Source organism: Molossus molossus, unplaced genomic scaffold, assembly GCF_014108415.1.
Source record: "Molossus molossus isolate mMolMol1 unplaced genomic scaffold, mMolMol1.p scaffold_m16_p_14, whole genome shotgun sequence".
Taxonomy (NCBI): domain Eukaryota; kingdom Metazoa; phylum Chordata; class Mammalia; order Chiroptera; family Molossidae; genus Molossus; species Molossus molossus.
The window spans coordinates 48,772,455-48,916,633 of record NW_023425349.1 but is presented as its reverse complement, the minus strand read 5'-3'; the positions used below and the strand labels follow the sequence as shown (position 1 = coordinate 48,916,633).

Here is a 144,179-nt window from a genome sequence, read left to right as displayed (position 1 = left end):
CCTGCTTAGTTGGAAAGATTAGCCTGAGAAAGAACTACATTTCTAAATTGGGGTGGTGGTGATAGTGAAAGGATGAGGAGGGAAAGGACCTTGATAGAGGGCTCAGCTAAGAGTCTGATCTCATTTAATACCTTCGTTCAGGAACTAGACCTGTGCTGTCCAGTGTGGTGGCGTCTAGCCACGTGGCTACTGAGCACACACCATGTAACTAGTCTGAAATCGAGATGTGCTGTATCAAATATGTTCTGGATTTTTAGTCCTTTTGTTTTAAATCTTCACTCAAGGATTTTTTTCTATTTATCTTCAGATAAAGTAGGAGGGAGAGGGAGAGAAAGGGAAAGAGAAACATCGATGAGAGAGAACATCGATTGGCCGCCTCTTGCATGCCCCCCACTGGGGATCAGGCCCACAACCTGGGCATGTGCCCTGACCAGGAATCAAACTGGCGACCTCTTGATGCATGGGTCGATGCCCAACCAGAGAGCCACACCAGCCGGGCACCATTCTGAATTTTTAAAACTTAGGATATGCAAATGTAAAATACCCCTCTAGTAATTGTTAAATATTGATTTAATGTTGAAATGATAGTATTTTGGATATATTGGGTTAAATAAAATATATTATAAAAATGTGTTTTACCTTTTTCTTTCTTTTTTTTTTAATCCTCACCCGAGGACATTTTTGCATTTATCTTCAGATAGAGCAGGAGGGAGAGAGGGAGAAAGAGAGAGAAAGAGAGAGAGAGAGAGAGAGGTGAGAGAGACACATCGAGTGGTTGCCACCCACATGACCCAACCAGGGCCAGGGACAAACTGCAACCGAGGTACGTGCCCTTAGCGGGAACCAAACCTGGGACTCTCCGGTCCACAGGCCAACGCTCTAACCGCTGAGCCAAACCGGCCAGGGCTTACCTTTTTCTTTAAACATTTTTTAAATGTGGCAAGTAGACTATTTTTAAGTTGCCTATATGACTTGCATTCTATTTCTGTTGGAGAGGGCTTGTCTAGGACATAAGGTCAGTGGGATACACTTTGGGAAAATGTGCAGTCATTAAACTGCATGTGGATGTGGAAGATGTTACAACTGTTCAGTATGGTCTAGTAGAATGAGTGTCATCAGAAACCCACGTCTTTCATAGACAAGAGAAGAGCCCAAAAATGGGAATGACTAAAACACTTGAAGGTAAAAATGCTAAAAGTTTACAACTACATATGGCTATGAACTTCCCTACGACAAAAAGCAGGTCATAGCTAGTCTGACTGCAGGGACACATGCCAGTCACCCCCGTTTCAGTGGTTGATCACTCTAACTGCGCCTTTCTGCAGACAACTTGTAGTAAATAGCTCAGGCAAGAAGGCAGGGGTGGGAAAGGGGAATAACAGGGACCAGTTTATAAGCCTGTTTATAGACTTTATAGATTGGCCTCATGAAAGAATGAGATAATACGTGTCAGTAAATGATTACAACTGCCCTGATAAACTGAAGGTACTTGCTAAATAGCAACTTGTCTTCCTGGAAAATTTCCTTTAGCTCATACAGATGAATCATTTACTTCCAGAAAATAGTACACTTACTGCAGGCTCAGTTCAGTTTTAGTAATTAAATTAACTGAGCCAAGTAGGGTCAGATTTCATGGTAACATGGCAGGAGGAAGAATAAAACAAAAAGGACACTGAAAATGTCCTCAACACCATATCCAATGGCTTTTCACAGTCATCATCCATCTAACCTTCAGAGCACCACTGGACAGGAAAACCCTTCAACATTTTCTCCTGATTGCCTTCTGGGATGTGATGTCCGAGCCCTCTTACCGCCTGACACATCTTGTCAGGGATGCAGTGTGAAATCAATTGAGAAGCCGAGGTCTGTGGGCTGTAATGAACATTTGTGTAATAGTTTATGTAAAGAGCATAGTAGGTTCCCAATAAATGATAGCTATTAATATTTGAAAAAAATTTTTTTCTTTATTGATTTTAGAGACAGAGGAAGGGAGAGGGAGCGAGAGATAGAAACATCGATGCGAGAGAACATCTTTTGGCCGCCTCCTGCATGCCCTCCACTGGGAATCAAGCCCACAACCTGGAAATCGAACTGGCAACCTCTTGGTGCATGGGTTGACGCTCAACCCCTGAGTTACACTGGCCGGGCAGCTATTAGTATCTTTTATTACTGATTTTTTTTTTTTCCAGATGAGTCCTTTAAGTTCTCTCCTCTCTATACACTATAAAATTATTTCTACTAGTTTAGTTTCAAATGTTACCTCTTAAGTAATAGAAGGCAACAAAATTCACATCTGAAACTTTGGATGGAGAGTATAGGCATCTGGATAACACTCAAATACTTTTTTCTCCCAAATCTTCCTGCCTTTAAGCACCCTTACGTCGACATACCACTTCACTTTTGCCAGATGTGTGGCCGGGTCTTCCCCCGGCCTGTCCTCACAGCCTTGCACACCCCACCGCTCTGTGAATGCATGCAGGCCAGGGTGCGAATGAATTCCAGCGTGAGCTTAGTTCATGTGGGAGTTCCAGGAGACGGGGGAGTTTCATGATTGGGTCGAGATAACTTTTTTTTTTTACCACTTTACTGAGGTATGATTGACATGCAAAAAGCTGTACATATTTAATGTATACAACTTTCTGTGATTGACAGGAAGCAAAAGAGATTGTGTGTTGACAAGCTTTAGCTTTGGGGCACTGGGCAGGTCAGGTCACTTCTGTTTCAGTTCCTTCATTTGGAAGATGAGTGATCTGGACGTCATCTTTATTTTAATTCCTCACCCCAGGATATTTTTCTCCTTATCATCAGATAGAGTGGGAGGGAGGGGGAGAGAAAGAGAGGGAGAGAGAGAAACATTGACGTGATAGAGCCATATCTACATGTTGCCTCCCTCATGACCCGACCAGGGCCGGGGACGAATCGTGACCGAGGTACATGCCCTTGATTGGAATCCAACCCGAGACACGTTGGTCCATAGGCCGACGCTCTAACCGCTGAGCAAACCGGCCAGGGCTCATTTTTATCTTTAGGCTGAGAGAGAGAGCGAGAGAGAGAAAAGGAGAGAGAGAGAAACATCGACGTGAGAGGGACACATTGACTGGTTGCCTCCCGCATGACCCCAGGTATGTGCCCTTGTCTGGAATTGAACCTGGAACTCATTGGTCTGCGGGCCAATGCTCTACCGCTGAGCCAAACCAGCCAGGGCAGTTATATGATTTATTAATCATAAAAATAGTTTTTATTATTTATTGTTGACGCTATTGCAGATGTCCCTCATTTCCACCAATCATAAAAAGCTTGTTAACTTTTAATTTCATAGATTAAAATAAATGGATTATTTATATATTAAAGATAATGCAAATACCGATATATATCCAATGTAAAAAATTCAAACACTAGAGAAAATGAAAAGAAGACAGTAACAATTTCCCTAAAACATGTTCATCTAAATATAACCATTTTTGAAATTTTGGTGAGTATCCTATAGTATGTGACCTTATTTAATTGACATCAAACTATAAATGCTGCATTGTAACCTGCTTTAAAAAAAAACTCTTTAATATATTATAGACATATTTTTCTCAATAATGACTGTTGGTCTTTTGTAATGGCCACAGTCCTTTGTATGACTACCCAATGCATTTATTTACTCCTTTCCCAATGGGCATATAAGCTATTTCTAATTTCTCACTATTAGGAACAGGACTGTGGTGAATATCAAGCCATACCCAAGCTGACAAACATATTCAAACACACTCAGACAGAAAGAACAGACATGTTTTCTTAGTCAGGTAATTAAGAGGTAGTCAGTTAATACACTTTGATAATCAGATTGTTGCTGCAATGACCCAGTCCTGATCTGCAAAAGATTAGTGCATTGTGACCATTATTTTCCTGAAGGGTGGAACTACACTTAATCACTGTATCTAAAAATTAATTTCATGCTATTAGGAATGGAAAGGTAATATAAAGCATTCATTCTCCAGCTGAAACTATCATAGTTATCTCTAATTAAAGCATACGTGATGTACATGATAAAACACGTACTGGTTTCTTATCTCATTGGAATAGGAAGTTTTATTGTCATGCATGTTAAAAGCTCTTCTTTGTTTTACTAAGTCAGAACTGTAATACCTTTGACTTGGGCTGACACCATCTGTTCTTGTTAATCATTGACTAAATTTTCAGGGCATGGGTTGGATGGATAAAAACAAAAGACAAACATTTCTGGAAATTAAAGTGTAACTTAAAACAATTCTAAATCCCAAACAGATTAAAGCAATGTTATGAAGTAATTCTAAAAGAATATTTTGGGAATGAATTTGTAGAATGTTTGCTCTTTTATCTTAGTACCTTATCCAGTGTCTGATACCTAGTGGGCACTCAATAAATATTTGTTGAAGAAATGAATGAATGAATGAATGAATGAATGAATAAATGAATGAATGAATGAAGCCACTTTAGATTTGTGACTTAAATATTGGTGATAGCTGAACCGGTAGAACCAGTTCTTCCTATAATTAAAATAATCTATATACCATAGAACTGATTTTTCTATACTTAAAGACAAGGTGAATGTCTTCCACTAAACATAGCTCACTAGTTTTATCATACTCAATATCTGTTGTTGTGAAGGCTTCAGCATATTGTGTCCTGTGGGCCAAATCTAGCCTGATGCCTATTTTAGTCCAGTCCATGAGCTAAAAATTATTTTTTAAATGTTTTTAAATGGTTGAGAAAAATCAAAAGAAGAATGATGTTTTGGCCCTAGTTGGTTTGGCTCAGCAGTTAGAGTGTCAGCCTGTGGACCAAAGAGTCCTGAGTTCGATTCTGGCCAAGGGCACGTACCTTGGTTACGGTTTGTCCCCAGCCCCCCGGCCACAATTGGGGTTGCGCAGGTGGCAACCAGTCGATGTGTCTCTCTTACATCCATATTTCTCTCTCTCTCTCTCTCTCTCTCCTCTCTCTCTCTCTCTCTCCCTCCCTCCCTCCCTCCCACTCTGTCTGAAGATAATCCTCGGGTGAGGATTAAAAAAAAAAAGATATTTTGTTTCTTGGTTTTTGTTTTATTCTCACCAGAGGACATTTATTTTTTATTTTTTGCATTTATCATCAGATAGAGTGGGAGGGAGAGAGAGGAGAAGAGAGAGAGAGAAACATCGATCTGAGAGAGACACATCAACTTGTCGCCACCCACACCACCCTCACTGGAGCTGGGGACAAACTGCAACCGAGGTACGTACCCTTAGCAGGAACCGAACCCAGGACTCGCTGGTCCATGGGCCGATGCTCTAACCTCTGAGTCAAATTGGCCAGGGCAAGAATGATGTTTTGTGACAGGTGAAAATTATATAAAATTTAAACTGCACTGTTTGTAAGTAAAATTTTATTGGAATATTGCTATGATCATTATTTCCTATATCACTTGTGGTTATTATTGTGCTACAACATAGAGGTGAGTAGTGGCCTACAAAACCTAAACTATTTACTCTCTGTCCTTTTATTTATTTATTTTTGTTCAGGTAGAGTGGGAGGGAGAGAGAGGAACAGAGAGAGAGAGAGAAACATCGATGTGAAAGGAACACATCGAGTGGCTGCCACCCGCACAACCGACCAGGGCTAGGGACAAACTGCAACCGAGGTACACGCCCTTAGTGGGAACCGAACCCGGGTCTCTCAGGACCGCAGGCCGACGCTCTAACTGCTGAACCAAACTGGCCAGGGCTTTACTCTCTGTCCTTTTAAACAAAATGTTTATCAACTCCTAGTTTAGGGTTATCTTAGTCAGGTTGGGTTGCTCTAATATAACACCATAGTCTGGTGGCTGACAAACAGCAGAAATGTTTGGAGCTGGGAAGTCCAAAATCATGGTGCAGGCAGGTTCAGTGTCTCATAAGGACCTGCTGCCCAGTTCATGGACAGCTGTCTCCTCACTGTGCCCTCACGTGGTGGAAGGGTGAATGCCCTCTCTGATAAGGGCACTAATCCCATTCATGAGTGCTCCACTCTCATGACCTATTCACCTCTCAAATGCCCCATCTCGTAATATCATCATGTTGGAGGTTAGGATTTTAACATACAAATTTTGGGAGACAAATTTCATTTCTTTTATTTATTTATTTATTTATTTAATCCTCACTCAAGGACATTTTTCCATTTTTTTTGTTCAGATAGAGCAGGAGGGAGAGAGAGGAAGAGAGAGAGAGAGAGAGAGAGAGAGAGAGAGAGAGAGAGAGAAACATCGACGTGAAAGGGACACATCGAGTGGCCGCCACTGGCACGACCCAACCAGGGCTGGGGACAAACTGCAAGCGAGGTACATGCCCTTAGCGGGAACCGAACCCAGGTCTCTTGGGTCCGCAGGCCAACGCTCTAACCACTGAGCCAAACTGGCCAGGGCCAAATTTCATTTCTTGAGTGTGGAAGAGTTGTTCACTCAGCAGCAAAACTGCTTGTGTGTTGCCAGCCTCATGGAAGGATGCTAACATAACAGGTGACTTGGCAAAGGAAGGTCAAGGCAATATGCTTATTTTGTTAACAACTTGAAAATAAAATGATGTCATATTTTCTTTACTCTTTCATCATCTCTAATTGAGAGGACCAATCTTATGCAATGCAAGACATTGTTTGAAAAGTCATCAATAAAATTTCTAACGCCAGGATTGCTTGGAACCTCCTAACACGAGGCCCAGTAGCTCACTTGTGACGTTCCTGGCTTCTGCGTGCTTCCCTCCAGGGCACTATCTGCCCCCTTGTCTTTGAATTCTTCTATGTATTTTAGGTTTGAAATTTTATTTTTATTACCTTCTTTTTCTTCTATAGCGAAGACTTATTTTCACCAGTTTCCTGAGTAAAACCAAAGATTTCATTAGGAAATGAACAGTTCAATTATTGTCACTATTAAACAAGATAATTATAATTACAGTTACAGGGGTGGGGAGGGAAAGATAGAGAGGTTTTTTTTTTTTTTTTAATCCTCACCAGAGGACATTTTTCCATTTTTTGCACAGATAGAGTGAGAGGGAGAGAGAGGAAGAGAGAGAGAGGGAAACATCGACGTGAAAGGGACACATCGAGTGGCTGCCACCCGCACGACCAACCAGGGCCGGGGACAAACTGCAACCGAGGCACATGCCCTTAGCGGGAACCGAACCCGGGTCTCTCCGGACCGCAGGCCGATGCTCTAACCGCTGAGCCAAACCGGCCAGGGCTAGAGAGGTTTTTTCTGGCACATTTCCTCTATCCCAGACTTTAATCTCACTCTTTTTTTTTTTTTAATCCTCACCCAAAGATATTTTTCCATTGATTTTCAGATTGAGTGGGAGGGAGAGGGGGGGATACACCTATGTGAGAGAAACACATCAATGAGTTGCCTCCCGCACGACCCCAACCAGGGCCAGGGATTGAATCGCAACTCAGGTAAGTTCCCTTGACCAGAATCAAACCAGAGACTCTTGTCCACGGGCCAATGCTCCAACCGCTGAGCCAAACAGACCAGGGCTCACTCATTTTTAATAATGATAATTATTTCATGCTCTCCTCATTTACTTCAACGTGGATCATTCTCCAGAGAAACAGAACCAACAAAATTATCTATCTGTCTCTCATTTATCTATTTATTTTAAGGAAGTGCCTTATGAGATTGTGGGGGTTGACAGTGTGCCCACACACCAAGAAGTGACTCAAAAAGAATCCCCTGGTCATAATTTCCTTTATTCCTTGTCGTTTGTAAGTATCCCTTGAAAATACTCTACCCAACCTGCCCAAATAAACACACTCTTTTCTCTCTGTCTGGCTTACAGATGTAGGAGGAGGGTGGGCATCTGGATATACCTCCAGGGAGGTTTTGTCAATTTGATGGTAGTGTCCACAATGATGGGGAGAGTCGCAGTACATCTCAGTGTTGGCAATGAATGAGTCAATATGTGCTATGAAAAAGGCAAAAAAAAAAATCAAAATCTCATTACTCATGGCATTGACCATGCAACCCTGCACACTAGTGGGGCTGCCAGAGTAGGCTTTTTGTTCTTCACCTGTCTATACCATTCGCACCACTGGGTGTTTCCCCAGCTGTGCCCAAGACGGTAGATAAATCATCATGGTGTCCTTTCCAATATGTCTCTAGAACCTCATTATAATGATAATACCAACTAATATTTGTTGAGCACTTAGTCTTTACAAGGCACTGTTTGAAACATTTTACATATAATACCTCATTTGCTTCTCATAACAACTAGCAGTAGAAAGCTACACTTTTAGGTGAGGAAGCAGAGACTCAGAAAGATTAAGTGATTCGCTCAAGGTCACTCAGCTCATAAGTGGTAGGGTGGGATTCAAATCCAAATTTTATTGCCCTGGCCCCTCCTCTTAACCATTTCACCTCCATTGGCTCCCAGGAAGCCAAATGGATCCTGGGAGGAGGTAAGAAGGTGAGAATTGGGGTCACAGAATCCAAAAAAACTCACAGTATCAGCCCCTCATATCCCCCTCTCCAGAAAGAATTCCCTGAATGTCATCTCTGACAAATTGTCACTTTGCTTCTCCTCAGATGCTACTGGTGACCTGGAACTTGATGTCATGTGAGGCAGTCTGGTCTATTTTTAGATAGCAGTAATTGTCACCCAGTTATTCCATATTTTGAGCATAAATAATTTCTCTCCCTAACTTCCTCTACTTGTCCTAGTTCTGTTTTCTGGAGCTCCACCAAATAAGACTTTTCTTCCTTTTGATGGACAAACCTTTCAATATTTGAAGATCGGAGGGATTTTGGAAGAGTCTTTTACCTCAGCCTCTTTTTTCTATTTACAGCAGAAATGCAGGATTTTATTCTTTAAATGTAAACAGTCCTTTGCATTCATTTATGTGAGCCACTTGTTATTTGTGCCTATAAAGTCAGAAGGACATGGCTATACATATAAACGATTAGCTTTGTTTTAGGGTTTATTTGATGGAAACAGTCACCACACCCAAACATGTGTGAAAAAATACTTTTGTGAAAATAGAGGACTAAGATGTCGAGAAAAAGAACATATGATAGTTTTGGGGTGTCATACAGGAGGACATGGAAAGAGGTGATGATGCTGCTGGTATGGGTCTACTGGGTGAAGAGTGAAGCATGAGAGATGTTTAAGGATACATTTGCTGATGGCAGAGTAACATACTAGAATAACTTGGGCAACAACTTATGGTATTTCTGGTCTCACTGGAGGAAGGATAAAGATTCAGGATAGCCTGACCGCTGTGGCTGAGGTGATTGAGCATGGTCCCATGGACTGAGAGGTCCTGGTTCGATTCTTGGTCAGAACACATGCCTGGGTTTTGGGTTTGATCCCCAGTAGGGGGCATGCAGGAGGCAGCTGATTGATAATGTTTCTCTCTCTCATCAATGTTTCTATTTCTCTCTCCCTTCCTCTCTCTCTAAAAATTCAATAAAAACATTTAAAAATAAAAGATTACAGAGTTGACAATATATACAGATTGACAATATATTTGTTAAATTAAACTTAGTAACTGGTTATAGAAGTTGTGAGTTGTTTATGTAATATTGCATTCTTTTTTTATAAATATGTTTTAATGAATTAACTTATTATTATTATTATTATTATTATTATTTTAGAGAGAGAGAAGAAAGGAGAGAGAGAGAGAGAGAAAAACATCAATGTGAGAGAGAAACATTGATCAGCTGCCTCCTGCATGCCCCCTACTGGAGATCGGGCCCGAAACCTGGGCATGTGCCCTGACCAGAATTGAACCAGGACCTCTCAGTCCATGGGATGATGCTCAATCTACCTAGCCACACTATTCGGGCTAATATTGCATTCTTGATAGAAATTTTCAGGAGGCCCATAAACTTCTGTGTTTCAGCAAAACACTTGAATTTTATGAAGACTATTCCATCTTTAGGAAGCCTTGTTAGTAGAACTGACTCCCTTTTACTTGGGGAGAGGGCTCCGCCCCTTCCTCCAATGTGTCCCACTGTTTCCTATGGGAAGATGAACTGGCTAGCCCTGCGACCTGTATCAGCCACTTACCAGTCACATGATTTTGGGGAAGACTTCCTCTTTTGAGACCTCAATTTCCTTATCTGTGAAGTTAGTGAGTTAGACTAAGGTTCTTTCCAGCTCTGAACGTCAAGTACTTCTTTCTTATTTTGCTTTAGTGGTTCCCTGACATATAAAGGCCTAGGATGGACAGAAATGGCCCATTTCTCTTTGTGACATCTATGGTGTTGCTGATCGAATTATTGGTTGCAATTCTTCATATCCCTTCATATGTGTGAATTATACATTCATACCCTTGTCAATGTCTTAGGATGGACCAAGTATACTTTCCTTCTTTTGGCTTTAAGCTTGGTCATGTGACTTGCTTTGACCAATGGGGTGTTAGCAGGTACGATATAAGCAAAAGCTTGAATTATGCTTGTGTTTGTCTTAGGTACTGGTCCAGAAAAGATGAGCGGAATTGAACTTAAACACAGACCAGACCTAGACACAACCCAAAGCTTAGAGCCCAGTCTACATCAGTTGAATCCTAGCAGGTGCAGAGTGAAAAATAAATGCTTTATGGCTTTGCTCCTGAGATTGTGCAGATGTTTTTGCAGGATTAATTAATCGTGAAAGTAAAACATACCTAATGTATAACCTGGCCTAAATCTTTGTTCTTAATGGAATTATGTACTAATTTATTTAAAATCTTGCTAGATGTTTATATTTTGTCTTTATTTGTTTACATTCTATATCTTTGTTAATATATTATTGATCCCAGAGAGAGGGGGAAAGAGAGAGAGAGAGAGACATTGATGTGAGAGAGAAACACTGATCAGTTTTGGGGTGGACAGGACGACACTCCAACCAACCGAGCCACACCGGCCAGGGCTGTTATGTATATTTTAATCAAGGCCTTAGTGCTCTTTGCGGCCAACTATTTAGTTTGATTTGGATTTTTGTCTCACAAAGATGTGAGTCATCAAGGTAAATATGTTTTTGTCATTCAAGCCCTTTATTATATTTATGAGTGGAACCCCACCCTCAGCTGAAATGACTCATTATTCTGGTCAGCTATCTGGATGCAGAATTTGGGTTTAAATGCACATGGGGAGTCAGAGCCATTGAACTGTGGGAACTCTTTGTTCCCAATATGGACTTAGTTCTCAGCCACGAACTTCATCTGCAGTGCTGAGTAGCTGGCATTTATGTGCTGCTACCCAACATGGGGGAAGGACTGCGGTGCAGGAAAAGTGGTGTCAGCAGTCTTTGGGGCTTTCAGAGTCTTGAGAATTAACGAATTTTTTTCTACCATGCTGTGTTCCAAAATTAATCTGATTTCTGCCTGCCATGAAGTGATACGGTTTGTTGTTATATGGTTATTTAAGGCACAGCATTTACTCGCCACAATTAGGCTTTCCCCTGCTCTTCCATTATAAGATCAAACAAAGCTAGACCATGTTTATAACCTTGAAAGCTATGAGCTGAGACGCCCATTAGTCCCTAAAATGCTCACTTTTCTGTCCAACTGCTACTAGGTCCTTCGGAATTTCCTAGCTTCACATTGTGTGTGCAATACAGCCTTAGGCTTGCTTGGGAATGTGACTGAAATTTAAAACAATCCCATGCAACTGGAAGAAAGAAAACCCATGCTGTGGTCATGGATAGTTCTGTTAGAAGAACCGAGTTTCTTTGTATCTCTTGTGTTATCTGGTAAGTTTCCCATTAATATTCCACAAACTTTCCAAACTGGAGCTCAAACCATTTAGTCCATAAACTTTTTTTTTTATTTTTTAATCCTCACCCAAGGACATTTTTTCTATTTTTTTGTTCAGATAGAGTGGGAGGGAGAGAGAGGGAGAGGGGGAGAGAGAGAGAGAGAGAGAGAGAGAGAGAGAGAGAGAGAGAGAGAGATGTGAAGGGACACATTGAGTCGTTGCTACCCGCACAACCCAACCAGGGCCGGGGAGAAACTGCAACCGAGGTACGTGCCCTTAGCGGGAACCGAACCCGGGGCTCTCTGGACCTCAGGTCAACGCTCTAACCGCTGAGCCAAACTGGCCAGGGCAGTCTATAAGCTCTTTATGGTAGAGTTGACACAAAAATAATTGGGGATGGCAGGGAATTTAAGGTGAAACTAATCAAGGAAAAAGTATTTTCACTTTTAGTCAAACGAAGGTTTTGAGCTTGTGTTTTCTTGATAATAAGGAAGAGATTTCCACTCTCTGGTGTTAGTGGTACAGGTCCCCCAGGAATACCACTGCATTCTTGACAATCTGGGTAACAGTTCAAGGTAGAGGCAGGAGAGGAGTCACTTAATCCTTCTCAGGGACACAGGAATACTTGCCCGAATCACCTGGGGATTTATAAATATATATGTGTGTGTGTGTGTGTATGTGTATATAATCCCTACTGAGGACATTTTTCCATTTTTTGTACAGATAGAGTGGGAGGGAGAGAGAGGAAGAGAGAGAGAGAGAAACATCGACGTGAAAGGGACACATAGAGTGGCTGCCACCCGCACGACCAACCAGTGCCGGGGACAAACTGCAACCGAGGTACATGCCCTTAGCGGGAACCGAACCCGGGTCTCTCTGGACCGCAGGCCGACGCTATAACTGCTGAGCCAAAGTGGCCAGGGTGGGATTTATAAATATTGAGTGTGACTCTTCTAATACTACCTGTTATTGAAATGACATAGCAAATGTTTTAGTCAAATAATGTAATAAAAATAGAAAACCTGGCCCTGGCCTGTTTGGTTCAGCAGTTAGCGCATCGGCCCACAAACTGAAGGTTTGACTCCCGGTCAAGGGTACATACCTGAGTTGCAGGTTCGATCCTGGGTCGTGCAGGAGGCAATTGATCGATGTTTCTCTCTCTCTGTCTCTCTCTCTCTACACCTCCCTCCCCTCCACTCTATCAAAAAATCAATGGAAAAATATCTTTAGGTGAGGATTAACGACAACAACAAAAAACCCTGGTGTAATGGTGGAAATAAGGTTGTAGTATGGAATCTTTAAAATTTATTAAAGATTTAGAATTTATTAAGCACTTTGCATTCATTATTACATTTATTTCTCAAAATATTCCGAGTATATCAAGTATCATACTTTAATATAGATGTATCTTGCAATTAATCTTTACTTCATGCCTATATGTCTTTTCTGCCCTTATATCAGAAACTACTTAGAGTACAAAGCTAAAGATTTTAAATGTTTTGATATCCCCATATAGTGCCTATAATAATATGATTCTATCTGAAAGGTTAAGGAATTTGTCAAAGATCCCATAACTGGTGTATTGCAAACTCAGAGATTCAAACACTTGCATAGGCTAATACTCTTTTTACCATGATAACAGCTTACCTATTATTTTTATAAACTCTTATAAACTTATCGTAATCTGCCTAGTATTTGATACAATATACTTTGTATGTTACATTATGCTATATGATTTGTATTATATTAATATATGTTGCTGTCTTATTAATTTGAACAGAAGATGTTAGTAGGTTCCATTTTTTCCCTGAGTGAACACCACCTTGGGCTATAGAGAAAAAAACAATAAGATTTTGCACCCTAAGATCTTTTTATCAGGATGGGAAAATGGGGTATACAGACAAGAACTAGAAAGAATTTTCTGTCAATACATATGCTTGTAATCTTTTGGCCAGAAATGTTATGTTAGAGAGGAGTCTCGATGTTATTATGCAATGATGATGAAAACAAGATTCCCTTTTCTTCTTCCAACTTCTCCAAAACCAAAGTTTTCAGGGTATCACCTGCACGCTTTGCCAAGCTCCCCGCCACTGTGCTCTCAAATGTGGACAGTTTGCCTATGAAGTCTCCCTAAATTTTGAAAAGGAAAATAGTGGGCAAGCTTTTCTAATCGGTTGGCTCTCATTCCTCTCCTAAATGGGGAACTGAATCATTCTAAATAGTGTATAAAATTAATTACATTTGGAGAAATGTTGTCCAGCTTGTGAATTCCCAGGGATTGGGAGGCGGGATGGTTTTTGCCTTCTAAACACAGTCGAATTTTCCCGTAACTGTATTTAGAAAGTACCCGTGAACTGGTTTTGTTTTCACTCCCCAGCGTGGCCGTGGTGTGGGACTTTACTGGGTCTAAACTTCCCTTCTAATAATGCAGTCATAAATTCTGACAGCTCTCCCCTGTGCCAGTGCTGCCGGAGAACTTACTTATCTGTCAAATAGTAAACTTAAGAATTGGGAGTGAACGTCAACAAAAAAATTATGTGCAAATAAAGTGAAATCATGTCTCAAAATATAGAGTCCAGCATGATATATGATTCAATTTATTGACCTTTGATTTACACCTAACATCTCAAAAAAACCTATCACACATGCAAACTTGTTGATAAAGATTTAGACTTTTGGGGTTGGAAGACACTATGTAAAGAATAGTAACATGTAAAGAATAGTTCATGTTATAGGAATAAGAATGGAGAACTCTCCATATGCGCTCCCCGCTCCGCCAGAGTCCTGTCCACAGAGGATGTAGTATGCGGTACAGTGGTTACGAGCCTGACCTCGGAGCCAGCCCGCTTGGTTTGTGTTCTAGTTTTGCTCTTTTCAATAGCTGTGTGACTTTGGTCAACTTACTTAATTCCTCTTCCCTTGGTAAAGTAGAGATCCCATGAATATCTAACCTGCGCTTGGTAAAGGAGGCCTGGGCGGCGGGGAATGCAATAGATCTAACACCATAGGACAGAACAGTTATATGCTGTCATTGGCATCTTCTGTACAGCCCACTGCCACTATCTCGGGACTCTCAAAACTACTCTGAATAAACTCTCATTGCCCCTTTGTCTTGACATCATTCTCAAGATTCAGAGTCCCAGATGAGAGCACCTGACTGACTGAGCCTAGGTCACGCGCCTGAACTATAGAGATCAGTGGGTAAGAGCAGGATTCCTTGGCTCCTTTGGCTTCTGTAATAAAAAAAAAAAATGGGGGCTTACTCTCCAGTACTTGTCTGCATTAGCTGGACATTCAGATGCTGGGTAGTTCCCTCCACAAAGACAAATAATTTTCTTATTATTGTCATGATTTTTTATTGTTTTTTAAAAAATTTATTGGAGCATTGTTTACTTAAGAGTATTAATACGTTGCCATGTTTGTTGCATATATATTTTCTTCTATTTCTTTTATTTTTTCTTTTTCAGTCATTGTGGCAAAGTAACCTTTTAAGAAAAATAATCCTACCCGGCCGGTGTGGCTCAGTGGTTGAGAGTCGATTCATGCACCAAGAGGTTGCCGGTTTGATTCCCGGTCAGGGCACATGCCCACGCTGTGGGCTCAATTCCCAGTGAGGGGCAGGCAGGAGGCAGCCAATCGATGTTCTCTCTCATAGATGTCTCTATCTCTCTCTCCCTCTCCCTTCTTTTCTCTCTAAAATCAATAAAGAAACATTTTTTAAAAAGGAAAAAAGAAAGAAAAAGAAAAATGATCCCAACCAATTCTTTCCTGCAGAATGCGATGCGATGAATAGAGCATTGTTTTTTCCTCAAACAAACCCTGCTGTCCTAGCCACAGTCAATTTAACTAGGAATCTATGGATAGAGGAAGGTGGTTTGTTACACTAAAACATCTTTGCCTGTTCTCTACCTAACAAGGTTACTTCATATGACAGAAACATTTACCCAAATTCCTTCTCGGGAAGTTAAAAATGTTAGTTGAACAAAAGAAGACTGGCCATTCAAGCTTTATAAGAAAGATGGTTTGTGAGAGAGACTTGTTTTCTAGTGTAGTTTGGACTTTCATCATTATAAACTTCTCTGTACTTAAATAATTAAAATGAAATAGTGCTATAACATGGATAATTCTTTGAAACACCACTGTAATGGGTATTTCTTGGTAGTCAGTTTCATAATTTGTTAAGCATTTTACTGTCAAAAAAATTCTTCCTTGATGAATATCTTAACATGCTCTTGTGTAACTGGTTCCTTCTAGCTCCAAAGAAAACTCCTTCTTTCTTGCTAAAGTGACCTTTATTTCTTACTAACTAGCCTTCCCCATATGGAGTTAAAGTTCTTTCTTATCCAGAAAGCCTCAGTATGAGTGTTTGCCAAACTCTGGAGAAAATGTAGTTAAACCTTACATATGACTTAGATGAAGAAATGGGTGTAATGCCAAAAGAAATTAACTTCCATATAAAGCCAGGACAACAGGCTGGAATCATATAGAGAACCAGAGTATGCTTTCCAAAAGACTCAGTGGGCAAATAAATCCATATTTCCAAATCAATACTTTGCAAAGCTCATGGAGAAGAGTAAATAATAGTTTCAGGATAACATGGTTTTCCAAATTTACTACTTACAATTAAAGTATGTAAGTAGTCCCCAATGGTGCTTCAAAAAATTCCTGAGTATGTTCTCACTGGCTTAATTCAAACCTCCTAGGGCAAAGTAATATTTTCTTCTCTGTTTGTGTCAGGAGATACACATAGTTTGAAAATTCCCTCTCTTGACAAATATATATACTTTGAATTGAAAGATAAACTTCTCAGTCCTTGGTGAACAATTTGAAAAGACCATTCCCTCACCAGTTGGTTGATCTTTAAACTGCTACAATTCCCTTTTGGACACTGTAGTGATGAAATACAAAGAAAAGGGGCCACTAATGTGTACCCAATAGACAATTTGGAAATATGTGTTCTCATCTCGGCTAAAATTCAATTTGTCTTTTCATTGGATTGTTAGTGAAATACTGTCTTCAAGGTTGAGGCTACCAGAAATGGTTTGCGGATGTGTAAATGTGAATGAGTTTGTGTGTGTATGTGTGTAGAATTTTTCATGCCATGAAGTCTGAAATGATTTCTCAGAGTTGCTCTAGTCCCCTTCTTCTACACAGAGAATAATTGGACCCTTTGAGTCAATGGACTGTTTTCCCTGAGAAAAAGAGACAGGGATAGGTGGAGGAGTAACTTCAGAAGGAATTCATCATAAAAGCGGTCTAGAGGAAATTTAATTTTATCTGTGAAAACAAGCCGAACTCAACTCCCCTCCAAATAACAAGCTAGGAAGGGTGACTTCTGTTACAGTTACAGTGTGTTCCCTGTTGGAGCAGCCATGCTGAGGCTGTGGGTTAGTTGGAAGAAGTTGTGTCTAGAAGATGTTAGAAGAACAGCATATTTAATTGGTCTTTGGTTGAACATTTTTAGGATCTGCCAAAGCAAAAATGATTCTCTGTGGACCAAGTATGGTATCTCCTATTCTTTGCTATACTGTCTTCTTGTCTCCTTTGCCCCTTTTCAGTACATATTTTCACTTACATTTCCCAGAAAATTGTCAAGTTACATGGTCCTAGTTTGGGCATTTTATTTCTCCTCCCACTTGTCTAGACCCCTGCCGTCTCTTGGCCTGCTACGCAATGAACCTACAAGCACATGCTGCTTGGAGTGAGGGGGAGCTTTGCAAGGTAGCAAATGCTCCAGATCTCTGGATGCAGTCCTATTTATTTGCAGAGTGGTACCCCCCAGGTCACAAGTGGATTTAAGTAAATTATTTCCTTGAGATGGCATTACTGCAAACATACACCCTAGCTTTGTCTCTTGCTTTTTACGGAACAGACCTTGGAGCCAAAAGTTAACAAACCCTTATTCACATGCAAATGAACTACCCAATACACCTGGGTGGGCCAGGTCCTCCCCCCCCCCCCCCGCCCCCAGGATTCCAAGAATGCATTAACACAAGGTTGAGAGTACTTAACACAAGGTTAAAAAACATCCATCTTCCAACCCCCCAACCCCACAGACCCCTGCCCTTCCCTTGAGCTCAATCGCTCCTTCCCTCCCCTGTTGTCTTTATTATCTCCTCTCTCTTTCCCCTGCCTTCTTTCCATCCCATTTCTTTTCACTCTCTTGGAAGGCTGGTTTAATCTTGGGAAACCTTGTGATGGTTCCGTCTCTCATCCTTTTAGACCTGGACTGTTCCTCTCCTCAACGACTTCTACTTGTCTGTTGTTCCATGTCATTATGCTCTTTTTCCATCAAAGTAAAAAAAAAAAAAAAAAAAAAAAAGTATTTGGAACCTATTTCCTTTAAATATTATTTTTCTGGGATGAATCTCAGCTTAATAGCTACCAAAGTGTTTAGATAAAAGGATGAAATACCAAAGTGGAATTTCAGGGGAGACTGGCTGGAGTTCTGGGGGACTTCCATGTGTCTTGCAGTCCTGTTTCCTTTGTCCTTCATCACGTTCCTTGAAGCAGTGGGAATGCAGCTTTGAGAAGCACTTGATTTCCTCTTCCAGAGCCGTGGGGTGCTCAGGCCCTTCTGAGAGGAAGGAAGCACCTGAGTGATAAATACTGGAACTGGGTCCCTAGAAGCAGAAAACTGAACCAGAAGTCCAAGCAGACACAGAGAGCAGGAGAGAGCTGGCTGCTGAGACAGGGCTGCTTATTTAGCTCTGCACAGATCTGTGTGCAAACAGCTTTCTCACACCGGGAAACTGATTTACAGCAACCAAACTCTGACACGAGGAAGCTGACATTATCTAAAAAAATTAGTATTTAGTTGGCTAATCCAGAAAATGGACAGATATTGTCCAGATATTATGAATATTCATCAGCAGTTTTGGGGCCCTTTTCCCAAGAAGACTGCTTCAACCACACTCGATGCCTCTAGGTGTTCTGGATGCTCTCCAGAGACCCTCTAACTCAGATTTTTATGTTTTTTTTTTTTTTAATGTTTTATTTTTATTGATATTTGGAGAGAGAGGAAGATAGAGGGAGAGAGAGAGAAACATCAATGTGAGGGCTGCACATCAATCAGCTGCCTCATGCACGCCAGGGATCGAGCCCACAACCCGGGCAGGTGCCCTGACCGCAAATTGAACCACCAACCATTCACTGCACGGGGTGATGCCCAACCAACCGAGCCACACCAGCCAGGGCTCGTATTGGCCTTTAATGCTCATCTCAGTGTCGCTGCTCTGGAAGGCTGTCACTGACCACTCAGTCAGTGGGGCAGTGTCCTTCCTAGTTCTCCCATTGACCTTGTTTTTATGAGAGCTCTCACCACATTGCCTCGTAGTGGTCTGTTCTTTTCTTTTTTCAAATCCTCATCCGAGGATATTTTTCCATTGATTTTTCAGAGAGAGTAAAAGGGAGGTAGGGACGGGGAGAGAGAAAGAGAAACATCCATGTGAGAGAGACACTTTGATCCGTTGCCTCCTGTGTGACCCCGAGCAGCCCAGGGATTGAATCTGTAACCCAGGTATGTGCCCTTGACCAGAATTGAACCGGAGACTCTTTGGCCTCCAGGCTGACGCTCTAACCGCTGAGCCAAACTGGCCAGGGCTGTAGTGGCCTTTTTATCTGACTTTCCTTCTAGGCCTTTAGCAAGATGAGGGCCCAGACTGTACACTAAGCTGTGCATTAAACTGTGTTCAGTGTGCTGAGGTTGTGCCTGGCACCAAGTGGATGCTTAACAGATAGTTGTTGAATGAATGAATACACACATGATGTCCTTTAGGACAGGAGACAAAGAAATGTCTAAGTCATTGCAGAACCAGAATCTGCTACTGAGATGGAAAAATGTGCCTTTGAATTCAGATAGTGTTTGAGGTTCCTCTTAGCGGTAAAAGAAGTCAACAAAATTGTAGAGAGGTGCCACAGAAGTGGATGGAAAATAAAGGAGGAGAGAGATGCTGACTCATTCCCTTGAGCTGGCAAAGTATACAATACACACCAGACAATGGAGAGAAACCATCCATCTGCCCATGGTAATCTGTTTGACAAAGTGGGGCTGGATAGATACTCTCCAGTCCCTCCTGTGCTTTCTCTGGATCTCAGTCTCTTTGTCTTCACCAAGGTTTTATATCTTGGAACCTTTAAGCTCAGCTCCTCCCATTCTTTCTGAGATAATAAATTCAGGAGAGAAATACTGGGACAGGTTCCAGCTTGTGCTGTTTGGTAAGATCTACGGGAGGGCATGGGCATTTGGAAATTTACAAGTACTAAGTGAGGAAAATTGGAATCGGAAAGGAGATGGAGTGGAGCTGCTCTTTCTTATAAGCCCTTTGGTATTATATAAATTTTTATTTTATTAAAAAAATTTTTTTTATTGATTTTAGAGACAGAGGAAGGGAGAGGGAGAGAGAGAGATAGAAACGTCGATGAGAGAACATCAATTGGCTGCCTCCTGCATGCCCCCCACTGGGGATTTGGCCCACAACCTGGGCATGTGCCCTGACTGAGAATCAAACTGGCGACCTCTTGGTGCCTGGGTTGATGCTCAACCACTGAGCCACACTGGGCGGGCATATGAATTTTTAAAGTTATCTGCATGCATTATTTTTATAAACTAATAAAAATACTTATTTTTCAAAACAAGAGTAGGATGGACTGAGCAGTCTTGGGGCAAGCAGGACGGTAGGAGGGAACACACGAGTAATAATCACACTTTGGAGAAAAGCTAGTTTCCTGCCTGGTTTATCTCCTTTATGATGCTGTTGCTACTCCAGCAAGATGCATGGCCACTGCATAAAAGGCACACTATTCAGTGTTCCTGGATTTGGGTTGACGTGGTCCAGCCTCCTTGCTCGACACCTCACTCATTGCTCCAGTCTCTTAGCTCTATTGGCTGCCAACTCCAGTGCCCATTTACCTTCTTCATGACCTGCGCACTCTGCTTCTACCTCAATGTCCTTTCCAGTAACATTTCATTTCTTGTCCTAGGCCCTAAGGTATTCATGGTCAGCCTCTCAAATAATAGCTCTCCTGACTTGCCTTGGCTTCCAGGTTGTCTGTTCCAGATGCTTCTCTGCGCAAAGTCCTCTCTTGTTCCAGGCATGCTGTAGTCCCTGACAGCCCGTAAAACAAAGGGGACCACTCCCTGGAGTCATACTAACCTTCCTGTCAAGGCCCATCTCCTTCCATTTCCTAGCTGTGTTACCTTTTATAAGTTACATTAACTTTCTGAGCCTTCATTTTGTCATCTGCATATGGAAGATACTTACCACTAAATAAAAGCTCAATATCACCATTGACATTACACCCCATTACAGCAGGGGTAAAGGTTTACACACACTGTTCTTGTTCTTTTTTTATTTTTTTATCCTCACCCGAGGACATTTTTCCATTTTTTGTTCAGATAGAGTGGGAGGGGGAGAGAGAGAGAGAGAGAGAGAGAGAGAGAGAGAGAGAGAGAGAGAATCGATGTGAAAGTGGTTGCCACCTGTACAACCCAACCAGGGCCGGGGACAAACTGCAACCGAGGTACATGCCCTTAGCAGGAACCGAACCTGGGTCTCTCTGGACCGCAGGCCGACGCTCTAACCGCTGAGCCAAACCGGCCAGGGCTACACACACACACTGTTCTTAAATGTGCAATGACAACAACAAAGTACAGAGCCTTTCCTGTATTATAAACCAATCTATCCTTACCAAAGAGCACCCTCCTTCAATCACTCCTGCCGCAGGTAGCTGAACCTGAGTGATCAAGGCAGTTTCAGTCCCATCAGATGAATTTCATTCAATTCTATAAACAAAATCATTTTTTAAGGTAGATTCTTTATGTCTGTTAGATAAAGTGCTCAGTTTTTCAAATTTCTGCTTCCTCTTTTTTTTTTTTTTTTTTTTGAGATAGCATCTGAATGCAAGACTTAAATGATCTCATGGTGGTGGAGAAAGATAGGGGTCCTTGGTGTCCTGTGGATCTTGTTGGTCTCAGCTGTGTCATGGCTGATCTGGGCTGGTGACCACTGAAAGGGACTGGTGTCATCCCAGGGAGTTGTGCAGGTGTCTGAGGCTAAAGACAACAGCTGGGAACAACTCCTGTCTTTGATGACTTGGCCCTACTTTGTTGGCACTGCAGAGGTCCAGTGTGACTCCCCTGGGTTTCTTGTGAAGACAGCCCACCCTGCTGCATGAACCATAGACAGGGATGTGCTGCAAAATGATTAGCAGTGCTGGGTGGGAGAAGCCCTGATTTGTAGTCTGCAGACTTTTTTTGTATAAGTAGTCCCACCTTTGCATTTCAAGCTACCAACATGACATCACCAAATGAAGAGTTGTACTTGATGCAACTATACAGAGATGCACTCTATAGATACAAAAGATGTAAATAATTTCAAGAGCATAGATAACAGCAAAATGTAGTAAAATAACTATGGAGTGATAATTTTGAGTATTTAATTATCTTTATTTTTAATATAATTTATTTAATTTTAAGTTTAAAGCCCGGCCGTTGTGGCTCAGTGGTTGAGCATCGACCCATGCACCAAGACGTCACAGGTTCGATTCCTGGTCAGGGCACATGCCCAGGTTGTGGACTCGATCCCCAGTGGGGGGCATGCAGGAGGCGGCCAATCAATGTTCTCTCTCATCAATGTTTCTGTCTCTCTCTCTCTCTCTCCCTTTCTCTCTCTCTCTCAAATCAATAAAAAAAAAATTTAATTTTAAGTTCAAATAATTTAATTTTAAATAATTGTTGTGTTTAATAAATACCTTGCAAAATTACCAACAATTAGACAATCACCTCTCTGAGCAGATGAGCCAGCTCTGATCCATCACCGGCAGATAACATCATCTGCTTTGTGAAGACAACTTCTGACAAGCTCCTAATCAGTCCCTCTACTAAGTTCAATGTTCCCTTTCAGGATCAGCTTGGGAAACCTAAATTTAGGCCCACCCTCTGCTATCCACAACCAATGATAAAACATCCTCTCAAGTACTAAAAAGAAAGCATAGCAGAAGCTCCTCTGCGCATGGCATTAACCTTGACCCACATAATTTACTTCCCCCAGTAGAACTGGTCAAATAACCAGAATGTCAAATTCTCTTAAATTCCCGAAGCAAATTCACTCAATGGCCAATTCACAGAAACCCATTTCACCAAATGAGAAATTCACCAAACTTATTTTTACTTTGTTTTAATTGACTGGTTTTCCTAATAGCATTTTAAGGAAGAATGCTAAATTTGATCTCCAGCAACAGCTGGAGGAAACAGGCCAAAAGAGAGGAAGTCTTATTAAATGTTTGTCTATTAGCCCACATCTCCTTCCTACTACTTCCTTACGGAGCTGCTTTCTCTGACCCTGGTAGCCCTTTCTTTCTCCAGTCTCGGTCACTTCCTTCGCTTTGCAGACTACACAGCCCCACCTGCCTCTGAGGACTTCCGAGTGATCATAGCGGAGAATGCTGCTGCTCCAGCTTTTCAGTGGATGGCTGTGAACAAATCGAAACAGACATTGGCAAAAACAACAAGCCCAAGAGAGTTCTGGAGATTGAAGTCAGCACAAAGCATTCCTCACAGTACTGGTCTCTGTGTATTTAGCAATCTCCTCGTCTCCTATTAATCACCTAGGCATTTAAAAATGCCAGGGTCAAGTATCTGGGCTCGTAGGTATTGAGAAACCACTGAAGTCTTCAGTAGGGGAATGACAACATTTGATCTGCTTTAGAAATCCACTATAGTGGCAATACGTGAGAAAACCCAAAAGGTAAAATTTGTAAGCAGGGAACCTAGGTGAAAGATGAGAGCCTAAACGTTAGGAATAGAAGAGCCCAGAATTACACGAGTCCTTTCCCAGCGACCCTAATTTATGGAACCCCATTTAATTTTTTATCACTGTGCCCTATTTGTTTCCTTCCCAGACTTTGTGGAAATTTGTAGTTTCATATTCATGGTTGACTTATATCATCTGCTCCTTCGCTAGCCTGAACTACACAGGGGCAGGCCCACTTCCTTTCCCAGCGTATTCTCCACATCTAGGGCAGGACTAAGCACGTGGCAGGGGCCCCACACACACCTGTGGGAGAAAGGTGGAACTGAGAGGAAAGGATGTTCTGCAAGAAGCTCAGCTGTATTTTCGAGTAAGGGAAAGATGCTCTTGGAGGAGGAGTACAAAGCCCAGAGAAATGGTGATTAAGACATGGCACAGATACCAGGAGAAGCAGGAGCAACTAGGAGAAAAATGAAAGGAGAGAACTTAACTTTGCCTGGGAGAAGGGCTCCGCTTCTTTCCACAGGAAAAAAATTATAGAGAGAGACAGCAAGAGAGAGAGATCAAGAGAGATCAAGAGAGAGAGAGAGAGCAAGAGCGAGAGAGGGAGAGAGGAGAGAGAGATCGAGAAAGAGAGTAGAAGGAGAAGGAGCGAGAGGAGGGAGAAGGCAGAGGAGGAACAGAGGAAAGGGAATTGAGAGTTTAAGGAAGAGGAGTGGGAGTTTAATCAGGTGGTGAGATTTTTTTTTTTTTTTTTATCCTCACCTGAGGATATTTTTCCATTTTTTTGTACAGATAGAGTGGGAGGGAGAGAGAGGAAGGGAGAGAGAGTGAGAAACATCGACGTGAAGGGACACATCGAGTGGCTGCCACCCGCACGACCAACCAGGGCCGGGGACAAACTGCAACCGAAGTACATGCCCTTAGCGGGAACCGAACCCGGGTCTCTCCGGACCACAGGCCGACGCTCTAACCGCTGAGCCAACCTGGCCAGGGCCAGGTGGTGAGATTTTAACCAAATTACTCCAAGGAAAGGAAGAAGTTGACGAAAAATGCTTAAAAAGATGTGTGAGGGGGTGGGGGCCAGCTGAGGAATAGTATGACCAAATTAACCGGGCCCCAGGTCTCACAGGCCAGTGACAGGGAATTGGACAGGAAGCCTGGGGGGAGGGGGGCTCCCCGTGGTAGGGGTTGGCAGGAGGCCGTCTTTCTCCCCGGGTGATCTTGTGTCTTACTGCAACAGGAGTTAAGGAGAAAGAAAGGCTGTGTTCAGATGAATCATTCATCTCTCCAGCTGTTAAAAGTTTCAAATGTGTTAGATAGGACACAGACATCAAACACGGCGGTCAGCAGCCGGCTTCTCTGGAGGCCTCTCCGAGGGCCGGTGCCTGCCTGCCCTGCTGGGCCCTAGATCTGTCCATGATGCTCCGGTCTCCACGGGCCTTCCCTTAGCAGAAAAGCAGCTTCTCTCCTAGAAACCGTACTGATATGCAGCTTTCCATCAGCGAACGTGCTTGAGTTTAGACTTGGGCAGACCTGGTTTGGTTCCTGTGTCTGGCACCTCGGAGCTCTGTGATCTGGAATGAACTGCCTACCTTTCAGCCTCCATCGTCCAGAGTAAAATGAGGAAAATCCCTGGAAAGCCAGAAGGTGGACATGAGGTGGTGCACAGAAGTAATCCAGCAACATGCTCAGCATGGGGTAGTCACGCAATAAATATTTTGTTACCTCCAGGTAGCAATCTAAATTATTTCCATTATAGGTGACCTTTCCTTTTTTTCTCCCTCCCTCAGCTCCCCCCTCCCCCTTTTCCTCCTTTCTTCCCTTGTGTTTTAGGAACCAGTTTTCTGTGGTAGATTGTAAGACTCTTCAGGGCAGGAATGACATCTTAATCATTAAAAGATAACTTTTATTTTATCTTTATAAAGTAACACATGTACTTGCTAGCTAAAAATGTCAACTAATACAAAAGAGTAGTTGCTTCACCTCCGGTCACCCCGGGTCTCATTCTTCAGAGAAAATCATGTCTAATTCTTAACAGTGCGTTTACACTGTGATTTTCTGATTTATCAGTTTTAAAAGGTTATTTGTGTTCCTCTTTAACAGAAATATTTAGCTTAGTTATACTATCATTCTATCTTTGCTTTCTAAATAATTGTATCTCTCTTTTTAATACCTCTATTGGTTAACTTTATAATTTTAAATACTAAACAAATATTTTACTTTTTTCTATTATATGTAACATTTCTTGATTCCTTACCCTGTAAAATGGTAACATAATCACACCTACTCTTCTCTTCAACTTTCCTCACCCCTTGTACTTTATATGATTAAGGTTGATAACATTAGCTTTCTCTTCTGGAACTGTAATTAAGTCTCCTGTGCTTTGTTGATAGATTCTAAAGGCTAAATACCAGCAAACAGTGCTTGCATTGTAATGATTATATTAACATCATCCATGGCCTAGTCAGACATATTTACTTTCTTCAGACATATTTACTTTCTTCTTTAGATTTTTGTTTTTCCTAGGGCTTATAATTGCCTTTATTCATCTTTCATTGTCTGCTTTTATAATGTATTTTAAACTGTTTCATTGTCTTAGGGTTCAAATATATGGATTTCTCTCTTTCCTTTAATACCTCCTCCCGGGACTCCTCTTTTCCAACACAGGCTAGTTGCTCACTAGAATGGCTGCAACCTGCAGTCCTGGGCTTTTCATTCATTACTCCTCTGAGTTGAATCTACCAGGTCAAAATCCAGTCTTCCTCCTTTTCAGTTGGTTAATTCATTTTACATAAAAAGTCTAAAAGTTAATATCTAAGAAAGGGTGAGACAAACTTTCTAAGTCCTTGAATGTTTGAAACTATGTTGCCTTTATATTGCTTAGAAATTTGGTTTGGTTAATAATTCTAGGGTTAAAATTTTTTATTTGAGGATTTGTTTTCTAGTATTGAGGGAAGGTGATGGCAATCTAATAGTCTTTCCATTGTAAGTGACCTAATTTATCTATCTCTTCATGGAAAATTTTAGAGTATTTACCTTTTAACCTTAATGATCTGATATTTTAAAATTATGTGAATGAATTTTAATTTTATTTTCTTCCATACATATCCAGTGGACCTTTTCAGTCTGAAGGCTCACTGGTACTTGAAAACTATGTTTTATTCTTAGTTCGATAATTGTTTCTCTTCTATTTTCTCATTCCTCTTTCTGGAAAACATTTGTTGAACACTGGACCTTAGGTTTAGAACTTCTATGGCTTTTACTACTCTTTTTTTCTCATATTTTGTAATTTTTCAAATATTCTATTACCTTAATCTTTCAATTAAAATATTTTAAAATTTATTTGTTTTTATCTTTTTTATTGAAAATATTACAGCTGTTTTAAAATATTTAAAGACTTTTAATTTTAAAATAATTTTAGACTTGCAGAAAAATTACCAACATTGTGTAAAGAATACCCATATGCTCCATACCTAGTTTCTTTTATTAATGTCTTAGGTTAGTTTGGTACATTTGTCATAGTTAATAAAGCAGTCCTGATACATTCATATTAACTGAAGTCTACGTTTTTCCAGATTTCCTTAGTTTTTACCCAAAGTCATTTTTCTGCTGTAGGATTCCATCTAGATGCCACACTACATTTAGTAGTCGTGTCTGCTTAGGTTCCTCTTTGCTGTGATACTTTCAAAATTTTCTTCCCTCTTAGCCTTTCTCCCAGTTTTCATTCTGTTTAGTCTCACCTCTGTGTTCCAGATTAGAAGTTTTTCTCTGATTTCTGCTCACCTTTGTTCGACTACTCATAACTCAGAGTGGGTGGGGGAATCTGATTTGCTGATTGGAATCTCTAGAGTCTATAAAGGCATAGGTGAGCCCTGGCCGGTTTGGCTCAGTGGTTAGAGCGTCGACCTGCGGTCCGGAGAGACCCGGGTTCGGTTCCCGCTAAGGGCATGTACCTCGGTTGCAGTTTGTCCCCGGCCCTGGTTGGTCGTGCGGGTGGCAGCCACTCGATGTGTCCCTTCACGTCGATGTTTCTCTCTCTCTCTGTTCCTCTCTCCCCCTCCTACTCTACCTGAACAAAAAATGGAAAAATGTCCTCGGATGAGGATAAAAAAATAAAAAAATAAATAAAATAAATAAAATAAAATAAAAATATAAAGGCATAGGTGGGTCTGGTTAATGCTGAGTTTTCCTATAGGGTTCTTATGCTGGGCTGTTGTTGGAGGAACCCCTGATATTCATGTTAAGTCTTCCCATTTGGGCCAATTCCTTAAAGAAGTCTCTTCCGATCTTCAGCCCGAAGTGTAAGGCCTATCTACTAGCAGTCTGGTAGCTAAGTAGTTTCTCATTTAATCCATGAGTTTTCAGACTAGTACTCACACCCTCCACTATGGTTGGTTTTCCCCAGAATAGAAACTCTGTTTCGATCTTTCTGACGTTCTGCTATTGTGGGGGAAGGGAAGTAACGCAGTGATAGGGAATAACCATTAAGAATATAAGGAGAGCCCTGGCTGGTTGGTTCTGCGGTTAGAGTGTGGGCCTGCGGTCCAGAGAGACCCAGGTTCGGTTCCCACTAAGGGTGCGTGCTTCAGTTGCAGCTTGTCCCCGGCCCTGGTTGGTTGTGTGGGTAGCAACCACTCGATGTGATCCTTTCACGTGAATGTTTCTCTCTCTCTCTCTCTCTCTCCCTCCACTCTATCCACTCTATCTGAATAAAAAATGGAAAAATGGCCCTGGCCAGTTTGGCTCAGCGGTCCAGTTTTGCTCAGCGGTTAGAGCGTTGGCCTGCGGTCTGGAGAGACCCGGGTTCGGTTCCCGCTAAGGGCATGTACTTCAGTTGCAGTTTGTCCCCGGCCCTGGTTGGTCGTGCGGGTGGCAGCCACTCGATGTGTCCCTTCACGTCGAAGTTTCTCTCTCTCTCTCCCTTCCTCTCTCTCCCTCCCACTCCATCTGTACAAACTCTCTCCCTCCCACTCTATCTGTACAAAAAATGGAAAAATATCCTCGGGTGAGGGAAAAAAAAAAAAGGAAAAATGTCCTCTGGTGAGGATTAAAAAAAGAATGTAGGGAGAGCCATCCAATTTTTTTTTTATTCAGTCTTTCAACCAATCTTCTTTATTTTGACTCCCCACTTTCCCTTAATCCCCATTTCTAGAAATATTTGATGCTGTCAATTTCTGAGCCTTGATGATTTTAAAGTGAAGATTAGGTCAATTTTCAGCTTTCCTCATTGGTGGTTAGATTTGGCTTGCTTGGGTTTACAGAGCCCTTTGGTTAACACTCATCTGTCTCATCTGTCTCTTTTCCTGCCTTCCTAACGTTTGTGCTATTATATTATCTCCATTTATCCTTGTATATATACCTATAAAAGTTTCTATTATCCATCCATCCATCCATCCATCCATCCATCCATCCATCCATCCATCCCTTTACTGTGGTTTTATGGGGGTTTCTGGTAGGAGCAAAGTTAGATTCTTGTGTTTAATTCAGTGCCCATCTTTTTCAAAATCCAACTGATAACTTTTTTTTTTTTATCCTCATCCGAGGACGTTTTTCCATTTTTTGTACAGATAGAGTGGGAGGGAGAGAGAGGAAGAGAAAGAGAGGGAAACATCGATGTGAAAGGGACACATCGAGTGGCTGCCACCCGCACGACCAACCAGGGCCGGGGACAAACTGCAACCAAGGTACATGCCCTTAGCGGGAACCGAACCCGAGTCTCTCAGGACCGCAGGCGGACGCTCTAACCGCTGAGCCAAACCGGCCAGGGCCCAACTGATAACTTTTTATTCCCTTTATATAATGCATTCTGGATTCTAACTGCTCAATAAAAATTAGTTACATTAAAACATATAGAACCTAGAAAATTTCTATTGCATTGTGCTTTGAAGTTGATTGAACACTAATAGTGTACCAAAGATATTATATACCTTGCCCCAAATGTAACTGTCTTTCTGTCTTCTCAACTAAATTCAGAACAAAGAGAATCTTTATGACTAATCCTGTTGTTTTCACATCTAAATAAGCCTCCAGGGAAGAGCAGCTGAAAAATTTATTATGGCTTATAAGTTAGCAATATTAAAACTGGCATTAAGCTGCTTTCATTGAGGTGTCGGGAGGGTGAGGTTTGGCGGGAGCCCTTGCTTTCCCAGAATGGTTCTCAGTTAAAATAAATGATGTTAATAATTAACTTTATCAATGCGTACTCATTTATGCAGCATTAATCTTCCATTCCAAACATATTTGGCTGAATATTGATTATGTGGCTCACCATTTTTAGACAAATGCTTTAGCTTTGGTGTATGATGAGTTAAGTTGGATTAAAACTGCCTACTTGCCTCCTATAAAATGCAGCTTCCCACATGGTTTATATATACTTTGTTCAAGTGGTAACATAATGCTGGGAGATCAAAGAACTAGGTGTTAATCCTGGCTCTGCTACTTCTAAAGTGGTAGTCTTTTGCCTAATCTTCTCTGCTTCCCTGTACTCTGACTTCCCATTTACAAAACTGAATTGATATCCCTCATCTTGGCTGATTAATAATGGGGATAATACCTACTCATATTGAAGAGAGAATAAAATGAGTTAATGATGAATAAATCCTGTTAGACCCCTTTAGTTTGTCAAGTATTATACCAATAGATGGAAATACTATTTTAACATTTTTAAACACTATACTAAAGTGAGACCTATTGGACTAAAAGATTTAGTAAGGGCAATGTACTTTAAAAAAATGGCAGGGACAAGGACTTCTGAGTCCCTTGTCTCTTGAGTAGTTAAAGGATTAGAAGCAACACACTAAATAGACCCCTTACACACACCAGTGCTCCTTCTAACTGGTCCGGCTTTGCTTTTGTTCTCAACTGAAGAACAGAAATGGCTAAGATCTTGACCTAATGTAGGCATTTATCTTTCAAAGCTCCCAGAATTTTACCAGACTTCTCTTCTGACCCAAAGTTAAGTGTTAGTTCCAAGATCTCACTGATGATCTGTAAAATTATTTATGTACACAGTGAGTAAAATCAAGTCGAGAAGGTTCATCTACATTTGTCTGTCTAAGCATTCAGAGTGCTCAGTGGTGCCAGCATTTTTCCTTAGAGAAGTCTCTGTAATATCAGGAGCTCTCAGTCATTTTAACCACGTCATTCATTGCCTGTCAGGAGAAAACCCAAGCCTGTGCTTCAGTTGCCTGCTCTGGACTTGGATCCTGACATTGAAAAGGTTTAACACATACTAGCAGCGATAGTCCATTGGAAGACAGGTAGACAAAAAAAAACAACACAACCAAAAAAACATTCTCAAAGATTTCTTCCTTTATTTCTAAACTAGCATTTGACCACTGGAAAGGGGGTTGATCATTCCCTTTCATTTCACTTAGTATGTTCACAGTGACATAGAAAAGGAGAGAGAACACTGCACCCAGGGAGTTTTCTTTCTTTTTTTTTTCTTCCACATGAAAGACTTCATTGCCCCACCTCCACAGCGGACTGCAGGCCCTGGAGAAAGGAGCAAAAGATCAAGAAAGAGAAAAGAATGATTGCTGATATATTTTCAGAGTAGCAGGCTCTGGCTGAATAGAAATACACTGATTTGTGAAGGAGGATCCTTGTTATATTCTAACAGTCTAAGGAGGCTTGCTTATCATTAGTGCATTTAGTACTGCTTATACTTGACTTACTGAGGAATGACGCCTTTAAACTGACTTGATAAACCTCCAATACAACAGTTGTCCACTGTGATTAGATTTAATTCGCCTAAGTGGGAAATGTAACAGTATTTTTTCACCTCGCTACCTTTTTATTTTTGGAACTCTTCCCCAGGGAAGTATTTTTGTTCCCCACTATTTCTTAGTTTTGGAGAATAAAAATGATAAATATACATATCAAAAAAGAATAAATACTTAGGTACTCTGTTGTTTGTTTTCTGTATTCTTAAATAAAGCACATGCAATCTGAGGTGCTGGCTGCTTTTTATAGCTGTATATTGACAAGATTACCTAAATTAGGAATTCTCAGAGCATGATTATGACCATGAGTCTGTAAGTAGCCCTGGTTGAGGGGAAAAACAAAGTATGGTAGAGCTGGGGATGGTCGTAGTTGTGTAGTGCTTAGGAAAAGCTGTTAGTGGATTAATTTGTTAGTGTCCTTCTGGTACTATTGTGAAGTACAATAATTTATTAATTTAAATAAGACTAGCATCGTCTTAAGACTCTAGTTGTACACATAGTAAAAATCCAAATTCAATGGTGAAAATCCAACTGAAGAATTATTGCTGAGGATTTCCTCAGAAGTTTCTGGATTGGGTAATTGGCTGTTCTAGGCGAGAGAGAGAAACAAGCGAGGCAGTACAGTTTTGGAAGGAAAGGACATCAGATGTTCAGTTTTTGACAAGATGTCTTTGAAGCGTCCAAGGGCCATTGGACAGAGCTGTTCCGTGGCTCTCATTTGTTGGTGAGAGGACTGTGCTGGACTCTTCGGGGAGACCCCAATATGTGATGGTCAAGACTCGAAGAGAGAATGAAATCATGGAGGACAGTAGGTGACTAGGAAGAACCACGAGCCAAGTCTGGGACCCTGAGGAATCCCAATATTTAATGATAAATAAAGGAAAAATATTCATGGAAAAGCAGAAAAAAAAAAAACATCCGAGAGATCTGTAAAGAAGCAGTAGACTGCAGTGTCATGGAAGCTTTGGGATAAATACTCAAATTTCACTTACAACAGTTACCGACATGTCTGTGAAGACAGTGCCAGCCCGAGCCTTGCCAGGTGGGGAGGTTCCAGCAGGAAGGGAGCAGGAATGCTCCCTGACAGGTGACTGTAAGCACCCACCCTTCCTCCTTCAGGAAAATGATCATGAGACTTAGGGCTTAAAAGTAGTTCATTATCACCAGAAAGTCGGGGCCCAAGTTGAAGGTAGAGTTAAAAAGCACATCCATGAATTTATGTGAAATCAATTTTTTTTGTAGATATTTTCCAGCAGAAAGAAAATAAATAGGAGACTATGAAATCTGGTTCTAATTCCCCAGTTCCTTTTTGACTTTTATTACATTATATTTTGACCCATTTTTATAAATATACATGAGCACACATCACATAAGCCTTATACTTTGGGCAAAGTAAATATTACAATTTCTGATCTATTTCTGTGGTAGATATTTTTGATAGTATTACACAAGAACTGAGTATTTACTAAGGACCTTAGGCATCTTGGCAAAATACATGGAAAAGTCAGCAGCAAGGTTTGTTTCTTGTTTATTTGTTCAGTCTTTCTAGTATTTTGGTCACTTATTATTTTCTTTCAAGCTATTTTCTAGTCTATGACCAATGACCAAATGTGAGTCCTTGTGAATTCACTGGGATATATATATATATATATGTATATATATATATATATATAATTTGATTCTGAGTTTTCATGTTCTGGAAGAGACAAATACCATTTTTATGTAATTGACATTGAAATCTGAAAAAAAAAAGTAGTTTATTTTTAGTTCAAAACCTCAAGGTAAAGCATCTCTAATTTTTTAGATAATAAAATGTTGGTCTCAGTTGAAATAATTTCTTTTTTGCACTTCGTTTGAAAGACAAAACGATTAGAGAAAATAAGTTTGGTTATTTTAGTCACTTTATTAAGTGGTGACAAAATGGAACCCTCTGGTGTGGGAAGGGACACTGAACAGTCGTGTCAAATCTGTTCCTTGTCTTACAACGAAGTTACTCTGACTCTCAAGGTCAGATTTTCTCATCTGAAAAATAATTGGATTCTGCTATTTATTTATTTATTTATTTCCTTCCAGTTCCTGTATTCTTCAATTCCCAATAATATTTCATTACTTGGCTCTGATATTCTATATCATAGATGCTCAGTTAATCAATGTCCATTTCACTAGAGTAAAAATGCTGTCCATTTTCTCAGCAAAAACCTGATGGACGATGCCCATTACAGAAGAATATGGGTGGACAGAAGACTATTCTAGTACATCCCTGCATTTCTGCCCCCATTAGTTCACTTTTTTTTTTTTTAATCCTCACCCGAGGATATTTTTCTATTTATCTTCAGATAGAGTGGGAGTGAGGGAGAGAGAGAAAGAGAGAGAGAGAAACATCAACGTGAGAGGGACACTTCCACTGGTTGCTTCCCACACAACCCTGACCAGGGCCGAGGACAAACTGCAACCGAGCTGGGTGCTCTTGACCGGAATTGAACCTGCCACTCATTGGTCCACGGGCTGATGCTCTAACCCCTGAGCCAAACTGCCCAGGGCCCCATCAGTTCACTTTCATGTTTATTAAAAGTCCGCTAATTTTGTTTCCAAATCTGTTTATGCCAATTGTGCTTGTTATTGAAATTACATAATTTATTAAATAGTGTGAAAACCAAAGAGATATGAGGATGAAAAGAAAGAGGATAGTTTCGCCCTGGCCGGTTTGGCTCAGCGGTTAGAGCGTCCGCCTGCTGTCAGGAGAGACCCGGGTTCGGTTCCCACTAAGGGCACGTACCTCGGTTGCAGTTTGTCCCCGGCCCTGGTTGGTCGTGTGGGTGGCAGCCACTCGATGTGTCCCTTTCACATCGATGTTTCCCTCTCTCTCTCTTCCTCTCTCTTCCTCCCACTCTATCTGTACAAAAAATGGAAAAATGTCCTTGGATGAGAATTAAAAAAAAACACAAAAAACCCGAAAGAGGATAGTTTCATCCTGGCCAGTTTGGCTCAGCGGTTAGAGCGTCAGCCTGTGGTCCAGAGAGATCTGGGTTCGGTTCCCCCTAAGGGCACGTACCTCAGTTGCAGTTTGTCCCTGGCCCTGGTTGGGTCATGCGAGTGGCAACCACTTGATGTTTCTCTCTCTCTCTCCCTCCCACTCTATCTGAACAAAGAACAACAAAAAAATTTGTACTTTACACCTGTCAGAATAGCCGCGATCAACAAATCATCAAACAAAAAGTGTTGGCGAGGGTGTGGAGAAAAGGGGACTCTAGTGCAGTGCTGGTGGGAATGCAGACTGGTGCAGCCACTATGGAAAACACTATGGTGTTACCTCAAAAAATTAAAACTTGAATTGCCATTTGACCCAGTGATCCCACTTCTAGGAATATACCCTAAGAAGCCTGAAACACTAATCAGAATATATATACCCCTATGTTCATAGCAGCACTATTTACAATAGCTAAGATCTGTAAACAACCCAAGTGTCTATCAGTAAATGAGTAGATAAAAAAGCAGTGGTACATGTACACAATGGAGTACTATGTAGCTATAAGAAAGAAAGATCTCTTATCCTTTAAGATGACATGGAGGAGGGACTTGGAGAGTACTATGCTAAGCAAAACGAGCCAAGCAGAGAAAGACAAATTTCACATGATCTCACTTATTTGTGGAATATAATGAACTAAACAAACTGATAAACAAGATTGACCCAGAGACATAGAGGTGGGGTACAGACTGACAAACCTCAGAATAGGGAGTGTTGGGCGATTAAACCACAGAACTTATAGGCATGTATGCATAACCAATGGACATGGACAACAAAGCTGGGGATGGAGTGGAGGGCATGAAGAGGAGAGAGTCTGGAGGAAGGGGGAGAAACATCTGTAACAAAAACAAATTAATAAAAATAATAAAAGAAAAAGGAAAGAAAATGCTCTACAACAATAGCTAGATGATGAATACCTGAAGAAAATGTTGAAGCAAATGTAAATTACTTAGTTATGCATGTATAACTTCTTACCTTTCTTCATTTTAACTCTTTTTAAAAAAAATTTCCTGGGCCAGGCCAATGTAGCTCAGTGGTTGAGCATCGACCCATGCACCAAGAGGTTGTGCGCCAAATCCCCAGTGGGGGGTATGTAGAAGGCGGCCAATTTCATTTTTTTTTCTTTATTGATTTTTAGAGAGCGAGGAAGGGAGAGGGAGAGAGAGAGAGAGAGAAACATCAATGAGAGGAAACATCGATTAGCTGCCTCCTGCATACCCCACACCGGGGATTTGGCCCACAACCTGGGCATGTGCCCTCACTGGGAATTGAACCGCTGACCCTTGGTGCATGGGTCAACACTCAACCACTGAGCCACACCAGCCGGACTAACTCTTTTTTGATTAACCCAGTAATTACCAGTCCTGACTGTGTCCAATCTGAGAGAATTTACTTTCATTTGTCATTTTGAGGTCAGGCCAGGCTCAAATTTCTTTGGTTCTCTCACTTTAACAGAAGGTACTATATTAATGAAGAGTGAATAAGCGCCTAGAGAGCACTTTTTTTCAGGCATTTGAGGAATAAATATTTATTTCAATGCTAATTACATATTATAAGGTGGTAGTATAATTTTCTGGGTTTGAATCCTGCCTCCTGTTCTTGCTAATTTGTTAATGTCTTCAAGGCATGGATTCTACCACATAGATGTTACCATAATAATACACTAGTTCACTGGGTTAAGGAGACTAACTGTTCGAATTGCAGAAAGCATGCACCAGGCATGTAGTAGGAACTAAGACTATAATACTTATTATCCCTTAAAATAGGTTTCAAGTGCTTCTATTTATCAATTGATTTTGAATGTAATGACAAACTCTGGAAGTTCTTAAATGAAAAAGGTTGAACTTAAGCACCTTTTCGGGGGAGCTAAGGCAAACTCGACAGAACAAGAGGATTGCTGGGACCACATAGTTAGACGACAAGGTGGCCAGAGGTCAGAACCCAGTAGCAAGTCAGAACCTTCAGTCAGGGGTCAGTGCTCAAGCTCAAGCCCAGATCAGGGCTCGCAGCAGAGAGTTCAAGTGAAGTGCTCCCTCTGTGAGGCACTGTTGCTGGAGGTAATGAGCTGTGCACCATGGTTACCGCAGGTCTGAGCTATGCTTTCTCTCCTGTCGCTTACTCTCAACACATCAGCTAGAGAGAGCCTTTTGTTTTATTTATTATTATTTTTCAGATAGAGTGGGAGGGAGAGAGGGAGGAAGACAGAGAGAGAAACATTGACCTAAGAGAGACACATTGACTGGTTGCCACTCACACGACCCCAACCAGGGCCGGGGACAAACTACAACCGAAGTGCGTGCCCTTAGCGGGAACCAAACCTGGGACTCTCTGGTCCACAGGCCAACACTCTAACCGCTGAGTCAAACCGGCCAGGGCTAGAGTGAGCCTTTTAAAGCCTGAATGAGATCCTGTGCTCAAACCCAGAGAAAAACTGTTCATTCCACTACTAGTAAAAGCCAAACTTCTTACAGTAAAATGCTCTACAATGATCCGGGTGCTCAATGACTTCTCTGCTCTCATCGCTGAGTATTCCTGTCATTCATTCTCCTTCAGCTACACTGGCCTCCTGGTATCCTTGAAAAAATGTCCAGCACACTCCTGAGGTATGACCTTTGCTGTTCCCTCCACTGAGAATGCTTCATGGCTCATAGCTGCTGGTCCCGCCGCCCCTTCGTTTCCTTCAGGTCTTCGCTCAAGTCTCACTTTCCCTTGAAGCTGACCTTGATCACCTCCACAGCCCACACTCTCCTTTCACTGGCTTACTTGCCTTTTATATTCTATAATATAGTTATCAAGTTTCTTTTTTCTTGCCTTCCTATCTTTGCTAGAATGTAAGTTTTACTTGTGCAGGATTCTTTATCTATAGTTTTGTTCACTTTGTATTCCAAGTGCTTAAAACAGTGGTCTGGTTTGGAACACGGTCTTACTCATTAAATATTGGTTCAATGAATAAATGAACAAATGAATGGAGGAATCAGGACTGGCCTGAAAACAGGCCAAGGTATTCTTTGCCAAAGGCAAAGCAAATGGCAAAATTATCTGTCTCTGGGGATTTATTAAGGAGAGCAATGATCTTTTTAGACTAGAAGGGCTCTCTTGACTTTAGCTGTAGTTTGTAAATCTCCCTTTTCCCTAAGTGCTAGTACTTTCTCTCCCTCCCTCCCTCCCTTCCTTTTAAATCGATTTGAGAGAGAGAGACATCAATGTGAAAGAGAAACATGGATCGGTTGCCTCCTGCACATGTCCTGACCTGGGATCGAACCCACAACCTCTTTATGTACCCTGACTGGAAATTGAACCCACCACCTTTTAGTGTATGGGATGATGCTCCAACCAACTGAGCCACACCGCCCAGGCCTGCTTTCTTGATTTTATTACCTTACATTTAGGTTTACTCAGGCAAAGAGAGTCAGAGAACTGTGGCTAAGACCCAGATGATCCAGATAATAAACACGTCTTGCTTCATTTTGTGACATATGGGTAAAGAGCCATTAAGGCCCCTTTTCCCTTTTCCTTCATTACTTGTCTCTAGTTTGGTTTAATGATTATCTAATGATTCAGCACTTACGACCTTTCTTTTTAACTCTTGCAGTCTCTGACCCTCTCATTTTGCATCCATTTTTGGTGTTGAAAGCTTATAAATTCTCTTTCTTTCCTTTTCACCTAATTGCAGTTTAAATACTTCCAGTTTTCATACTGTATGTATAAAATAATAATTATAGTATAATCATAATTATAAAAATTATTTAGCTCTATTGAGCATGCATTATCTGCCAGGTTCTGATTTGAGAACTTCAGATATATTTTCACTGATCTTCGCATCAGCCTTACAGGGGGGATTTTGAACTCAAAAAAAGCAAATTTACTTTGTGCTTTTCAAATATATATTTTCTTCTGACTGGCTTCATCAGAGTCACCAGAGGCTAATGGTGACAGTCCTGGACTCCACTCCAGAAAACCTACAGCCCATCCGTATTTTAACCAACTTCCAAGGTGAAATCACTAGACACTCAAGTCTTGAACCACTGAGTAAATGGTATTGAGGTAGAGTATGCGTACAGGTGAGCTCTAAGTTGCCTGTAGCACACTGTATGAGTCATCACTAGGCCGCTTTTTACATACTATAATGGACGTTAACCTGTTCCTGGCAAGCCATACTGTCCTTTTCCTGCTCCGATAGCATTTGGCATATTATCACACCAATGAAAACACACAAGCTCCATCTTGAAGTTTCCATCCAGCAGATATTGTTCAAGGAGACCTTGGTTCTTTCACAGGCCAGATTGTGCCTTTTGACTCAATGTCTAATTAATTCTATTTTGTGAGCAAGAAGGGACCAACTCCTTTGGTCAGTGCATCCGGGAACAGAAAGTAAAGCAGGTATCAGGAAAAGTAAAGACAAGTATCTGCAAACAACAAGTGTTGGCGAGGGTGTGGAGAAAAGGGAACTCTAATACACTGCTGGTGGGAATGCAGACTGGTGCAGCCGCTATGGAAAACAATATGGTGCTACCTCAAAAAATTAAAAATTGAACTTCCATTTGACCCAGTGATCCCACTGCTGGGAATATACCCTAAGAAGCCTGAAACACCAATCAGGAAGAATATATGTACCCCCATGTTCATAGCAGCACTATTTACAATAGCTAAGATCTGGAAACAGCCCAAGTGTCCACCAGTAGACGAATGGATCAAAAAGCTGTGGTACATATACACAATGGAGTACTATGCAGCGGTAAGAAAGAAAGATCTCTTATCCTTTGAGACGACATGGAGGGACCTGGAAAGTATTATCCTAAGTGAAAGAAGCCAAGCAGAAAAAGACAAATACCACATGATCTCACTTATATACGGAATATAATGAACATAACAGTCTGAGGAATACAGTAAACCCAGACACATGGAAGTAGGGCACAGACTGACATCCCTCAGAAGAGGGGATGGGGGGTGGGGGGGTGGGAAGAGATAAACCACAGAACTTATATGCATGTATGCATGACCAATGGACATGGACAACTAAGCCGGGGACAGGGTGGAGGGGGTGGGGTGGGGGGTGCCAATGGGGTAAAAAGGTAAAATATCTGTAACAAAAAAATAAATAAAAATTCATAAAAAAAAAAAAAAAAAGACAAGTATCTGAATGTGCATCAGAAAATGACTAGCTGTCCCTAATTTTCTTAAGTAAAAGGAAAGAGCATGGTTCAAAAGTTAGATATGTAAAATTGTACAGACTCATATCCCTGTAGTCAAATCAGATAGAGGAAGTGAGGCAATTTTTTAGATGTGGAGTTGGCAATCTATGATCCACAAGCCAAATCTTCCTGCTACCTATTTTTGTAAGTAAAGTTTCGTTGGATCTCAGCCTAGTACATTCTTTTGCGTATTGTCGAGGGCTGCTTTCATCCTCCAGTGGCAGGGCGGTTGCAGAAACAAGTATAGGTATGGGCAATAAAGCCGAAACTGTGTAGTATCTGGTCTTTTATAAAAAAAAAAAAAAAAAAAAAGCTTCTGCTCTCTAGTCGAGATTCTTAGAGATTGTTCATTGTAGTTCTAAATTATTCAAGTTTTTATATGGAATTTGAATGTGGTAAGATGATGGGATTGTAATAAATCAATAGAAAATGAATGGAAATATTTTTTGGTTAAACTCTCCACAAAAGAAGAAATAAACTCAGCCATCCGAAGTCACTAAAAGTGTTAAGCATTAGTTAACCTGTAACCCCGCTCCCAGAATTACTTCATGGGTCATAAAGTGTACTCTGTAGGAAGAGAGAAGATAGGTCTTTATGGAGAGACATTCATTTCAAAGTGGAGGACATGCTCAGCAGGGTGTGAACAAGACCATTCATTGGTGTGCAGAAAAAGATGACAACGTATGACTTTATATTAAAATGTAGAGAAAGGAAATTAAGATTTACTGATATTTAAAATACAGATTGGCACTTACCCCTGCACAAATGTACTATCAGACAGGAATTTGAGGGTTCTTAAGGAAATAGTAGAAGTCGCCCAGGCCCAAAGGATGAGCTGCAGAGTTCTCTCTTGCTTGACTTTAGTGTATTGACACACAGTGAAGTTTGCATGTTCATGGTTAAGTGGGTTTTGGGATTTCATTATCTACTTCACAGGATGGTCAAATAGGTAAAAAGATTCCTGTAAAAATATCTGAGATCAAAGATAATCATTTATATACTGCTTAATTGTGGGAAAAATGACAGAGTTGACATTTCTCTTAATCCTATCACACCAGTTCTTCAGCAGCCAAAGAGGTAAAAGATGAATCATAAATTCTGGTGAATTTTGAAGTGATCAAGAGATATGAAATATGGGTCTACTTCCCCTATCATTATAGATCTAGTTGAATACTGTGTTAAATTTAAGCAAAAAAAATTTAATCAGTGGAGGAAAAAAGAGAAACATCTGTAACAATAATTAATTAATTAAATTTAAAAAATGGGGAAAAAAATTTAAGCAAAAAAAATATTTTTTGCATAATGGTGGATTGGACTATATAACGAGTACCATGCTTTAGTAGGCAAGATAATGAGGTCCTTTTTCTTTTCACATTCATGTATCATTAGAAATTAACTGTCTAGCTATGATAATCATTAAAATAAAGTACATAAATAATGAACATAAAGTCGAACTGCATCATAAATATTAAGCCAAGATTTAAAAAAATCAAATATATTGTTTATACAATTGTTTTTCTTTTTTAAATTTTATTTATTTATTTTTTAATTAATTAATTTATTTCTGTTACAGATGTTTCTCCTTTTCCCCCCACTGATTCCCCCCTCCCCCCTCCCCGCCGTGTTCCCAGCTTTGTTGTCCATGTCCATTGTTCATGCATACATGCATATAAATTCTGTGGTGTATCTCTCCCACTCCACCTCCTCTTCTGGGGATTGTCAGTCTGTACCCCACTTCCGCATCTCTGGGACTACCCCATAGCTCAGACTGTTAGGTTCATTATATTCCACAAATAAGTGAGATCATATGATACTTGTCTTTCTCTGTTTGGCTTGTTTTGCTTAGGATAATACTTTCCAGGTCCCACCATGTCCTCTCAAAGGATAAGAGATCTTTCTTTCTTTTTTTTTTTTTTTTTATCCTAACTTGAGGACATTTTCCCATTTTTTTGTTCAGGTAGAGTGGGAGGGAGAGAGAGGAACAGAGAGAGAGAGAGAAATATCGATGTGAAAGGAACACATCGAGTGGCTGCCACCCGCACGACCGACCAGGGCTGGGGACAAACTGCAACCAAGGTACGCGCCCTTAGCGGGAACCGAACCCGGGCCTCTCAGGACCGCAGGTCGACGCTCTAACCGCTGAGCCAAACCGGCCAGGGCGAGATCTTTCTTTCTTACAGCTGCATAGTACTCCATTGTGTATATGTACCACTGCTTTTTAATCTATTCATCTACTGATGGACATTTGGGCTGTTTCCAGAGCTTAGATATTGTAAATAGTGCTGCTATGAACATGGGGGTACATATATTCTTTCTGATTGGTGTTTCAGACTTCTTAGGTTATATTCCTAGAAGTGGGAACACTGGGTCAAATGGCAATTCAAGTTTTAATTTTTTGAGGTAATACCATAGTGTTTTCCATAGTGGCTGCACCAGTCTGCATTCCCACCAGCAGTGTACTAGAGTCCCCTTTTCTCCACATCCTCACCAACACTTTTTGTTTGATGATTTGTTGATGGCAGCCATTCTGAGAGGTGTGAGGTGATACCTCATTGTTGTTTTACTTTGCATCTCTCTGATGATTAGTGATGTTGAGCATTTCTTCATATGTCTCTTGGTCATTTGTATGTCCTGTTTGGAGAGGTGTCTATTTAGCTCCTCTGCCCATTTTTTAATTGGGTTCTTTGTCTTCCTTTTGTTGAGTTGTATGAGCACTCTATATATATTGAAAATTAACCCCTCATCTGATATATCATTGGCAATTATGCTCTCCCATAATTGGGTTGCCTTTCTATTTTGATGATTGTATCTTTTGCTGTGCAGAAGCTTTTGAGTTTGATGTAGTCCCATGTGTTCATTTTCTCCTTTGTTTCTGTTGCCTTAGGTGATGTATCAGTGAAAATTCTGCTGCGTATGATGTCTGAAATTTTGTTGCCTACAGTTTCTTCTATGATTTTTATGGATTTATGAGTCACATTTAAATCTTTTATCAATTTTGAGTTTATTCTTGTATATGGTGTAAGTTGATGGTCTAGTTTCATTTTTTTGCATGTAGCTGTCCAATTTTCTGAACACCATTTATTGAAGAGGCTGTCTTTATTCCACTGTATGCTCTTGCCACCTTTGTCAAATATTAATTTTTTAAATCTTCATTGTTGAATGTATTACAGATGTTCCTCATTTTTCCCCCATTGACCCCCCTCCGCCCCACTCCTGCCCCCCTCCTGCCTTTTCCCACACTGTTGTCTGTGTCCATTGGTTACATATAAGTTTTTTTATTGATTTCTTCCCCCCCAACCCCCTTCCCTTTGAAGTTTGTCAGTCTAGCAACCAATTTGTACTTCTTAATTCCTTCACCTTTTTCACCTATTCCCCCAACCCCCCTCCCATCTGGCAACCAACAAAATGTTCTCTGTTTCTATGAGAATGTTTCTGATCTGCCTGTTCATTTTGTTTGTAAATTCAATTGTCGATAGATATGTATTCATTGACATTTTGTTTGTTCATATATTTTATCTTTTTCTTCAAAAAGACCCTTCAACATTTCATATAATAGCAGATTGGTGGTGATGAACTCCTTTAACTTTTTCTTGTCTGGGAAAGTCTTTATATGACCAAAGATTCTAAATGACAGCTTTGCAGGATAGAGTAATCTTGGTTGTAGGTTCTTGCTTTTCATCACTCTGAATATTTCTTGCCACTCCCTTCTGGCCTGCAAAGTTTCATTTGAGAAATCAGCTGACAGTCTTATGGGAACTCCCTTGTAGGTAATTATCTGCTTTTCTCTTGCTTCTTTTAAGATTCTCTCTTTGTCTTGAACCTTTTGCATTTTGATGATGATGTGTCTTGGTGTGGGCCTCTTGGGGTTCATCTTGTTTGGAACTCTCTGTGCTTCCTGGACTTGTATGTCTGTTTCCTTCACCAAGTTAAGAAAGTTTTCTGCCATTATTGTTTCAAATAGGTTTTCGACTTTTTGTTCTCTCTCTTCTCCTTCTGGCACCCCTAAGATGCGAATGTTGGCAAGCTTGAAGTTGTCCCAGAGGCTTCTTATACTATCCTCATTTTTTTTGGATTCTTTTCTCTTTTTGCTATTCTGATTGGGTGTTTTTGCTTCATTGTATTCCAAATCAATGGTTTGCTTCTTGGCTTTACCTACTCTAGTATTGAATCTGTGTAAATTATTCTTTATTTCAGTTAGCACCTCCTTCATTTCTGACTGGTCTCTTTTAATTCTCTTGGGGTTCTCACTAAGTTCATTGAGCATCCTTATAAGCAGTATTTTGAACTCAGCATCTGTTAGGTTGCTTATCTTCATTTCACTTAGTTCTTTTCCTGGAGTTTTGTTCTGTTTTTTCATTTGGGACCTGTTTCTTTGTCTTCTCATTTTGGCTGCCTCTCTGTGTTTGTTTCTGTGTATTACTTAACAAGAAGTATGGGGCTATCTGAGACCAGATGCTGCTGGTTTGAAAGAATTTAGAAAAACCTGAAGCAGGATCCAAGACAGGCCAATCCTATGGTTAAGCAACTGGCAACAGCTTGGGTGGGTCTGAAAGATGGGTGGGGCAGGGCCTCAGGGAATCACCAGGGCGGGGCAACCAGTGTGAGCTAGGTTGCTGGAGTCCCAGATATGGCAGCTGTCTGCTGCCCTAGGGAAGGGCTCACCAAAGGTACAAAGGCCTCTGACAGCCCATCTGTCCTGGAGAAGGCTGCCTCTCCAGCCCTTGCTCCAATGCTGAACAGCTCAGTTCTTCCCTGTATGTCTCTGGCACCCCTTGAGCTGCCTCCCCTCCAAGCTTAGAGGGAGCAAATCCGAGTAAGTCTGTGCGCAGGCCCTTTAAGGAGCTGCCTGGGTGTCCATCTGCCTCAGCCTCCCTGAACCTCAGTTCCCGCTGGTTTTCCCAGCCACAGGTTATGGGGACTTCTCTTCCTGGCACTGAAATCCTGAGCTGGGTGCATGGTGTGGGACGGGAACCCCGTCAGACGCCAGGGAGGACCTTCCCAACCGAGATGTCCTTCTGATTTTTATCTGCCACACGTGGGTTTGGGACCAGTCCACCGCCTCCGCCCCTCCTACCAGTCACGATGCGGCTGCTGCTTTAATTCCTTAGTTGTAGGGCTTCCATTCAGCTAGATTTCAGGTGTTTTTGAATAATGGTTGTTCTGTAGTTTAGTTGTAACTTTGATGTGGTTGTGGGAGGATGTGATAGCGCGTTTACCTAAGCCACCATCTTGACTGGAAGTCTCAAACATTAATTGAACATATTGCCTTGGGTCCATTTCTGTGTTCTCTGTTCTGTTCCACTGGTCTATCTGCCTGTTCTTGTGCCAGTACCAGGCTATTTTGATTACAGTGGCTTTGCAGTATAACCTGAAAACTGGTAATATGATCCCTCCTACTTTGTTCTTCTTTTTCAAGATTGCTGTGGCTATTCGAGGTCTTTTTTGGTTCCATATGAACTTTTGAAGTATTTGTTCTAGTTCTGTGAAGTATGTCATTGGCATTTTGATGGGGATTGCATTGAATCTATAGATTGCTTTGGGTAATATGGACATTTTAATGATGTTAATTCTTCCAATCCATGAACAAGGTATGTGCTTCCACTTTTTTATATCTTCTATTTCTTTTTTCAATGACCTGTAGTTTTCTGCAAATAGGTCCTTTATTTCTTTGGTTAAGTTTATTCCTAAGTATCTTAATTTTTTTGCTGTGATGGTAAATGGGATTGTTTTTTTAGTTTCTCTTTCTGTGAGTTCATCATTGGTGTATAAGAATGCCGTCGATTTCTTGACGTTAATTTTGTATCCTGCTACTTTGCCAAATTCATTTATTAAGTCTAGTAAATTTTTGATGGAGTCTTTCGGGTTTTCTATGTATAGTATCGTGTCATCTGTGAATAATGACAGTTTCACTTCCTCCTTTCCCATTTGGATTGCTTTTATTTTTTCTTCCTGTCTGACTGATTGCTGTGGCTAAGACTTCCAGGACTATGTTAAATAAGAGTGGCGAAAGTGGGCATCCTTGTCTTGTTACTGTTCTTAAGGGAAATGCTTTTAGTTTTTGCCCATTGAGTATGATGTTGGCTGTAGGGCTTTCATATATGGCCTTTATTATGTTGAGATATAATCCCTTTCTTCCCAGATTGCTGAGCATTTTTATCAAAAATAAGTGCTGGATTTTGTTGAATGCTCTTGCAGCATCTATTGATATGATCCTATGATTTTTATCTTTCATTTTGTATATGTGGTATCACATTTATTAATTTTCAAATATTGTACCAGCCTTGCATCCCTGGGATGAATCCCACTTGGTCATGGTGAATAATTTTTTGATGTATTGCTGGATTTGATTTGCTAGTATTTTGTTCAGGATTTTGGCATCTATGTTCATCAGTGATATTGGTCTGTAGTTTTCTTTCTTTGTAGTGTCTTTTTCTGGTTTTGGAATTAGAATTATGCTGGCCTCATAAAATGAATTAGGAAGTCTTCTTTCTTCTTGAATTTTTTGAAATAGTTTGAGGAGAATGGGTATTAGTTCTTTGAATGTTTGGTAAAATTTCCCTGTGAAGCTATCTGGGCCTGGGCTTTTGTTTGTTGGGAGAGTCTTGATTACATCTTCAATTTTTATTTATTTTTTTTTATTGGTCTGTTCAAATTTTCTATCTCTTCCCAGCTCTGTTTTGGGAGATTATATGTTTTAGACATTTGTCCATTTCGCTTAGATTGTCGAATTTGTTGCCGTATAATTGTTTATAATATGTGTTAACAATCCTTTGTATTTCTGTGGTGTCAGTTATTATTTCTCCTCTTTCATTTCTGATTTTGTGTTTTTGGATTTTCTGTCTTTGTTTCTTGATGAGTCTAGCTAAGGGTCCATCAGTCTTGTTTATCTTTTCGAAAAACCAGCTCTTTGTTTCATTGATCCTTTGAATTGTATTTTTGGTCTCCATGTCATTTGTTTCTGCTCTGATCTTTACTATTTTCTTCCTTCTACTTGCTTTGTGTTTGCTTTCTAGTTCTTTAAGTTGTGAGGTTAGACAGTCAATTAGAAATTTTTCTTGTTTCTTGAGGTAGGCCTGTACTGCTATGAACTTCCCTCTCAGAACTGCTTTTGCTGCATCCCATAGATTTTGTGTTGTGTGTTCATCGTCATTGTTTTCCAGGAAGTTTTTAATTTCTTCCTTGATTTCCTCGGTAACCCATTCATTGTTTAATAACATGCTATTTAGAATACATTTGTTCAAATGTCTTTGCATGTTCTTGTTGCAATTGATTTCTAGTTTTATGCCATTGTGATCTGAAAGGATGCTTGATATGATTTCAATCTTCTTGAACTTGTAGAGACTTAGTTTGTGCCTTAACATGTGGCCTATCTTTGAGAACGTCCCATGTGCACTTGAGAAGAATGTGAATTTTACGGTTTTGAGGTGTAATTCTCTGTAGATATCTATTAAATCCATTTGATTAATGTGCTTCATTTAGAGTCTGTGTTTCCTTGTTAATTTTTTTGTCTGGAGGTTCTATCCAGTGATGTCAGCGGGGTATTGAAGTCCCCTGCTATGATTGTATTGCTGTTGATTTCTCCTTTGAAGGCCTCCAAAAGATTTTAAATATATGTTGGTGCTCCTAAATTGGGTTTCTATATGTTTACCAAGGTTATATCTTCCTGTTGGATAGGTCCTTTCAATATTATGTAGTGGTCTTCTTTGTCTCTAGTTATGGCCTTCATTTTGAAATCTACTTTATCAGATATGAGTATTTGCTACCCCAGCTTTTTTTTGCTTTCCATTTGCTTGAAAGATTTTTTTCCATCCCTTTACTTTCAACCTATGTGAGTCTTTTGTTGTGAGGTGAGTCTCTGGTAAACAACATATATGTGAGTCATGCTTTCTTATCCAGTCAGTTACTCTGTGTCTTTTTATCAGAGCATTCAAACCATTCACATTTAAGGTGATAGTTGATATGTACTTATTTATTGCCATTTTTGTTTAGTGTGGTTCTATTTTTTTCCTATTTCTTTTACTAATTACAGGATTCCTTTTAGCATATCTTGCAGTGTTGTTTTGGTGTTAATACATTCCCTTAGCCTTTTTTTTTTTTTGTCTGGAAAGCTCTTTGTTTGACCTTCTATTTTGAATGATAGCCTTGCTAGATAGAGTAGTCTTGGATTCAGATCCTTGTTTTTCATGACCTTGATTACTTCATGCCACTCCCTTCTGGCCTGTAGTGTTTCTGCTGAGAAGTCAGCTTAGAGCCTTATGTGGTTTTATTTGTAGGTAACCTGTTGCTTATCTCTTGCTGCCTCTAGGATTCTCTCTTTGTCTTTAATTTTTGGCATTTTTATCACTATGTGTCTTGGTGTGGGGCTGTTTGGGTTCTTCTTACTTGGGGCTCTGTGTGCTTCTTGAACTTGAATGTCTTCTTCCTTCACCAAGGTAGGAAAGTTTTCTGTCACTATTTCTTCAAATATATTCTTTAACCCTTGCCCATTTTCTTCCTCTTTGGGGACTCCTATGATGAAAATGCTATTACGTTTCCAGTTGTCCCACAGTTCTCTTAAGCTATCTTACTGTTTTTTAATTGTGCTTTCCTTTTGGTTTTCTGATTGGTTGATTTTCTGATCCAGTCCTCAGCTTCCTCTACTCTGCTGGTTAGTCCTTCCAATGTTTTCTTAATTTCTGCTATGTCATTCTTCATTTTCACTTGGTTGGTTTTCAGTGTTTCTATATCTTTACTCATGGTGCTGATGTCCTTACTCATACTGTTGAGCTTCCTCAAGATCATGGCTCTGTACTCTACCTCTGATGATTTCCTTAGCTTCATTTCATTGATCTCATCTTCAAGAGAGCTCTCTTGTTCTTTCATTTGGGATTTGTTTCTTTGTTTCACCATTTTGGCTATCTCAGTGGGTTTTAGAGCCTGCCAAATTTTCCCTGTGGATGTTGGTGTTATGCTGTTTGTGGCTCCCTCTACTGGGTTTGGATGTGCCTGGGTGGGCCCACGTTAAACACCACTGTCAAGTCTTACTTTCCTGGGTAGATTGTCAACCCAGGAAAGGTTCAGTTATCCTCTAGCTTTTGCCTGGAGGCTAGTAGTCTCAGTTACTCAGTGCCTTGGAATGTAGCCCTGGTGTTCTGCATAAGAGAATTTCCAGAGGGTGGATAGATGGTGGTTGTTAATGAGCCTCATTTTGCATTTCTTTGCCTCACCTGGGAAAGGCTGAATCTCTGATTTGGGGGCTGCTGCTTTTCCCCACAGCTCTGGGAAGGAGCACACTGGCCACTGTATTTTGTGGCCGTAACTCAGCAAAAACTCTGAGTGCCCTCCAAATCCCGGGTGTCCCCACAGAGTTCCAGCCCAGTCTGCCCTCCCTCTGCTGTAGCCCCCAGGTGAGTGGCTGTGGCTATTTTAGTGCTCTGTCCCAGCTCTCTGTGCTGTGGAGTGGGCTTGGTCTTTATTCCCCAAGTGTGTTGCTCATAGCTAAGACTGCTGCTTTCAATGGGCTCCCAGTCCGCTACCCTCTCACACCTCCACAGATGCTATCAGTGTCCTTGGTTATATGGTCCTGTCTTGCTTTTCTGATGCTTTTTTCCATGGATTTGTCCTTATTTTCGTTGTAATTCCTGTTGGGTCCTGGGAGATCGTCTGTGTAGCTTCCATTTACTCCGTCTCCATTTTAACATCCTCTGTTTATACAAATTTTAATATTAGTAATATTTAAAGTAAGAACAGGAACACTTTTATAATTCAATAAATAAAATAAACCACTATTTATGTCATTCTGATCTCATTCTTTTACAATTTCTATTTTTTTGGTATATATGGCACTATGTATATAACATGTTAGTACAATAGTACATGCATATAATTTTTATATGTTTATAAATTTAAGCATGCATCTTCAATGTATATATGCAATGTATATGTGTTCATTTTATTTATAGACGTATGGGATTAAAAAGTTAGAAGCCACTGATTTATATAATGATATATCAGTTCAGCATTCCTACTAGAGTATTTTGGATTCTATCTGTCTTACATGTCCTTTGACTGAACTTCCTTCAACCTGCTGAGGTCTTGGTACAGTGACATGAATAGCAATAACACCTCTGCATGTATCTTTGTACAAATATTTATTGCCACTTACTTGTTTGTACATTTTATATTTGTCTATAGTGGCATTGTCTGTCATTAATTCTGGACATTTAAATACCAAAGATAATTACTAATTAAATTTGCCTTTTTTTGTGTAGTAGTCCCCTTTTACCCAAGGGAGATACATTCCAAGACCCCCAGTGGATGCCTAAAATTGCAATACTGACCTTCTGATGACACACATCAGAAAGAGAATCATTTGCTTTGGGTGATTCTGGATTATTGAGCCATGGCAGTGTTGGTGGTTGTATGTCAGGAGAAAACAATGTCAATGGTTAGGAAATTATACACACACACACACACACACATATGTATATGTATATATATGTGTGTGTGTGTGTATTAATTTTTTTTAAATTTTAGATAGAGAAAGGGAGAGGGAGAGAGAGGTAGAAACATCAATGAGGGAGAACATCATTTGGCCAACTCCTACATGCACCTCACTGGGAATTTGACCCACAACTTGGGCATGTGCCCTGACTGGGACTGGTGACCTCTTGGTTTGTGGGTTGACACTCAACCATTGAGCCACACCAACAGGGCAGGAAATTTTATATTTGTGTACTGCTGTTGACCATGAGTAACTAGAACCATGGAACAGAAAACCACAGATAAGGGGTGACTACTGTATCTTTTATAGGCAGTTAGCTGGCACCCCTGTTACTGTTTGCTTTTTTGCCTAAAGAAATTATTGTATGATCATATATTTTATTGAATCTTGTTGATTCTTGTATAAGTAATGGTAGCACTTTTGTTATTTGTGGGGAGATCCTCATCCCCACCTGTTGCCCGTTGGAGTGGAATTCTTGCAATATCCCGAGAAAACGGATTTTCTGAGACTCGCATGGGAGAATGAGTGATTTTTATTTGTGTGGAATCAAATCCCTGAGTTTCCAAGTTCCCGTTTCCTTTTAGCCTGCGAAGGAAGAAGGGTAGCTGGGGCTTCAACATGGATAAAATCAAAGCCAGTGTCCAGAGTTTCTGTTCCACGTCTGCACAGTCCAATACAGCATCAGGCTAGCTTAACTTGTGTTCCCCACTGCACTATATCAGTCCATTGCAAATGGTGTCCATAGGGCCATATGGCTATGGAGGAAACACAGGCGAATGCAAGGAAGCAGGAACGAGAGAGCCCCATGAGCCAAGAGCAACAAGAGTCACAAGAGAAAATTCCTTTGTTTAGGGAATTATGTTTTCCCAGATTTTTATGGGTTTGCACTAGCCTCACCCATTCTGGCTAATCCATGGTTTCCGGGGCTGTATTAACAGGCAAGTACTTTCCCTGTGTCATCCCAGCTTCACTGCACATATGTCTATCTCCCCTTTGTTGAAACCCTTCCCACAGTGATCTGCAGTTTAGGCCAGGGGAGTATGAAAATGCAGTTTCCTGGTGAAGCTGCCCAAATAACATGCCTATGATGTCTGGCCTTCCCTTTGCTCATTTCCTATTATTAATAGCTAACTAATTACAATGGTATCATTTTCAGACTTAGGGTATATTTGGAGATGATACAGTTTTTCTGGGGTCAGCAGCTTTTGATAATATTGACTTTGCTTACTTTATGTCAAAACAATTAAGTCACTTTCCTTAGGAAAAAATTCTGCCCTAATCATTTAAATTTATTTAGTATTTATTGAGATACAAAGTACCTACTTTCATATCACAAATTATGCTAAATGAAATACCTCCTTTTTGTCTCTTCTGGCCAAAACAGATCTATATTTCACATCTAATGTCATGTTCATTCAAACTTTTTCCCATTTGGGAACAACCATGATCTCCAACAGTACCACTGATATTGGCCAAAGCTCTCTCTAATTCTTCTTTATTAAATCGCAGTATTTCATCTATCAAGCAAGTTAGTGTGTTGACTCCAATTGTTCTCTGTTTCTTCTGTCAGTTTTAGCCTAACTGCACAAATTATGCCTTTTGTATTTGTCCATGGAGAAAACCTCAGAACTTGATGTCTGCTATCAGACTGGCCAGAGAGTCTGGTTCTTCATTGGCTTCTTCCTACTTTCTGGAAGCCAGTCTCAAATGCAAATGTCACAATTTTTGTGGGGTTCAGCAGATGTCAAAATCCCCTCTATTACTTCCCACCCCAACTCTTATTGCCCACAGCTCTGTAGTGCCAGTTATAAATGAAATTCATGAAAACAGACTGGCATTTTAGACATGGATGGAAACAATTTGTGGGGGAGGCATAAAATAGCAGGGGTATACTTCTCATGTTTACAGTCTCTGATTCTGTAAGGATTTCATTTTTTAGTGAAACCAGTTAGAATTCCATATATGCTTGGTTTGGATATTTTAGGGAGGAATTCACAGTAACTACCTTTGATGTGGACTGAGCTCTAGTCTCATGACTAAAGAAGTGTATTTCCTCTCTAAGCAAATGGTTACTCATGGCAAGTCCATATTGAAAATTAATAGCTTAGGGGAATTTAGAATAAAAATAGAGAAAAAGTAAATTTTTGAAATGTAGTTTAAGGAATGAGAAATCATTAATTGGTATTTTGGTAAAGTATTTTTTCTCTGGATTTGTCACATGTGTACGACACTCATTATGCTAGCCAGTAAATCCTAGGTAGGAAAGAACAGCTATCAAAATCACACATTTTTTATTTATATTTCATGTCCTTAAACCAGGTATTTATTTATTCTTATAATGTGCCAGGCTTGTACTAAGCCCTTTATATAAATCATTTTAGCAGTTCTTAATATCTTTTTTACCTTTATACATCTGAAGGATATGCCACATTCTCATTAGAAACAGTAGCTCCTAAACAATGGTGTAATAACCCATTCTCCTTTATCTGGAGGGAGCAGGTTGGGAGAATGTGTTGGAGAAACTAGAATTTAAAGCTTGTGTTCTAAGCCACTATGCTCTAAACCTCCCACATGTTTGATATTTCACTGCCTGTGATGGACTAAATGCTTCAGTCCTCCCTAAGTTCATATGCTGAGTTCTAATCCCCATTCTGATGGTTTTAGGAGGTAGGGCCTTTTTGCCAGTGATTAGGTCATTATAAAGGAGACCCCAGAGAGATTTCTTGTTCGTTCCACTATGTGAGGACACAGCAATGAATCAGTAATAGTGTCCTCATCGAATATGCCTTGATCTTGGACTTCTCAGCCTCCCGAGCTGTGAGAAAGAAATTTCCATTGTTTATCAACCACTCCGTTTATGGTATTTTTGTTACAGTAGCATGAACAGACTAAGCACTTCCCAACCCCTTCTTCAGGATCACCCATGATCTCTGGGGGCTTAAGCAACAATATGTAGTCTGTCAGAATTCTACTCTCCAGTGACATAGGGCCCTGGTGAATCTCTGTCCACTGCTGCCTTCATTGTCTGGGCTCTGCTGAGACTACCAATTTCTCACTGTACCTCTGGCCCTGCTGCTTCAGCCATCAGCAAGGAATCAGCATGTATAGTTTTCTTTTGATCAGCATGGGCCTTTGAAGAAGGGTGGCACCAGAGGATAACACAACTTGCTATCTGATGACTTAGAACCTCTTGCCCAAGCTCTAGGACTACCCATCTCTTTCAGGAGCCTGCGCAGCCATGCTCCTACAAGGTTCTCCACCCAACCGAGGCATGGCCAGGCCTCTCCCTGTCTCAGAAATGGCAATCACTAGCCCATTTTTGAATTCTAGAATCCTTTCGGGTGAAGGCTTCTTTTTTTCATCTTTTTAAAAATATAAATGGTGCCTTTTCCTCTTTCTTCCTATAGTGAAGTCTAAAGGACCCGTAAGAAGGACTCGGGCCTCAGAAACATAAGACTCTGTCTAGGACCCTTTCTTAGGGAATAGGAGGTAGAATATTTTTCATTCTTACTGAAAAATTGCCTATTCTGTGGATATAGAAGACAATTTTTAGTACAAGCTAAATTATCACATGTACTTTGCTCTGCTATATCAAAGATGTATAGCACAGAATGTGTGCTTTTGTTAATTTCTCTCTTGTATAACAAAACACATTTTTTATTTAGTTATGACCTAAACATAAACATCTATGTTATGTTTTGGTCTTTATTATTTATTTTGCAGCTATTGAGAAAAGCAGGCCCTGGTAGATAGTCCAGAGAGGAACCACTGCCAAGCTTGCCACCAAGGGCTCACAGAGGGAACTGAAGAAGCCTACCTCACAGGACTCTGTCGAGAACAAGCAGCCTTTCATGGTCCCCCATATCCTCACTGCGATGGTTTGGCGGTAACTTCTCAGGACCAGCGTGCAGGGAAGGGAGGTAGAGTCTTCCTGCAGTGTTATACTTGGCTATGATTGCTTCATAGCATTTTATGCCTGGTAACTCAGTGAGACTGTTTGCCATTATATTATTGGCATAGCTGCTCATAAAAGCGTATCCATAGTACAGGAGGATCTAGGCCAGGAGAGATTATCTCAGTTTTATACTGTGTGCAGAACTCTCCTGAGAATTATTTAGGAAATGATATTGATACCAGACCACTAACTCATTGTTCCCTCTCTTAGGGTGAATACTTCATTTTCCTCCTTTGGGAGAATATACTTGGGGCTTTCTCTGCTCACTGATCTCAGGATGGTTGAATAATGGTGGAACTCATTAGAGTTTGGGATTTGAATATTTACTTTTCCTGGAGATTCCTTGGCCTCTAGACAAATACATTTATTTCCTACTTAGCATTCTTTGAGTTGAACATGCAAAGATGATAGGGGTGTGGGGTACCTTGTCAAGCCACAAACGTAACCTGCTCTCCCCTCCCGCACTGTTATCAAGCTTTGACTTGCTTGGTATGATTCAAGTCCTAATCTTGTTCTTCCCCTAACAGTAAAATTAAGTGGTTTCACTGTATTATGGGCATTCGAAATTCACTAAAGCATCTGCATGTCACATGGACTAGCCCAACAGAAATCTCTAATCTGAAGTTGACCTTTAAAAAAAACAACACAGCTCAGAATTTGACCTCATCACCTCAGGAAATTGGGCTTAAAATCTGTCTGTGAACCATAGTGTTCAATGGTCTTTTTTCCCCACCAAGCTTTTCTGAATTTGCCTTGGGTATCAAAGATATTATTTGCTCACCCAAACAATCCAAAACATCTTCATGTATGTATGTATATATTTTAAAATGCACATTCTCTCTTCCTTAATATTGTTTTTATTAAACACTTGTTTTGGAAGGAGCACAATGTGAATAATAACATGGGTGTGGGCCTCCACATACCAAAGCCCCAAGGAATTCACTTACAGCATGTTTAAGTCTCGGTTGAGGCCTCTAAATTCCACCCAGTACATGGGTGGAACAGTAAGAGGTTCAGCCTTGGGTTAGGAAGGAAGAAAGAGAGAATATAAACAAACTAGGAACTGTTTGGATCATGACAGGTGGCTGTTGATTAGGACAGGCATATAACCCACCTGGGTGCCTTAGTGGAAATGTCATGCCTTATTTTAGAAGGAAATTAGATTCACTGATAGAAAATGCATTCTAGGGACCAAATAAAGTTCTAATAACATATTTTAAGTGTGCCACCTACCAACAACATTAATTTTCAAATCTGCTTTTTTCTTTCTTATTTATTTATTTATTCATTTATTTATTTATATTATTGATTTTATTGGAATTATACTGGTTAATAAAATTATATAGGTTTCAGGTATGCAATTCTGTAACACATCATCTGTATATTGTATTGTGTGTTCACCACCCCAAGTGATGTCTCCTTTTGTTACCATTTGTCATCCCTATACTCAAATTTGCTTTTAACAAAGATTTAAAATAAAAATAAACTGATAGCAAAATGGTAAATCAGTGAAGAGAAATTTGTAAAAAAGCACACATGCCTAATTTCAATGAAATGTTAGTTTTTTAAAAGATTATATGAAAATAACTTAAAACTTAGTCAGGTACAGGCAAATCTATGGAGACAGAAAGCAGATCAGTGGCTGCCTGGGGCTGGGATTAGGGACTGACTGCAAACTGGCACAAGGGATGTTTTGGGGGTAATGAAATGTTCCCAAACTGATGGTGGTGATGGTTGCACAACTGTGTAAATTTAATAAAGAGCATTGAACTGACCATTTAGGATGGGTGAATTTTATGATATAGAGATTATATATGGTATAGAAATGATACCTCATAAAGTTAAAAACATTGACCAGGTGCAGCTTCATGACATGGGATTTGGCAGTGATTTCTTGGATATGAAACCAAAAGCACAGGCAAAAATCACACAAATATAAATTGGATTACATCAAAATAAAAAACTGTGCATCAAAAGACATAATCAACAGAGTTAAAAGGCAGCTCTTAGAGTGTGAGAAAATATTTTAAAATTATATATTGGATAAGGGCTTAATTTTCAGAATATATAAAGAACTCGTAAAGTTCATCAACAATAAAGCAAATAACCTGAATCAAAATTGGGCTAAGATCTTGAATAGAAATTTCTCCAAAGAAAACATACATATGGCCAATAAGAACATGAAAAGATGCTCAACATTACTAATCATTAGGGAAATTCAAATCAAAACCACAATGAGATGTCACCTCACATGCATTAGAAGAGCTACTATAAAAAACAACCACCAGCCCTGGCCGGTTTGGCTCAGCGGTTAGAGCGTCGGCCTGCGGTCCTGAGAGACCCGGGTTCGGTTCCCGCTAAGGGCACGTACCTCGGTTGCAGTTTGTCCCCGGCCCTGGTTGGTTGTGCGGGTGGCAGCCACTCGATGTGCCCCTTTCACCTCGATGTTTCTCTCTCTCTCTCTGTTCCTCTCTCTCCCTCCCACTCTACCTGAACAAAAAATGGAAAAATGTCCTCGGGTGAGGATAAAAAAAAAAAAAAAAACAACCACCATAAAATATGTTAGCAAGGATGTGAAGAAATTGGAACTCTTGTGCGTTGGTAGGAATGTCAAATGATTCAGCTTCTTTGGAAAATAGTATAGGGAGGTTCTCTACAAATTAAATATTGAATTACCATATGATCCAGGAATTCTACTTTTGAGTATATACTCAAAAGAATTGAAAGCAAATTTTGAAGAGATATTTGTTTATAGCAACATTATTGTTTATGTTTATAGCAACATTATTCACAATAGCTAAAAGGTGGAAACAACCAAGTGTTCGTTGACAGATGAGTGGATAAATACAAAGTAGTATTACAAATAAGGAAATATTACTCAACCTTAAAAAGGAAGGAAATTTTGACACATGCTACAACATATGTGAACCTTAAGGATATCATGTTAAGTAAAATAAGCCAGTCACAAAAAGACAAACATATATATCACTTACATGAGGTTCCTAGAATAGTCAAATTTATAGACATAGAATATAGAATGATGATTTCCAGGAGCTAGAAGGGTTGGGGGAAATTGGGAAGTTATTGTTTAATATTTTAGAAGTTTCAATTTTTCAAGATAAAAAGAGTTCTGGAGATGAATGTTGGTAATAGTTACACAACAATGTGAATGTACTTAACTATACCACTTAACTATACACTTAAAAAGATTAAGATAGTAAAATTTACGTTATGTGTATTTTGCCACAGTTAAAAATTTTAAATGAGTTAAGAAAATCTAACCATGTATGCTTGTGTATTCTAGAAAAGGAAAAATTGATTTTGTCTACTTTGGTCCCTGGAATAATATTTTATCAGTAAGTTTAGTTGTGGATATAAATGCATCCAAGACTATGCTGATCAATTCTGATTTTGCCTCTGCTGTTCTTTTAGATAGTTCATCTCTTATCATGAAATTAAATCTCACTTTTGTATAGATATTGTCACCCAGGCCAATGTCACAAATTCTGGTCCTACAGCTCTAACTTTTTGATGGTATTTTCACTAGAACATAACCAAATTGTCCCAGATTCATTGTGGGAAATGAAAATTCATATTCTTTGTCTGTAAACAGTGCCTGCCTCTTGAATTCCTTTTTTCTTCCAGTGGTCACTATTTATCATGGCTTATATCTGTGAAATCATTTGGTATCTTACCTATTTTTCATGGACACTGATTGGTTTTTCTGTTCTCGTTCTTTTCTATTTAGAACATACTGTGAAACAGTGACAGGTGAGTTTATATCTTAAAACATCCAGACCATTCACAGTGAATCCTATCCCGTTTACCCAAAGTAACCTCTGACTGTTACTAAGGTTAATTCTCTACTTCTCCCAGTGTGATCTACTTACTGTCCCATTCTTATTTTCATGTGTTTTTATCCTTTCTTCCTAGATAGAGTGATCTTCTCCCTCTTTCCCACTTTATGATCTCTTCCCATCAAATTCCCCTCAACCAGGAACCTCCCTGATTACTGCATTCTGTGCTCATCTCAACTTTCGTTGAATGGCTGCCTTGACACTTAATATCTCCTCTGGGTCACACAGTGGAGCAGTGGGCTCTATGAGCTGTCAGCACCAGACAAGAATAACAAAAGCAAAGCAGGATGGGCCTGGGGTCAGATGACAGGGGAGTGTTGACAGGAGGCCATGAGTTGAAACGGCATTGCGGTCTGGGTCAGACAGTGAATTAGCACAGTAGAAGACACAGAGGTGAATCAAAGGAGCACGAGAGTCAAAGTCTTTGGAAAAGACTGAAGAAGAATAGAATGATGAATTGAAGTCAAGTCCAAATATCTCCCAACTTCTAATAAGTGCTGTAGTCACAGTGCCTTGACTGGGCACAATCTCAAGCAGCAGGACAATTCAGGGGAGATGGTATAGGCTGTGGTTCCTGACCGATATGGATCCTAATCCCAGTCCCCCCTGTGGTTGGGCAGGTTACTTAACATCTCCAGCCTTGTTGTGTTAACCTCTGAAACAGGAATAACAACACCAAAATTATAGGGCTGCTGTGATGATTTATAAAATTAAATAATGTAGATAAAGCTCCTGGTAGATGCTCTAGGATAGTAGCTTTTAAACCTTTCATACTGGCTGAAGTTAATTGGTCTATAGGTATTGAATGAAAACTACCTTCTGTATGAGGTATAAAGATAATATATCATGATATCACTGTGCAAGTAAAGCGTAGTGTTGATTTATTCAGCCTACATCTTAAGTAGGTAAGAAATATTGCTTTCCTTTTTTCCTTTTCTCTTCCTACCTTTATTTTTTTCTTTTTCCTTTCTTTTACTTTAATTTTCACTCTGCTATGGTCTTGTGAAAAATTGAATCTCAGTGATTTTTGGGATTCCCCACCTCCTTTAGTTTTGGGCGAAGAGTTTGGAGTCTTTCACTAACATAGGAGAGTCTTGCTACTACTTGGTCTCTGTCTATCTTGAGCACTGCTGAGATGTTCACCATGCCCAGGACTCCTTCAGATCTTTTGCCACACTTGGACTCCAGGGTTAATCTAAGAACACTGCATCGAAGTCCAGTGTTATAAGAAGCCATCTGGAAAGAAAGGAGGATGGAAAGAAGGAAGAAAGAAAACACGAGCCCAGGGACACCTGGGTTTGCTTGTTAGACAATAGATCATCAGAAGAAAGGCCTGTATTCTAATCAGAAATTAAATGTCTGTAGAAAAAAAAAAAAAGAATAATAAAGAAGAATAGAAGCTCGAAGGCCATGGAAAAGCCCAAAGTCCAACGTACTATACAGATTTTTCATTTGCTATTTGAATGTTCTCTTCCTCTGGTAGAAGAGACAAGCAGTGTTCAAAGGGTATTTCCAGCTGACTCAGACAAAGAGAACTTCCCTGTTGTGAGAGGCAGGAAAAACAAACTAGATGACTTCTTGTTTTGATCCTATCCTAGCTTAGTTACTTAACTTCATCTTTGGGACCCAGTTTTCTTCATCTGTAAAATGGAGGTCTTCTAACCACAAACTCTTAAAAATATAATTGGATTTTAAAATCCCCTAGAATCATCTGATTGACAAGGGTAATTTTAGAGGGTGGGCTTTGCCATAGGCTTTAGAGTCACAGCTATAAAACAATTCAGAGGTAAAGTAACCTCCTCCCAGCTGTCATTCCTCCTTAGGTCACCTCTGCTACAGGCCGGATGACTTTCTGTTCTGACTTAGAGTCATTTACTGGCAAGTGTTATCTCCTCGTTTACTACTAGAGTTAAAATTCTTTTTCCTTTTTTTTTTTATCCTCACCCGAGGACATTTGTTCAGACAGAGCGGGAGGGAGAGAGAGGAAGAGAGAGAGAGAGAAACATCGACGTGAAAGGGACACATCGAGTGGCTGCCACCCGCACAACCAACCAGGGCCGGGGACAAACTGCAAGCGAGGTACCTGCCCTTAGCGGGAACCGAACCCGGGTCTCTCTGGACCGCAGGCCGACGCTCTAACCGCTGAGCCAAACCGGCCAGGGCTTCTTTTTCCTTTTTAACTAATTAATTTATTTTTGTTACAGATGTTTCTCCTTTCCCCCCCACTGATTCCTCCTTCCCCCTCCCTAGAGTTAAAATTCTTTAAGGAATTGGTTCAGCTATCCAGACCCTGTCTTCTCTTCTCCCTCCCTGCTCAGACATGTTCTTCTTGAGCATGGTAAGCACTAACAAGAATTATTTACAAGTGAATGGAAATAACCAACTTTAAGAACTCAAGAATTTCCTCTGAAGGTTATTTACTGACCTCTTGGAAAGTTGTTTCTGTCGCCCACATTCTAAAATATTTATTTTTAATTTTTTTTTGCTATTGTACCTAACTCTTTACAAGCATTTTTTCTTTTATTTCACAACAAGCCTAAAAAGTACCTATTAATATCATTTTTTCAGGGTGGTGGAGGGATTGAGCCAAGAAAAAAAGAACTCATGGACACACACAACAGTGTGGTGATTGCAGGGGCTAAGGGGGTGGATGGAGGTGGAAGATAATTTAGGGGATAACTGGTGATGGGAAAAAAAAATTTTTTTAAATAAAGAAAAAATATATATCATTTTCCAGATAGGGAAACAAAGGTTCAGAGGGGTTAAGGGGTTTGCCCAAGAGCTTTCAACTACTAAGGGGCAGAAGCAGGACTTGATTCCAAATTTTTTCAGATTCCAAAGCCTACTTTCATGAAGTAGAAATACTTAGATATTTAGATATCTAAATTCTTTAAATAGAGATAGTAATTGCCTCGCAATTAAAGAGGCAACCTGGTTTAGCGGCATCCATAGAGGAAGAACAACAATGGTAAATTTGTAAATGAAACTTCCTCCTCCCAGTTCAGTCCAAACACTCTCTGATCTTAAGCAGCTGTTCTGGGATACGCAGCACTGAAGTCTAGCCTTGAGTTTGTAATCATGGTACTCACACAGAATCACCAGGAGTTTCCAACGCAATATTCTACTCTTGAGCAACAGACATTTTAGTGAGAGAAAAAGGAAAACACTTTTAATAAAGATCTAGGAAAGAAACTGATTGACCCAATCCCATTAGGACAAGTCAGACTGGAAATAATAGCCTTTTGCTTTTAGCTTATTCGTTGTAGGCAACTACATCCCATAATGTGTGCGTCCCATAATGACTCCCAATTCTCAGAACACTGAAAATCCTTTCAACAATCTTTACAGGCAAACGAAGTCTGTTATTTGTGAGGGAAGGAAAATACCAGGATTGCTTACTGACTGTAGAAGCATATAGTAAACACTCTGTGGAATGTGTCTTGTGTGTATGTTACTCTTAATCCACATTGAACACGTTCGATTCGTCTTTTTTTTCTGAAGAACGCTTTTCTACAGATATTTGTGTCTCCTTAAAAATCAAAACAGAACTTCCTTGTCTGTTTTTTAAATTCATTTTGCGTTAAGAATCCCTTCTTTATCTTCTAATTCAGTAAGGGCTTTATTGATTACTGAGGCCTTCTTTTCGCTTGACAGTTTTATTATGACATAATAGGGAAATTTTAATATTATATATAGTATGAAAGTCAACTCATCCACTCCTCCCCCATTTATACCTTTTAAAAAATCATTGTGGGATTTTGTCATCCTTGACACACCTAGCAATTTTCTGCTGCTGACTAACTGCTTACCTCACACAGGTGAGGACACTGACCTCTCTCTGTGTTATTTCTGACTCAAATTCATTGGGTCTAGTAATAAAGAGGAATAAACAAAATTTTGGATCAGAGACATTAATTCATTGTGTTGAATTTAGGCAATTTGTTAGGCAGATATATATACTTTTATTTATATATAAATGTATATATAATATATAATTTTATTCACATATAAATAAAATGTTTAATCTTTAACTAGGATTTTCTTATTGGAGTTCATAGTTTAATGAACGAATGAAAACCTCATTTAAATTCTGTGTCCTGCCCTGGCTGGTTTGCTAAGTGGTTAGAGCATCAGCCTACAGACCAAAGGGTCCAAGGTTTGATTCCAGTCAAGGGTACATACCTGGGTTGCAGGTTAGATCCCTGGCCCAGTCCAGTGGTACGTGAGGCAACCTATCAATCTGTTTCTCTCATATCGATGTCTCTCTCTCTCTCCACCCCCCCTTCCACTCTATCTAAAAATCAATGGGAAAATATCCTCAGGTGAGAATTAACATCATCAACAAAAATCTATGTCTTTAGTGAATCTATGTTTAGTGAGTTTCCAGAAGTTATAGTAAAATCTTTTTACTGGCAAATATCTACAAAACATTAAATTGATAAATATATGAAGGGATATTACACAATTTCAAGCTGTTTCCAAGCATAATTAAAGTTTGACAAGTTTAACTCCCAGGATCCATCCCTTTTGAGGCCAAGGACTGTTTATGGGTGGGGGTGGGGGGGTCTGCACATATGTGCCCACGTATGTCGACTTGTGCAGAAGATGACACTATAAACCACAGATCACAACCTGGTGGTTATATCACAGATGTGTTTTGATTTCTTAGCATGGTGTTTGAAAGATGAATTTGTTGCAAATATCCATGAAAACAGATTAGCTCTGGGAAGGAATTTTCTCACTATAAATGTATTGTGAGAACACACATGTTTATTAACACGAGGATATATCTATGTATAGCGCACATAAACCTTTAGGCTTGGCTTACATGAAATAAAACAAAATTAAGGGGGAGGCTTAGCAATTATCTTGGTAATTAGCTTGATAAAAAAAGCAGATCTATTTCTGTTCCATGATTGATATTTTGGTTTTAAATTAGTTCCATTACTACAATGCCTGAATTAATTAACCAGGTAATTTTGCAAACTGGCAAAATCTCCTTCCCGATGACATGGGCATTCCCTGCTCATGTCTCTGTTGATATGTAGGTTTTAGACGGATTAATTTTAGAATATCCAGCTCTCAAGGTTCCTTACTGACAGTCCTATAAACTTGACTTTAGATCTGTGAGGGACATCACCACTTCCAAAAACTGTAAAAAACTATAATCCTGCTTCTGAGCTGCTCTTCTCACCCCAGGAAGGTGTGTGTGTGACAGAGAAAGGAAGCCGGGCGCAGAGATGTGGGCAGCTGTGAAGGTGAGCTCAAACAGCAATAAATGATGCAAAGAAAGGCTGTGTCTCTTTTTATTTTATTTATTTATTTATTTATTTTTTCTTTATTGATTTTACAGAGGGAGGAAAGATAGAGGGAGAGAGAGATAGAAACATCGATGAGAGAGAACATCGACTGGCCGCCTCCTGCATGCCCCCCACTGGGGATTGGACCCATACCCTGGGCATGTGTCCTGACCGGGAATCGAACTGGTGACCTCTTGGTGCATGGGTCGATGCTCACACACTGAGCCACACTGGCTGGGCTTTTCTTTTTAATTGAGGTAACATTGGTTAATCACATCATATAAGTGTTAGGTGTACAACACTGTAATTCAGTATCTCTATACACTATAGTGTATTCACCATCAAAGTCTAGTTTCCATTCGTCACTATACATTTGATGCCCTTTACCCATTTCACTCTCCTCCCCACCTCCTCCCCTCTGGTAACCACCAATCTGTTGTTTGTGTCTGTGAGTTTGTTTTTGTTTTGTATTCCACATCTGAGTGAAGTCACACAGGGCTGTGTCTCTCTAACGCGCCCTCTCAGCTCCCCTGCTGCCCTCTGCCTAGGTTTGCGTTCTAAGCTTCTTGGCTGGGGAGGATGGACTTTTAGGAGGTGCCAGTCCTACTTGCAGATATTGTTGCTTTAATTCTGCCTAATTCTGATCTTGGGTCATGACCCCACACAGGAAGTGCCTCTGAATTCCTCTAAACATGGTATGTAGGTGAGGGGGCAGAGTTTAGTACGTAAATACCCAGATGCCAGTTTTTCGTGTTTACAAGAGATCAAGAATAGGCCACTAAGGGTCCAGGATATATCCTTTCTTCTCCCTCCCAATGAGCACATAGTGTTGTCTTACACTCTAGGTGAAATACAGACTTCAACTCCAGAGCTATATTTGGTTTGGAGTTTTTCTTTGATGCTGCCCACACTCCCTCCACCTTAAAGAACTGCATGCATAAAGTGACTTACGCTTCATTTGTATTTATGTCTGATCAGATTTCCGGGGGAAAGCTTAAAGCCAAAAAACATTGAGAAATGGGGAGGAGGAGTGAAAATATATTGATTGTTTTACAGGTGCAATTAATATTTGAGTGTAAATTAGATTTTGAGTAGAATGGTAGAAAAACACAAAACAGGGCTGAAAGGTGTCTCAAAGGTCATGTCCAACCCTCTTCCTGAGGATGCATGAATCACCAGCCTATTCTGATTCCTTCTCTCTGAACAGCTCTATTTCTATTTTTTTTAGGTTTCTGCTACTTCAGGAAACCACAGTTGTTGGCTGATAGAAAATTTGCAGCAGCATTATACAATGAGAAAGCTATTTCTGCCCCTTGTCAGTGAAGTGTTAACATTGTCGAGTATATAATAGAATTTGCCCTGTAAGAAAAATACTGTTGGACAGGGAGGGATGGGGAGGAGGGTGTCAATGGGGGAAAAAGGAGAAATATCTGTAACAAAAATAAATTAATAAAAAGAAAGAAAGAGAGAAAGAAAGAAAGAAAGAAAGAAAGAAAGAAAGAAAGAAAGAAAGAAAGAAAATAATAAAATAAAGAAAAATACTGTTCTTAGCTGGCTATCAAGAAAAATTTTAAAAAGGCTTGTATCTGTGATTTTTGAACTTTCAGTATATCTAGGAATACCAATAATGCCCCGCTGGTGAAGAGACTTGGAAACACAGTCATAGGCATTCTTTACAACATTATCATTTCCATTAATTTGAGCAAGTGTTGATCAGTATAAATTATTTATGTGAGCACTGGAAGCCACTTCCCTAGATGCAAGGCAATCTGTTAAAAGATTTGCTCTCATGCTAGAGAATAAGGTGGGTGGGAGGAGAAATACATTTTATGAGTCATGTAGCTTTAGGAACATTAGTCCTCAGGCTTGCACATGGAAATGAACTCTTGGTAAAATGCACTGTAAAAAAACAACAACAACAAAAAAACACCAAAAAAAGAAAGAAAAAAAAAAAAAACCATGAAACCCAAATTCACTAACAGTATAGATCAAAATAATGAAAGGAAAAAAAAACCCACCCAAACCCTGGTAATATGCCAAAGACGATGATCAAACAGGAGATTAGAAATGGTCCTGAAAGCAGAGAAAGACAAACGGAAGAATAGACTGGCTCGTGCCTTAAGGTGATTTCTAACAAACGTGTTTATTTGCCACAGCTTTTCTGAGGGGCAGAGAAAAGTGAGAAAAGAAAAGAGGGTGAACAGAGAACTAGCACTTAATGTCTTCTTCCTATACTTCTGGTATCACTGAATCGTACTGTAGTTGTTTATAGGCAAGGTCTAGCTTGCAGGGAGAGCCTCCGGTTCTCCTACTGTAAAAAGTTGACAATAAGGACACATTATTTTAGTGCTTTATATATGTTGATGCATTTAATGCTTGCATCAAGCCTGTGAGGTAGGCACTGTCATTAATCCCATTGTACAGGTGGGGGAACAGACACAGTGAGGTTAAGTGCCATGAGTCAGGTCACACAGCTAATAAGTAAAAGAGCCAAGAATTAAACCCAGGCAATTGAGTTCCAGACACTGCACTCTTAATCATTGCGCTAAATGACTTCTCAAAGATTTAGTTCTGTGTTCTACAAAGTGTGGCCCGAAATTCACCTGCATCACACTTTCCTGAGGTGCCTCTTAAGCTTCCTAGGCTAGTCTATCAGAATCTCTGGGACTTGGGCCTAAGAATTTGTGTTTAAGAAATTGTTTTGCACGCTAAATTTGGAGAATCACTGATCTGGGGAGTGGGGGAGGGAGATGGAGAACAATTCCTTTTGGTCTTCAGGGCCCAGAAAGTCACACTATTGAACTCTTCAGATTTTGAATATAAGAATGTGTCATTTGCAAATAGGGGTAGTTTTCCTTCTACTCATTCCCAGAATGGAAGTGTGGTCTTTCCGTAAGGTTCTCAGGCAGCAGAACTGGATGCATAGAGATTCTGAGTAAACTCCTAATGAGGATGGATGAAGGTCTTCAGCTATTGCCCTCTAAATTGAGGGTGGGGACTAGGTATGGCAATGGTCTTTTCTTGTGGAGATTTGTTGAAGTTAAATGAGGAACACTTTCAAATTACATATAAGTAGGTCCCATATCCACTGATCAGCATGTCTGGGATAGGACCTGGATTATGCATGTTTTAAATAAAGCTCCTCATTAAGAAAAACTGCAGTGTAGAAACCAAGCTTTAGAGATCATCTAATATCACCCAATTCCTGTGGAGATCCCCACAAATAATGCTGTCAGAGAGAAAATAAATGAATAAATAAATAAATAGGATGTTCCACTTATTATGGCTACCCAAATGACCTCCAAACTAAATGGTATAAATCAATCATTAACAATGGTGGTAGATTCTGTGGGTGAGGAATTCAAACATGCTTGGAGCATATCACTTATTCTGAATCATGGTGTCTGGGACCTTGGGTAGAAGACCTGAAAGCTGAGGGCTGGGATTAGCTGAGGTTTATTCACTGACCTGTCTGGTGGGTGATGCTGGTTGTTGACTGAGACCTGAGCTCAGGCTGTCTGCTGGAACACCTCTACAAGGCCTTTCCATGGGTCCTGCGATTCCTCACAACAAGACGGCTGGGTCCCAAGGGCAAGAATCCCAACAAGGCAGAGACTATTATTGCCTCCTCCCGTGCAGCCCGAGAAATCACACAGCTTCACTATTCTTGCATTCTACCACTAGAAGCAAGCCACTAAAGTGAACCATATTTAAAAGAGGAGAATTAGACTCCGTCCTTTCTGGGAAAAGTGTTGAAGAATTAGCAGATCTATTTTAAAACCATCATAGGTGCTATAGAAAAAATTTGACAATAATAACAATAATATCTAAATTACTGTACACTGATGTGTCAGAGTCTCTTCTAAGCATTCTATGTCAATTACCCCAGTCCTCCCACAACCCTAAAAGACTGATAATATTATACTTTCTATGTTAAAGATAAGAAATCTGAGGTTGCATGACTTTCCTAAAGCATAACTTGCTAGAAAGTAAGGGTCATGGGATTAAAACCCAGGAAGCCTGGCTCCAGAAATAGTTTCCTATTCACTACTGTATACTACACTAGAACTGAGGAGACATTGGATCTAGTCCAAAGTACTAATTGGGGAGGAACCTATTATGTTTTAACTGTTTTCCATGCCTAAAGCCCCATTCTGAGGAAAGATGACTACTCAGTTTTGACTCTCTATTCTATTCTAATTAACTAGGGAAGGATATCTTCTTATAGTCATCATCTGTAACAGCTCTGAGATCAGGTGGGAGAGCTCTGTAGAACTATGCAGAGTTACTAGGCCAACCCATTGGCTCCGCCTTCCTGGATCTTGAATGTAAGTCTACCCGAGGGTAGTCAACTACTCGGGAGGAGCAGAAGGCAGGAGACACACAGAAAATAAGTCAGAGAAGCAGAAGCCTTGAGAAGCAGGAATTAAGAAGCACAGAGGAGAATAGAGATATATGTGTCCATATGAACAAAAACAGTAAAAGCAAAGGCAGAGTAGTTATTGTCCATAATAGCAAAGGACTGGAGCAGGCAGACAGATCCCACGGCTAAAGAGTGTTTACCACAGTGAAAGTTGCAGATGGAGTGTATACAGTAGACTCTTGGACAAAGTGGGGAGTTAGGGGTGCCACGGGGTGGAAAATCCACATGTAACTTTTGACTCCCTCAAAATTTAACTACAGTTATCCTTTCACAACAGTGTATTCAATCAACCGTGGATGCAAAACTGTATTTTCCATCCATGGTTGTGAACTGCAGTTGGGAATGCGAAAATACTGTTTTCGATCCATGGTTGGATGAATCTGCAAATGCGGAATCTGCGGATGAGAAACCTCAAGATAGAAAGAGCTGACTCTATTACTGAAAGAAATCCACGTGTACATGGAGCCAGGCAATTCAAACCCCTGTTGTTCATGGGTCAACTGTATTCCTAGAGCTACGCATGTGCACCTGCAGTGTTCAGTGCTCAGTGGTTTGGCTGTGTTACCATGGAAGGTTCCCACCCTGTGCATCCTTAAAGCCAGTCCTCACTATATGAGGTAACCTGTGAGCTTCTCTCTTTCTGTTCCTTTTACTTGGAATGCCCTCGCGCACTAACTGTGCCACTCATGAGTTCTGTGTCCTGGGATAGGTCACTTCCCTGTTTGCCCATTTTCTCATCGCTAAGATGTGAGTTGGGCCAGATGATGTCTAAATTGATCCTTGGCACCAAAGTTTATTTTTTAAACTTTGGTGGGTGTGGAGGGGTTGATTACAGTGTGATCGCAAATCACGGCATTCCCCCACCTTCTTTATTCCTAGCCCCCCTCTCCAACCACCCAGTTATTTAAACTGAGACTTCTGTCTCATAAGGAATCCAATGGATGGTCTGTGCACCCACCCCCACCCCTCTGCAGGCTTCCCTGGGCTTGACAGTGTTTTCTGTCAAGCCGGCAGGTGAGTGAGTGTGTGAGGGTGCTGACCCTGTCTTCTCTCATTTTCAAGAGGCCTTGCTTGCGAGGGGGACATGAAAATAAACTATGAGAAGTTGCAAACATGCTGATGGGAACTGAGGTAAAATGTGGAAAGGTTACTGAGTTTGGTGTGGTCAGAGGTGACTAACTACTGTCCAGGAAGGAAATTTGGAAAGGGTGGTTTTACAGATTCTACTTAAAATTCCGTTTAATCTCAAACAGGGTTTACAGTGGAACAAACCAACATTTGCACTTCAGAGAAATGGGGGTGGGGTGGGGTGGGGAGGGGGGGGAAGACATAGCATTTTTTCCCTGGAAGGGATCACAGGACTCTTGTGCTAACCTCTGGCCTCTCACACACTTCCATCCGCCCTTCCCTACGTGAGTATGTACTTAGAGGAAACCGTAGGCAGAGTTCCAAATGGAACATTTGGAGACCTGGAAACAGTTTTGGCTCTGAGACCAGCTCACTGTGTGACAGTGGGCTTCTTGGGCTTCTTTGCTTTTCCATTTGTATACTAAAGATTATGTTGTCTGTTTTTGCTTATGTCACCATAATTTTGTGCCAGTTAATGAGATACTGGGCTCTATTCTCTCCAGTTTCTCAATAAATTCCTTGCCTTAAGCCAAATGTTGGGGGAGGAATGCAGGTTAACTCTTTCAATACTTCAGGAAATTGTTTTATGTATCACTAGCGTATTGAACTAAATGCCATGGCATGGTTTACTTGTAGAATAGAGCACAAAAGTACACTGAATGATGTGAATGCTACCCTGGAGACCTAAAAGAGTTCATGAGCTTGCCTCTGGTAGGGTTGATTGGACACCAAGACATGGCATATGTCACAGAAGAAAGAGATGGTTAAATAGTCTCTACATGGGGGAAAATTTAGCAATCCATTAGTAATAACTGAATTGTACTTCCCCTTCACTCCTTCTTCCCCTGCCCAATCTCTCTCTCTCTCTCTCTCTCTCTCTCTCTCACACACACACACACACACACACACGTTTTGATATTACACTACTTATTGGAAATCAAACTGAGCTGTGCTGAAAAAGTGTTTTGAATTCTTGGTGAATGAAATAAATACATGTCATCTTCAACTGCCTATATTCTAAAAGTTCATTGGATGAGGGATTTTTTTTTTTTTTAAGAATACAGATCTCTTTTATTAAGCCATACATTAATGAGATTTATAAAATAAAAAGCAAGGCCACTTTTTTTCACTAAATTATCTTCTGTTTAGGAAACAGTTTATATAAAAATAAATCATTTATGTTAACATAATGGCCTTGGTATTATTATTACTATTTATTTTTGTTACAGATGTTTCTCTTTTTCCTCCATTGACACTCTCCTCCTGATCCCCCCTACCCCATCCCCAGCATTGATGTCTGTGTCCATTGGTTATGAATATATGGATATAAGTTCTGTGATTTCTCTCTTCCCACCACCCCCTCTTCTGAGGTTTGTCAGTCTGTACCCTACTTCTATGTCTCTCGGTCTATTTTGTTCATCAGTTTGTTTTGTGATTATATTCCACAAATAAGTGAGATCATGTGATATTTGTCTTTCTCTGCCTGGCTTGTTTCACTTAGCATAATACTCTCCAGGTCCCTCCATGTCATCTCAAAGGATAAGAAAACTTTCTTTTTTACAGCTGCATAGTATTCCATTGTGTATATGTATCACAGCTTTTTTATCCACTCATCTACTGATGGACACTTGGGTTGTTTCCAGGTCTTAGCTATTGTGAATAGTGCTGCTATGAGCATAGGGGTACATATATTCTTTCTGATTTGTGTTTCAAGCTTCTTAGGGTATATTCCTAGAAGTGGGATCACTGGGTCAAATGGCAGTCCAATTTAAAAATTTTTTTTTTAATCTTTACCCGAGGACATTTTTGCATCCATCTTCAGATAGAGCAGGAGGGAGAGAGTGAGGAAGAAAGAGAGAGAAACATCAATGTGAAAGAGACACATCAAGTGGTTGCCACCCATGCAACCCCAACTGGGGCCAGGGACAAACTGCAACTGAGGTATGTGCCCTTAGCAGGAACTGAACCCCAGCCTCTCTGGTCTGTGGGCTGACTCTCTAACTGCTGAGCCAAACTAGGCAGGACCAATTTTTAATTTTTTGAGGTAACACCACAGTGTTTTCCATAATGGCTGCACCAGATTGCATTCCCACCAGCAGTGTACTAGAGTCCCCTTTTCTCCACATCCTTGCCTGTACTTGTCATTTGATGATTTGTTGATGGCAGCCATTCTGACAGGTATGAAGTGATACCCATTGTTGTTTTAATTTGCATCTCTCTGATGATTAGTGATGTTGAGCATTTCTTCATATGTCTCTTGGCCATTTGTATGTCCTGTTTGGAGAGGTATCTCTTTAGGTCCTCTGCTCATTTTTTAATTGGGTTCTTTATCTTCCTTTTGTTGAGTTGTATGAGTACTCTGTATATTTTGGAAAGTAACCCTTTATCTGATGTATCGTTGGAAATTATGCTCTCCCATATAGTGGGTTCCCTTTCCATTTTAATGGTTGTTTCTTTTTCTGTGCAGAAGAGTTTTAGTTTGATGTAATCCCATGTGTTCAGTTTTTGCTTTGTTTCTTTTGCCTTAGGCATTGTATCAGTGAAAATTCTGCTGTGTGTGATTTCTGAAATTTTGTTGCCTACAGTTTCTTCTAGGATTTTTATGGATTCATGAGTCACATTTAAGTATTTTATCCATTTTGAGTTTATTCTTGTGTATGGTGTACGTTGATAGTCTAGCTTCATTATTTTGTATGTAGTTGTCCAATTTTCCCAACACCATTTATCGAAGAGGCTGTCTTGACTCCACTGTATGCTCTTTCCACCTTTGTCAAATATTATTTGAGCATATTGCCTTGGGTCCATTTCTGGGTTCCCTGTTCTGTTCCACTGGTCTATCTGCCTGTTCTTGTGCCAGTACCAGGATGTTTTGATTACAGTATAACCTGATATCTGGTATTGTGATCTCTCCTACTTTGTTCTTCTTTTTCAAGATTGCTGTGGCTATTCAGGGTTTTTTGTTCCACATAAACTTTTGGAGTATTTGTTCTAGTTCTGTGAAATATGTTGTTGGTATTTTGGTGGGAATTGCATTGAATCTATAGATTGCTTTGGGTAATATAGACATTTTAATGATGTTAATTCTTCCAATCCATGAACAGGATATGTGCTTCCACTTTTTTATATCTTCCTCTATTTCTTTTTTCAATGACCTGTAGTTTTCTGCAAATAGGTCCTTTATTTCTTTGGTTAAGTTTATTCCTAGGTATCTTAATTTTTTTGCTGTGATGGTAAATGGGACTGTATTTTTAATTTCTCTTTCTGTGAGTTCATCATTTGTGTATAAGAATGCCGCCGATCTCTTGACATTAATTTTGTATCCTGCTACTTTGCCAAATTCATTTATTAAGTTTAATAAATTTTTGATGGAGTATTTAGGGTTTTCTATGTATAGTATCAAGTCATCTGCAAATAATGACAGTTTCACTTCTTCCTTTCCAATTTGGATCCCTTTTATTTTTTCTTGATGTCTAATTGCTGTGGCTAAGACTTCCAGTACTATGTTAAATAAGAGTGGCAAAAGTGGGCATCCCTGTCTTGTTCCTGTTCTTAAGGGAAATGCTTTTAGTTTTTGCCCATTGAGTATAATGTTGGCTGTAGGTTTTTAATATATGGCCTTTATTATGTCAAGATATGATCCCTTTATTCCCACATTGCTGAGTGTTTTTATCAGAAATGGGTGCTGGATTTTGTCAAATGCTTTTCAGCATTTATTGATTAGATCATATGGTTTTAATCTTTCATTTTGTTTATGTGGTGTATCGCATTTATTGATTTGTAAATATTATACTATCCTTGCATTCTTGGGATGAATCCCACTTAGTCGTGATGGAAAATTTTTTTGATGTATTGCTGGATCCAATTTGCTAATATTTTGTTAAAGATTTTGCCATCTGTTTTCATCAGGGGTATTGGCCTGTAGTTTTCTTTCTTTGTAGTGTCTTTATCCAGTTTTGGAATTAGGATTATGCTGGCAGTGAGGGATTTTTTTTCTTCTTCTTCTTCTCTCCACTTATTCACAGAAGCCAGTTGCTCACTTGAGGGTCATGGATGATTTATTTAAGCCCTGGAATCCAATGAAGAAACAGGCTTCTGTGATTATACTAACAAACCTAGAATAACAATCAGTAGAACTTCAGTGATTGCCCATCAGTAGGAGGATAATGTCAAATTCTGGAGGTTGAATTTCAAGGAACTTTTTGGTCTGCTTCCAATATGTTTGCTATAGTAGAATGGAAGCGTCCTTGTAGCAGAGACTTTGTCCACATTGTTTATTATAGCAGGGCATTTTGTGTCTGTCATTTTGAACCTGAGGAGGTTGTGAACTAAGAGTGGTCTGATGTCCTGGTATATTTGAGAACTTACTGTTAGTATGACAGAGGAGCTAGCTATAGCCTCTTTCTCCATGTCCCTCTATGTTTTTCTCTTTGTCTTCATTTTGTGTGTTCACTCTTATTAGTCCTACTCCCTTAAATTGGCTGAGTGAAGCTTATCATGCAAAATATGTTATTGTTAAAAAATTTTAATGTTGCCATAATTCTGATCAAAATGATTGTATTAAAGTCCTCAGGGTTAAAACATAAAAAATAACCATGTTCTTTTTTGTTCTTTCATGTATCCCAATATGTAGCATAGTGCTTGGCACATAGTTAGCATTAATTAATTATTAAAGGACAAGTAAATGAACATTATTTCCCACTATTTTTTTTCTTTCTTTTTTTTTGGCCACAGACAGTGGTTCATTTATACAATAAATGTGTGAAATCAGAGTTGTGAGTCAGATTCATTCCCTGTGTTTGTGGCAGGAGCTATGAAAAATGGAAGAACACATTTACAGTGGGTAACTCTTGCCTATCATTGACACAAAGGAGTATTTGGCTGGTTGTGCTAGATATATTTCAAGAGAACCTGAAAATTCTTATTTGTACATAGAATCTTCAGATTTTAAAATAATGATTCAAAAAATTTAAAGAATGCTGTGCAATATTAAAGTAATGCTAAATAAACAGAGAGATAGATATACCATGTTCATGGATTAGAAGACTCGATATTATAGATGTACAAATTCTCCCCAGATTAACCTGTAGATTCAGTACAATTCAATTTTTTGTATGTGTGAGGATTGAGTCAATTCTAAAATGTATCCGAAAATAAAAGGGTCAAGAATGGCCAAACCAAACTTGAAGAAAAAGAACAAAGCTAGAGGACCTACTACCAGATGTAAAGAGTTGTATGTAAATATAGACAAATAGAGCAGTGTCCCAAAACAAAAACCATATAGATGGTTCACTTGATTTATGACAAAGTTGATATTGCAATATAGTGGGTAAAGGATAATCTTTTATTTATATTTGCATTTAGTTCTCCTTTCCTTTCCTTTCCTTTCCTTTCCTTTCCTTTCCTTTCCTTTCCTTTCCTTTCCTTTCCTTTCCTTTCCTTTCCTTTCCTTTCCTTTCCTTTCCTTTCCTTTCCTTTCCTTTCCTTTCCTTTCCTTCTTTCCTTTCCTTTCCTTTCCTTTTCTTTTCTTTGTGGTACGTGCCCCTAGCAGGAACTGAACCCAGGACTCTCTGGTCTGCAGGCCAACGCTCAACTGCTGAGCCAAACTGGCCGGGGCTCTCTTTAATTATTTAAAATTTAAGAAATTTATCAATTATAGTTGACATTCAATATTATATTAGTTTGAGGTGTACAGCGTAATTAGACATTTATATAACATATCAAGTGATTTCCCCAATACGTCTATTACCTGCCTTACACCATATATAGTTATTACAATATTATTGACTATATTCCTTATGCTATACTTTATATCCCTATAACTATTTTGTAACTCTCAATTTATACTTATTAATCCCATCGCCTTTTTCACCCAGCCCCTAACCCCCTTCCTATCTGGCAACCATCAGTCTGATTTCTGTATCTATGAGTTTGTTTCTGTTTTATTTGTTTATTTATTTTGCTTTTTAAGATTCCACATATAAGTGAAATCATATGATATTTGTCTTTCTCTATAAGACTTATTTCACTTAGCTGAAGGACAATCATTTAAATAGCTCTGGGAGAACTGGATATCTATATCGGAAAGATAAATCTTGATCTCTATTTTATACCATATACAGTAGTCACTTCCAAATAGATTGCATGTATAATGTAAAATGTAAAACAATCATACTGAAGGAAGAAACCATAGAAAAATGTCTTCATAACCTTAGGAGAGGCAAAGATTTCTTAAACAGAAAACAGCAAATACTAGCCAATAAGTTGAAAGTAAGAACGTATGTTTATTTACACAACAAAAAGGAAGTGAAAAGAGTTGCAATATAAAATACATATTTTAATAATGACTCATGCAGGTATATAAAAAAATCTACACATCCATAAGAAAGAGATATGCAACCCAACAGAAAAATAGGCTAAAGACTTGAACTTCATGAAAGAGGGTATCTAAACAGCCACTAAACATCTGAAAAAAAGTGCTCATTCCAATTATTATTAGGGGGATGCACTTTAAAACTACAATGAAATACTGTCAGTATTCATTGGTAGCATAGGTAGGCAAAACCATCTTGCAAAACTGTTTGGCAGTATCCACTAAAGCTGAGTCTACACCTACACTGTGATCCAGCAATTCCATTTCCATCAGAAATGTACACATATGGGAATCAAAAGACATGTACCAAAATGTTTGGAGAAGCTTCATTTATAATACACCCAAACTGGTAGCAACACAAATCTTCATCAACAATAGAGAGTATGCCCTCGCCAGTTTTGTTCAGTGGTTAGAACGTCGGCCCACTGACCAAAGGGTCGTGGGTTTGATTCCTAGTCAAGGGCACATACCTGGGTTGCAGGTTTGATCCCTGGTCCTGATTGGGGTCATGCTGTAGAAAATCAATTGATGTGTTTCAGATCAATATTTCTCTCTCTCTCTCTCTCTCTCCCTTCCTCCCTCCCTTCCACTCTGTCTAAAGATCAATGGAAAAATATCGTCAAGTGAGAATTAACAACAACAACAAAACAATAGAAAGTATAAATATAGTGTGATGTATTCATAAATGGAATACTATACAGCAGTAAGAAGGAATATATGACTGCCATATGTAACAACATGGATGAATCTCACTAACACAAAAAAGTCAGACACAAGGTTATGTACATTACATGAGTTCATTTATATAAGGTTCAACAACAGACAAAACCAATCCATGGTGATAGAAGTCAGCATGATGATTACTTTTGGGGGTTAGTGACTAGAAGAGGGCTTAAGGGAGACTTATGAGATGCTAGCAAGTGTTCTGCTTCCTGATCTGTGAGGAGTTATGAAAATGCATTGAAAACAAAAAGATAAACTGATTATTGATAGGTGAAAAAATAAATGAAAAAAGAAAATGCATTGTGCTGCATGTATACATACAATTTATTTGTACATTTCTCTGAAGGAATGTTATATCATTTTAAAATAGAGTACTTAAAAATAACATAAGAAAATAACATGTAAGTCAAACATAATTGTAAGTCTTGTAGAGTTCATGGACCTTCAGTTTGTGCCATTTATCCTGGGACAAATTTCTGATCGAGACAAGCTGGTATATTCACCATGCACCTGTGTTATTATTTTTGCCTGTTTCCTCTCCCTATCTGGATTCTCTCCCTCCTCCTTTCTGCCATTCAGTCTTTAATCTACAGTGGGCTCCACTTCTTTAGCAATTATGATCTGTACTGTTCTCCTGAGTCACAAAATTGACTCAGAGTTTAGTTACACTTTATAAGTGTAGGTCTTGTCTCCTCAAAGTTCTTCCGTGGCTCACAAATACCAGTCTTTATAGAGTCACACAAAATGACAAAAAGGACAATATCTTTTATCATAAAGGTAATTAAATGCATTGCATCTAGTGGATCTTCATTTTGTACTTAGGTGACTTCTTTACTCTTTTGGTATTAAGAGAAATCTCATGAATGAAGGGAATTAACTGATGTGAGATAGTACAATGGTTAAGGGTTTTGAGTGCCAGACTAGTTGTATTCAGATCCCAGTGCTGCTGAGGTCTTTGGCTTCTGTGGACCGGAGTTTCCTGAAAATTGGGAATAACACACACATGTACATATAAATAATACCATATATAGTTATATGTATAGCAATATAATATATTAAAATGTATTGATGACATTAATACTTAATCATGTTTTATATAGTTATAAAATGTCACAAGGATTACTGTGAATAAAATGAAATAAATAAAATGCTTAGACTTGTATTTGGCACACCATGCACACTATGTAAATGTTAGTAATTTTTATTGTTTAGCTGGACAGAAGAAAAAGTTGACATCTCTATCTTGTCTGTCCCTCTTACTTTTTTTTTCCTTCAGAAAAATGATTGGTCCCTGAAATTCAAACGATTCAGACACATTTAGCTAGGTAGTATGGTCTGGGAGGGCATGGCTCATGCCTTATATTTCTTTTAATCATATTATATCATATGAGTAGAGTAAATGTTTCTCTTTGTAGTTCTAATTTCTTCTAAAGCCTCTTGGTATGCCTCTATGGTAAAATGCAATAACATATATTTCTGCATACATATGTGCTTAATACTATTAGTAAATGTTAATTATCATTCTTCTCAAAACCTAAAATGTCTATTGTAAATTTTGTTTTCTTCTCAAGATACTTTCCTCAACAAATGACCAAGAGCAATGCTCTAAGAATAACAGCAAAAATGCAAATTGAGAAATAATGCCCCCTGAGGTTCAGACAATCTGCTGTCTTTTGGTATAATTAACTTTGGGATAAGGAGATCTTAGGAAAATACACAATGAACAGACACCAAACACTCAGCAAATACTCTGGTTGACTTTAATTAGCCGTGATCTTCATGACACTAAAGTGATTGTTTTTTAAACATAGCTGTCACTGATAATTAGCTGGGTGAAGGAGGTGACAGAAACTGTCTAACAAATAAGCATTATGGCTTCAAGGCAACTACACAGCAGAAACTAAGGTGTTTTATCAATGTTGAAACTGTTCTAGATAAAATCTGGAGCCTTGGAGTGAGAAGAAGGGAACCGAAAAAAGGAATCGGGGTTCGAGGTCTAGAAGAGGACATTTGGAGAAAGGAGGGCGCTTCCTCTCTCTCCCTTCCATCCTTACAGTCCTCATTTTTTTTTTGTTAAAGTGCCTGCTTTCTATATATAACTTATATCTAAGTGTCCCTGGGGCTATATTTTTTTCAAGGCTAAAGTAAAGGAATAAACTTAATTTCTTCAACAGATTTCTATTTAAACCACTATATTTACCACAGGATGACTTATTGGCAGATTAGACATTTTTTAGGAATACCCCAAATGGCAGACTCTTGAGTGTAATCCTTATTTGAGTCACAGAGCTTTTCTTAAAAATGTCCTTTATAAGAAATTCAAATTTCCTGAGTAGGAAGGTAGGGGAGATGGGGGCTTTTTTTTTGAAATTTTATTAGGGTGGCACAGAGGCTCAGGTGCATAGCATAATTATTCCATCTACACGCGATTTCATTGCCAAGTGGAACCAGTTGGTGCTTCTAAGGATTCCACTTGACTGACCGATCACAGAAACTTGAGCACTGAGGCATGAGGCACAACACAGCTACTGCTCATGTTTCCAAAATGCGAAGAAAGCCTGAAATTTCAAGGGAGGGGTGCATGACTTTATTAGCGTTACTAAGGAGGTATACAACTCGTAATAAAATTGTTGTCAAAGCTCTTCAGTTGACTTTCAACCTCAGATCTGTGCCATAACCTATAACCACTATCATTCTATCAATGGGCGCTATTCATATTGTGTCTTAAGAAGGAAGTAGAAAGAGCCAATTATGGCGCCTTGGGCACTAGTCACTATTTTTTTTTTTTTAATCCTCACCCAAGGACATTTTTCCATGTTTTATTCAGACAGAGTGGGAGGGAGAGAGAGGAAAAGAGCGAGAGAGAGAAACATCAACGTGAAAGGGACACATTGAGTGCTGCCACCCTCATGACCAACAGGGCTGGGGACAAACTGCAACCAAAGTACCGGCCCTTAGCGGGAACTGAACCCGGGTTTCTCTGGACCGCAGGCCAACACTCTAACCGCTGAGCCAAACCGGCCAGGGCGGCACTAGTCACTATTAAAAGCTGCTTTTCAAGAAGAGGAAATAACACTGCTACCTATCAGAATTATTCTTGGTTATATGGTACCTATGTGTGGTGCACAACATGTGGATTTTTTTTTTTTTATCCTCACCCGAGGATATTTTTCCATTTTTTGTACAGATAGAGTGGGAGGGAGAGAGAGGAAGGGAGAGAGAGTGAGAAACATCGATGTGAAGGGACACATCGAGTGGCTGCCACCCGCACGACCAACCAGGGCTGGGGACAAACTGCAACCGAAGTACATGCCCTTAGCGGGAACCGAACCCGGGTCTCTCCGGACCACAGGCCGACGCTCTAACCACTGAGCCAAACTGGCCAGGGCACAACATGTGGATTTTGATCAAATGCATCTTTATGTTTCCTGCTTTCCCTTTATTTTTATATGCATGTGGGAGGTAATCTTCATTTGGTCCTAGGTGAAGGTCTGGGCTACTCCCATGTCTTTTCTGTTCAGTAAGGTACACAACAGTCCTGTGGTCATTTTAAGTCATAAGCAAAACTTTAAGTTAGTCTTGACAATATCCAGGGCCATGCAAAGTCACACTCCAGATATCCAAGCTCTCCTGCCTGAAGTCTGTCCTGTTCTGGCCTAAAGCCTACAATAGGAGAGGGAGCAAGTTGGTCTTTTTCTCCTTCGTGCTCCCTGCTCACCTCTTTTCTCGGGTCAAATGTGCGTGGGAGAGGGAAGAGATAAAAGGATAAGAGCATGGTTTCCTGGCCAGGTGGCTTTCGCTCTCTGACTTGGCAGATGGTTAAAGCTGGCCTCTCTTGGAAATCCTAGTTAGCATGGGCTTGGAACAGAAATGGATTCTTTCTCCTGGGCTGCAATCTCACAGACTTATCCCTTGCTGAGCTCCTCTCCCCCGTAGTTCATTTTACCTCCACGGATGCATCTGTAACCCAGGGATTCACTAGCAACTCCTTGCTCCGTCCTTGGGAGTCTAGGGTGTGCCTTCCTGGGTAGAGTTTGAGGTGAGAAGGGATGGGGGAGATTGACATGTGGAAGCGGGATACCTAGATCATGCCAGCCCCTCTTGCTTCTTGCCTCTTAGATTCCATCTGCTTGAAGAGTCCAATTGACATGCACAGGTGCTTCTATTATATCACAGAGTCCTAAGAGACAAAGGCAGGAAGAATCAAATTCTATCATCTTTTTACTCATGTTTCATACGTTGCAAAGTGTGCAATCTTATTGGTTCACCTGTTTCTCACTATAGCAAGAAATAAGCCCCAAGTAACAGATGTACCATCCCCTTTTTGCTGGTGACAAACAGAGTTTAGAAAGATTAAATGACATGCCCAAGTTCACATGGCTTTCACTGAAACTATTTGTTTGAGTCCTCCCTGGGTTGAGCTCCTTAAAAGATATTGTATTCATGTTTGTATCCTTAGCACTTAGTACATAGCAGGCATTTATTTACATAGGTATTTATTTATGGAACACAACATAGCCAAGACTTCTAATGCCCAGTAAAGGGGTTCAGAACATGCCACCCCCAAAATATGCTACTTTGGCATATTGATTATTTTGAGCTAGAGGTGCTTGAGAAACAGCAAATTCAGGAAGGGCTCTTTGAACTCCCCCTTTCTAATGATGAGCATTCTTATCACCAGACATTGGGAGTCAACACTGAAATGGATCTGTATAAACAAACCTACTAAAATAACCCTGATTTCCCATTGGTTTCCCCCACCTACTTCCTAGTCACTGTCCCACAATTTACTGTCCCTAGCTCAAGCCCCTGTGTCTTCTCACATCCTTACAAGTCATTGCTCTTTGTTTTAAAAGGTATATAAACTTTCGGGCCTATGGCTTCTTCAAATCTTTATTTTCCTTTGAATGACTCCCATGTATACATAACACAAAACAAAATGTGCATGTTTTTCTTCTGTTACTCTGTCTTATATAAGTTTAATTCTTAGGCCGAGCCACAAAACCTAGGAGGGTATAGGGGAGTTTTTCCTCCTCTGCATCAGGCAAGTCTTTTTTCCTAAACCAACTTACCCCTGACATGCAGGTTGCCTGGTTTCTGATCTTCATGTCAACACATCTCCTGTGATCCCCCATCAATCCGGGGCCATTTCAATTTTAGGCCAACACATGGGTTTAGATTTGAGTAAAACAAATATGTTCAAAGCTTTGTGAAGGTTATTATGGTCAATTTACTTAGTGTCTTTTATGTGATAGGTCGGTGTGGACTATGAGAGAGCTAACAATAAACAAGGCAAGATTCCGTGTCTTGCAACCCACTCTAAAGCAGACCTGAAATTTATAAGAGCTCTGGAATTTACAGAATCTTTTATGAATGCATGAAATTCCAGACAGTTTTTTTTCTGGAGCTCTTAGGAGATATATGACTATAGAGTGGTACATCCTTATGCCTAAAGATGGTCAGGCAGGTAACACACACAAATAAGGTGGCTCAGGTGAAAGACAATAGGGAGAGGTGAGGATTGTGGTAAACTAGAGAATACCTGCCCCATCTAAAGGTAGCAAGAGCTACTCAGATCTAGCTGAAGTAAACATATGAACTCAGATTCCAAATCTTCTATTTTTTCAAAAATGCTGAAAATCTGGATTTATTTTACTTTTTTCTTTATTGATTTTAGAGAGAGAGGAAGGGAGAGGGAGAGAGACAGAAACATCGATGAGAGAAAACATCGACTGGCCACCTCCTGCATGCCTCCCACTAGGGATTGGGCCCACAACCTGGGCATGTGCCCTGACCTAGAATTGAACCAGTGGCCTCTTGGTGCATGGGTCAATGCTCAACCACTGAGCTATACCAGCCGGGCTGGATTTATTTTAAATGTAAATTTTCTCCATTTGAAAATACATTGTTGGCCAAACAACATATCTACAGGTTACCAGGATTGATTGCTCTAGATTTATTCCAGAACCATTCTCTTTCTTCTCATTTCCCCCTACCTTCCTTGGGACATGGTATGGGCCTGAAATGGACTCGAGGTTAGAACCCGATGTGAGGACCCCTGCTCAGCCTTATTCTCTTCCACCAGTCAATCAAAAGAAGAGAGGTGTGCCTCATTTTCACATTTCCCCCTCTGAGAACAGGAGAACTGGTATTTAGAACTATGTTTAGCTTTTATTTAATCGAAGGGTGAAATTTTTCTTTTAAGTGAAACTGCCAAGGGTTCCCACCACAGTCTTACATTGATCATATATACATATCCACACATTATTGTTCACGCAAATCTGAGAGGTACTCATGTTCTGAGCGAGCAGTTTCTAGCTCATTATCATGATAATGGCCATGAAATGATGACATGGTAGAAGCCATGATGGTAAGCAGTTTACAACACAGATATTTCTTTAAGAGCCATTTTCCCTCTGATTTAGATTCCTATTCCCACGCTGCTCTTACGGATGCCATGGGCTCTGGACATGAATTTATCCACTGCAGACTGTGTGATCCTCCCGCTTACCCAGTTGCATGTTTTAGAGCTGTCTTAGGTCTGGATGCAAGTATAAAGGACCTTTAACCTATGTTTAACCTCAGCCTGCTTTGGGGAAGGTAGATTTTTCCAAAGCACGGAGCAATAAACAGTTTTTGTGTGTTTGTTTTTTAATTATCAGAGCTACAGCTTTGAGACTCCAGGAACTTTTGATGTCAGATATTAACAGTAAACAAACACCAGACTGGTTTTTTTTTTGGCATCGTTGTTATTACAGGCTTAAATTAATTTGATAACTGTGTCAGTGTACGTTACTTATGTGGCATGAATACACACACAAATATATATCTTTTTATTATAAATAAAAGACACAGCACTTTAAAGGATCAACATTAACTGGCTAATGTATCCCATAGATTGTGAAGAAATAAAGCTTTCATTAACTGCTTGCATTTACGATGCAGTTGGTGTGGAGAGGTTTTAATTCCTGACCTAGATACTTCAAGAAGCTTGCTTCTGGGAAAAATAATAGGTAGTTAGTCAACAACAACAGAACCCAGGTCCTAATTAAAATCCCGAAGATGTTTCATTTTCATATCCACTGTCTTGAAATTGTATCACTAGGTTAAGAAAATAGTTTTCTGGGTTAAATTAGAGTTTAATTGCTAGCTAGGAAATGCCCACCAAAATATTTTAGGTTCTATTGCAAATCTAATAAACTGAGGACCCCAAGGTTTCAGTCTCTGAAGAGTGTGGCATTTAAGAAGCACAGTTCAATTGGCAATCTGGTCTCTGTCCCCAAATTAAAAAGGAAATCTGTCCTTTACTTATAGCTCTCAAAGGTCATGATGGAGATCCAAATTATAACTGTCATACCCCTTCTCCCCCTTTCCTAGTTCTTTCACATTTTCTTATTCACAACTAAATGCCTCCTTCTCCATTCCCAACCAACCCCGTCTAAACGCTCTCTCTTCCCTGTCTATATGGTTTTTACTCTTTATCTTTTCTCTTCCCTCTCTCCCAGCTTTTTTTTTTTGTAAGTCCTCTTTCATGGCTTCTTCTTTTTTCTTTATCCTCACCTGAGGACATTTTTTTTTTTTTTTATCCTCACCAGAGGACATTTTTCCATTTTTTGTTCAGGTAGAGTGGGAGGGAGAGAGAGGAACAGAGAGAGAGAGAGAGAAACATTGATGTGAAAGGAACATATCGAGTGGCTGCCACCCGCACAACCGACCAGGGCCGGGGACAAACTGCAACCGAGGTACATGCCCTTAGCAGGAACCGAACCCGGGTCTCTCTGGACTGCAGGCCGACACTCTAACTGCTGAACCAAACCGGCCAGGGCGACATTTTTTTTTTTTTAATAATTTTTTTTCTTTATTGATTTTAGAGAGAAGAAGGGAGAGAGAGAGAGAGAGAGAAACATCGATGAGAGAGAACATTGATTGGCCACCTCCTGCATGCTCCCCACTGAAGATTGGGCCCACAAAATGGACACGTGTCCTGAAAAGGAATTGAACTGGCAAACTCTTGGTGCATGGGTTGATGCTCAACCAGTGAGCCACACCAGCTGGGTACCCAAGGACATTTTTGTATTTATCATCAGATAGAGAAGGAGGGAAAGAAGGAGGAAGAGAGAGAGAAACATCGACGTGAGAGAGACACATCAACTGGTTACCACCCACACAACCTCAACCACACGACCCCAACTGGGGCAGGGGACAAACTGCAACCAAGGTATGTGCCCTCAGCGGGAACAAAACCCAGGACTCTCTAGTCTGCGGGCTCACGTTCTAACTGCTGAGCCAAACCAGCCAGGGCTCATGGCTTCTTTTCCCTCCTTCTTTCAAGTGAGTCCGAGAGATGGAGGGGAACAGGGTGGGGTGAATGGGTCTTGTAATGACCAAATGGCAGCCTTGAGGGGATTATGTAAATACTCCCCCCCTTAATAATTTTTATCTTATTGCATATGGCATTAAAACATTTTAAATCTGGCAGCAGAAACAAAGGAAAAAATGAACACTACATCAAAATAAAAAACTTCTGCACAGCAAAAGAAACAACCATCAAAATGGAAAGGCAACCCACTGTATGGGAGAGCATAATTACCAATAATATCTCAGATAAGGGGTTAATTTTTAAAATATATAGAGTACTCATACAACTCAATGAAAGGAAGACCAAGAAACCAATTAAAAAATGGGCAGAGGAGCTAAATCAACACCTCTCCAAATAGGACATGCAAATGACCAAGAGACATATGAAGAAATGTTCAACATCACTAATCATCAGAGAGATGCAAACTAAAACAACTACACCAGCCAGAATGGCCGCCATCAACAAATCATCACAACAAGTGCTGGTGAGGATGTAGAGAAAGGGGACTCTAGTACACTGCTGGTGGGAATGCAGACTGGTGCAGCCACTATGGAAAACAATATGGTGTTACCTCAAAAAGTTAAAATTGAACTGCCATTTGACCCAGTGATCCCGCTTCTAGGAATATATCCTAAGAAGCCTGAAACACCAATCAGAAAGAATATATGTACCCCCATATTTGTAGCAGCACTATTTACAATAGCTAAGATCTGGAAACAGCCCAAATGTTCAATAGTAGATGAGTAGATAAAAAAAGCTGTGGTACATGTACACGATGGAATACTATGCAGCTGTAAGAAAGAAATATCTCACCCTGGCCAGTTTGGCTCAGCGGTTAGAGTGTTGGCCTGCGGTCCGGAGAGACCCGGGTTCGGTTCCCGCTAAGGGCATGTACCTCCGTTGCAGTTTGTCCCCGGCCCTGGTTGGTCATGCGGGTGGCAGCCACTCGATGTGTCCCTTTCACATCGATGTTTCTCTCTCTCTCTCTCTTCCTCTCCCTCCCTCCCACTCTATCTGTACAAAAAATGGAAAAATGTCCTCGGTTGAGGATTAAAAAAACAAAAAAGAAAGAAAGAAATATCTCTTATCCTTTGAGATGACATAGAGGGACCTGGAGAGTATTATGCTAAGTGAAACAAGCCAAGCAGAGAAAGACAAATATCACATGATCTCACTTATTTGTGGAATATAATGAACTAAACAAACTGATGAACAAGATTGACCCAGAGACATAGAGGTGGGGTACAGACTGACAAACCTGGGTGTTGGGAGGGAAGCGATAAACCACAGAACCTATATGCATGTATGCATAACCAATGGACATAGACAACAATGCTAGGGGGGTGGGGATGGGGAGGAGAGGGTCTAGGGGAGGAAAGGAGAAACATCTATAACAAAAACAAATTAATAAAGATTGAAAAAACCCAAAACACTTTAAATCTACCATGACTGGTTTTGCTCTGCGGTTAGTATGTCGGCCTGTGGACCAAAGAGTCCCAGGTTTGATTCCAGTCAAGGGCACGTACCTGGGTTGCGGTTCAGTCTGCGGCCCTGGTCAGGGTCGTGCAGGAGGCAACCAGTCGATGTGTCTCTTTCACATCGATGTTTCTCTCTCTATCTGTCTATCTCTCCCTCCCACTCTGTCTGAAAATAAGTGGAAAATATCCTCGGGTGAGGATTTCTAAAAAAATATTTTATAAAAACCCAAAACATTTTATATATTACTTGCTTTAATAATATTGATTAAAATACAGATATTAGTATATAACTGTTCATAACCCACTGTTCTGGAGAGGATGAGATTGGGCCTTTTATCATGAAAATGGTGTTATTCCCTGAAGTGGTGTCAGTACTGTCAAACCACCCCATTGTGCTCCCATTAGGGTAATAGGCTGTGCAGGCTTTGCGTCTCGTGATCTTGTCAACCTTTCCGAATGGCAAAAGCAGAATTTATCAGGGGTGATTAGAGGAGCGCTCAGCCTCCAAACTGCTCCATAATCTAACACCAGTTTTGGTTCCTGCCTCGTCCTAGTCAGGGTCCCATGCCCAGTACATGATTTATATCTCTATTAATAGAGCAAATTGCCTTGAATTATGTATGTTCGTGTACACACAGTCTGCCCTAATGGATGATAAGCTCTGTAGCGTCTGGCACGTAGAAAAGGCTGAATAAATGACTGTTGGGCTGACTTGAACTGTTTACTGTGTTATGGACTCAAACTTCAGGTTAAGTCCTCATGTGGCCTTGATTTGTTCAATCGCTGGCAGGGTAGCTGAACATGGTAGATATTTTTGAATGAGAGATAGAGCTGCATCACCAGAATTCCGAGAGTCTTCTTTCAACTAAACTCAACAAATGTTGCTGAACAAAAATGAAGTAAAAGACACTGACTGAGGCACAATGGGGGCCACACACTTAAGAATGACTCAGTGTTCATCTTTGGGAATCTTATTGTCTTTGTGTGCACGATTTTACTGACATGGAATATATGATGAAAGAGAGAAAACCCATGTTTTTATTTTTGTGTGTGTGGCCTGCTGAAATGTCTGTGATATATGAATGTATATTTGTTTTGGGAGTATTTTCTACTTGGATTCACCACCTAGTCCATCACTGGCAATATTTCTCAATTATTTTCTAAGGATTACCATAGAATTGATAAATACAATTATATAATTAATGCTTGCAAGAGACATAAAGGAGAAACATTCCTTAGGCTCTTACTACTGAGAAAACTGGACCAGCTATTCAAGTGATAAGCCCACAACATCTGACAAACAATCACTGAGTCATTAGTGCCAGAATGCTTGGGCGCCCTGAGCAGGATACCTCTCCTGCACTGACAGATTCAAACTACCCTGGGATGGGCTGTCCTGGTTTTATCCATCTTCCTGACCTAATTTCTTTAGACTTTGGCATTTCCTCTTTGACCAAAATTTTTGTATCCTTAAATATTCTGGAGGAGCTACCTAAACTATGTCCCATGGACTGATTTGGGCTGAACTTGTATGCAATCTTGGTACAAACTCTGAGCTTCGTGGTGTCATGTGTATATAATCAATTTTGTAGACGCACAGGAAATCGAACTGGAAGGGTCCCTGTGGAGGTGTTAATAACAGGAAGGAAGAGTAGTACAGGGGCAGTAGTGGTGGGTTGTGTAAAGTGTAGCAGTAATCATAGAGTTAGGGGCTGAATGAGGTGCCCCTATTCCACCCGACCTGAAGATTCATATAGTGAAGCCCTAACCTCCAGTACCTCAGAAACTGACTATATTTATTTGTTTTGTTTGTTTGTTTGTTATTTATTTTAGAGAGAGAGAGAGGAAGGGAGGGGGAGAGAGAGAAACATCGATGAGAGAGAAAATGGATCGGCTGCCTCCTGCATGCCCCTCACTGGGGATTTGGCCCACAATCAGGCATGTGCCCTGACCAGGAATCGAACAGGCGACCTCTTGGTGCACGGGTTGATGCTCAACCATTGAGCCACACCGCCGGGCAGGAGATAAGGCCTTTAAAGAGGTGATTATGTTGAAATAAGGCCATTAGGGTAGATCCTAATCCAATCTAACTGGTCTCTTTATAAGAAAAAAATTAAACGCAGAGGGATACTAGGGATGTACACACAGAGGAAAGACCATGTGTGATAATTAATTTTATGTGTCAACCTAGCTAGACTATGAACTGCCCAGATAGTTGGTCATAATTATTCTGGATCTGCCCTGGCCGATTTGGCTCAGCAGTTAGAGAATCAGCCCACGAACTAAAGGCTCTCAGGTTCAATTTCTGGTCAAGGGCATGTACCTGGGTTGCAGGTTTGATCCCCAGTCCTGCTTGGAGTTGTGCAGGAGGGCATCCAATTGATGTGTCTTTTTTACATCAATGTTTTTTTTTTTCTCTCCTTCCCTCCCTTCAACTGTATCTAAAAAATCAATGGAAAAATATCCTCAGGTAAGGATTAACAACAAAAAAAGTAAAAAAAAAAAAAATTATTCTGGATCCTTCTGTAAGAGTGTTTTTGGATGAGATTTACATTTAAATTTTTGAATAAAACATTGCTCTCTAGAACATGGGTGGGCCTCATCTAATCAGGTGAAGACCTGAATAGAACAAAAAACTAATGTCCCCCAAGCCAGAGGGAATTCTGTCAGCCACTTTCTTCAGATTTTATCTTCCTAGTTCAGCAGAAGACTGCCTTTGGACTCAAACTGTACCTCTTTTCCTGAGTCTCCAGCCTGTCCACCTTCTCCATTAGATATTAGACTTGCCAAGTCTCCACAATCACAAGCCAAGTCCTTAAAATAAAGCTCTTTCCTAAAATTTCATGTGTGTATGTATACACACATACATATATTGAATATACATGTTGCACATAACATATTATAAATATATATTAAAGTCAATAACATACTTTTTTTTTTTTTTTGATTTATTTTATTTTACTCTTTAGTTACAGTTTACACTTATTATTTTGTATTAGTTTCACATGGTTAGAAAATTATATACTTTACAAAGAGGTCCCAGTGATATTTGCTGTGCCCACCTTAGCTGTACATAATCATTGCAATATTATTGAAATATTTTAATAACATATATACTAACACATATATGTATTCTTTTATCACTACCCTCAGATGTTTTTGTTCAGTCACATCTTTACATTTTGTTGTTCAATAAAGTGTGATTCTGCCATAAAAAACTAAAACAGTGCCAGGCTGGTGTAGCTCAGTGGATTGAGCATCAGTCCCATGGACTGGGAGGTCCTGGTTCTCTTCTTAGGGCACATGTCTGAGTTGTGGGCCCAATCCCCAATAGGGGGCATACAGAAGGCAGCTGTATGGATGTTTCTTTCTCACATAAGTGTTTCTATCTCTCTCTCCCTTCCCTTCTCTCCAAAAAATCAATAAAAACATATTCAAAACAAAATAAAACAAAAAAACTGAAACTGCTGTGGCCAGTTTTTCCAGTGGTTAGAGCATCAGTCCATGGACCAAAGAGTCTCAGGTTTGATTTTGGTCAAGGGCACGTACCTCCATTGCATTTGGGTCCCTGGATCTGGTTGGGTCATGTGGGAGGCAGCCAACTGATGTGTTTCTCTCACATTGATATTTTTCCCCTGTATCTATCTCTCTCTCATTCTCTCTCTCCCTCCTCCCACTCTATCTAAAAAAATCTGTGGAACAGTATTAAGATGAAAAAAAAAAAAAAACCCTAAAATCTTTCTATTTGCGACAGCATGGATGGACCTAGAAGGTATTATGCTAAGTGAAATAAGTCAGACAGAGAAAGATAAATACCATTTGATTTCACATATATGTGGAATGTAGCTCTGACCAGTTTTGCTCAGCGGTTAGAGTGTCAGCCTGTAGACCGGAGAATCTCGAGTTCGGTTCCTGCTAAAGGCATTTACCTCGGTTGCAGTTTGTCCCTGGCCCTGGTTGGGGTTGTATGTGTGACAACCAGTATATGTGTCTTTCTCGCATCAATGTTTCTCTGTCTCTTCCCCTTTCTAACTCCCACTCTATCTGAGGATAAATGCAAAAAATGTCCTCGGGTGAGGATAAAAATACATAAATACATAAATGTGTGGAATGTAAAAAGGAAAATAGACAAACTAAGAAATCTAAAACAGACTTGGAGATTACAGATGGGTGCCATAGGGGTTAGGGATTCGGGGACTTAGTAAAAAGGAGAAATATTAAGAAGTACAAATAGGTAATTCCAGAATAGTCACGGGATGTAAAGTACAACATAGGGGACATGGTCAATAATAATGCAATAACTATGTATGGTGCCATGTGGGTACCTGAAATATGAAAGGAATTAACTTTTTTTTTTTTTATATGAATTTTTTAATTTTTTTAAATTTTTTTAATAACATACTTTTTTATCGTAAGTCAAAACAAATATTTGGCTCAGAATTGTTGTGTTATAATAATATGAAATGAGGGGACATCATGCTAGGGAATAATACAGAAATGTCCACATGCTTATAAAATCCAAGCTGATTGCTAGTTTTCTTCACCCCTTCACACACACACACACACACGCGCACACACACACACACACACACGCACATATACAGGTTTATAAGGATTGGTAAGTTAGAGACTTAGTTTAATCAACAAATGCTATGGTTGGAAATAGGATTGTGAACATAATAACCTTTGTTAGTGAATTTATTAAAGAATAAGCTGTATCTATGTACATAACAGAAACAACAATGACATTTTGTTTAGCATTCTGTTGCGACATGATGACTAGCCACTTTAAATCAGAACCTACTGTGGCATCCAGGTACCTGTCAAATGCTTTAACAACAAAACCAAATATTTACAGAATGCTTATTATATTCAAGGCACTGTGCTTCTCTGCAACAATACAAAGGCAAAAAAGACCTGGGCTCAAGCTCATGAAATGCAAAAACATACACTCTGAACATATCTGTGGAATTACAAGCATATATCCAGTTAATCTTCAGCACTAATACCTTCAATAAAGGTAAGAGTTTAAAAAATACACAGAGATTCACCATAGAATCCAAGGAAAATTTCTTGGGCTACTCACTTTTCCTGCTCTGAACATTAATTGATACTTGAGTTTTGGCTGCAAGATATATATAGTATTTCTTGTAAAGACTATGTGCAATCTTCATCCAGATTTAAATGGTACTTATATTCAGAGCAGCCTATCTAGAGAATTCTCTAATTCCTTTTTCTGTTTTGCTTATTGCTATCTGGCTTATGTTCAATGAGAAAAATATAAATGCCAAATATACTTCAAACATGGTAGGTGGAAAGTCACATTAGAGTTGGAAAGAGGCAAAATAGTGTAGTAAAACCACACAGGCGTGGAAGGCAGGCAAGCCAGCTGTCCACGGACTAGCTAGCAGGCTTTATTTTTATTTATTAAAAATTTTTATTTTATTCCTCACCCGAGGATATTTTTGTAGTTATCATCAGATAGAGTGTGTGTGGCGGGGGAGAGAAACATTAATGTGAGAGGGACACATTGACTGGTTGCCTCCTGCATGACCCGACCAGGGTCAGGGACGAACCACAACTGAGGTACATGCCCTTGACCTTGGAATCGAACCCACGACTCATTGGTCCGCGGGCCAACGCTCTAACGGTTGTATTGAGTCAAACTGGCCAGGGCTAGCTAGCAGCTTTAGACATCACTTGGCCTCTGACAGGCCCAATTTTCTCCATGGTGTAATGGGAATCACAACAGTTCCTCTTCTATCTCTCTCACTGGGCTGTGGAAGGCGCGAAGGAGAGAGTGTTGTAAGCCTTCAAGTACCACCCAAGTAAATGATGTCACAGGTTAGATGAAATTTACTGCAAGGCTTTCAAAGCTGGTGCTAATACTCGAAAAGTATGAGTGGATAAAGAGAGCATTCATCTAATTTTATCTTTCAGATGATGTGAAAGGAGAGTAGGGCAGAGAGCTAGAGAAGAGTCCAGACTGAGTATGTGAAATTTATAATACAAAATAAAATGCAGTGGACTGAAGGATTTTGAAGGGACCAAGAACATTTTTCTATCCCATAGTTCATGGCATGCTTGCAATAGATTTCCCCAAATTCTCCCCAAAGCAAGCAAAGACAGGTAGATGATGTGAAAAACAACTTACTAAAAAATGCTTTAATGTCTAGTTCCTGGAAAGGAAATTTAATAATAAATAGACAACCACAGTATATCTTCCGTTGCTTAAAATAGAGATTTCAACCATCCCATAACTTCCACCTTTATAGTAACCTTAGCTGATAAGTAGGTTTGGAGAAAAACTAAATAAACCAAGAAGTACTGCTGCCCTTCCGCTCTGCTAAACAAGAACAGAACGCCTGAGTCACATCAGAGAGGCCCTGGCCACCAGTTAGAATTTAAGATGTCATTTCTGTAGAGTCAGTTTGTAAACATGACACACATAAAAAAATCTTTAGATATTTAATGCCTGATGTTTTTAAAGAATGTGTGTGTGTGTGTGTGTGTGTGTGTTTGTGTGTGTGGTGGTGGTGGTGGTTGTGGTGCTGGTGGTACATGGGCTGAGGCTGGGTTTTTTGGGTTTTTGGTGGTTCCCACTCTTGAAATATTTGTCTTAACCAAAGTCACCCTTGTTAAGAGAGGTAAAGCTAAAAACAGTTATTTTTGTTTTGTGTCCTGTAAGGTTCCTGAGTTTTCTACATTATTAGTGGCTGGATTTTATTTACATGGCAAAGGCAAGTCAAACATTACAAACGCTTAATGTAAAGTCATTGGTGCGATATTTATATTCTGAATTATAATGTAAATGTGGCTCTTTTACGAACCATGGGCACCTGGAGTACTTGACATTATGTGGGGAACACTTAAGCTTTCTTACGAGTAGCCCCCTTAAAACTTATTAACATGATTTCTAATATTTCTTTTTGTGAACCCCTACCCCCAAATGGTACAAGAATCCCATTTCAAAGACAGTGATGGCGATGGCTATGCTGTTGGGAGGTCTGACCATACTGCTACTGCTTCTGCTACTATTTCATGCCATGGAGGAAGATGGGCCCATGTAGTCTGATAGATGCTACACTGTTGCTGGGATGGTCTGGATTAGTCTTGGTGTTTGACCAGGAATCGTGTTGCTTCCCAGTGTAAAAAGGGTTCATTCCAGTGTGTGTGTGTGTGTGTGTGTGTGTGTGTGTGTGTGTTGGGGGGGGGGGTTCCCCCACATCACCAAGCAATTCTCTGACACCAGCTGGGTGTCTTACAATTCAGCTTGACTCTGACAGTATCTGGAAATAGCATCAGATTATACAAGTTAAAGGCTCGGTCCTATAAGACTGCCCCTACCCACTGCCACCACGACTTAAGATGCCAGTTATAAATCCAGGTTGTCATCTATGCCTCTGACTAGAGGTGCCCATCACTCCCTCCTTGGGTGCAATTAATTTGCTAGAGAGATTCACAGAATTCAGAGAAATTTACTTACTACATTATGGTTTATTATAAAAGGATATTGGTCAGGGACAGCCAGATGGAAGAGATGCACAGGGCAAGACATGAGCATGACTAGCATTACGGGTTCCCCAAGATAGAAATTGAGAGGAAAATCCAGAGAAATTTCCAGAAAAAAATTTTTTTTTTAATCCTCACCCGAAGACATTTTTGCATTTATCTTCAGATAGAGCAGGAGGAAGAGAGGGGGAAGAGAGAGAAAGAAACATTGATTCTAGAGAGACACATCGACTGGTTGCCACCCACACGACCTCAACCGGGGCCAGGGATAAACTGCAACTGGGTATATGCCCTTAGTGGGAACCGAATCCGGGACTCTCTGGACCGTGTGCCGACGCTCTAACCACTGAACCAAACCAGCCAGGGCTCCAGACAGATTTTAAGCTTATGCCCAAACACAAGGGAGACCGTACAGAGGAAAGGAAGGTCCTCAGAACTGGCTGGGGCTGGCTCTGGGCTGCTATTCTAAGCTCGGGACCAAGTGGGCTTGAACAAAAAGGCAGGACTGTGAAGGGTTCGGGGAGAGGAATTCTCCATGGGTGCGGTTACTTCTTCCTTCTGTTGGGTTGCTTGGCAACTATTTTTTACCTGTGCTGTGGGGGGCAAGATGGTGGTACTGCTTATTATTCCAGGAAGGTCCTGTCGCAGTCGAACCTGGATCACCTGTGCATGCAAAAAATGGTTTCAACATCAGCAGTTGGAAGGATTTTGAGCAGGGAGAGGGGTGGTGGTGACATTTTGCAGTCAGTTTATCCCAGGTTCCCTCTGACCACCTGGTCTTAACTTGGCTTTCTGCACCCAGTATTTCTAGTCGCAGACCCAGTCCCCATGCAGTCTCCCTGGGAGAGGGTGCAGAGCTTCCCTTCCCTCTGCAGAGCGCCCTGCCCGGAAGCTCTCCAGACACTGTGGCCCTTTGGGTTTTTATGGAGGCTTCATTACTTATGTAGGCTTTATTAAGTCAGTGATTTTCAACCGAGTTCATCTCCTGGCACACATAAACTAATTACTAAAATTCTGTGGCACACCAAAAAATATATTTTTTGCCGATCGGACACAAAAAATAGGTATGGCAGAGGTGGCTCACTGGTTGAATGTTGATCCATGCACCAAGAGGTTGCCGATTCGATTCCCGGTCAGGACACATGCCCAGGTTGTGGGCTTGATCCCCAGTGGGTGGCACGGAGGTGGCCAATCGATGTTCTCTCTCATCTATGTTTCTGTCTCTCTCCCTCTTACTTCCTCTCTCTTTAAAATCAATAAAGGAAAAAGAAATAGGTATAATTTTTATCTTTCTCTTTTTTTAAAAAATCCATACCTGAGGATATTTTCCCATTGATTTTTGGATAGAGAGGGAGGAAGGAAGGGAGAGAGAGAGAAAAACATCAATGTAGAGAGACACATAAGTTGGTTGCCTCCCGCATGACCCTGACGGGGGCCGGGGATCAACCCTGCAACACAGGTGTGTATCCCTGACAAGGAATTGAATCAGAGACTCGTCAGTCCAAGGGTGGATGCTCTAACTGCTGAGCCAAACCGGCCAAAGCTGGGTATAGTTTTTATCCATTTACTCTGGATAGCTATTGTTGTGTTAGCTGTCGTCATTTTTTTATTTGACAATCTAAGGGAAAAGAGGTCAGTGACCCTGACTAAATAGTCAGGTCTTTTATGTTTTGAAGATTCTAGTGGTACACTGGTTGACAATCGCTGGATTAAATCATCGACCATTAGTGATCTGATTCAACCTCTAGTCCCTTTCTCCCCTCCCTGGAGAAGGAGTTGAGTGGGGGGTAGGAGTGGGGAGTGGCGATAGGGACTGGAAGTTTCAACCCTCCAGTTACAGACATGCACTGATTATGGGGATAAGTTCTGAGAAATGTGTCATTGGGCAGTTTTGTCAGGTGAACATCAAAGAGGTGCACTACACCACCCTAGATGATACAGCCCACTACACACCTAGGCTGTATGGTATAGCCTGTTAGTCCGTAGGGGAGGAGATATACCTTTCCCTTGGCTGAGACATCCTTGTAAAAAACACTGATTAATAGGACACACACCAGTTTAGGAGCATGCATACCTCCTCCTGTATGCAGGGGAGAGACCCAGGAAAACTGTGCAGCTGGCCACCACCTTCAATAACGTCTTTAGCATCTTCAGCTAAAGACAAAAGATGTTAAGGGTGGGGAAAGTCAGTTATGGGAGTTTATTAGGAAAAGCTCAGGTAAACAAAGGTAAGGTTGTTATGCAGCTTTAACTAGTCATCTTCTTCACTGATAAGAGTTTCTAGACACAAGGCCATTCCCCCTCTTCCTGGTCCAGCCAGGGAGACACCCTTGCAAACTGAGATTTTCCTTACAGATGTAAATGCCTTTCACAAAGGGTAAGTTCTGAGTTTCTCTCCTGTCTGCAGCTTCTTAAAATTAACCAGCCTAAAATTATCCTAATGCCAAAGAGACATATTCTGGGTGGCAAATGCTGTTCCTCTACAATCTCCAGTCTCCACGCCTGGGTGGAATGTTACTGGATGGAACACCGCTGGTAACGCCAGCGCAGCGCGATGGGAAGTATCTGTGTGATGTGTTGCGCTACAATGTTACGACTGTTCCAGTGTCGCTAGGCAGTAGGAGTTTTTCAGCTCCATTATCATCTTCTGGGACCACCGTTATATACCCTGCCCGTCTGTTGTTGATGGAAAAGCTGCACAGGACTGTCAAGAATTGGTTCTCCGGGCAGCCAGTCCCCAGCAGGCATTCCCAAGGTCACATCCTTCTCACCACTAAGGAAATTCCAAAGATTTTAGAAGTTTTATACTAAAAAAGGAGACTCAGACCAGATATCTATTTCTTATAATAAACCACAATATCACACAGGGAACATTTGAGTGGTCAGTGACTATTCTCCAAAGTACAACGGCTGTCTCCGGGTGCCTAGTTCCTGCATTAGTCACACTGTTCAAACGGGCCCTCTCACGCACAGCTAGACACCAGTGTTGGCTCTGCATCACCAGTCCCCAGATATCTCTAGTTTTTAACTTTGTTCTCCATAATTAGAATATTTTACTCTGAGTATTGGCGAGGGTTCAGGGGCTGAGCTCCACACGCAGGCTGGGCCACCTCCATCCCAAATAAAACCTTTGCTTCTCAGGATGGGGGCAGATTTCCTCAGCTGCTGGAACCAAACCGAAGGCCTCATACTCTTCTCCCAGGACACAATGGGTGGATACTTGTTCTATATATATATAATTTTTTTTTCACCTGAGAGGTTCACTTAAGTGAGTCCATGCAGGTCAAAGAAGATCAAACAAACAACAAACTCCAACCAGCTCTACTCCATTCAACTGTAACATCTGGAAGTATTTAAAGTAGAAAGAGAAATACATAAGCTCCTAGGGCAACTGGCCTTCTGCTCTTATGTGTCATTGTGATCTGACCTATCATGTCAAAGTGTGGCCATGCAACATAAATGGTTTAGTAAATTCAATCATTGTAGGTACCCAGACTACATAATGAATAATATTTTAGTTATATTCACTAGGAAATTTCTTTAGAGCTCTTTCCCATTCAGTCATCTGAAATAGCTGACCTTTATCCAATACTTTTTTCCAAAGAAGAGCTACTGTTAACATTGCAAGACCAGAGATTCAAAGCAGAATGGTAAATAGCCTCTTTCTAATTTGGGAACAGCACATACTCTACTATTTCTGACCTATGGAGCTATAAAAATTCATCAAACTATTTTTATCGTCAATGAAATTTCACTGATGTAACCCACATCAAAATTAGCTCTTGAATTTAAAACCTTAATTTACGGAGTATGTTGTGTCTCAGTCAATATTTACACCTGGCACAGCTGCAGAAGGCCATTGCTCAAACCAAAGCCATCCATCAAAGAAAGGGAGGTGCCTGTAATCATATTCCATCAATAAGATTTGCCAAGTATAAGAAGAGAATGTGTTTTAGTACATGGAGAAAACAAATGCATTGGGTTTCATGACTTTCCTACCACTTAATTCTCCAATGACTATCTAATTCAAATTCCAGTCCCTTGTATGGGCATCCTTCTCAGCAATCTTCACTCTATCAGTGTGAACTGGGTGATTCTGGAAATGGCAATAGTTATATCTCTTATAATGATAGTGGTTGCCACGGAGGGAGTCCTGTCAGATTTAAGGCTGAGTTTTGTATTCTTTGGTTACATGGGGTTAGATGACACTGCTCTTCCTAAGAGTATATCTTTGTGATTATTGGTTCCAGGCGGGTGTAGAGAAACTTTCCTGAAAGGAAAAATAAGCAGCTGCAGTGCAGGGCACACTTGGGGGTTTGATGTTGTCTGGTGTGCCTGGTAGATTTCAGGGTGGAGTGTGCCTGGGTTGGAGGTAGGAGTACAAGGGGACATGCGTTGTGGAGCCAAGTGGAGTCCCTCAAACCAAATTTGCCATAAGGAAAATGTTCAGTGGAACAAATCAGACTCAGGTGTAGGCCAAAGGTCGGAGGATCTGAGAGAATGAAAGAGGTGTTCAACTGTGGCAGCCGACACTAATAATCTGTCCTCGGAAAACCCCTGAGAGTGTCAGTTCCGGCAGAAAGAAAACAAAGCTGTATCACTGTCTTTGCAACCCTGAGCCCCAGGAACACGCTGTGTTCACCTCCCCCTCCTGCTGCCCAGTATTTCCCAGGTTCCCCAAGGAGGGCGTAACAGACAGGGCCATTATTCCACCTGCCGTCTCTGGATGCACTACTGGCCAGGAAGAAACTTGGGCTGATAGAGACCAGAGAGGAACATGGTCTGCAGAGTTCTGCCTAACGGTGCCACCAATGTTGGGATCAGTGTGCAGTGACCAGAAATGACTTGTAACACTTTTCTGAGCAATTCTGACACACTGGGCAACGGGGAGGAAGAAGCATTCTGCAAGGGCCTGGAATTCCTTCAAGAGCAAGTCTGAGTATAACTGATACTATGACGTTATTTGTACACACATTTAAAAAAGTCAAGAGACATTTGCGTGACATTATTTATTATCATTTTATTAGTAGTATTCTGATCATCTTTGTAGGACAGGTCTTGATAACCAAAAAGTAGGTTGAAATGGAACTTCAGCTGATACCTCCATTCCAAATTATGTAATAGCAATTCTCTCTCTCTCTCTCACTGATTCTATAACTTTTGGACAGCTTTACTTCTTGAGAGGTGTGATGAGATGTTTCCATGGATTATGTTCTTTTGCTAGCCATCATGTTGCTGTACAATGAAGCCAGTTGAATACTTATAAAATAAGAGATAGACTATTCCCAGCAGAAAAGCAAGGAGTTATATAATGTGAGGCAAGATACAATAGAATGAAAATATGCATAGATATTGTTTGAAGATCATTCTAAATAAAAATTATAGCTACTAAAATACAGAGGTGATTTCCAAATGCATATCATAAGTCTACTTAGGATTCAACAATATCAGTATAACATTCAACATTTATCAAACATCACTATATGCCTGAAACTGCTAGGGCCTGAGATACACAGATAAGTAAGACACAAACTGCCATGAAGGAATTTCCAACTTCAAAGGGAAAAATAATTGCAATAAATAATATAATAGTGATGCTCTGTGATGCAGGGGAAAAGAGAGTAACTGCTTTTGGAAAAGTGGTTTGGGACAGCTTCACAGAGGAAGGCTCTCTCTGTTAGCCTGGGGTTTGAGTCAGGTAAGGAAGTCAAGCCATTTTAGTTAGGGGAAACTTTATGCATAAAAATGAAGATTTGCCCTGGCTGGTGTGACTCAGTTGGTTGAGCATCGTTCCCATGCACCAAAAGGTTGCCGGTTCGATTCCCAGCCAGGGCACATACTGAGGTTACAGACTCAATCCTTGGTCTGGTACCTATGGGAGGCAACTGATGGATATTTCTCTCTCTCTCTCTCTCTCTCTCTCTCTCTCTCTCTCACCTCTCTCTCTCTAAAACCAATAAAAACATATTTAAAAAACACAAGGATTCATCAAACAGAATTTTATTCACTGGGTGAAAGTTTGTGCAGTTTTCCCCATGGGCTATTTGGGGAGCCACAAGAAAGCTAGTATAACAAGAACTGAGGGAGCATGCAGAGGGTGCAGAGGGAAAAAACTGGAGAAGTGAGCTTTAATCAGTTTTTGAGAGCTGTGGTAAGGGAGTTACATTTTATACTGTGGGCAATGGAAAACCATTGAGATGTTTAAGTAGAGTAATATATTCAGATCCATGAATAAACAAATAACAGTACCTGGTTGTGGGTTCGATTTCTGATTAAGGGCACATACCTTGGTTGGTTGTGGGGTCAGTCCCTGGCCTTGGTTGGGGTCGTGCTGGAGGCAACCAATACATGTGTCTCTCTCACATGGATGTTTCTCTCTCTCCATGTCCCTCCAACCCTTCCACTCTATCTAAAAAATCAATGGAAAAATATCCTTGGGTAAGAATTATAAAAGAAAGAAAGAAATAACACTACCTGGTACTCTTGTAAATGACTCTTTCCCACCTTGGTCCCAGTTCTTTGTGGAACTCTTTCTCATAAGCTCATTTACATGGTACACGATCAACTTTTCTAAAATCTGTGGTCATCTTAGTCCTTTGGTATGACAAATGTTGATTGTTGAAAAATAGATTTAATTGCATGCGTGCATTATTTTATTATAGCATTATAATAATTTTTGTAAGATAAAAATGTTTCAAAGTTAGAAGTCATGCATAGATTCTAATTTCTAAGATCATTTTTGAAACAATGGAAACGTGATCTGTTGCTAGAACTAAGTGTCTTAATATGTGTGGCGATGAATGTGATCTCATTGTTTTTCAAACACAGTGAGGACTGTTTGAATAGAGAAGGGTTTCAGAGCTTTCCGTTCTGGAAGGAAGGTTCTAGATCTGGGTGACTTTACCCTGACATGTGGGAGCCCATAGCCCATTTTGGTTTCAGTTATTTTTAAACACACTAAATTCAGGAAGCGATGTTAAAGACTATGTTTTTGTAGAAGACATAGCTTGCTTTATGTTCAAAACACTAAGCAGAAATAAATAGGTTCTTGAAATAAATAAGCCTAGAATCCCAAACTCCTATCCTAATTCAGAATGTTTCTAATTTAGAAAGAAGTAAGCTTATAAACTGTGGTTACATTGATTACCGCTTTCATACTGACCGCACTTTGAATAGCTGTGTTGGGATTTCTGCCAGGATTGTAAACAAATTAAGACTTCAGCATACCTGTTCTGCAGTGTCTGACTGTTGTGGGCATTCGATAAGCATTTGGTTGAATCGTAGCAGTTCTCACTGTAATAAATTGTTTTCTTCTGCTGGATACATTTTAAAAATATTCACAGTATTTAGAAGACGTTTGGAACTTTCTGATGATGGAGAAGTAGTGTGGGGAGTTAGTGTTTACTATCGTAAAGAAGACATCCATACTTTCTTACAAACTCGTTTGGCCTCTAATACTGTTTGTGCCCACAATTAGATCCCTTTCATGCTCCTAGAACTCATTTGGTTCCACAGTGACTTCAACAAACATTTATCCAGCACCTACTTTTTGCACCTACTGGGACACATGTGAAGAACACATTTGTTGGTATTGGGTTTAGTGTTCTTTACCTCGAGGTTTCAGTTGCTTGATATGTAAGTCCAGAGTCTTCCATTAAATGAGAGCAGGGCTCTTTTTCTTTTTCATCTTCTTCCTTTATTCCCCTACGACGTTCAAAACTGAGTATACTGATACATCTGCAACTTATATAATGTTATTAACCAATGTTACCCCAATACATTTTTAAAAATTCTAGTATACTGAATTCCAGTTCCATATCGGGAAATTGCAAGTCACTTTAATTGAGAATACTTAGAAAACAGAAGTAACTGGGGGTTGGGAAAAGGGATATAAGGAAAGAATGGTCGTTCAGCTTAGTGGCTAAGATCTCTGGCTCTGCTGTCAGGCTTGGGTTTGAATCCTCCCCTTATCACTCACTAGTTGTGTGACTTTGATGAGGGACTGAATCCCTGGAAACCTCTGTTTTCTTGTCCATAGAATGAAGATAATACTAGTATTTATCTCACAAGGTGACATTAAGTATTAAATGGACTGATACATGTCAAAGTTAGCATGTTGTCGCCACTTGTTAAATGTCAGGGATTCCCAGTAAAACTCAGGAAGAAGCAAAGGGAGCTGAGGAGGCAGCCCCTGCCTTAGTACCACATCCTTTTCTTTATTAGAATGGCGAGAACTCAGATGCTTTTCAAAGGGTACTTTGGCCAGAATAACTTCTGGAAAGGACCCAAGATACATTAGCATGCACATTACAAAAAGCGTTTGGAAAACAGACCCTCAGGTGTGCAGCCCAGGCCGCATTATGAAGAGCCATTTGAGCGTCCACTTTTAAATATCTGTGTCCCTGAAATCATGGTGTCATTGGAGATAATAGGAATTAGAGTTCTAAGTTATAAAAATCAGAAAGGACCAGACAAATTTAAATCATTCCCCTTCAGCATGCAAACTATTTGCAATAGAGCAAATAATCTTACAATGTATAGTTCACAAGTTTAAAATTGTTGTTTAGACTTTTCTTAGGGAAACTTAGGTCAAGTGGTCTTCTGAAAAGTTCACAGTGAGTAAGCGTTGGAAAAAGGAAATCAATTATATAGTATCTAGCATTCCGACATTAATTTAAGACATCAAGCCCTGGCAGGTTTGGCTCAGTGGTAGAGCGTCTGCCTGTGGACCAATGAGTCGCAGGTTCGATTCTGGTCAAGGGCATGTACCTCGGTTGTGGTTCGTCCCCGGCCCTGGTCTGGTAGTGCAGGAGGCAACCAGTCGATGTGGCTCTATCACACCGATGTTTCTCTCTCTCTTTCTCCCTCCCACTCTATCTGATGATAAATAGAAAAATATCCTTGGGTGAGGAAAAAAAAAAAAAAAGATGTCAAATGACATCAGCAGTTTATTTTCTTGTGCTCTCTTGTTTTCATAATGGTTGAAAATGCCGGTGAATGCTTTCTTACACTTACCCACTAGTTCACATTCCCAATAGAAGTACTTCTTCAGTAAGGTCTCGATTTGCTTTTCTTTGATATATTCTTTTGTGAAGGAAGCTTAATGAAATTAATCATTGTTCTTGGGTGTGGGAAAAGACACCATTATGCTTTCTATAGAAAGCACTATTTTGTGTATTTAAGTACATTTTCTAAATATTTAGTAGATATGAGTGGCCCCATCAACAGACATACATGTATGTCCAGTGATCGTTTGAAAGCCACACCTACAAGCTTGTCATCACTGACGGTAGGTAACAAACCGCAGGTACAGAGAGGCTGTGTACAAACAAAGGCATGGACTTCTACGTGTTTTATTTAATCTGCTTGAAATTAAGCTTAGTATATCTATAATATACAGCATGAAACATACTCCTTTGAACTTAATATTGTATATAATATATTCATAGCATTATATTTTTTTATCATTTTTTTCAGATCAAAGGTTAAAAGTTTTAAGATGCACAAAAATGGTAAACCTTCTGTAGGAAGTCTGAACAATGACTGAAGACGTGCCAGTGGGAGACTGGGGGAGAAGGCAAATAGCCTAGGAGAACAAATCAGAATTATAAATCGACATAGACAAAGAAATTAGAAAAAGAAGATTGATTGAAAATGGGGGGGTGGCGGGGGAGGAAAGTAATACACAAATTATTAAATAGAAGCATTGGATTCAAGTAACCAAAAGCTATAATTAAAGTAGAAGTTGAAAGTATTTCAGATATGTATTATGACTATGAGTGTTACTGGAAAGGGGACCTGGCCTTTGGCAGGTCTGCCGAGGGCCGGGCCGGTAGTGTGTGGGTTCTTGACTTCATGCAGGAAAAGTTTCACAACACGAGTCCAGGTGGATTTTACAGGATGTTTATTAAAACAGGGGACAGTGAAACAAAGAAGGGCTGGGGAAATGAGCCCAGGCTGGGCTGTTTGGCTCACTGAGAAGTCAGAGAAAGGGGGGCCTTGGGGACAGGTTCAGGGGGTTTGTCTGAGATGAACTGCCGCTGCCCATTGCTGCCCTGGTTGCGAGCCTCGTGGGGTCCCTCAGAGTCTAGGAGATGCATGCCTGTGGGGGGAAGAAGGAGTTGGAGGAGGCGTTGGCATGTGCCTGGGAGGGAGAATACATGCTGGGATCTTTATTTTGAGGGTTTTTAAAGGCTGGGTATTTAGGAGAGGTCTTAGGGGAGGATTTCAATGGAATATTCATCACTTTATGTTGATGTACCAGAATAAGATTTATTCTCTTAACTTCATCTGTCCTTGGGTGTGGCTGGCAAATGGCACTAATTGGATTTCTGCTGTCTGGCTCCCTGAGTAGGGTGGTTTAAACTATTTACCCTCTGGCTGGGGAGAAGTGTAAATCATTTACTGTCAAGTGTCCCTGGTTTAGGGAAGATAGGATTTGCTAGATGGTGCAAACTGCTAGGCATCTAGATTTCCTAGATGGCTACAAACTGCTGTTTAACTATGCCTCAGTTTCCCTATTCTGCTTGTCCTGGCTTCCTGGCCTGCTTCATGAGGAGTGTAAATTCAGATATTAGGGCCCTGCGTTTAACATATCAGCAAATATAGTATTTAGGTCTTAAGTATAAAGATTTTCAAGAATGTATGTTAATTATGATATATTTCCAATAAATAATTATGTTCACAGAAGGCACTGGATATAATGGAAGTGGGTCTGACAAGTGATTTTAGAAAATGAGAATAGACAGAGTATGTTTCTCCTCTCCTGTTTGCAGAAACTCACAAGTTATTTTCATTGTGAACACTAGAAATGTATTGATTTAGCCAAGTGAAGGATGTGCATTTTTTTAAAAAAAATTTTTTTAATTGATTTTTAGAGGGAGAGGAAGGGAGAGGGAGAGAGAGAGAAGCATAGATGTGAGAATGGAACATTGATCCACATACCCCTCCACCCCCCACCCCCGCACTGGGGATCAAGCCCACAACCCAAGGTATGTGCCCTGACCAGGAATCGAACCGGCTATCTTTTGTTACATGGGATGATGCCCATCCAACTGAGCCACACCAGCCAGGGCAAGGATGTACATTTTTTAGGTAAGGAGTTACCGGGCTGATTATACTGAAGCAGGGGTTCTCAGAGTACGGTCAGAAGACCAACAGCAGCAGCGGCATCACCTGAGAACCAGTTACAAGTGCAAATGCCTGTGCGAAAGGGTGGCACTTACAACTCTCCTGGTCAGCTGTCAGGCAAGGAAAGACTGTGTGGTGCCATATGAGTGGCATCTTTAAAACACTGCAAAACACGTGTGAAAACCTAAATCCCAGGCCTTCCCCTCTGTGAAGTATTCCCTGATCACAGTAATGAAAATGAGGCAATATTTCCTCTATTCTACTGCTGCTGAAATGTTCCCTGTTAGGATTGGCCCGGTTTCTTATTCAACGTAGTTTTTCTTGCAGCGCTCAGCATGTTTAATTGGTATGTTTAAAAATTAAAATTAAATGGAATGAATGCCTAAGGTAAACAAATGCGGGGCAATTTATCACACGGTGTTCAAATTCCTACTTTAGACTGGAATCGAGCATATAGTAAAGGAAGGAAGAGAAAACATACACAGAGGTAAAAGGGGAAGGATATGGAGAGAGCTAGATAGGAGGAAATGTCAGGGAAGACTGACTCTGTCTTCGAGTATTGAATTTCCTTTGACTTTTTGGTGCGTGCTCAAATTAGTTATTTCATAGGGCTGTAGTAAAACTTTTTTCAATTAAATTTTCAAATTCAATTTAATTTAATTTTAAAATTGTTTGGATTTCTACTGAGCACTGAGCCCCACCTTGTTTGGAGCTGCTGGAACAGGGCTAAAAAACTGCATTTAAGGAACTCATAGTCTGGGGCAGTTTCTCAACCTCGGCACTACTGGTATTTGGAGCCAGATAATCCTTTGTGTGGGGGTGTCCTGTGCATTGTCGGATGCTGGGTGGTATCCCTGGCTCTATCCAGTAGATGCCAGGATCACCCCATCTTCAACTGTGATAATCAAAAATGTCATTAGACATTGCCAAGTGCCTCCTGGGGACAAAAATCTCCTCCAGTTGAGAACCACTGTGCTAGTGGAAGAAACAGACACAATACAGACGTCTCTCACACCTGATGAGGCAATGACTCCGAGGGCCGAGAGGAGTACATAAGGGGCATCTCACAAAGACTGAGGGTGGCGGGGGACTAGGACGACTTTGGGCAGGAAATAAAGTGGAGTGGAAACCTGAAAACTGAGCATCAGCCTATGGGGAAGTGAAGGAGAAGGGAGCAGGAGGAAGACCAAGGAGGGAGGAAGATCGAGGCGTGATGGGGGATGACGTGTTCCAGGCTGAGGGCACAGAATGAGGAAATGCACAGAGGTTTGAACCAGCATGTGATATTAGGGACCTAGAAGCTGGTAAGTGCCGTGTTACCCAAGTGTGAAGTACAAAGCGGGGGGATAGTGGGTTTTGCAGACCCGAGGCCACAGACACATTTATCATTGCCCAAGGTCAGTCTTCTATTACCCTGTACAGCGAGGTTGTAATTATCCATTTTTCTCTTGTCGTTGCTGGGGAGCCCATTAAATACTTGCCACTGTATTTGGTTCCAAGAGTTAATAGACTCTAGCATCTTTTATTTCTTCACCTAGCACTGAAATCAGCTGAGCTTTTGCCAAATCTCAGATATGTTTTTATTCAGGTTTGGGGCAGGGATATTTAAAAAAATGGGTAATACATGAAAATAAAGAAGAAAATAGCTTTAGCAATTGTTTTTTAATTCAACCTAAAGCTTTTCATAAAGGTTAAAAAAATTAAGGGTTTGTGATCATTTTAACTGAGTTCTTTTGACTTCTTATGAACACTTAGAAAACAGGATTGGTGTCTTTTTTTTTTTTTATCCTCACCTGAGGACATTTTTCCATTTTTTGTTCAGATAGAATAGGGGAGAGAGAGAGAGGAAGAGAAAGAGAGAAACATCAACGTGAAAAGGACACATCGAGTGGTTGCCACCTGCACAACTCAATTAGGACCGGGGACAAACTGCAACCAAGGTACATGCCCTTAGCGGGAACCGAACCCGGGTCTCTCTGGACAGCAGGCCGACGCTCTAACCACTGAACCAAACTGGCCAGGGCAGATTGGTGTCTTTTTAATGCCTGTTACATAGAAAATGCTTGACCAATGTTTATTGGATAAAATATATTTACATTTGTTATCAGTAATAGTAAAAACATTTTATCTTCGTCCATTTGAGATACTGTAACAAAATATCATAGACTGGGGGGCTCATGAACAACAGAAATGTATTTTTCACAGTTCTGGAGGCTGACAGTCCATGATCAAGGTGCTGGTGGATTCAACATCTGGCAACATCCCACTTCCGGGGCATAGTTGATTTTTCACCGTAACTTCACATGGCAGAAGGGGCGAGGGGTCGCAGGGGTCTCTTCCCTGAGGACACTAATCCATTCCCGAGGACTCTGCCCTCATGATGTAAGCACCTCCCAAAGGTCCCATTATCTAATATCATCTTCTAATATATCATTGGGGATTAGGTTTCAACATAAAATTTTGAAGAGACACAAACATTCAGTGGACAGCATGTTTTTATAGAGCACAATTCATGATACATTTCTCAAGGATGTGATCTCATTTGATGACTACAATAACCCAATGAGGTAAGGAATTGTTTTCAACTCCATTACAAATTGTGTCTTATCCTTGACCCAGTATTGGCCAAGCCATACTCTTCTACCTCGTACACTGAAAGAAAACTGGTAACAGAAACATTTTATATCTCATTGAAGTGCATATTCTTATGGTAGATAGATAATAGAGAGGGTAGGCACTGTGGGTTTATAGTTTCAACTTTTTAAAAGCCCTAGAATCATTAAACAATAAAGGAAGCATGAGCCTTTAGAGTCAAACCTTTTGATTTCACGGGTGAGGAAGCTGAGGTCACATAGTTACTCAGTGGAGCCAGATTTATAACCCTCATCTCTGGACTCGTATATTTGGGAGGACACATCAGGATTTATTAATAGGTGTATTTACCTGAAATTCCCATGTCTCTCAAGCAGCAGACCACCACACATCTGTGCAGCAGGAGCCTGGATTGTGGAGGTTTCTATTGTACCGTGTGTCTTCTGTAGACACATGTTCCAGAAGAAGTCTGGCTTCGAGGACATGAGAAATAGTACATTAAAAAATGATGTGTATGCCTATTCTCTTATATCAATATTGAACAATACTATCTAGGTGTCTAAATATAATAACAGGTTTTATTTTTCCCAGAAGAGGAAGCAAGGGTCCAGAAAAGGTTAAATTTTGCATAGGATTTTATTGGCCAAGTCAACATCTGTGTGCTTCCTAACAGTGAGTCATCTCCAGTCATAAGAAGTAGGGCAGGAGGGCAGCTGGAATTTCCCAGCTCACTCCTAGGTCACTGCTTCCTGTCTCTGCTGCTCTTTATCCTTCGTGGCACAACTTCATTGGCAAAAAAAGGGAAACAGAGAGTACCCCAGATAGTTGCCTGTACTGACTTGGATGACTTCGGCTTGTGTTATGATGACTTTAGGACAAAACAAATGTCTAACTTGAATAACTATGAATAATTGGATCTCTTCCCAAGTTTTATTGCTCAATATTCCACCCAGAAAGAAACACTGACTTCACTCAGCCTGTCAAAGTCCAGCTGTGACTGACAAATGCATAGCTTGTCATAGGTGACGAAACTCAGTAGCTAGATCATCGCTGAGAGAAAGAAAAACACTTTGAGCTGTTGTGCTTTCTCCGTGTTCACATGAAAAAAAAAAATCCTTAAAACCAAAAACTGAATATATGTTGACACACCACGTATCATTCACTAGTCTTGCATGTCCCCGAACCTCAGAAGCACGAGGCCCTCGTTTGGGAGTGTGTGAGTGTATGTGTCCTCTAGAAGGTTGCAAGCCTGAGAATAGAAGGAAAGGATCTTGTTGAAATGCATTAAATTCCTATTGCAGTTAGCACATCTGGGGCATCCACTTTAGCTCTTAGAATAACACACTCCCTTGCACAGCTGTTATTTTTGTATTCCATGGGTAAACTTGAATTATCCACTGGCCTTGCTTTGAGGAAATTCATCATATCTTATTGATTCTCTCACTGTCTAGGACAATGGGGAGCACAGGAAAAATATGCAACAGATACTACTGCAACTGAATTAACTCTATCAATTCAAAGTTTTAGGGTGCCCCTTAATCATGCAAGTCTCGTTTTCCAAAACTTCACCTGCCAAGGGGAAAATCAAGAGCCTGTAGAGTCATGGCAGAATTAAATTCTAGCATTCATTCATTTTGTAATTGACATCTTTGACTCTAAGAGCTTTCTTTCCCTCTCTGTTTTTTCAAAAACAAAGTAGAACAAGACAAAACAAAAACAAAACTAAACAAAATTACTGTAACTAAAAAAAAAAGCCAAAAATGATGAGTAATCTCTAATCTAGACGAGTAGATGTCCCTAAAATCTGTGGGCCCAGGGCACAGGTGTAGATGAACAGAGGGAAGGGGGAGGCTCCCATTCTGTTCCTACTCCTGCTCTTGCCCTAGTGTGAGAGGCTTGGAGGGCACATATGATCAGCCCAGCAGGCAAGTCCAAGCTCCATGCCCACCAAGCCCCCTTGGAAAATACTTGGTTTTAGTGTTGTGCACACCAGGTAGCATGGTCCACCTGTGAGAGAATAGACTATCTAGGCCCTGGAATTGGTTTGATGTCATTTGGACAGAGAATCTAGGGTCTTGGGTACCAGGAGCATGATCTGGGTGGGGAGTGCTTGTGTATTAGGTGGGTATGGGGTCCTGTTGGGCATATTCTCTTGACCCCTAGGACACCTTGCTTCATGAGGAGCTTGGCTGGAAGAAGTTACTTTAAAAGTTAGTGTCCAGCCTGGCCGGTGTGGCTCAGTGGGTTGAACATCAACCCATGTACCAGGAGGTTGCTGGTTTGATTCCCAGTCAGGGCACATGCCCAGGTTGTGGGCCAAATCCCCAGTGGGGGGCATGCAGGAGGTGGCCAATCGATGTTCTCTCTCATTGATGTTTCTATCTCTCTCTCCCTCTCACTTCATCTCTCTCTATAATCAATAAAGAAAAAACAATTTTAAAAAAAGTTAGGGTCCTGGGAAGGATTCCCAGTTACTCAGATCTATAGGCAGCACTGCTAAAAAAAAAAAAATCACCCTAAGAACTTGTTTAAAATTCAGATTCCTACATTCTGCTTCCAGATACTCTGATGTAGCAGTTCTGTGGTGGGGCCCAGGAATCTGGCTGTGCAACCGGAGGTGGATATTCTGGTGTTTCCTGGCTTGGCTCTGCTCATTGTGGGGATGTTTACCATCAGGAGAGAGGCCTCTTTCCTCTGCCCTCCCCCAGGCCCTGAGTGACTCACCCTCCTCTGTTGCTGGACTCTCTTTGTTGTGGTTGCCAGCACCCCTGCTGTGCCTTTTGCAGACCTCGCCTGCTCCCAATATGCCTGCTCTGGTTCTGTTTCCCTGCTGCCACCGCTGAGGTTTGTTGTAAGAGGACTTGTTATTGTTCCCACAGCCGCTGTTATCAGCTGCAATCACTGGGCTGTTTCTGTTGCTAGAAAAAAAGGGCTTCCACTTCTGTCAGCTGGACTCAGGTGCTCTTCCACTGAATGACAATGGTCCTGTGGGACCCCACCCCCGCCAACATGGCCTCCCGGTTTCCATCCCTCTAGATAGTACTTGTATTTGTTCTCTGAGACCGGAGAATGGGCCCATGTCCCTCAGTATTCCCATTTTCTTGGGGCATTTCCCTCCCCAGAACTTAGGGCAACCCTTCTATTCTCCAAAAGCTTCTGAATCTGAGGACCCAAGACTTGGGTCTCAGCCTAACATCCTTCTTCTCTCTTCCTTCAGGGAGTTCACATTACTTTCTAAGCTTCCTGGATTCCTGAGGCAGGTAGGCCTGTGACTGAACTTCACTATGACCTTTGTCACACTTACATGACAGATGTATTAAAAGGATTAAATAAATAGTTGCAAAATCACTTATTACTATTTTTGTGTAAAAGATGTGAGAAGTATGAAGAATGGACAAGGCCAAAAATTATATAATTATGCATCTACTTAAAAGCATGATAAACTATGGGCCCAGAACAGAAAAATTTAGTTAGAAGATATTTAGATATTGAACAAAAATTCCTGTGACTTTGTGAATAATAAATTCTGCTGTGGTAAACCTGTGCACATAAAATAATGTCTGTACATTGCCTTTAGTATGTGTGTATATAAATATACTATACTGTACTATACTGTACTATACTATACTATAAAATAAATGCATTTGTCAAAATTTTTGGCTTCATGTGTTCTAAAATAATCTTTTGAGATATTCATTCAAGTTTGTTTTCAGGTTTATTTTCTTCTTTCTTTGCCTTAACTATGTTTTACTCAGTGACATTCATTGCTTCTGGGGTAAAGTGACTCAGAAGAATACTTAACCGAGATTTAATGTTTGTCCTTTGAGTAATAAATCCACTGGTCTGGGCATAAGAGAGAAATTTTAGAATAAAACTATCAAATTAAACCAGTTTTTTCCACCTGTAACTAGATAAAAATTTCCAGGAGAAAGGAGAGAATGGAGAGAAGAGAGTGAAGACTTGAATCCTTGCTAAGGGTTTTCCCCGAGTTCTGAGGGTAGAGGCTAGAGCTGCTCCCCCATTCCGACCCTCCATGGGTTCTAGGATTGAAGATCAGACAGTCTCATAGGATTTAGGGCACAAGAAGAACTCAGAATTTCTACATGACCATCATGAATTGGGAATAAAAAAATATCACTAAGGTGTATCTGGACAGGTGCATATGAGACAACTTCATGGGGTTTCTTCAAAGCTCAGGGCAGCGGGAGAGCAGCAGAATACTTTATGTGGCTGAGAGCTGTATAGTCACGAAAAAGAGCTTCAGAGCTAAACGATCTTGCAGTGAAAATACATGATACAGTAGGGCCAGCTGAACTTGTGTGGAGCAACAACTGAAGACCAGTTGGGAATGAGAATGGATAAGTAGATGCAGTCAGGATATACGATTGCCCACAACTGAGGTTTCTTTCTTCATTAAAAAAAATTTTTTTTTTCTTTATTGATTTTTAGAGAGAGAAGAAAGAAGAGGGAAAGAGAGATAGAAGCATCTATGGGAGAGAACATCGATTGGCTGCGTCCTGCATGCCCTCCATTGGGGATTTGGCCAACAACCTGGGCATGTGCCCTGACCGGGAAGTGAACCGGTGACCTCTGGGTGAATGGGTCTATGCTCAACCACTGAGTCACACGGGCTGGGCATCTTTCTTCATTTTTATGAATTATCTTGCAGTATGTAATTCTGCAAGATAATTGCTGTACTATTGCTATACTGCTGATGATAAATGCTATAATTCATGAGTTCGAGAATAATCTCAGCTACTGCCCCACTAGCTGTCTCTCTCCTGAGATTCCAGTGAAATGCATGCAAGGTCTTCGCAATGTATTTTCCCTGGCTCTTACTTCCTTTCTTGTATTTCTCATTTTTATGTCTTTGTGTTTCATTCTAGATAATTTATTGTGACCTATTTTCAGTTCACTGATTCTTTTTTTTTTCGCAGTGTCTAGTACAGTGTTAAGTCTGTTTATTGAATTCCTGATTTCAATGATAAAATTTTGTAGTTCTAAGATATCTAATTTGTTTCCTGTTTTCTGCCAGAATTTTTAAGCTTGACTTTTACCTCCTTGAAGTTAGTGAACACAGTTGTATATAAACCTTTTAAAATAATTCTAACATCTTGAGCCTCTGGAGTATATTTCTGTTGCCCATGGTTTATATTCATATTATCTGGTCTACTCATATACTTTGATTGTATGCTAGACATTTTTTGGGCAATCAGTTTTCCAAACACAAAGTACACGAATAATTTGAAGCCTAGAATGACTCCCCCCCCCCCCCCCCCAAAGAGGATATTTAATTACTTTAGCCAATTGCCTGGGATCGCTAATAATTCAGAATGAACTTAATACAAGTTCCAGGTGATATTTTCCAGGTCACCTAGAATATGTGTAGTTCATAAAAGGAGTAGTAGTTTACTTTCAGCTTACCTTTACTTCTAGGGTACAACTCTGGTCTCCCAGTCCAAAGTGAGGGATAGATTATAGAATTCCCACCTTGCTTGGCTCTAGACACTGGTTTTTGTCTTACAGCTTTGTGAAGGTATCAGAAGTACAACTAAGCTTTTTGGCTGCCTTTCTCCAATTGGCAAAAACCTCCAATTTAAAAGTGTCCCCAAGTACCAAGCTTACCTATTTGGATTCCCATCCCTCTGTACTGGGGACTGGTAATTCATCATAGCATATTAGCCCTTTGATGCCTCCAAGATTTTTGTCTCTTAAAATGTCATCAAGCCTTCTTAGTCATCTTTCATGAGAGGATTGTTTCATATTACCTAGTCTGCCAGCAGAAGTAAATTTTGATTAAAAATGCTTTATAGGACTTGAAGTCATCTTGAAGCTCTATGTTCATGACTCTGTGGAAAAGGGAAAAAATGATGAGGGAGATGAAGCAGACTCTCAGGAGCCATGCTGATTTTGGACCATGGACTATGGTAAGACTTTTAAAAGAGTACTGTAGAGTGTTTTAATTTTCTTGGACAGATTCAAATTAATCTTCAGAAAGACAAAATGCAAATGTAGTCTTGTAAGAGCTTGCTGATGAGAGTAAATTTTCGGAGTGCTTGAGGAATGCTGGAGAAGGAAAAGGCAAAGTAATCTATTTGTAATGACCCTGTGGCTCGGAATTCCTGAATGGGGGTCAGTCTACTAGTCTGGGTTTAGACTTGCTTGGCATAGAGCATCCTGACACTAACAAACTGACTTATCCCTTCATCTTCATACATGCAGAAATTGTCAGGGGGTGGGGGTGGGTGGGGCGGGAAGCTACATTCTATAGTAAGGCCTGATTCTTCCCTAGCCTTGGAGAGGGATGCTTATGATAGCTGCTAGGACGTTGTGGAGTGTACTTATAAAGAGAACTCCCACAGCTCATAATCCATAGCTTGAGACAGGCTTGTGAGATCTTGAGGAACCCAAGAGAGATCCCTGGCTCTAGAAGGACCTTTGGGCAGCCAGACTGATTTCCTTTTAGCCAAGCAGATAACTCTGCTCCAGAGATTGGGTGATAAATTGATGGAGAAAGAGGAATCCATGGGTGTGAGCTGCTGCTTTAAGCAGACTGCTGTTCCCCCTCCTTATTTTCTCCTGAACATACTCTACCAGAGATGTCTCCCAGCAACCACCAGAGTTGTGGCTGAGAGCACCCAGGCAATCTGATGAGCCTGGGGAGATGCCAGCCACACAGCCTTGCACTGCTTGTCACGTGAGTGTTCTTGTTCAGGGGAGACAGACGACAAACTCCGAGCAGACACCCATTTGAAGTAGCTTATGCAAACAATGAGAATTTATGACAAGGATATAGGACACTCACAAAGTCTAAGACAGGGAAATAGCTAAGCCTCAGGAGTAAACTAGACAAGAGACTTGAACACCTCTTCCTCTGTGTCTGATTTCAGGCTTTTCTCTCTCTCTCTTTTTGTGGACTCGTTTTTTTCTACTTTTTCATGCATAAATGGAAAAATACAGTTGCTGAAAGTTACCAATATTGAATGTTCCACCTCCAGCTACCTGCAAAGAAACAGCTGTCTCGCTTTCTTCTCTTTTCCAATTCCAGATTGTGGGGCCAGATGCCTTCTCCTGGCCCAGCGGATTGTGGTCCTGGGGTCATGGGGTAGGGCCATGAAGCTAGGATCCATCTCTTAAGCTATTTGGATGGACAGTAGTTCACAGGAAAGGTGGTGGAGACGCTAACAAATATAAAAGGGCTCCGTCGAAGAAAGCTCTTTGAGATGATCCAATTATATTTATATACATTCTGGAAAAATTCTTCACTCTTACAACCAGGAACTGGTAAAAAATTAATTAAAAGATTGTACCCATAAAGAAATTATAACTGATTGGTTAATAGCTAATATAGTTGTGGATTATGTAATTTCTTAAAGTTGTGGTTAATATTTGAATCTATGTACTATTTTGGCACATAGGAAAAAATCCCAGATATTTTGAAAACCATCATCAGAAAAATATTTATGAAAATATTAACGGAATCACAGATATTTAGTTCCTGTGAGAAGGTCCAGTTTAACTTCCCTACTTTACTGATGAAGAAACTGAGAGCTCAATTCACAAGATTGTAAATTTTTTTTCCCCGGCAAAAAGCTTTATTGTTTCCATTTGGTCCAATGCTTAGGAGACGGCTCCGGGGTGGTTAAAGGATGCCTGGTGGTTTCAGGGAGAGGCTCAGGCAAAAGCCAGACACCAGGGGATGCAGAGGGGCCTCCAAGGCCTCTGGGCTCCAAAGGCACCTAGTCGCGCTGGAGGGTGAGCCTTTGGGAGAGATGCCCGCCCAGCTCAGCCTGGGGGCGGCCAATCTGCGGAGGTGAGTCAGGTGTCGCCCACCTTCTTTATGAGTTTCACCTGCTCACCCAGGACATGGTTCTCCAGGAAGTCACAGAGATGAGGGTCCATGTGGGCAGAGCCCAGGACATGCAGATTCACAAGGGCCTGGTTCAGGTTCTTCTGCAAGGCCAGGGGCCATGGCATCCTTAGTTCTACCCTACTCACCGCGGGAAGGCTGCAGCACAGCCTGGAAGAAGGTGTGGCTGCTGCTCTGAAAACCATCTTTTTTAAAAAAATTTATTTATTTTTATCTTCACCAGAGGTTTTTGCATGTATCTTCTAAAGTGGGGAGGGAGAGAGAAAGAGAAACATCGGTACGAGAGAGACACATCGAGTGGTTGCCACCCACATGACTGGAACCGGGGCTGAGGACAAACTGCAACCAAGGTACATGCCCTTATCGGGAACCGAACTCAGGACTCTCTGGTCCGCAGGCTGACTCTCTAACCACTGAGCAAACTGGCCAGGGCTGGTTTTGCATCTTTAAGAGACCTTGATACCCTTGCGCCTCTCCTCCGCCAGCTCTCAGAAGAAGTGGCCCACGCCCTCCAGAGCCACACTGTCACAGTCGAAACAGAAGACCAGAGAGAGGTAGGTGTAGGAGGACCACGGATGCAGGTTGACCTGGGAGCTCATGGTTGTTCAGGAATGAGGACTTCAGGTCAATTCACGGAGTTGGCTGGTCTCAGAGGCTGGATGGCTGAGATAGTTCTGAGGGTGGTGACTGGAAAAGGGGTTGGAGGGTGGCGGAAGCTGGAGGAAGGGGTGTCCCTGGGTCTGTTCTGTCCAAACACTGTTGAAGCAAGAGACAGATCTGGGGGACCACCGAGGGCACTGCTGATTGTAAAAAAAAAAATTAAAGCTTCTTTTAGGTTTTTATTCTGAATGCTTTTTAAAAAAATCCCTGAAAATAGTGGTTAAGAAATAAAAAAAGTCCAAAGACCAGGCTGACAGACTGTTATAAAGATTTAGAGTACACAAAGATGCGGTGAAAGAAAAGGATTATTATTAATTTTTTTTATACCAAAGTAGAAATGGTTTATTTTCAGTATCACTACTCTTGCTTCAGGTGTATATCTATTATCTGTTAAGCTGATCCTTGCGAATTGTCCCAGTTCCTAGACAAAGACAGTTGTTGATTCATGGGTCTCTTAGAAAGAAAAACTAGCTGGGTGTGTTGCAGCCCCATGACTCATGCGCGCTGTTGCTTAAGGCTCTATTTGTCATGGAAGAAAGAATGGTTTCAAGGGAAACTATAAGTCTGCCTAAAATGACATGGTTCACCTCTGTTCCGAGGAACTCATCTTTTCAGTATGTTGTCCAATGTGCTACAACACTACCCTTGTAAACTGTTAGCACTGCAGGAAGAAACTCTCCTAGACTTGCGTGGGAGACTTTGTCCCTGAAAGTTCAGATTTCTCCTGGAAGCTCATATTTGTATCATTGTTTCAACTGCCTTCTCAGATTCCCTTGGTAACAAATTGCACGTCTTCTTACCTCGGCTGCCTTTAAACTTTGCCACTCATCACCTTTCTTTTCCCTCCAATCCAGCTTACAAACCACAGTGACGTGAGGGTCCTTGATAGGCCAATGTGTCCTTTCACTTTTTGCCTCCAGAACCTTCAGTGGATCCATCTCACCTCTAAAATTTAATTGTAGCCACTCATTCTGAATTTCAGGGTTCTACAACCTGCATATTGAGTTGACCTTGTCTCTTCCTACATTTTTTTATCCTCATCGGAGCACTTTTTTGTGTTTTTATCTTCAGACAGAGCAGGAGGGAGAGAAGGAGGAAGAGAGAGAGAGAAACATTGATGTGAGAGAGACACACCGACTGGCTGCCACCCACACGACCCCAACCGGGGCCAGGGCCAAACCGCAACCAAGGTACGTGCCCTTAGCCAGAAACGAACCAGAGACTCTCTGGTCCACAGGCCGATGCTCTAACTGCTGAGCCAAACCAGCCAGGGTTCTTCCTACATTTTAATATTTGTCCTTTATCTCATGAAGCAGATAGGAAGATGGAGTTCCGTGTGTGTCCTAAGCATTTCATGCTTAGTCTCCACTATCGAATTTTATTCCATTTATTTTCTTTTCAGAGGCTGACGTGATTCCTTGTTAAGATGCAAGGACAGAGGTGGTGAAATCAGGGGCAGCCAGGCCAGCTTTCTGCCAGGAACCAGGCTCAGCGGGGCTTGCTTATCTCTGCTGGTGATTGCCCTCGACTCCTTTACTTTTTTCTTTTAATCCCACGCCCTCTCCAAGGCAGGAGCTGTGTCTTTCTAGAACTTGTTCTCCATGTTTATCCTCATCCTGACTGTGAAAGCTGGCACTTAGGCCTGCTTCTGTCCTTGCAATCTGACCCTGTCCCTGCAGGGACGTATTGGTAGTCATTTCTTCTTGTCCCCAGTCAGTATTTCCAGACTTCATCATGGTCATTTTGATGCCTCTTTCTGTGACTGCTACAAACCGCTAGCACTCATGTGAGAGGCCGCATGATGTATTGGTTAAGAGCACAGGCTATAGGCCAACTCTGTGGGCTTGAAGCCCAACACTGTGTGACTAAGGCAAGTTACATAACCACTCCATGCCTCAGTTTCCCCATCTGTGAAATGGAGCTAAACAGTACCTCCTCAGAGAGTTGTCACAAGGCTTCCTTGAGTTAGTACAAGTATAGTGATTAGTTATTCTTCTCAACTTAGCTGCTCTGCTTCCTATAAATACAATCACCAACACTACCTTTCTTTATTAAAACTTCTGACCCTTTGGGGGGCTCGGCCAAGCCTGAGCTAGATTGGCTTCTCTGAGTTAAAGTTTGCATCTGCCCTCCTTTTCAAAGCCAAACTCTTCTTTTGCCATCTTTAGCCCCATAATCTTTTATTTCTCTCACCTACATAGATGGCCACCTTTTCTGAAAGATCATGGCCCTCATTGGGCTAGCCACCTATTTTGATGCGGCAGCACACATGTCCCTTAACCAACTCTTACCTTTTTATCTTGATCTCTCCAATCAAATTGAAAACGTCCGGGTGTGAAGGATGGAAGATCATCCCTTTGAATCATTCCGTAGCCTATAGAACAATAGATACTGAGTAAGTGTTTGTCTGAAAGAATTGTTTAAGTAACTACACTTCCTTAAGGAGTCTAGAAGCCTTCCAAGACGGTTTTGATGGTATTAACTTTAGAAGACAAAGCTTGATGGGTGAAAATTTCCTGATTGCCGGTGTTCCATATGATTCTCATGAATGAGGGACGTATGACTAGCCTGAGGGATCTGAGGGTAGGAAAAACTTTCTTGGCATCCCTGTTTGTAACTTTAGGAAGAAGGGAGTTTCTAGACTGTGTTAGCAGACATAGCCTAAAACTGAAAGGCGGGATAAAGTAAAAAAGGATTATAAAATAAACAAACAAAACCTGAGTAAAGTGTTTGGAGTCATGACCTAGGACATGTCATGACCTAGGACATGACTTCTCTGACTCATAGAACTCGCTTTTAAATGTATAAAATGAAAATATGGCTGGGTCTTGTCTTGGTTTTCATTATATGATGATTTTTTAAAAATGAGCGTGTTGTGCCCTGGCCAGGTGGCTCAGTTGGTTGGAGCATTGTCACAGTATTCCAAGGTTGCAGGTTTGATCCCTAGTCAGGGCACATACAAGAATGAACCAATGAATGCATAAATAAGGGGAATAAGAAATTAAGGCTTCTTTTTCTCTCCTCTTCCTTCCCCTTTCTCTGCAATCAATTAAAAAGTTTTGTATTTGATTCCATTAGAGCACATACTTAGGTTGCAGGTTTGAGGCAACTGATCAATGTTTCTCTCTCATATTGATGTTTCTCTTTCTCTCTCTTTCTCCACCCCCCCCCCCATTCTTCTCTCTCTAAAACCAATAAGCATATCCTCAGGTGAGGATTAAAAAAAATGAAGGTGTCACTTTACATTTTATCTTTACTGTTATACCTGCTTTTGTGTGTCTGGGGTTGCCTTTGAGCCATGAGAAAGGCTTTTCCTCGCCAAACCAGTTTCTCCCTCATCTCAACCACCATCCACTAATTGTTTAAACCACAAATGTGGGACTTCTTGATTCCACCTTTTGTTCACTCTTGCCATCATATAGTGGTAAATTTTATCAGTTCTGTTTCAAATATATCTGCTGTGTCTCAGGCCTTTCCACTGCTTTTCATCTCCTCTGCCGTCGACTTGATCCAAGCCATAACCACTGTTCATTTAGATCGGGGAGGGGGGCTTTTTTCTGCCAAGGGCCATTTGGATATTGATAAAATCATGTGCAGGCCAACTTAAAAATGAGCCTGCTATATTTGGTCAAACATTTAATTAACGCACCCCTAATATGATGGCTGGAACTGCTTCTCTTTGGTGAGGTGTGTGATGTCAGCTGGTGGTGATGATGTTGCTACTCGCAACTGCTTTTCCAGGTTTGCGTGGGTCAGTCTGGAGCACAGTCGACTCCTTGCGATGGTAAATTTTGAGAAGAACTGCTCGCAGCAGTAAGTTGTTCTGAACACAGATGCCTATTTCAATGCATGTCTCCTCAAAGTGGGAAATTCATCATTGCTTATGTAACATTTATAGAACTCAGGCAGTGGGAGGTGGTTGTACCTAGCTTTCAGCTCATCATTGCTTTGCAGCTGAATGACTTTGTGTTGTAGGGTATCAGGCACATCAGCTGCTTCCACATTCAATGGTGTAGCAAAGATGTTCATTTCCACTTGTTTACTTTTCACATCCTTGAATCTTTCATTAAATGCCTCAGTTTGCACATTCATCAGCATATTTGAGTGTCCTAGGAGGCTTTTGTTCTTCCAGAGTGGGGAAACGCACCATATTATTCCTTTCTAGTTGCACTTTCCACAGCCTTAATTTAGCTTCAGATGATTTCATGTTTGAAAGCAGGGAGCTGAGAAGCTTGTTGGGGCCCTGCAGCTAAATGTTCAGTTTTGAGAGGTACTTGGTAATGTCCACTATGAACGCTAAATCACACAGCCACTTGCAATCATTGAGTTCCCTGACAGGTTTTCCCTTCATCTAAATGAACTGCTTGACTTCATCCCGAAGTTTGTAAAACCTCATGAGCATGTTCCCAAGACTCAGCCACAGCACTTCACAGTGATAAACAAGGTCACTGTACTTAGAGTCAAGATCATTCAGTAACTCCTTAAACTGGTGGCTGTTAAACCCTCTGCTTTTGACAAAATTTATGCATGACACTACTGTTGACATCACATTGTTGAGCCACAGAGAGTACACAGAGAGACTTTCTTGGTGTATGATGCAGTGGCATATAATTAAATCACTTGAATCAAGACTGAGATGATTCAGTTCTTTCCTGACAAATTCAATTAACCACGGCTAGAACTCCAGCTGTAGTAAGGCCACTTAACTTTTTAAATGTTAGCTCAAGTGCTCGCTTTGGCAGCACATATTCTAAAATTGGAACTATACAGAGAAGATTAGCATGGCCCTGTGCTAGGATGACACGCAAATTCGTGAAGTGTTCCATATTCAAAAAAGTAAATAAATAAAATAAAATGTTAGCTCAAGCCCAGCCAGTGTGGCTCAGTGCTTAAGCATCGACCCATGCAATCAAAGGTCACCAGTTCGAGTCCTGGTCAGGGCACGTGCCCAGGTTGTGGGCCTGATCCCCCAGTGGGGGGCATGCAGGAGGTAGCCAGTCGATGTTCTCTCTCATCGATGTTTCTCTCTCTCTCTCCTTCTCCCTTCCTCTCTCTCTAAAAATCAATAAAGAGAGGGGGGAAAAAGGAGAAACACCTGTAACAAAAAAATTAATTAAAATTGGAGGAAAAAAACAACCCCCCCCCCCAATAAAAAATAAATAAATAGCCTTGACCAGTTCAGCTCAGTGGTATAGTGTCAGCCTATGGACCAATGACTTGAGGGTTCGATTCCGGCCAAGGGCACGTACCTCAGTTGTGGTTTTTCCCTGGCCTTGGTTGGGGTCATGCGGGAGGCAACCAGTTCATGTGTCTCTCTCATGTCGATGTTTCTCTCTCTCTCTCCCTTTCTCTCCTTCTCCCTCCCTCGTACTTTATCTAAGATAAATAGAAAAATATCCTCAAGTGAGGATTTTAAAAAATAACAATAATAAATAAATAAATACATCAATCAATAAATAAAATGTTAGCTCAAGTCATTTCACTGATAAAACAAGTCCTCACCTCGCGCAGTGCCACATGTGGCTTCCAGTGACGGCAGTTCCTCTCGCGTGTCAAATTCTGCAGTTATCCCACGAACAAAAACGACCAGTTGGGCAGTATTTGTTACGTTCGTTGTCTCGTCATGGGCCAGAGAGAAATACTGGAAATCTGCAGCATCCTTCAGTGTTTTTTCAATATCGTGTGCTAAGTCAGTAATCTGTCTGAGACGGTTCTCCGAGACAGACTACCACTCTGAAATAATTTCATTTTGTCCGGTGCTGACGACTCCACAGCAGCCGCCACACACTGTGTCACAGGCTCTCCCTCTGCACGAGGCCTCGGCTTCTTTGTGATTAGTTCGCTCACTACGGAACTTGTCTGAATAATGTTGTCTCTGTCGCAAGGAGGCCTCATGAAAGTGACTTGTTGTGATTCCAAACTCCACTGAAGGGCATTTATTTTATTCAGACGCCTCTGGCCTTCCAATTTATTGAGTTTAGCATATTTTGAGCTCTTACGATGCTCCAGATCGGCTTTTTTCATTACTGCTAACACATTGCCACAAACTAGGCACACAGGTTTGCCTTTAACTTCAACAAAAACATAATCTTGGAAAGATCAACACTCTACATTAACTTTTTTTTCTTTGCAGTTGCCATTTGTAGGATGTCACACCACTTCAGTTTTTTGTTTTTCTTCACTGATTTTAGAGAGAGAGAAAAGGAGAGAGAGATAGACGCATTGATGAGAGAGAACATCGACTGGCTGCCTCCTGCATGCCCCCCACCGGGGATTGGGCCCACAACCTGGGCATGTGCCGTGACTGGGAATCGAACCGCTGCCTGTTGGTGCATGGGTTGATGCTCAACCACTGAGCCACACCGGCCGGGCCCACTTAAGTTTTAATAACTATCCAGTGTTATTACATTATTTTAATAATTTAATGATTGCCAGTGATGCAATTATTTTGCTTTGATTGTTGTTCTAAATGTGCGTCTTGGATTTGGAACATATCCAGTGCTCGTATCATTGACTCTTAAAGTCTTTTCTGTGTATTGTAATTTTCTTAATCTTCATCTGAGATTCAGTGTTTTCAAGGATTGTTGATTGTGGACGTGTGGATAAAAAGGTTGGATTGGAGTTATCATCTGTGTCAACAAAGAAGTCAGCAACATCGATGACAGTCATCGGAGGCAAGGTCATCACGTTGCGAAGAACCATCTCATTGCATCTTGTCTCGTCATCACTGGATCGCCGTAGTTTCACCACAGTGTGTTAACATTTTGGCAACGTGTATACTCCCAGCCTGGCGCTGACTGTTCTCTGAGTCACCGCAATACAGGCAGATGGACTATGAGCAGCTGATGAGAAGCAGACGTGTCTGTCCTGTCATGTACTTGTATGTGTCCTGTCTATCCTCTAATGGACTTTCCTTGCTTGTCCCTCAACATTTGTTATTATTATGATTCACTTAATATAAATTTAGGTTGCTAAGAAAAAAGCTCCTGGATTTATTGAATTTCAAGTCCCACCTGCGGCTGTCTTGGCAGGGCCAGGCCAAATGGTTTCGAGGGCCTTACACGGCCCCGGACGTTCCCCAACCCTGCTTTAGATTATGGAAATAATCTTCTTTATCTCCATGTTTTCACTCTTTACTTTCCTACCATCTATTTTCAGCACTGCGGCCAGAGTTATCTTGTGAAAACAAATTTGACCACACTACTTTCTTCCTTAAAATACTTCAGTATTTTCTTTTTGTGCTAAAAATAAAATTTAAATTAGTTTCTGTAGCTGATAGGAGGCTATATAATTTGGCCCCTGCCTACTTCTCCAGGCACAACCCAAGGCATTCTCTATTTTACATACTCTCTTCCAGCCACATTTATTATTATTCTTATTTTTAATCCTCACCCGACGATATTTTCTATCTATTTTCAGGTAGACAGAGAGGGAGAGACACGGAGAGAGAAACATCAACTTGAGAGGGACACATAGACCGGTTGCCTCCCGCACGACCCTGACCAGGGCCAGGGATGAAACGCAACTGAGGTATATGCCCTTCACCAGAATCGAACCTGCGACTATTGGTCTGCGGGCTAATGCTCTATTGCTGAGCCAGACCGACGAGGCCTTTATTATTATTTTTAATCCCTCAAACACACCCTGCTTTTTTTTTTTAATAATCCACAGTGTTTGCTCTGGTTGTTCCTTCTACGTGGAATTATTTTAGCCCTGCCCTTTGAATGGACTGTTTCTTCTCATTTTTCAGTTTTAGTACTTTGAAATTATATTGATGTGTCTTTTAAGAAAGAAAAAAAAAACACCAAACTCTTATACCACTATATTAGTCTGTCACAATAATGTATAATAATATTAAAGTTTCTCTTTTTAAGCCTTAATGTGGCACATTTGCCAGTAAGTTTATTAAAATTGATCTTTAGCTATTCAGGTTCAATAAGCAATATAACCAGATTTGTCAACCTGTCTTTACTATAGTTAATCAAAGAATAATTTTCATCAAGTTTAATTTTGAAAAGTCTCTTTTACACAAAGCAACAGATGTAGTTCAGAAAATCTTAAACAAATAAATACATTTGGCAGAATCATAGTAATGCTATTGCACAATATTTCCAGAAACTATAAAATTGGCCACATTACTGCTTCTTTGAGGTAGATTCTAGTAGCTTTCAGATGTCTCTTCACTCAAAATGTTTCACCAAAGTATCTTCACTAAAAACATTTATCATAAATTTGTCATATATGCTAAAAAATCTCTGAAGTTCTTCTGCAAAAAAGTTAGAGAAAATAACTAAATGATAGCAAAGACTGATAATATAAAATTCATCGGTTTAGAACAAGTGCCCATTCTTAGTAAAAATGATCAATGTACTCAAACGTCCTTTTGATTTTATTGTTGCTGCTGGTTTTTTTCTTTAGAGTTTGATTTTTTTCTATGCAAATATCCATTTTCTTAACATTTGTTGTATATTTATTGGCCTCCTCTACAATTTCTGCGCACTGATCTTCAAGGAAAAATTTTAAAGTTTGGTATTTCACACATTGTCCAAAGCCGATTCTGTCTCAGCAAATGTATTTGTCTGATTTGCCTCAACTAAAACTTCATTCCAGAAAAGAGTTAACTCAGAAAAGAAAATTCGCCTCGGCAAAGGAAAAAGTCTGACTGATCTTCTTTGGTATACATTTTCTTTAGTATCTTATAGTACTTCAAAGTTGGGGTTAACTTTTTAAACTTTGTGTTTATTCTGTGTACAGCTTCAAAATGAACACTCCATTGTGTCTGAAAAAACCTTTTCACTCATACGTACAATCTTCAGCTTTTTCCATCAACAAATCTTTTCAAAATTGATGAAAAGGAGGAATATATTTTTTCAAAGTTTTTGAAAAACATCATAAGTAAAGAAAAATCCAAAATTGTGATCTCTTCAAAGATTTGGAGGATGGCAAGGCACAGATAAAATTTGGGATTAATCTCTTTGACTATTTACCCAAACCCCACAGTGAGTAATGGCTACAGTTGCAGCACTGTCGTAGATACATATATTTTTACCACACTGGAGGTTTATGTCCAGTCTTTTACTATCCAGTTGTGCTGTGACTTTTATGTGAGTTCAGCAGCAGTTATCCCAGAAATAGGAGAGAAACCCAAGAATGAGTCCTTCCTTTCGAATTTGCCATCCACGATGCAGACATAACTGAGCACTTCACATTTGCTCGGGGTGCAAAACATCTGGAGGATTAAGAGCTATGAAAAATGCCCAAAGACTTGGAGACACAAACAGAGACCAAAGCTAACTCAAATCATTCCGTACCTCCTTGGGCCTAAGGTAGAAACAAGTGGGTGTAGCTGAGTGCCTTAGTTCATGCTGCTGTACACTATAGAATATCACAGACTGGTGGCTTACAGAGCAAACATTGATTCCTCACAGTCTGCAGGCTGGGAAGTCCAAGATCAAGGTGCAACAGGTCAGGTGTCCGGTGAGGCCCACTTCATAGCTTGCAGATGGCACTATTGTTGTATCCTCACATGAAGAAGGGCAGATCATCTCTTTAATGTCTTTTCTTGTAAGGGCACTAACCCCATTATGAGGGCTCCACCCTCATGACTAAATTATCTCCCAAAGGCCCCACCTCTAAATATCACCACATCGGGGATTTAGGCATCAACAAAGGAACTTCCTGGGGAAACAAACATTCAGTTCATAGCAGTGAGTCTGTGTGTACTGGGGACTGACTGTATCACTGGGAGTTCTTCAAATTAACTTCAGTGTAGAATTCAGTGTGTCTTAAAGGATAACTAATAGAAATGTGCTACTTTATAGTTTACATTATTACAACTCAACAGTAAATGCAGCAATTGTTTAGAACTTAGACCAACAAAATATTTTTTTCTCCAGAAGTGTTTTGTAATTGACATTGCTTAAAATCACCAGTGTATGATGAAGATGAAAAACAGATTGATTTCCCTGGCTCAGTGGGTCGTGGTGGTGTCCTGTGCACTGAAGAGTTCTGGGTTTAATTCCTGGTTAGAGCACATACCCAGGTTGCGGGCTCCATCCCCCGTCGGGGCATATATGGGAGGCAACCGATCAATGTTTCTCTCTCACATCGATGTTTCTCTCTCTCTCTCATCATTGAAGAACATACCCTCAGGTGAGGATTAAGAAAAAAAGTAGACTGATTTTACTGTTTTATTACTGCTTCTAAGCTTTCTAAAGACACCTCCCTGTCCCAGTCCTGGGGTACACACAAGCTCCTGAGAGCAATGTTCCCTAGTTTTAATACTTATGCCCCCTCCGTTTAATCTTAATCTCCAAATTCTCTTTATCTCCCATATAATATTTATTACACTTTGCAGTTATATATTCATTTTTTTTGTTTATGTGAAGTATCTGTCTCCCCTACTAGATTGTAGTTTGTATTCTCCATAAGGGAAGAAACGGCATCCCTTCTGCCCCCCTTTTCATTCAGTGCCTTCCACAGTGCCTGGCACACAGTGCACGAGCAATATGTATTTGCAGAGTAAATGAATGAAGGAAGATTTTATAAGAAGCAATAGATTCTCAGAGTCTAATGTTTCAAAGAAGTAACTTCATTCACAAACATCTCCTCTGGGTTTTATTACTCAGTAAAAGTGTGCGGCCAGGCCTTATACACTCAAATAGTCCCATCATAGGTGACCATCGCAAGTTATATATATATATATATATATATATATATATATATATATATATCCTCACCCGAGGACATTTTTCCATTTTTTGTTCAGACAAAGTGGGAGGGAGAGAGAGGAAGAGAGAGAGAGAGAAACATCGACATGAAAGGGACACATCGAGTGGCTGCCACCGCACGACCAGCCAGGGCTGGGGACAAACGCAACCAAGGTACATGCCCTTTGCAGGAACCGAACCCGGGTCTCTCTGGACCACAAGCCAACACTCTAACCGCTGAGCCAAACCAGCCAGGGCACAAATTATATTTTATTAAAGGCTTTAATTATGCTTTCTCTTCTGTAGTGAGTTTGCCATGTTACATTTTATTTATTTTAAGAAGCCTGCTTAGATATTTAAAAAATATATTTTTATTGGTTTGAGAGAAAGAGAGAGAGAAGTAGAAACATCAGTGTGAGAGCAACATCCATCAGCTGCCTCCTGCACACCCCCTACTGGGGATCAAGCCTGCAAACCGGGCATGTTCCCTGACCAGGAATTGAGCCAAGGACCTTGTGGTGCACTGGGCAATGTTCAACCAACTGAGCCACACTGGCCAGGGAACCACGTTACATTTTAAATGGAGGCATAATACCAACTTGAAATCACTGAGAGATTACAAGGCAATCAGCCCTGATATCTGGACACAAAGGTGAAGCAAGATCTTTTTGTAACTTGATTTGAAAGTACAGCTGCTTCAGTCCTGAGAAGTGGTTAGAGGGAGTAAAAAGGATGGTGGGTGTGGTAGACAGAATAATAGCCTCACTAAAGTGTCCCAGTTCTAATTACTGGAACCTATGAACATGTTGTGTGGCTAAAGGAACTTGGCAAATGTGATTACATTAAGAATTTTGAGAGGAGAAGATCATCCCGGTTTATCTGGGTAGCCTTAATGTAATCACAAATGTCCCTTGAAGAAAAGAGGGAGGCAGGAAAGTTGGAGAAGGAGATATGGGGATGCAAATAGAGGTCAGAGGCATTTAAAGATACAGAAAGATTTAAAGATGCTGCTGGCTTTGAACACAGAGGATTGGCCATGCGATAAGGAATGCAAGTCGCTTGAGAAGTTGGAAAAGTCAAGGAAACAGATTCTTCTCTGGAGGCTACGGAGGCATGCAGTCCTGCGGACATCTTATTGTAGCCTAATGGGATTAATTTGGGACTTCTGACTTCTAGAACTCTAAGATAACACATTTGTATTATTTTAAGCCATTAAATTTGTGGTAATATTTATAGCAACAGGAAACTAATATAGTAGACCCTGGAACCAATCTGCCCAAGCTGTCCTGTGGCTGCTCTGCACCTTAAGATGTGGCTGTTTATCTGTTTACCTGAAACCAAAGAGCTGATGGGGCAGGGGGTTGAGTCATGCTTTTTGCCTGGGCCTAGTAAGGTCTCTGTAAATCCTTGACTCAGCAATTATTGGGAAGTCACCTTTGCTATTGAACCCATGGAAACAGATGGAGTCAAGTATTCAGCCTTTGCCTCTGCTTCTTGACCAGACATTTAGGGAGAGCTTGGCTGGAGTGAACCTAGCTCTGTGGTCTTCTACACTCTGTTTTGAAAACGTTCAACCATAAATGGCTATTGAGGGTTAAGTTGTGTCCCCCCTACCAAAAAAAAAAAAAAATTGCTTGAAGTCCTAGCTCCAGTGCTTGTAATTGAGATCTTCTTTGGAAATAGGATCTTTGATTTTTGCAGATGTAATAAAATAAGAATGAGTTCATATCGGATTAGCATGAGCTCCCATCCAGTATGACTGCCATTGTTATAAGAGAAGAAATGACACAGGCACATAGGAGAAGGCCATGGGATGATGGAGGCAGAGACTAGAGTGACGCATCTATAAGCCAAATGACTGCCAGGAACACCAGAAGCTGTGAGAAAGGCCGGAGCTTGGTTGCTGGAATGGTTCTGTGCTTTGGACAGATTTACGTTTGTCTCTCCACATGGCAGTCTGTGCATTCCTAGCTGGGAAGGAATTACCCTCATGGAGACTTGTAAGCATCAGAGATCTCTAGAAAACTAACAGAAAAGGAGTTAGAACCTGGAAGAGACCAACTAGACCTCTAAACTCCTGTTATCGCTCAAATGTTGGGGGAGGGGTGCTAGGATTATCTTTCAGGGATGTATCACGATTCTTATTTGTACCTCGAACTGTGACTGGACACTGGTTATGGGACAGCTTTGTTAACATGGAGTAAAAGTCACTTGGAAAAGTAGTTTTTGTTAATCAGATTAGAATTTGCTAACTTTAAATTGAACCATAGAATACTTCACAAGCAAAGAAATGATAGTTATATTGAATTAGTTGCTATTTGAAAAATTAGCCAACTAACTACCTTTGTTGTTTGTACCAAGATATAATAACCAAATTTTATCATATCATGAGTATTTCTGTTCTGATTTATATTGTTGTTCCATTTATTATGTTAAAAAAAAGGGATGGTGTCAGCATCTCAATGTTCTCCTCTTTACACATGATCATTTATTGTTAAATTTAAATATTATATATGTAAATATACATATGTGCACATTTATATGCACACATATATATATATTTACTCACATAATTCTCAACATTACAGAAAATGTGATTTTTAGGATTCATTTTTGTAAATTTTTAAATGTAAGTGAAATGTTTCAAGATATAAAGCATAGTTGCATATCAGTTGCTGTGCTATTATTACATTTCACATAATTTTGACTCTATACTAAAAGAAATCCAGTTATTTATAAAATAACTCACAAATTCTCTAATCTTCTCTATTGTTAGATTTTGGAGGGACAAAAAGAAATAAAATGAAGCATGAAATAGAATAGAAAGTAGAATTTACACCATAATGTGCTCATATTTTTAACAGAGCTTGCTTCTGCTTCTGCTGATACATTTTCCCCACAGCTTGACATTTTAAAGGCTTATTTTAAATTGATCTCTTCTGTATTAACAGGTGAGAAGTGACTGATTCAATATATAAAAACGACTATGGTTACTTTCATCTTGCATTTTCTCTTAAAGGCAGTAGAAATTCTGGTGCCCTAGACACCTAATGATTAAAAATTATGCTGCCAGTTCTATACAGAGCCATCTCAATGTATCTTTTTAATACATGTGTGTGTGTGTAAATACTGGTGCATCTCTACAGCTATCTGAAACAAATTCAGTTTTTAAGCTAACTGAATTTTATGCCTGAGTATACCTGTTAACTTAAAAAAAAAAGTATTTTTATTGTTGCAAGTATTCTAGATGTGCCCCCTTTTTCCCCATTGACACCTCTTCCCGCTCCCGTCCCCCCAGGCCTTCACCGCAATATTGTCTGTGTCCATGGCCTATGCGTATATGCATATAAGTTCTTTGGTTAATTTCTTCCTGCCTCCCACCCCTTCCTTCTGAGAATCGTCAGTCTGTCCCATGTGTCCATGTCTCTGGGCCTATTGTGTTCGTCAGTTTATTCTGTTCATTAGATTTCATATTTAAGTGAGATCATGTGATACTTTTCTTTCTGTGACTGGCTTTGTATTCCTGTTAACTTTTACAAATGGAAGTCCTTTAAAATATTCACTTACTATTGCTCCACATTCTCAAAAAGAGCAGAAGACACCTAACTTAGTATTTCTTCATAATGCATAGCACATACACCCTTGACTTCTGATTCTTTATCATCTTGATATTTTCAAAGCATTTAAGGAACTGACAGATACCACTATACTGGGTGCTGTCTTTTGGGCTTTGGCGTTTCTTAGCTATGCTTATTTGTTGCTGAATAACTAAGGACAGTTCTTTCTTACCAAAAAATACTTTTTAAGTTAAAATTTTTTTTCTTAACTTTTTGCCTCAGGCTACTTACTTCTGGATCCGGTGTTGCTCCAGCCTGCTGAGCATTCCAGAGGGCTGCTGTCCAAGTCAGCCAAGGTTAGCAAACGTTCACTGTGTTGACCGGAATTCTTTCCACATGCATATGTGTATACTTTCAACAAGGGTGGTTATTTCTCAGCAAGAGACCAAAACCTGGAAATATTAGGACAAAGCTATGTGTTGTTTCTTGGTGAGATCATGACCTTTAGCATTTTACTCTCCCTCTTGGTTTGAAGTTGATCTGTGAAAGTCAGAAGAGAGTAACAATGACGGCACATGAGAAGCAATAGGACAGGACAGGACGATCCCCGGAGTGAAAGCAGGAAAGCTGGCATTAAGCTGGCATCTACTACTAAGAAGCTTGCAGGACCTTGGTATATGACTTTGTGGGTATAGCTTTCTCATCATAAGGGCTCACAAAATCTCATTATAAAATAAAAGAGTTTGATTAAATGATTTTATAAGAGTTCTTCTCGCTCTCTGACATTCCGTGGTCTATGACAACAGTTAAATGCTCCAGAGAGTGAGGGACATAGAAAATTCCTGAAATTTACTCAGCTTCTTTATTTCTAAACATTCTCAAATTCTGAGCTGGAATCCCTTGGAAAAATATCTTAAACAACTAGATTTCCCCTGACTTATGGGAAATGCACAACAGTTGACCTACCTTAATGTAATTAGTAAAAGGCATATACATGACACATTGGAGTGTCAGGAAAATCAATAGATTCATTTTTCATGTGTATCAATATATCTTATTAAGATTAAATGCTCCACAGATATTATCTCATATGTTCGCATAACATCCGGATGAGGTAGTGGTAGTAGTAATCCAATGCAAATAAGCAGAATCCTCTTAATAACTCTTTTCTTAGATCTTTTTGCTTCAGGACTAACTATTAGATGATGTTACTTAGGTAAACGAATTCATGACTAAGGTTAAAATAAAAAGTAGGACTATTAGTGACATCTTACATAATTGGGAAATTTTATAAAATCGAAGTGACTCATTCAGAGTCAGATAGGGCATGGATTATTAAAGCAGTGTCACCAAATGAACACTTCAGTGCTTTGGGTGTGACTATTTGCTCTATATTGTGGAGCACAATGGAGACGGAGCAGGAAGTGAAGAGTGGATTTGAATAGGAAGGTTAATAATGATTATTAGAGAAGGATGCAAGGACCCTAAATTCTATTTGTATAATTTTTCTGTAAGTTTATCATCCATCCATCCATCCATCCATCCATCCATTAATTCAAAAATGTTTATTGAACACTTATGTGTTATCTACTGGGTTTCATAGGAAATAAGAATACAGCAGTGAAAAAAAAAAACACACAGAGATTCTGGTGAAGGATAGGGGAAATAAAGGTAATAAAAAGTAAATTAATAAATATGATTATTAAATTAAGATATACAAATAAATATTATGAAGGCCATGAAATTGGGTGATATGACCCGGAGTGTTGGAGATGTAGGCAGGGGTAGCTATGGTAATAAGGTAGGACCCTCCCTGAAGAACTGACTTCGGTGATGAAAGTTAGATGACGAGAAGGAGCCAGTCACAGGAACACGGAGAAGTGCATTCCAGGCAGAGGAAAGGGCAAGTGTAAAGTCCCCGAGGTGGGCAGAGTTTGGAATGTCTGAGAACAACCGCAAGGCCAGTGTGATTGAAGTAGAGGGGGTGGAGGGCTGGCAAAATAGAAGGCCTTGTAGGCCAGGGAAAAGAATTTGTATTTTAGAGTGTAATGGAAAGCCATGGGAAGAGTTTAAGCAGAGGTTTAGCTTGGTCTGATTTGCATTTTTAGAAGATAGAGCTCTGTGAGGAATGGATTCTGGATTGTAGAGGCACAAGAGCAGAAGCAAGTAGACTAGCATTTTTAGTCCAGATGAGAGATGTTGGAGGGTTTGAACTGGAATAGAAGCAGGGGCTTTCCATGAGAGGAATTTAGGGCTGATGTTTATGGATCAACACAAAGCAGAAAGAAAATGTATGCCAAATCACTGGACTATTGCCCTGTGAAGATAAGAAACTAACAAGGAGCAGAAAGAAGAAAGGCACTAGGTTCTAAAACACAAGAACTTCTGGGAATTTCTTGAGTGCTCCTTAGCAGAAGGACTATAAATTAAAATAGCCAGATTTCCTTTCAGTAAAATAGAATCTGTTATCACCCATGCAGCTGGTCCTTGCTGGCCAGCAATGAGTGTGGAGAGCAGGGAAGACTCATACTAGGAATGGCAATCGGGTTGAAATTCAAGAGCAACAGACAAAGACACTTGTGATGGTTTCCCACATATATGACTATCAAGTAGGAATATGAGAATTACACAAAGAGAAAAGTAGGAAGACCAGCAGCTCAGAAGCTAAGCAAATCTGCTCGCTAATCCACTAGGTGACTGTGCATAATACTTCTCTGTGACCCTTTTCCCTTGGGAAATGAAAGCTTGGACTGAGTTTTCCCTAAGAAATGTCCTAAAACTTTCCCATATATAAATCCCAAATCAACACTGTTGCTTTGCAAAAATATACTGTCTAATGCAGTCATTCTGTTTTTTTTTTCTTTTTTGGTTTTTAGTGAGGGAGGAAGGGAGAGAGAGAGAGAGAGAGAGAGAGAGAGAGAGAGAAACATCGATGAGAGAGAACATCTATTGGCTGCCTCCTGCATGTCCCCCATTGGGGATTTGGCCCATAAGCTGGGCATTTGCCCTGACTGGAAATCGAACCAGCAACCTCTTGGTGCATGGGTCAGTGCTCAACCACTGAGCCACACCGGGTGGGCTAAAGTAGTTGTTCTTAATTGGGGCACTTTTGCCCTGCAGGTGACATTTGACAATGTCTGAGGATATGTTTGATTATCATAATTGGAGGTGGGGGATGGATTGCTACAGGCATCTAGTCAGTAGAGGCCAGGGATGCTGCTGAACATCCTACAGTGCACAAGAGAGACCCCCCCCCCCCCAACACACACACAACAAGGAATTAAATAGTCTAATGTGTCAACGGTGCTGAGGCTGAGAAACCCTGGTGTAAAAGAATGACAAAGTGTTAACAGGTTGCTTCTGGAAGAGATTAAGGGTGATCATTTTCCTGCTGTTTTAAAAAATGTTCTCTCCTTTCCAAGTGTTTAATATTGAGCCCTCTTTGTTTTTGTTGAATATTGAGCACTTTGTGTTTTTGTTCATTTAATTTTTTTATGATCATTTAAACAAACAAAAACACACTCAAAATTTAAGAACTGAAGAGTAAACAATACCACCACCGAACAAATGTCTCCGCAGACCTAGGCCATGAGTCTCCTGAGCAGACATCGTTGGCACCCTGCCTAGCGGCCTCTAATGTTAGTCAGGACTGGCCGAGGAAGGAGGGGCCTGGACGTGGGATCTGGGATGCTGCAGAAGACCTTACTTAGCAAACATTCAAGATTTCCAGTGAGTCATTTGCCTGTGGCTTTGCCCTGCTAGCTCAGGTCCTCCTGTGTTTTGGTTCGAGAGAGGCTGGAGAGGAAAAACAAGCTGTTGTTTCGCTTTAATTTACACTGTCATTGAGCAATCTCTAGAACTCTGGCTGGGTTCCTTGTTCTGTGGGCTTCTACAGCTGGGCCAGCGTGGAGTGTGTCAGGACCCGGAAGGAGAGTTGCTGGGAGTAATTATTTTAATACTAAAGTTAATGTTAACATTCAATAGTAAAAATTTTTAAAATTAAACATTAAATAACACTTCAGGTTATATTCAGAGAGAGAGAGTATATATGCTCCCCGAACACTATAAGGAAGCCAAAAGTTAAATAAGAATGCTTTTTAGAGTGGAGAATTGTCCAAACATAAGGCATAGGAAACATTTCTAATTGGTCTGTTTATTTAGTGAGTGTCTCTCTCTTTCTCTCCCCTCTTCCCTCCACCCCTCCTTCCTTCCCTCCTCTCATATCCCCCCTCCCCCCCCCCTCTTCCTCTCCATTCACTCTCATTACTGTACCTCAGCCCAACCCAACGAGAGTTAAACCTCTTCCCTTTCCTGTGGAACCCTAGTGTGTTGGTGGCCCTCAGTAAAACTAAACATAAAATCATGAGTTTGTTAAATAATTCAGATTACATTGTTTCTGAGATCCCAAGGTCACAGGGAAATTCTGACCTGAACTATCTGGTAAACTGTCACATCTGGGCACTGCTTTGTCTGTTCCAATTTGGCAAATGCCTAGAAGCACTCATCCAACAGGGAGACCAACTCCAGCCCGCGCAGCAAAACAGAATTTCAGGCTCGGTGATTTCTAGTCTGTCACCACTTGCCATTTTTCTTTCGGAAGAAGGCGATTGCTACACTGATCTCTGTTTCTAGTTCATCTTTTGAAAAATTGGGATGATAGTGGTGATCCGGCATACATGCTTGTCAGGAGGAGTTATTTTAAAGCACTTTACAAATATAAAAATGTTTGGCAAAATTGCAGAGTCATCCAGATGCTGCACCACCCGTCTCCTTTGGGGAAATTCATCCAAGTCCACAACCTTCCCAGACTGACTCTCCTGGTTCCTATGTCCTGTCTCTCTTATATTAAACGATATTTAGATCTCCATTTAAAATGTTTACTGTGTGTGTATGACGCAAAAGAATTCTGTTAAAATATTACTATCTTGAAAATTGTGTTTATAAGTTAAACTTTTCATTAGAAAAAGTTGTATAATTTATGGTTTCAACAATTTTTTTGAGTACAAGAAATGCAAATAAAGTGCACTTTTCTCTCAAATGCAAGAATCGACTCCACAATCACAAGAATGTTTGTTTGAAAAGCTTATGAACTAAGAATGTCAAATAACTTTTCAATTTGATACCTTATTGAATCAGATATACATTTTAATGTAAGGAATGAGCCGAGCGTCTTTTTCTTTAAAATGGACTTTGTTTCGATTTGAGACACTAGAATGAAAACTAACAAATTACCTTCAGAGGAAACCATTTCTTTTATAAAGAGTCAGTTGGAATAGACAATAAGAGATACAATTTTACACAAACATAACCTCAATTTTATGCTGGAAACTTCATATGGCCTTCTTTTACCACGTTCTTAAGGAATCAACTCAAATACCACCTATTCCTCAGTACCGCCTTTGAAATGACCAGGTCCTATTCTGAGCTCCTTCAGCATTCTGTGGTTTTCATATGAAACCACAGTAATGGGTGATGCTGCTCAGCAGCAGGGAGTCCAGAAGGAACAGGGCCTAGACAAGAAAACAAACAAACAACAAACAAACAAAATTTAAAAACTGTGAAATGGACGAACAAAAAAGAACCTGCAAAGCAGACACCACACCCAGAAAAACATGACACAATGGTGGTCACCGAAAAAGAATTGTTAAATTTTGGAAAGTTGAAATGAAGAAAAATAATTCATTTATAATCTTTCATCTAAATAAAAACATATATATATATATATATATATATATATATATATATATATATATTTTTTTTTTACAAAAGATTGGCTAAAGAAAGGGAGCAGTGCTCAGCCATGTCAAATGCTGTAAGGAGTAAGAAGTATCCAGATGGATTTAGCAACAAGGATTTAGCAATAATGGGTGCAAGAATCAGACCTCAATGTGTTTAGGAGGCATCTTGTATTTGGGGAACATAGAGATTTCAGGTTGAATTCAGGGAAGAACCCCATTGTCTGAAAGCTTTTATTCGGCTGAGGAATACCAATTTATTCTCAACCAAGCATGTGTATGTTAAAAGGAGCCACTGGGCCTATGTGACCTTGATTACAAGAAAAAGTAATAATAGTTGTTCTGATAACCATGTCAGATCACCCTACATTTGTGTATAGCTTTCTACAGCTCAAAACATTGTTGAAAACACTAATTATCACAATATCCCCCAAAGGCAGGTGTTAATACTCACCATATGCAACTGTCAAATTCTGATGTTTGGATGAAAGCAATTATGTCATGATTCATAAGTTATTACTACTTACTTCCGGGGAGTCAAATTACACAGGTATCTGATTGCGGAAGCAAAGCAAGTATGTACCACAGAATTCCACCTGCATATATAAACATTTCCGACCATTGATCTTAACTTTGGTCAGATAAGTTAATGCTCTCCTGTGTCCTTAATAAACCCCTATTCAGCCTCATACACCTGATTTTCACCCTAAGGTGCTCAATTTGTAAGTATCTTTAATCCAGTTGTCTTTCTTCCCATGTTTATCTGCTGTCTGCTTCCCCAGGTGGTGTTTTGCAAGTTTCACCAGCTCTCAACTAAACTTCACGTTACCACCCAAACAAACGTGGGGATTATTATTTTAGTTTTCTGATTGCATCAGGCCTCTGTAGGGACACCTATCAGCCACAGATATTTAGATTTGATTTTTCCAGCAAATGTGTATGTTTAGTCCCATGCAGGACAATGACACTAGCAGGACTATGTTTTTGGACTTATGGAGACAGGAAAAAAAATTAACTCGGCTCTGTTTAGTTTTCTGCTCTTTTTCTCTGAAATACATAGTGGATTTTCATGGAAGTGGAGGGACCCAGAACTAGGCAAGTTAAACGATCAGTTTTAGGAGATCACACAGTGTCAGGGACAGCTGATAAAAGGAAATTAGTTCGTTAGTCTCACCGTGGGCCATAGCAATACAATAATGCCAACAAATAACAGTAGATAAATTTAATAGAGGCTTACTCCAAGCTAGGCACTGTTTTCAGCTTGATTAATTATTACAATCTTATGAGGAAGGTCCTGTCCTATCTTAGAGCACAGTCTGAGGGTCAGCAAGGTAAAAGTCACTTGGCCAAAGGTTAACAGAGGTAGTGAGTTCAGAGCTGGGATTTAAATCCAGGCTGTCAATTCAAAACACTATTCTGCAATTCCTCCTCAATTACTTCTCTACCTTTTAGGCATACTTTTGAATAGTGGATGTTTTGGGAGCGTTTAACATCGCCAGATGGCTAGAGATGTTAAAAGACTCCAAACAAGATAGCGATAGTTAAAATATCTACTGTCTAATCATATCTCACAGTGCTATAAAATAGTCACAGCTACCATTCTATCCACTTGGTTGCCCTTGAACATTGACTCTGTTTGAGTTTAACTCTGTCCTTCTCTGATTATATCCTCTTACATACTCCAAGGCAAGGATCTTGCAGGTTCTAAAAAAAGAAAAGCACTTTTGGTTTTTTGTTCACTGGCTTTACATTACAACATTCTTTTTTAAGCTCTTGTATGTACCAAGTTGACTACATCCTATGCTTAGTTATATGGTCTGCTCAACTTGCTGTCTGACAGATAGGAAACAGTACTCGTGTAATTTACGTAATTTATATGTAATTTACATTTTATATATTTGGCAGTATATGTTATGTTGCTTGAAAACCAATCAACTTTTCGTTCAGCTGAAAGTTTAAGTGAAATTATACATGAAAATTGCTCATATTTATTATCACTACCGGAGGGATAGATGATTAATTTGATTCACAAACATTTGAATACTTATTGTGTCCAACATTGTATTGGGATCTGGAGGTGCAAGGAAGGTACAATTTAATGTATCAAAGAGTTTCTTAGTAAGAAAATAATGATAATATAATGGGATAATTGGTATAACAACAGTTTATTACCTGTGGTCTGGAAATACAAAGACCCAACTAGGTCTTTGGGAATTATCAATGCAAACTTGACTGAGATGAGGCAATTGAAATATCTTTCAGTTTAAGGAGAAAGTTACCAGGTGGACGATGATGGGGCTCAATGTAGGATTTATAAGGAGAGAATACAGTATAGCATGGATTTTTTTTGAGAGCTTGAGTACTTCAGGGACAGTTGAACCTTCAACTGCATGGTCATGGTGATGAGGGCAAGTTGGAAAGTGGATTGAGATTAGATTGAGAACAGTCTTCCAGACCAGATGAAAAATTTGGCCTTATTTAGGCAACAGGGAGCCATAGAAAGATGTAAACCATCATTTGCTTTATATATTACAATAGTAATTTGGCTTGCCATAAGAAATATAGATTGATGTTTATAGGAGTAGACTCCAAGGGACCAGTTCATCAGATCCAAGTGCCAGTAGTTCAAGAGACAATGAAAATCAGAATTAACACAGTGGCAGTGGATTCCAGGATCATTTCAGGGATTTAGAAAATGGACTTAAGAGATCATTTGGGACAGGAGAAAGAAGATGAGGGGTAAAAATAAGTTAACATCTTCTGTGATTGGGGATGCTTTTGCTGAGATTGGAAATACTGGAGGGAGAATAAATTGGGGGAGAAGAGAAAGATATTGAATTTTAGTTTGAATATATTAAGTTTGAGGTGCTGGTGGGACATCAAAGAGCCTAGGCCCTTTTTGGTTGTCATTTCCTAGGTGATCACATCAAAGTCCTGGTGATAATCTCAATCACACATATTAGCTGTGGATAAAAAAGAAACTTCCAGTCTTGCGTACCAATCCTTTCTTTACTCTGCCACTTAGAAAATTGTATTTTTACCAATGCCGTTTTGTTGTTGTTTGACAGGATTCGTTTAAAACTTCCCCTATATTTTCCTAATCATAATAAGCTAGGGAAAGCAGTAAATTGGATCAATAAAATTGCTGGCTACAGTCTAGCTCTAATGATAATAGTTTAGGATCATGAAACAGCAATATTTTAGCCCAAGAGAAAACAAACGTTGTCCTGAACACGTGTTATTTTGCCTTTTTCATATGATGTTGCCTGAAAATTTTATTTTTCCACTTTGAATAGCGGATTCTGCCAACTGTTGTAAAAGCTTTCCTCCTTTTAGAGAGGAGGGGAGCAGTTTTCCCTCCCTTTTGTCTGATAGCTGAGGAGTGAAGATTTAATCGGGAAGAAATATATACACACTACCAACCTCAGAATGTTCCCACTGCTTTTAATGTTTGATGTGCCTGACAGATTACCCTTTCAAAACAGAATAATAGGATAGGTGGTGCTGGAAAAAATCTTTTCCATCCAAGACAAAACCACACGGACATTGAAAAGAACTGGCATTAGGGGAAGGGGAAACATGTCCTTGGGGCACAGATCCCGTAGTGAAAGGCTTCATCTCTTTAATTACACACTCCAGTCTCACCCCAGAAGGTGTAATGGAAAGAACATTGAGCAAGAATCAGGAGACTTGGCATCTGTTTCTGAGTCTGCCACTTTGTGGGCCTGGGTGACTCTTACTCTTCTCTGTGCTTCAGCAGTTTATTTGCGAAAATTAATGGTTGCATTAGATAATTTCTAACTTTAACCAAAAAAAAAAAAGTATAATATATTTTTGAACTCCCAGTATATGTGAGCTACTTTCACATATATAGTGTGTATGTAACTCAATATAAATTATAAAAGCAAACAAACAAACCCATGTTACTTATCTCACTGATGAGGAAACTAAGGCTCAGAGGAATGGAAAGATTGACTTGGCATCAGGCATTGGTGGTATTTTTGAGGCACAGTTTTACTGTAATCCACGTCCTTTCCACAGTCTTGCACTGCTACTAAACAGTTTCCATTATTCAACTAGAAGAACACGACAGGTAGATATACTGAAACAGTAAAACTGCCTGCTATTCTTTACCCCAGGCAGAGCAACTCTGACGAAGAATTTAATGAAGTCTTTAGTTCGGGTAATCTCAAAGCTTTGAATGGGTGCTTGGGTGTCTAGAAAGTGACCATGAAGAAGTGCTACAACTCAGCGGCAGGCCTTTCTTATTCCTGCCAAGACCGAAAAAGAACAATTTGAAAGCTGAGGAGGAAATAAAACACTGACTCTATTGTATAAGAGCGGTGCCTTGCAAATTATGAGGTAGTTACGAAAAGGTTCAGCTTTTTCTTATCATTTTATATGATTGAGAATATCATTGAGAATTAATATTCATCCTTTGGAGGGGTGTGTGTGTTTAAACATCTTATGGGTGTGTATACACACACGCAATTGTTTCAGCAGTGACTGATGGACCATCTGTAGAATAAATCAAGAGAAGGCACTGCCTCATATTGGAGGTGAGATCTTAAAAGTGGCCAGTTTCCTAGAAGTCCCTCCTCCATTCCCTCAGACACCATCAGTTCTTCCAAAGGCTCTGGGAAGTCAAGGACTATCATTACTTTTCTAATGGAAGCCCTCTGGAAGTCACTCCACAAGGAATGTCTTAGACTTTGGCACATGTATAAAACTGAGGTGGGTGGGAAGGGGAGGAGAAGATGGGGTGTGGACCACAATTGTTAAAAGAACAGTCCCTTTGTGGACAGAGGAGACTCAACAATGATAGACGTAAAGGCAGAAGAACAGGCTGGAAATCAGAAGAGCCCATAAGGAAACTCCACTGTGAAAGCTGAACACTTTAGAGTCTTTGGACTCACAAAAAGCTTATTTAGCTTGCAGTTTTAGGTTCTTCCCTGTACCCTTGTTGATTGTGCCACAGACATATCTTCCAAATGGATTCTGTCCTCTTCTTTCTCATCTGCCCCTACTATATAATCACTCTCCTCTTTTCCCAGGCTGCTGCCACAACTCCTACCTGAGCTCCCAACACCAGGTGCTCAGTCATTTTCATTTCTTAATACATCCTACATAATATATATAGCCAGAGAGATCCTTCTAAAATGAGAATCAGACCCTGTAGCATCCCAATGTCAACTGTGTCATCGCCTCTCACTTTGCCCTCATGGTCACGTTCAAGCTCTCTAGTGTGGGGCATAAGTCCCTTCATGATTGTCCTGCCTCAGGCCTCACCACCCTCCACTACACAGAACAGACGACGTCCCAGCCAGAATGCATTCCTAGCAGGACTCCATAGCCCTCTTCTCTGCCCTCAAGGCTGTTCTCTCAGCTTCATGATTCTCTTTCCTTTTCCCATGAAGACTCCCTGTAAACTTTCCCCTGAATAACTTGTATTAATCCCTCAGATTTCAGAGCTGTCCCTTCCCTTGGGAACACTTAACTCCTGACTGAAAACCTATGTTCCTGTTTATGTTCCCATAGCACCTGGTGATCTCCCCATAGTAAGATTCATCGTACCTTCTTATAGATGGCTGTTGGCCTGCCTGTATTCCCCACTGGTCTTTGCACTTTTCAAGTATGGAAAAGTTTGTTCCTCACTTTTCCCAGAACAGTTTCAGATATTTGACACTAAACTACAACGAGTCCTTCTGTGGAAGGAATAAGTTATATTTAGCACCATTTACAAAGCAGTTCTCCAGTTAAAGAGAGCTAAGATATTAATGTCATCTTGCTTTGTCTCAAACAAACAATTCTGCCTCTTGCATCTTCGTTTTTCATCAAGACTTTATCCTGGGGCTCTAAAGCTTTGTTGTAATCAAAGTCCTAGACCCTGTTTTAGTCCATATATTAAATTTACATTTTGGTTACATTTCCATTTCTGTGGCCCATGACTATATAATTTGTGAGAATTGAAAGCCTGTAAGTAAGTGGTGGTGTGGGAAGGGAAGAAGAGGTATGGGACTCATACTGATGATCTCTTTTGAGAATTTCTGGTGGAAAAGGAGAAATGCTCAGAATCTCCTAGATAAAGGTGGTTTAGATTTTGTGGTCAGCTCCTTATTTTTCAAATGGACTGCTTCCTCCTGTACCTTTTCTCAAACCCCCAAGTGGGACTTCCCTCCTCACTGTGCTCCCCCCACCCCTCTATCAGTCGCAAACTTTACCTATGGAGAAAATGTACCACTTGACACAACAGAGGTAGCAAACCCAAATCTAAATGTGTTTCTTATACTTTTGTTTTGGCCTAATTTCTCCATTTTCCCACTAAAATGGAAACTAAGTAAGAACCATATTCTAGCATAAATATGGTCAGAATAAAATAAAGCAAGAGGATTGCTTCAAGAACTTCTGCTAATGTTGCATTTAGTCAGCAACTACGTATTGAACCATTCTATGAGTTAAGCACTGCGTTAGGTACGCACTGTGGGTTCAAAGATGTAGAGGACATAGGGTATTTCTCATCAAAGTGTACACTGCAAGCTTCAGTTATGATAAATAAATATTGCTTAACTACAGTAGTCTTGACTTACATTCTTAAGTATTTTGTGTCTTGAGAAATTTGTTTGCTTTTTTTTCATTATTGTGAAATGTCTGTTAACTCAGTGGATTCTAAAATGTTTGCCTAGATGTCTGACCCAAGGTAGTAGACTGAACATTAGTATTTACACCTCATGCTTTCCTGTACTTCTCTGAAACAAAACTGTGAATGTGTAAAAAGAAGTCCTCCTATACAGCAAAGGGAAAGGGAGGAGACATTATCAGAAGATAAGAGATTTTTTTAAATGTTCGAATATGAAAGGCAAATTGAATAATGGGATATAGAATTATCAGTCATGTTTGGAAAACCAACAGCATGAACAAGACAACCCAAGAAAAACAAAGTGACCCCTATCAAAATGGAAGTAATTTGAAAAACACAGATATGAACTAAAACATAGATAATTAAAACCAACAGTTTGTATTTTGTATACTCAGAGAGAATTGGGAAGTCTTAAATCCATAAAATAAGAGTAGGGTATAGTGAAAAAAGCTGGAGTCTGTGACCAAATGACGTGTGTGTGTGTGAGTGTGTGTGTGTGTGTATTTGAGTATAAGTAGGTAAGAATCAAGAAAATCTTTATGAAGAAAGTAGTGGGCTGAATGTATTGTAAAGTAGATGTACAGGTGGATAGAGCCAGGCATTTTGTGCAGAGGACGCAATATAAACAAAACACAAAGTGAAGTCCAGGGAACTACAGAAAGAGCACCAGACATTTTGTTTTGTATTGTTTTAAGATATTTTATTGATTTTTAGAGAGGAAGAGGAAGGGAGGGGGAGAAGGAGAGAGAGAGACATTGATGTGAGCGCAAAACATGAATCAGCCCTGGCCGGTTTGGCTCAGCAGTTGGAGCATCAGCCTGTGGACCAGAGAGTCCCGGGTTCGGTTCCCACTAGGGGCATGTACCAAAAAATAAAATAAAATAAAATAAATAAAAATTAAAAAACATGAATCAGCTGCCTCCTGTACACCCCCCACCAGGGATTGAGCCCACAACTAGGGCATGTGTCCTGACTGGGAATCTAACCAGCAACCTCTTGAGATGCCCAACCACCTGAGCCACACCAACCAGGGCAAGAGCTCCAGACTTTTAACGCCATTCTAAAAAGCTGGCAATTAATTTTGTCAGTAATGCGAAACAAGGACACATTTTGTGGAGAAGATTAATTGAGGAAGTGATTTATATAATCAGAGGCGCTACAGGTTGATTGCCCGGACCACTGTTTGCTGGACGGATTTGAAGAGTTAAGCCCTGAGACAGGAAGAAGAACCAATCAATGAGGTGGCTCGAACGAAGGTGGGGTCACTGGGATGAGAGTGGGGGCACCAGCGTTGTTAAGGCGGTGGGATTGATTGGACTGAGTGAGCCTCGCAGCAACATTCATCTAGCTTCTAGACAGAGAATACAGGATAAAGAGCAGATTTCAGAGGAACATAATGAGCCCTTTTTTAGCTCTTTGTGAATGTTCAGAAATGGCAGCTGGTGTTGCATAATTGAAAAATTGGGGCTTAGCTAGTTATTGGCTTCTAAGAACATAAACGCATTCCTTTTTCTCCTCTGGCCTAGTCTTTGAAAAATGACACCAAGGGGTGGGGCTCAGAGGGTGTTTCTTTGTGTAAAGACCTAAATGTAAGTTTCTTTACATCTTTCTTTACCTCCTCTGTGCCTTTTCAACATTTTGGCTGGTTGTTCTACCTACAAAGGTAATTCAAGATCATGGTAAAAGTTCACACAAAAAGAAAAAATGTAGAAAGTAGTGAAAAAAACCCCTCAAGTATCTTTCCCAGAGACAACTATTACTGACAGTTTGGCCTACAGTCTTCTAGGGGTTTTTATAGTGTATATTCTTTTACTTGACCACTCATTATATTTTATGGTATCTTACTACGATACTGCTTTTTAATGCATGTATTTCATTTTTAATTCGAAAAAAAAGAGAGAATAATGTAAAACCTGCATACAAAGCATTTAGATTTAAAAGAAATCAACATGTTGCCAAATCTTTTATGTCAATAAAATTTTTGTTAGAGCTAAACCACCTAATTGCTATCATTTCTTTCTCTATCACCTCCCTTTCTGTGTCCCAGAAGTTTGTACTATCCTGAAGTTGATGTAAATCAGCTTAGTGCATGTTTTTGTTGTTGTTGTTTGTTTTTTAAATTCTCACCTGAGGATACTTTTCCATTTATCTTCAGACAGAGTGGGGGATGGGAGAGCATTGATGTGAGAGAGACACATTAATTGGTTGCCTCCCACATGACCCTGACTAAGGCTGCCACCAAGGTATGTGCCCTTGACTGGAATCAAACCCTGGACTCTTTGCTCCGTGGGCCAGCCCTCCAACCA

General features: G+C 40.3%; 1 non-coding gene across 1 annotated transcript; it reads left to right on the top strand.

Annotated features, from left to right (window-relative positions):
* The first annotated feature begins 119,961 nt into the window (after positions 1–119,961).
* Positions 119,962–120,067, top strand: LOC118630414. Its single transcript, XR_004959636.1, has one exon. It is a non-coding gene; the product is annotated as a U6 spliceosomal RNA (small nuclear RNA).
* Positions 120,068–144,179: the final 24,112 nt, after the last annotated feature.